We start from the raw sequence: 144179 nt of genomic DNA, 5'->3' as shown, positions 1-144179 counted from the left end.
AAATTATTAAAGAGAAACGTTGTATTTGCATACAATGCCAGAAGTGAAGAAATTAGCTCACAGCTAAACTGCTTGCAGATGTGACAAGCCTCAATTCCCTATGTTTCGCAAGGGGACTCGGCAAATCTTCAAACTCAGCAAATCCCTCCAGGCAGCCAGTAGCACAAGTTGTGAAGCACTTGCCTCTCGAGTCCCGGGGCTGCCTGTCACTTCAATCTTCACGCCTGTCCAGTCAGTTTTTTCAGCTATCACCATGGTGGCTGAACTGAGCTGCACAAGAAAGCATAGAGCGCCATCTTGGGGGGAATAAAACTATATCACTGTCCAGCTCAGCATCTTTGGATTACATTTCCTGTCATCTGGTGATGGAATAGGTCTGAACATATGAATAGCTCATATCTATGCCATTCTGCCACTAAAACTTGCGTGTGAAGACGATGATCAAAGAGGAGAGAAACTTTTCACCCTGTAAATCGGATTAAATTAAATAATCCTCGTAATTGATACAGAGCCTCCTTTCAAGAATGAAGGATGTCTCAAAGAACTTCACAAGATTCAAGTTTCAACAACAACAAGTTACATTTGTATAGCACCAAAGCGCTGGACAGTCAAGGATCTATTCCCGAGCTGGTGCTTGGGATCAGGAGGGGTGGAGAGCGGGAAGGGTAGAGGTAGAAGGGTGACCAAAGGTACGGTCAAAGAGGAGGGTCTTGAGACGGGTCTTAAAATAGGCAAGGGACTGTGGATGGAGTCCCATTCACTGTAAAGTGTAGTAATTGTGTATTTGTAGGTTAACCCAACAGCCAATTTGCGATTAGACATGAAATGAATGACCAATTTTATTCAGGAATTGGGGGCCAGGATACCCGAAGAAACTCCCTTCTCTTTTCAAATAGTGGGATGTTTAACATCCACTTGACCAAACAGTTGTAACCTTAGTTTAACATCTCTTCTGAGGGTTGCCATCTTTGACAAATTGCTCTTTAAAAGAGCCAGCACAGACAGATGGGCTGAATTACTTTCTTCTGTGCTGTACATTTCTATGGTTCCTTAGCGTTGTGGTTCCCCCCAGCTATTGTATTGGACTCTCAGTTCAAAGCCTTGACCTGGGGGTTTGTACCCAGAGCTTCTGACTCAGAGTACTACCAACTAAGACAGGTTGACACCAACAAAAATAACAACAAACAACAAATTACATTTATATCGCACCTGTCATGTAAGGAGGACGTCCCAAGGTGCTGGACAGTTGAGGGTTTGCACCTGAGCTGAGAGTTGGATTAGAGAGTGGTGGGGGCCAAGTTGGATGTGGGGGGGGAGGAAATTTCTTTAGACAGAAGGAAATTAATGATTAGAATTGGTTACCAGGAATGGGATTGAAGCCAGTATTAATTTATGAAACATCTTGCTGCGCGAATAGGAAGAAAGTAGATTGGTTATTCTGGAATGATAGGATGAAATCGACAGAAGGATCTTCTTGATACAAACTTGCCATGTTCTAAAATGTTCTTTTACTTTACGTCTCAAGACTCCTAATACAAAACTGAAGCCATCTACTTAAGCCGTGGTTCCAGGTGAGGAGGTTTCAGGCGCTGAGATGCCATTTTGAAATTTCCTGCCTGGACCAACAAGCCCATACTGCCTGTGTGATGTTGCTTCCAGGTGCCGTTTTTCAAACACTCCACAGGCTAAGTATTGTTTTGCCATTTCTATTCACCTCTTTCCTGTCCTCTTCCCTTACAACTGGTCACCACCCCCCTCCCTCTCTGGCTTTGGTTCAACAAAGCCACGAGAGCCATCCCCTCTGTCTCCCCACTGTGCTGTCTCCCCGAGCGCTTGTCATGCCTGCAGACTGACCATGTCTCACTAAATGCCTCGCTCATGGTCTCTGTGTGCATGTTTTGGCTGCCACCCCAACCCAAGTTGACCCCTGAAAACGTTCCCCTTCTACTCCCCACTCTTCGCTACTCCTAATCAGTCCTTCTCTCCCACTGCCCTCCTCACCTTCTCTCTACTGGCCACCATCACTGCCACCCTCTGCTCCAGCCTGGTCATCCTCTGCCAGGCCCATCGTGGCTCTCAAAGCAGCCATCCCAACTACCCCATCGCCCACTCTCCCCGACACAGCTGCCTCTCCCACCTCCGAAAGGTAAACACCCCTTCCCTCATCCACATCCTTACTCTTCCAAACTACCCTCAGACCTCCATTGCCAATTCTCCTCCAGAGCCTAAAACCCTCCCTACCCTCCCTTTGAAGCCCTCCTCCACCACCTCACCCACTCGCATTGCCCTTCAAAATGTCCACTCTCTCTTAAATAAAGCCCTCACGATCAATGACCTCATCCTGGACGAGAACATCGACATTCTTAGGCTCACAGAAACCTGGCTGTCCCCGGCAATCCTGTCGAAGGCCCCTGACTACACCCTTCACCACACCACCCGCGCAAACCGATTCAGTGGTGGGGTGGCCTTTATCTCCCAAACTACCCTCACTCTATTCCCCTATTCCTCTGGCTCCTTCCCTTCTTTCAAACACCTATTTCTGTACCATCGCTCCCGCTCCTTCAAAATTCTCCTCATTTATCGTTCTTCCAAACCACCTGGTTCCTTCATCCCTGACATCTCCTCCCTCCTCTCATCCCTCTGTACTGAACACCTGATCATAATGGGTGATTTCAACCTTCACCTAAACTCCCCTTGCCCCATCTCCTTCAACTTCACTGCCCTCCTCTCCACACTAAATGTCACCCTCCATATAAACTCCCTGAACCACAACCGTGGCCACACCCCTTCAACCTCGTGATCACTTATGGCCTTGACATCTCCGATCTGTCCATTACAGACAAGGCCATGTCTGACCACTTCCTCATCTCCCTCTCCTCCCGCATCCCCCTCCCCTCTTCCAAACCTCCACCATATTTTTCTGACCCTGAAAAAATCTTCCACCCGAGTCCCTCACGAACGCCCTCACTTCCTCAGATCTCTTCTCCCTCTGTCCTTCCACTCACAACAATCCAAATGCAGCCATCAAGCTGCCAAATGACCACCTCTCTGCAACCCTCAACTCCCTTGCCCCCTGAAATCCAGGTCTGTCTCTAAATCTACCTGCTCTCCCTGGTATAACAGTCACTTCCGTTCGCTGCAAACTAAAACCTGGATGCTCGAGCACAGATGGCACAAATCCCATCTCACAATCCATCGCCAGCTGTGGCTTGAGGGTTTCTGCAACTACTGGCTCTCCCTCTTGCAGACCAAAACTGCCTTTTGGAGGTGAAAAACAAGCCAAAGGTACTGTTCTCCACTATTCACCACCTTCTCGGCGTACCCCCACAACCTGCCTCACCCTCACCTCTAAAGCCAAGTGTGAAGGGGTCAAAAACTTCTTTGTGTCAAAGATCGAAAAAATCTGCTTGGCTGTTTCCTCATCCCCTACTTCTCCTTCCGCACCCCCCAGACCATTTACACTACCCCCTCCTTCCACCATGGTCCTTACCACTCCTCCCTCCCTGCACTCCTTTCCCCCAATTATTCTCCCCTCCCTCTCAACCACCGTCTTCCAGATGAAGCCCACCACCTGCTGCTTCAACCCATTCCCCACCCAGCTGCTGGTCACCCAACTCCCCCTCTTCTCCCCGCTGCTGGCCAACATGGTCAACCAGTCGCTCTCCTCAGGTTCAGTTCCTCTCCCCCTTAGAACCGCTGTCCACTCCCCACCTCAAAAAACCCACCTTGACCCCTCCAACCTCACAAATTACTGACCCATTTCTAACCTACCCTCCTTGCCAAAGCTCTGGAACGCATTGTCGCTAACCAGCTTTTCTCCCACCTCTCCCTGCACTCTCTCTTTGAGTCCTTCCAGTCTGGTTTCCACCCTGCCCACAGCATAGAGACGGTGCTTGTCAAGGTCATAAACGACGTCCTCTCTCTCTGTGACTAGGCTCCCTCTGCCTCCTCACTCTCCTGGACCTCTCCGCCATGTTCAACACAGTCGACCATACCATCCCCCTCCACTGCCTCTTCTCTCTCATTCGCCCATTTGTGGGCGAAATGTGGCAGCCAATTGCGCACAGCAGTGTCCCACAAACAGTCATGGATTGAAATGACCAATTTATTATTTTTTTTGAGGGATTATTATCAGGTATGTGGAGTAAGGAAACTTGCCCAAGGTTTCGCCCTGCTGGGAATCGAACCCAGGTCTCTCGCTTGCAAAGTGGGTGCTCTAACCACTGAGCTACAGGACTCCACACAAGACAGAAGCCACACTCATTGACTCCTGTCAACGTCTTCTATCCTGCGCTTCTGACCTCCTTAACCTCCCCGGCCTATCCTTCAGACTTACTGAACCAGTGCACAACCTAGGTGTCAGGTTCGACCCACAGCTGTCCTGCTTTCCCCCATCCGGTCTCTAACCAGGACTGCCTTCCTCCACCTACGCCACATTATCCAGATGCAGCTGAAACATTCATCCATGAGCTCATCACCTCCCGACTGGACTTCTCAAAAGCCCTCTTTGCTGGTCTCCCCAGCTCCACCACGTACAGGATCCAACTGATCCAAAACTCTGCCACCCACATACTCACCCGTACTAAACTTTGTACCCCCATCACACCATTTCTAGCCAACCTCCATTGGCTCCCCATCACTGCATGGATTGGTATGAAGATCCTCACACTCATTTTCAAATCCATTCTTGCTCTGGCACTCCCTACCTCTCTGACCTGCTTACCTCCACCCCACAATCCGCTGCCTCCGCTCGACTGGCTCCGGCCTCCTACATGTCCCTCGTGCCCTCCTTTCCATCACTGGTGACTGCATTTTCAGCCAATACTCTCCAAAACTCTGGAACACTCTTCCTCTATCCCTCCATCTTGCCCCTTCCTTCCCCATTTTCAGTTTGCGCTAAAAGACCTTTCTGCTCAACCATGCTTATGGTCACATCTCCCTCCCCCTGGCTCATAGTCGAATAAATAAATAAATAAATAAATGTAACTTGTTGTTATCACACTGCATTATTCAGCACATTGAGCCAAATGCGCACCGCAGTTTAGAACTTGGGCTGGGTTGTTATGAATTATAGCTTTCCTTGTAAAACTTCACATCTTAATTGGCACACTAGACCTTTTTTTCAAAGTGACTGCGGCTGAGAGCAAATACATGATTCATGCGTTCCGCTTCACTGAATTTTACTATGAGGGGTGATAAAAATGTTATGTTTCTGTCAGTTTGGCAATAATCTGTTTCCCACCAACGCTTGAGAATTCAGTTTGATATCGTCATTCCTTGCTCAAGAATCTTTTGTCCACTTAATTGAAGTTTGAATTAATGGTACATCATCACCGTGATAGTGAATTAATCATACAGAAAAAGTAAACACTGGTACGTTTCATATATATCACTTCACAAAATCAGGTACAAAAATAATATTAATAAACCTTGCATTACTATAGTGATTGTCACATCAGGAGGGTGTCTCAAAGCACTTCAAAAGATTTACTGAAAAGGGTCTGCGTATTTTGTCGGCGAACAGGGCAGTTAATTTGAGCACAGTTATGTCCCACAAACAGCCATAAAGGGAATATCTGATTTAATCTGCGGAAATGTTGGTCAAAGCTGTCAAAATCTTGGAGTCCCATGGCATAGTGGTTAGCACATTCGCCTCGCAAGCGAGAGGTTCCCGCGCAGGGTGTAATCTTAGGCAAGTTTCCTTATTCCACATGCCTCTGTTTACCTAGTAGTAAATAGGAACCCAGTTGTTAGTCGATTGGCAAATCATTTTTTGGGGGTAATAATCCCTCCATAAAAAAATTGGTCAGTCAATCCATGACTGTTTGTGGGACATTGCTGTGTGCAATTGGCTGCCGCGATTTGCCCACAAAATTCACAGTCACTCCACTTTACAATATATTCCGTGAAGCGCTTTGAGTCATCTCAATGACACTGATAAGGCAGTTTATCAAATGCAAGGAGTATTATTATTATTAGTAGTAGTATTAGTATTATTACCTTGCACAATCTTAAAAAAGTTCTTCTTATAATACCTGCATTGTTAGTGTTTGAGGAAATTATATGCATTACATGATTACATTTCTGTATACTCACTAAGAAAATTGTTACACTATGCATGAGAGAAAATAATCTATCCCTTTCTTCCAGACTACATTGAATCCACAATAAATCCACATGACTTAATATTCCAGTTAGAAACCAGAGAAAATATCACCTTGAGCAACCTGTCAACATAATAAAATCAAGCTGGTGCAGTATTGATAATTTATCCCAACATATCACTGTGACATTGTGCTGTCTCTGCTATATCACTTGAGATCATTCAGGACATGCTGCACAAATCATCATATTCATTTAATAAAGTATTAGAGGCCAATGACAAAAAATATAGCACATGGAATTAACAATGGGATTGAATTTCCAGCCATTTCCAATGAAAATTGTTTATATAAACTTCAAGGTTGACTTCCAGGTGAACTGGAAGAGGTTCAAGACCTACCTCTTTGACTGCAATACTGGTCATCTTTCCCCTCCTCCTCAATTAACCCCCACTCCCTAACTCAGGTGCCAAGCCAGTACTATTAAATGCTTTGGGTTGTCCTCCAGACGTGAAAGGCATGATATAAATATGAATTTGTATTGTTTTACTGGAATGTAATACTACTACTACTACTAATAATAATCCTTGCATTTGATATAGCGCTTTTCACGTCGGGAGGAAGTCCCAAAGCACTTCACAGAACACACTGTAAAGCAAATTGACTGTATGTTTGTGGGCGAACGCGGCAGCCAATTGCACACAGCAATGTCCCACAAACAGTTGTAGATTGAAAATGACCAATTTATTATTGTTTTTGGTTTTGGAGGGATTATTATTAGGCGTGTGGAGTAAGGAAACTTGCCCAAGGTTTCGCCCTGCCTGGAATTGAACTCAGGGCTCTCACTTGCAAAGCGAGTGCTCTAACCACTGAGCTACAGGACTGAATGTACTGAGCTTCTGGTATAACACAGATCCAGAGTAGACTACTTTATCACTATGACCTTTAAAAAGTATGCTTGGAAGGATCACAGCTCCTTCACAAATATGGAATGCCCGTCCTCACATCCCCAGAACAAAGCTCCCGACACACAAAGAAGCATTCAAGGATTTGCGCAATGCTGAAAAAATCAATAATGAATGAAACAACAGGCTGAGTTCAGCTCAGTGTTTATTATACATCGTCTCCAAATGCAAGGATTATTATTGTTAAAATTGCTTTGCTAGGAGTCTATGCCTTCTAGTTTTATGCTCTCAGTCAAAATCACATTGCCTGCTTACAGTATTGCATTGATGCTACACATCGTTTCAAAGGCTTGTTTCCAGTGGAGCATTTATACACCACAGAGAGCAAAAATAATGATGTCTACTAACACTTTCAGCAACAAGAACGGCAGCCAGTGAGATCTTCAGGGCCAGATTCAAGCCTGAAATTAAGGGGAGCCAAGCAGGATTTCACCCCCACAGGCAGTCACAAGATCACAAGATTGTTTTGGATGAAGAAGGCCCTTTGATGTATCTGATCTCAACAATCCAGAATATCTGCTCTACCGTTCTCCCATCACAGCATCAAGCTACTTTTTAGATGAGTTCCAGTGTACTGGCCTCAATCCTGCATGACTCTAAACTCTAAAATGTCTTCTTGTTCTTCTATCTTGGTGCATCCTAAAGTCAATAATTATCCACTGGTTTAACCGCAATATAATTCAGTGTTCCAAGCACCTCATCATGTTGCATTTGTCACTGCAATATTATGAATGTCATATTATGAAACAAATAATAATAATCCTAACCCACACCAAAATACACCATTTTGTCTTGCACCATCAACACCTCTAATCTCATCATCTTCTGTCCTCCATCTAAAAATGTTTTACTCATCTTTCTTTCCCTGCCCCTTTCTTTGTTTATCCTAATAATCTGCTCCCTTCCAACACCCCCCCAGTTCTGACGGAAGGTCATAGACCTGAAACTTAACTCATTTTCCTTTCTCCATGGATGCTGCCTGACCTGCTCCGTGTTCCCAGCGACTTCTGTGATTAGATATAATAATAATCCTGGCATTTGATATAGCGTTTTATCATGTCATCGAGAGGTCTCAACGTGCTTCACCACATATATTTTAAGGTGGTGTGGCTGTGTGTATTTTGTGAGCAAATACGGCAGCCAATTTGCATGCAACAAATTAATGGGAGTTAGGACAAAATGTGTCAAGAAAATAGTTCCATTTTTGAAGCACTTAATTAATTAGTGAAGAAATCGCGTTCTGATATTTTTCGAAATTGACGATGACATTACTGTCATTTTTTAATTGTCTGCTGCTGCCACCTGGTGGACAAATGTTATTTACTGCTCTCAAAAGTTTAACTGCCTTACACTGGTACTTTAATAATAATAATAAAAATCTTTGTGTTTGATATAACGTCTTATCACGTCTTCGAGGCGTCTCAAAGTGCTTCACAGAATATACTGTAAAGTGAATTGACTGCATATTTTGTGGTCGAAACGCGGCAGCCAATTGCGCACAGCAGTGTCCCACAAACAGTCGTGGATTGAAGTGACCATTTATTTTTGTTGCTTTTTTTGAAGGAATTATTATTCCCAGGAAAGCGATCCACCAATCAACAGACAGCTGGGTTCCTACTTATTGCTAGGTAAACAGAGGCGTGTGCATTAAGGAAACTTGCCCAACGTCGCCCTGCCAGGAATTGAACCCAGGTCTCCCGCTTGCGAGACGAATGCTTTAACCACTGAGCTACAGGACTCCGATAGTGTGTTCAATCACGGTGTCTGAAAGAGAGAAATGGTTGGTGAAAAGTGCTATATTGTCTTTGTCTTCTTTAAAATCTTGAAAACGGGTATCAATGGAATTAATTAGTGAAGAAATCGCGTTCTGACATTTTTCTAAATTGATGATGACATTACTGTCACTTTTTAACTGTTGCAAATGAACAAAGTGAAACCGTTTTTTTAGGCAAAACATTCAAAAAAAGGTTAAGTTTGGCCTTGAAAGCTAAAATTAAATTAAACTGAGTTGGAGGAAGGAAATCCTTTCCTTGCAAGCGTGCACTGAGCGTTGTCAGTATATCTGTCGGACATCAAGTCCTGGATGAGAGCTAATTTTCTACAGCTAAACTTCAACAAGACCGAGACTCTCCTGATTGGCTCCATTAGAGCCTCCTCACCTCCCTCCATAGGGTGCAGATCATCCAGAACTCTGCAGCCTGTGTCCTCTCTCGCGCCAGGCTCCATGACCCTATCACCCCCATCCTTGCCCGACTCCACTGGCTTCCCATCACACAGAGGATACAGTTCAAGATCCTGGCCCTCACTTTCAAAGCCTTCCATGGTCTTGCTCCCCCCTACCTCTGCAACCTCCTAAGCCCCTACCATCCTGCCCACTCCCTCCGCTCAGCAAACTCCAGCCTGCTTCATGGCCCCCACCTTGCCCACCCCACAATTCGTGGGCGAGCCTTCTGCTACTCTGCCCCCATCCTCTGGAACTCCATGCCCCCACCCTCTGGAACAGTCCCTCCACCTTGACCCCTCCCTTACCTCCTTCGAGACCCATCTCAAGACCCTCCTCTTCGACCGTGCCTTCAGTCACCCTCCTTCCCTCCCTGCGTTCCATTCTCTCCGATCCCGACCCCCAACTCGGGTCCAAAACACTGATTGTCCAGCTCTTTGGGACGTTCTCCCGATGTGAAAGGCGGTATACAAATGTAATGTTGTTGTTGTGTTGTAAGCTGACCAGTAATGTCTGTAAGGAAAGCAAAGTGACTGAGCCAGATCTTTTCTTGAAGGACTTGCAGTCTTCAAGAACTTCTCCCTTCTTTTTCAAAAACATATGCAGTTTTTCTTTTAAATTCCCAAATCTTTCAAGAGCCTTCCCCTTTGATAGGCAACAAATATTGCAATGAAGAAATAACTCCCCTTCCTCATTTGCACTGTCATCAAACATGTCCCTCACTGCCCTCCCTCCCTCGCTCCCCTCCCTCCCTCGCTGCCCTCCCTCGCTGCCCTCCCTTGCTCCCTTCCTTCCCTCGTTGCCCTCCCTCGCTCCCCTCGCTGCCCTCCCTCCCTCGCTCCCCTCTCTCCCTCACTGCACTGCCTCCCTCGCTAGACTCCCTCCTCACTGCTCTCCCTCGCGTGCCACTACCAAGGGGGTGCCATGCCACTGGTTGGCTACCACTGATCTAGACCATTGGGATGGTTCCAAGTTCACAGCAAACTGTATTTCAGTACAAGCTCCACTACCTCAGGTACCACCGCAGTGATCTGAAACTTCCATCACCATAGTCTAACAGCCAATAAAAAAGCAAGTTCTTTCTTTCTCACCTGGATTCCTTCCATGTGTTGTTAAGTTTTATTAATGTGTACCAACGTTATCAGCACGGCACTTATCAGTTCAGGCCTGATAGCATTACTGTATCATTCCAATTTTATTGGTTTACTTTGTCCTCCGCGCTATCCCCTGTGATGCCATTTCTCTTATTCTGACATGGACACGATGTACAATGCACGCTTGAATGTAACCATCTGTCTGAGTGAACTGTGAGTGCACATTACCCTTTACTGTGTCGTGGAGAACAAAAATAGAGGAAGAGAAACATGCTAGCTGATATTCATCTGCTTCTGCCGCTATCTTTGTAAACACAACATACCACTAAATCACTCTGTAATGCCTGGAATGGAAAGGTTGTGGTTACTGGTGGATAAAACTATCACAAGGGACAAGTCCAATTTTTTTTTGCACAATTCACATCAGTCAATACTGTTGTGTATTCTGGGGCAAGGTGACGTAAAGGTGTAAAGGTAGCTGGGAAACATTGGATATAATAAATACTGTAATCTTTACATTTGATATAGCGCCTTTCATGTAGGGAGGACATTATGCGCCGCCACTCAAGCGCTCTGGGACTCTACCTTGCATGAGGGGGGCGATATATAAATGCAAGTTGTAAATGCAAGTTGTGTGAAAGCGCTTCACAGGATATACTGTAAAGTGCAATGACTGTGTATTCTGTTGGCGAAAGTGTCAGCTCATTTCCCACAAGCAACCACAAAGTGAATGACAAAAAGCCTGTCAGATTCACATTTGACAGAGGATATGCTATGAGCAGCTCACACACATTCTCTCTCTCTCTCAATCACAAACTTACTCTTTGTTTAGAAGAGGCACATTTTCACACAACAGTGTTAGAATCTAACTCTCATTTTTTTTCTCTCAATCTTTTTCTCTCTGAATATCTAACTTTTTATCTCTTTGTCTCTCTATCACTTTTTCATGACGCTCATCTGTGTCTCATTTTCTGACTCTGTCCCTGAACTCGACACAAGTATAAACTAAAGCTTTGTATTACTGGCAAAAAAAATCCAGTCGTATGCCTGCGAAGTTGCATGCATGCATGTGCAGTTACTAGACCCTCAATTTACTCAAGCTGCGAGGCTACATTTCACTTTTCTGAAATACCTTGGTAGCCCTGAATTTGCATTGGATCCCAATATGGAAAATAGGCATTGCAGACAGTTAGCATGAGGATAAACGGAATTCTGACTTAGGGTAATAAATTCCAGAGCCTGAATTCTTTCCCACGCCAGGCTGTGCATTCTCATTACTCCCATTCTCCAGGCTCCCAGTAACCCAGCAGATGGATTTTAAGAACCATGTCCTGACCTTTAATTCCCTTTGAAATCTTCTCCTTTCCCTGTTTATGTAATCACAGCTGGCTTTATGTTCCTCATAACCTCTAATCTTCTGATTCTAGTCTGTTGCTTGCTCCTCACTCCCTCTGATCCACCCATGATGGGTAAGCCTTCAATCACTACACCCTCTCCCCTGGAACCCTCTTCCACATCTCTGCCTTGTTTTCTCTCTCCCTGCCTTCAAAGGCCTCCTAAAAACATATCTCTTTGACTATGGTTTTAGTCAATATCCTTAATTTTCCCTTTTGGGGATTTTACTGCATGCATCTCAGTTTCAGAACAAGGTAGAGGCAAGTGTTCAGTTAAAAAATAAAATTAATGTCAGCTTGGCTCAGTTGGTAGCACTCTTGCTTCTGTGTCAGACGTTTGTAGGTATCTTTGTCCTCACGTTTAAGACCTTTGTACTCACATTTAAGGTCCTCATCCTCATTTTTTAAGCTCTGCAACCTGCTAAAGCCTTACTAACCTATCCCTCCTCTCAGCAGGCACTGGGCTGCTCATATTCCCCACCCTGGTCCCCTCACCATCAACAGTCAGGCCTTCAGTTTTCCTGCTCCCATCCTCTGGAACTCCATCACAGAGTCCCATCACCTCACCCCCTCTCTTGCTCCTTTAAGGTCCATCTCAAGATTTTCCTCTCAGCCCCACACTCTTGCCCCCACCCTTCTTGATTCCAACCATCAGCTCAGGTGCAAACCCCATGACTGTCCAATCCCTTGGGATGTCCTACTGATGTGAAAGGTGCTATATAAATGCAATCTGTTGTTGATGGGGACTTTCAGCTCATAGTCCATACTGAACCTCCAGTGGGGTGTTTGAGGAAAGCTGCATTATTGAAGGAGCCGGCCTTCAAATGCAACGTTAAACCAAGGTCTTGTCTGCCCATTCAGGTAGACACTAAAAAACCCAGGATACTGTTTTTCAAAAACAAAAGGAGTTTCCCCTGGTGTCTCATCTATTAATCCTCCAAAAATGAACTGGCCATTCACTCTTTGGCTCTTTGTGTGCTTTTGGACATTGCTGTGTGCAAATTGGCTGCTTCATTCACCTACAAACGCAATCACTACACTTAACAGTAATTACTGTAAAGCACTTTGAGACAGTTTGACGTGATAAGGCCATATGTCAAATGCAAAAATTATCATTAATATAAGATAAAGCTATAAGTCAATTATTTATAACCGATTGTCAACAGAATCTTCCGAAGTGGAGATTATAATTTATTTTGTTTAGTTAAGTCCATTAGAAAGGAGCAATGCTAATTGTGGTTAGATCTGGGGCACACTCAGAAATAAATCATTTTAATAATTAAATATATTTAATAGTTATGGTTTTAAGCACATTCTAGTCTGCAGTCATTTTTATTTGTAATAATTCAATGAGCTTCTGTGTTGTGGAGTCCTGTAGCTCAGTGGTTAGAGCACTCGCTTTGCAAGCGAGAGATCTGTGTTCAATTCCAGGCAGAGGGCGAAACCTTGGGCAAGTTTCCTTACTCCACACGCCTAATAATAATCCCTCCAAAAAACAAAACGATAATAAATCAGTCATTTCCAATCCATGACTTTTGTGGGACACTGCTATGCGTAATTGGTTGCCACGTTTCACCCACAAATATACGGTCAATTCACTTTACAGCATATTCTGTGATGCACTTTGAGACGTCGAGAAGACGTGAAAAGTGCTATATCAAATGCAAGGATTATTATTATTATTATTAGGGTTGTGTGATGGCTTGTCTCGTGCTGCTCCTTGTTCTGGGATTCTCAGTGACTGGAACATTACAGGCTGGCCTGTCCAGGTCTTTCCACTACAATGAAGGCAGATGTCCGTTAAAGAACCGAATGAGGAAGCTCAAGGCTTGGGAGCTTTAGATACTATTACTTGGAGTTCAGGTTCACGAACACACACTCTCATAGTCAGGACTTGGTATCCACCATGATTTGTAGGCAGAAACATCAGCAGGTGCACTTCCAACTGATGGAATCATCCATCTCAAAATGTTAATTATCCTTGAATTCATTAAGAAACAGAGCATCTTTCATCCATTGGTATTAATAAAACCTCCATTAGCTTTGAAGATTATTTTACTATTTTACTTATTATTTTAATATCTGGTCGCTAAATCCACGACTGTTTGTGGGACACTGCTGTGTGCAATTGGCTGCCATGTTTCTCCCACAAAGTATACAGTCAATTCACTTTACATTATATTCTGTGAAACTCTTTGAGACGTCTCAACAATGTGATAAGGCGTTATATCAAATGCAAGTATTATTTATTTATCTCTCAACTGGCTTAAAAATTTCAGCTGTATTTAACAATTTACCAAATTCTGTACCCTCTGAAATGTTACATAAATATTGCAAATCTAGATCCAGATAGAATTTCTCGCCCTATATCAATGAATGAAATCTCATCCATTACTAAAGAAAAAACACTACTTTGTAACTATGAAGTTTCAAAGTGGGGAGGTAAACATGAGTTAAAATTGTATCGAGTTCTATATTCAAACTTCATGACAGAAAGGAGTAACAAACCTGTCCTGAAGGAATACAAATTGCAGTATGAATTTCAAAGAATTGTAGCTAATTAATTCATTACGCAAGGAACTCCAATGAATGGGACATTTTCATGGCATATGACTGGAAATGTTTGTCTCGCTTTATCCTGCCTGAAGCAAAGATTGACCTTTCATGCATCAGTAGCTTTTGCTTTAACTCTCTGGAAAAGTGTGGATTGTTTTTGTGCTACTGACCGCATTTGCCAAACCCTACTTCAATTGCAGGATCCCTGTTGTTCTGCTATACAAGATTGTACACGTGATTGCTTTGCGCTGCAGCCACTAACTACTGACCCGGTTTACGTTTCTTAATTAGTTTCAAAAGATCTGCCCTTCTTTAATTCTGTAACAAACAAGTTGTTTTAAAAAAAATGTATATCCAATGTATAGGAAATCTTTACCCTCAGGCTTTATGGTTTCTATGGTGTTCTCTTCTGCTTCCCCTCAGAATTTATTTATATATTTTAAATGTTCCTTTTTTTTAAACACACTGCACCCTCAAATAGCATCTCCCACTCATATCTGTGGTCACCAAGGCTTAACGACAGAATGAATCATATTTGATTGAATCAGCATCAGATTTGTTCCTGTAATAAATCAGGACAGGCTCTAAAGCAATAATCCTTCTGTTGTTCTTTTCTGAAATCTAACATTAAAGCAGTAGTCTCTCCGTACTGTTACAGTTAATGTAACATTACAGTTCACCTGAAAAACACAGTCACTGTGAAGCTCTTTGAGGTGTCCACTCGATGTGAATGGGGCTATGTCAAATGCATTCATTTGTATTATTCTTACGTAGAGTTATATAGAGGGAGGAGCAAAAACAGACCCAGTGACCTACTTTGCTCTCCAGAAAATCCCTAACCCAGCCTCCACACAATATTTATCTACATATCTCTCCTTTCACTCAGTCCCCTCTAAGGGGAGGTGAAAAACAGTGGAAAGAATCCCTGCCCCGTCGGATTTGGCAAATTTGCAAATACAGCCTTCAATTCCTTTTAAGAATTGCAGGAAAACACTTCCTGCAAGACTGAAGACTGAATTGAATTGTAGTGTCATCTGCTGGTGAAATCTGTAGTGTTAGCAGATGGCAGAATTGAAGAATTTCCTTCAATTCTGCGTAATGTTATATTTTAAGGCAAGACAGTCTTATAGAGTAAGGCGAGAGAAAATTTCTGGCCTCGGATTCTTATGAAAAAATCAGTTTAAATAATTTCAACTAAAGGGGGAGATTTGATGTTACCAGCAGATGGCAGCATAAAACCAACTTTTGACACCAGGCTTGCGTCATGATTCTATTAATAATTTATAAAGAAGCAAATTGGAGCATACAACTCTTTTCCCCAGATTGCTTTATTGTTGTTTTCAGGTTATTGAGTTTGTATTTATGCAACATCTGCAGCCAAGAGAATGAGCAGTAGGCTGTCTGAAGGTCAAACAGACGTTGTTTATAAGCAGCTGTGAGGTAGTAGCGGAAGTTGAATAGACCCGCAAGCTTTATCCTCATCGCCTTTCTATACCTCGCCAAACAGCTCCAGCTTAGACACAGAATTCACCATATTACAAATGTCAGTTTCTGTTCTAGCTATTCTAGCGTGTATCCTATAACTTCATAGAACCACAGGAAATTTACAGCATAGAAAATGCCATTCAGCCCATCATTTCTGTGCTGGTTCTTGGAAAAGCAAGCCATACAGTCCCAATTACCTCCATTATCACCCCATCTCTACAAACTACTCCTTTTTAGATATACAATACAATGCAAAATTACATTTCATGTCGGGAGGACTTCCTAAGGTGCTGGGCAGTCAAGGATTTTGACCCGAGCTGGGGGAGGACAAGGTAAGGGAGGTTGGCCAAAGACTCGGTCGAAGAGGAGAGTTTTGAGACATGCCTTGAAGGAGGTAAGGGAGGGAGTGAGCAAAGGGAATGTGGGATGGAGTTTCAAAGAGTGGAGGTCGAGAGGCTGAAGGCCCGACCACTGATGGTGGATAGGGCCAAGTGGGGCACGAGGCTGCTGAGTGGAGGGAGTGGACAGGTTGATATGGGGTCAGCAGGTCACTGAGGTATGAATGGGCAAAGCTGTGGAGGGCCTTAAAGGTGAGAATGAGGATTTTGAACTCTATCCTCTGAATCGTGGGGAGTTAGTGGAGCCGGGCGAGTGTGGGGGTGATGAGACCATGGAGCCTGGTGTGGGAGAGGACACAAGCTGCAGAGTTCTGGATGATCTGTAGTTTGTGAAAGGAAGAGTTGGGAAAGCCGACAAGCTGGGAGTTGGCATAGTCAAGCCTAGATGTGAACAATGCGTGAATGAGGATTTCGGCAGCCTGAGGGGTGAGGCATCCACATAGTTCCCTCATAAAAGCTAAACAGATCCTGCCTCAACCATCGCACTTGACAGGGCATTCCACATCCTAAAATCTCTGCTTCAAAAAAATCCTCCTAATCTCACCTTTGCTCTCTTACTAATTATCTTAAATTCATGCCGTCACTGACTTTCCATATTTGGGGCCCACAATAAGAAGGGTCACTGTTAGGGAATCAGGGGTATTCAATGGCACACTGCATCTAGGCTCCAATATTCCACACCCCAAAGCTCATCCATCCAATGTGACTTCTTTAAATTACATCCTTAGCATAACTTTGAATGTTTCCTAGTGCAAATGGGAATTCCCCGGTTCCCTTCTTCATTTGATGGGAAGTTGCTGATGTGTGCCCTTGGGATCAAAGAATTTAATGCATTTGGCAATGGAAAATAATTAGAATTCAACAAATATTAGGTCAAGAAAAGTTACAAATTTCCAGGCACAGAGGTGTCTTCAACCCTGCGAGTCAAAGCCTTAATGAGTTCAGTGGATACGTAAACAGCTAAACAGTTAATACAAATATCATTTAAGGTGAAAATTAACCTAAACTTTCTGGGGAGCTGGAGTGTAACAAGCAACAAGCAAAGCAGAGTGAAAACCAAATCTCCCAATGCCTGCACCAAGCTCTAAGAGACTATCACAATATCCTTGCTCATCTCCATCGGTTCCCTATCCCCCAGCAGATCAAATTCCAAACACCCCATCCTCAAGTTCAGATCCCTCCATGGCCTTGTCACTCCTTATCTCCTTGGAACCCTATCACCTTCCTCCACTCAACTATTACCACCCTGCTTGGAACACTCTCCCTCAATCCCTCCTCCTTGGCCCCTCTCCCCTTTTTCAGCCCCGAGGCTCTGGAACTCTATCCCCCAGTGCCTTCGCCTTGCTTCCTCCCTTTCCTCCTTCAAGACCGGTCTCAAGACCTTTCTCTTTGACCGTGCCTTCAGCTCCCCTCTCGACTCTCTACTCCCTCCTCGCTCCCTCCCCTCCCTCCCCTCCCTCCCCTCACCCTGACCATTTCCCCCCTGCTCGGGTCCTGACCCAACTGTACAGCGCCTTGGGACGTCCTCCCGACGTGAAAGGCGCTCTATAAATGGAATCTTGTTGTTGTTTTTGTTGTTGTTTTCAAGTCCCACCTGAAAAGCTTCCTTTCCAATCGTGCTTAAGGTCACCTCCCCCAACCAGACTCAGAGTCAGGCTCCACCACTGTTAAGCGTCTGAGACAATACCCTACGTGGAAAATGCTATATAAGTGCGAATTGTTGATGTTGCTTCATTGTCTTCCGGCCAATCTGCCTCACCGTTGGTGGTTGAGTTTACAGTCATTCTGCCCTGCTCTCTGAGACTCCCATCTCAGAATCCCTCTGCCTCACACTTTAAATCTTCCTTAAGACCTATTTTTCAATTGTTCTTTGTGTCATTTTCTCTTCCTGCCCCCCTAACTCCCGTTGGGCTCCCAGGATGTTTAGTATGTTTTGTGAAGCGCATTGAGATGTCCTCTCAATGTAAAAGGTGATATACAAACAGAAATTGTTGTTGTTATTGTGGCCTATCTCTAACAGCAGCATACTGGTACTCTTACAAAGAACTGACCCGGATGACCCGAAAATTCAATGGCATCTTTTTTAAAACCATGAGAAACTGCCTGATGAAAATCAGAGTAGTGAAGCAAATATAGAGTTCAATTAGAGTTTAACTTGGTTCTGGATGAGATTATGGCTCCTTTCCTGTCTTTACAATGTGGAAAGCTGCCAGATCTGAATGGTTACCTTAGTAACTATCTCCTCCCTATTACAACCTCAAAAGGCTGGCCAAGTTATTCATGACACTGTACTGTCAAAGACTACATGCCCAAAGCAAGCTACATTTATTACAGGAGTAGTATTCTCTATTTTTAAGTTAGGCTTCTTTTTAAAGATAACTGTACCACTGTCTTCAATTAGTCATTACATTTGCAGAATTAACACAGTGGAAATACGCGGGAGGCCAGTCAGTATCTCAGGGAGTAAACGGGCTATCAGCAACAACAACTTGCATTTATATAATGCCCTTCATAGAGGATAGGGTCTCAGAGCACTCAGAGCACTGTATCATTTCTGAAAAGGAACAATAGAAAGATAAGTTGGTGGAACATTTACTGTTTTTTCAACTTCTCTAAAATATCCTGCTGTAATTTTATTTCCTTGATGTAAGATAATATCCTGTACTGCTGTCACTGCAAAGGCTCAATGCACCAATGACCTCCTTCTGCACTGTCAGAATTTGTACAGAATATGTATTTTGTAAGTTTTTGCCTACAAAATACAGTCACTTTAGAGTAAATCTTGTGTGGTGCTTTGAGACACCCTCCCAAATTCAAAGACGCAATATCAAATGCAAAAATTATTCTTTATATGCTTCTGTATACACCAACTACACCAGGGGTGCTGGAACTGAAAGCAAAGTCCCATCATTTGCAACACTGGGTGTGATGCTGAGTTTATATAAGAATGACATCCAAGGAACCAGTGATCTATTTTGTAGACACAGGGATCGTGATGTTATAGAAATATAGTTAATAATAATAATAATCCTTGCATTTGATATAACACCTTATCACGTCCTCGAGTCATCTCAAAGCACGTCACAGAATATACTGTAAAGTAAATTGACTGTATATTTTGTGGACGAAACGCATAGCAGTGTCCCACAAACAGTCGTGGATTGAGTGACCAAATTATTGTTATTATTTATTTATTTTTGAAGCAATTATTATCTCCGAAAAAGCAATCCACCAATCGACTAACAACTAGGTTCCTACGTACTGCTAGGTAAACAGAGGCGTGTGGAGTAAAGAAACTTACCTAAGGTTTCGTCCCACCCGAATTGAACCCGGGTCCTCTCACTTGCAAGGTGAATGCTCCAACCACTGAGCTAAGGACTTTTCGACCGCGCCTTTGGTCACCTTCCTCCCCCTCCCCCTTGGCTCGGTCCCGGGATCCGTTACTGTAAAGTGCTCTGAGACGCCGTCCGGCGTGGAGGGCGCTATATAAATCAAAGTTGTTGCTGTTGTTGTAGTTGGCTCACTGTAGCATTGTGATCGTATGTGTGATTGGGAAGTCTTTCACTGGACTGCGGAGAGAATTTTACTCTTTGCTGCATAACTGGCCTAAAAGTAAATAATTAAAAATAAAATTTTAATGTTAAAGAGACATTTTAATGGTTCAGATTCAAAATTGCTGCCTTCATTAAAAAATAGCAGACTGAGGGCAGCTATCTCCATTCTGAGAAGCCTGTGGGAAACACCAGACTGTGGAATTCAAGGCAATGTTCACTCCCAAACCTGTTGTGAAAGAATTTCCAGTCGATGATGTTCTTTAATTCCCCTGCTGATTGAGGAATGCAATGTGTTTAGTTATACTACACTTTTCACCCCATTGTTTCATTAAAGGAGAAACATCTAAGCCTCTCAAACACCTTCTATTGTTTCATAGCTCTGATTATGAATAGATAAATGAGATGTCAATCGTATGGCGAGCGGGATGCTTTGTTGGATGTTTAAAGTCCCTGGGGCGTAAAGCTGCCCCTGTGCAGGATGCATTGGCTACTGGTGTGTGGCTCAAGCTACAGGGAAGGTAGGTAGTGAAAGGCTGAAGGATTATGACAGTCTCAGCTTGTAAATAAAGAATCATTCTTCATTCTTCAAGGGCACATCTTTTTACTATTTTTACTCACCACTTTAACTTCATATTATTCAGCTAAAATGTTTGTACCTTTTGTCTCATTAAATAGTAAGATCTAACTGATCTTTTGGATGTACAATAATAATAATCCTTGCATTTGATATAGCGCTTTTCACGTCTTCTAGACGTCTCAAAGCGCTTCACAGAATATGGTGTAAAGTGAATTGACTGTATATTTGTGGGCGAAACGTGGCAGCCAATTGTGCACAGCAGTGTCCCACAAACAGCCATGGATTGAAAATGACCAATTTATTATTGTTTTTGTTATTGGAAGGATTATTATTAGACGTATCGAATAAGGAAACTTGCCCAAGGTTTTGCCCTGCCTGGAATTGAATGATATATTCAATAATTTTTTTAGCATTTGTGTTTAAAGTTTCCCTGAATAAACTAAATCTGACTCACCCTGGATCCAATTGCCTTTGGTATTTAATTACAGTTTCTAAGTTGTGTGAAAAGCATCAGATCAAAGTTCCTTCGTCATGAACCTCTCGCATTGGATGCATGGATCATATAAGATTTTGAATTGTGGGCAAAAATGCTGACTTTAAATATTAATATTAATGAATGAAGAAACAAACCGTCTTAAATGTACATGTCCTGTTAATTATTTACAAAAACTTGCTTCTTGTAAAACCAAATAAATGAAAGACCCTGTAGAACTTTTTTTAATTTTCAGGATATTTAATAACTGAGTTACCAGGAAATTGTTCAGATTGCATCAAATTCAACCCACACTGTACAATTTCTAGGCATTTAGGAGGCTCCAAAGACAAATGTTCACTATTCCCGTAAAACTCTTAAACTCCAGCACAGGTTGTCACCTTCAGGGTAAGAACTAAAGATTTGAGAGAAATTCAGAGGTGAAAAAAACAGATTTTGAGACATTTCAAAGATATTCTGTAAACTTTACTAAGAGCTTGTCAAATATAACTAACTGGTGGAGGTGTTTTTAACACATTTCATTATATTTATATTGATCTCCAGGGTATCTGTGGATGGATAACTTATCAATAATACAGCTTTGATGATGAAGGATGAAGGTCCTTTGAAAATATTTATGAACTTGTTTTTTTACTGAACTTCAGCAGGAATGTGATTTAAAAGATAATCTGAAACGGTCACTTGGCCTATATTCCTGTGAACTTTGTTTATTATTTTATTATATTTTGGCATCATTTATTTCACTTAAAATGTTTTCCCCCTCCCTCTCTCTTTACAGAGAGTAAAAAGACTCCTTATTTCTGAACATTATTCCAAATGGAAACACCACTATTTCAGCTGTTCACAGTAAAGCTGACATTTTCAGCTAAACTGACTCCCACCATTGAGGTTAACCAAATAAAAATGGAGTTGCTGATTACTTTATTGACAGATCAAAGGCTAAACACATGGGCGGTAGCTAAAATTAATAAGACAACTTGAACATTACTCAAGTGATATTGCTGGCAGAGAAGAGGATACAATTTCTCTGTATGTCCATGGCATTATACAATTTGTCTCAATGCCAGTGAACTTTCCCTGCTATTTACTACAAGTGCTTCATCTGTAGGGCCAACACAGAATCAATTACAAAATGCATGAAGTCACATCTATTTTCAGCATTGACTGGCCAACATCTGCTCTGTTTCCCTATGCATCTGAGCACTAAAAGGTTATAAATATCCACTTTAATATATCCCAGTGAATGAAGCCAGCTTTCGTTTGTTTTATTCAAACTAATTTGGACAGATGTTTTTTCCTCTCCAGCTTGTGCGTGGGATAAACAACCTTCATTAAGATGAATGAATTGCCAATTATAATCTCTGGTTCCCAATACTCTCCAATACAAGTCCATTCTCTTCTAGGTGTTTGCAGAGTTTGAGAGAGCTACTACCAGGTTTCTCTGGATTAACAAGTAAAACCTGTAGGTTTATTCCAAAGCCACATTCTATTACTATAGCATCAAGTATTACTCCTCCAATTCATGCAATATAGAATGATAGAGTATCTACATCATGTACAAAGAAGGTTACAGTGGCAGTGTTAGGCACGTGGTGGAATCCATGCAATTGCATAGAGCCTTGAGGCGGAGAGGGAACCTCTGGCCATTGTGAAAACGCATTGAAGTTGCCTCCCTGCCAAACTAACCTGCTAAAGCGGGGGTGCGGGGGGGGTGCGCTTGACGTGATGGACACCTTGCTACAACCCATCTGCGGTCACACCTGACCCACACCAGCTGCCCTCCAGCAACAGCCACGATGCTGGAATGGGATATCTGCTCACTATGTTCGGTTGCCTGGTGTTGTTCTTCAAATGTTTACCCAATCCTCTTTTAGATATTTAACATTCCCATAGACTTTTTAGCATCCACTTAACTCTGTTAGTTTTAGTTCCCAGGCAGAGCGTAACTTAAAGCAAGTTTCCTTACTCCACACATACACATACCTAGCAGTAAATAGGAACCCAGTTGTCAGTCGTTTGGTGAATTGTTTTTCTGGAGGTAATAATCCCTTCAAAAAAATAATAATAATGTGGTCACGCAATCCATGATTGTTTGTCGGACACTGCTGTGCTCAATTGGCTGCTGCATTTTGCCCAAAAATATACAGTCAATTCACTTTACAGTATATTCTGTGAAGCTCTTTGTTACAGTACCTTAGGTGCTATATCAAATGCAAGGATTATTATTATCATTATTATCAACAATCCTCAATGTTACATCACAAATAAAGGTGGATATGTACAAAGGTTAGCATCATCATGTAGGTGTATTTTGTGTAACGATTAGTGTAGCAGGAGAATGAACAGCACAGATAGCTTATAAACCATCAGAAGGTACAGGAGAGGTACTGAAATGTGGATTTCATTGCTGTGCAGCTTTGTAGCCCACACAGACTATCCTCTGTCTCCGATCAGCTATTGAGAGAAGAAAACAACAACTTGCATTTATATAGCCCCCTTCACATAGATAGTGCTTCAGTGACGGGCAGTGAAAACTGAATTTTAATGTGATTTAACGTAATAATAAATAATAGATGCGAAGGGCCAAATGACCTAAAAAGCTGGAAGGCTATGGGGAAAGAGTGAGGGAGTGGGACTAATTGGATAGCTCTTTCAAAGAGATGGCCCAAATGGCTTCATTTTGTGCTGTAGGATTCCATATTCTATAATGTTTGATATAACATCTTTCACATGAGAGCATCTCAAAGTGCTTCACAGGATATCAGGGCTTTTTTAAGGAAATGTCACTGAATTGTTACTCATGGGACTAAACACAAAGGGGCACTTTTATCTCAGATCCAAAAATATTAAAAACAGATATCTACAAATGACATAATGCTTCATGTATTTGTCTCAAACCTTATGATGATTGAAATAATATGAAAGCAGGAATCTATTACGTAATAATCATACAATGTCTTTAATTATCAAATAATATTCTGTACAATGTGCTTAAAATTCTGTAAAAACTGCCTAAAAGGTGACCATTTGGCAACTGCCGACTAAATTGCCATTACCTTTATTATTATTATGAAAGGGCAATTTACCGGTGAGGACTTTTGAAATTACTGCTGGGCAATTCGTAGGAGCTGGTGGGGATTTTCGCCACCACTTTATATGTTTAAAAAATGCCCCATGGGATATACTGTAAAATGGTGTGACTTTGTAGGCCAACATAGAATTGCTCACACACATATATTTAACAGTCAATCGTTTAATATAGCACCTTGTCACACTAAAGGTGTCAAGCACTTCACACAATGAGCTCCAACTATTGTTACGTAAACAAACACCGTCACTAATCTCTGTAGCAGTATCTCACAACCAGCAGTGAGATGGTTGATCACTTAAACTGTTTGTCTTCGAGTGAATTGGATGAGGGAAGAATATTGGCCAAGGATCAGGAGAACACCTTGAGTACTGCATTTAATGTCAACCAATCTAAATTATGAACTCAAACCTGCCATGTGTTGGTCAAGAAGCAAGAGCGTTATCAATTGAGCCAAATTAACATTTACCGTAGCTACAATTGAAGAGCAACATTAATAGCAATTTATAAATTTGCATCAATTCTTCATTCCCAGCATGACTGGGAAAAAAATAATAATGATTTGGTCACTTAATCCATGGCTGTTTGAGAGACACTGCTGTGCACAATTGGCTGTTGCGTTTCACCCACAAAATAAGCAGTCAAGTCACTTTACAGTATATTCTGTGAAGCGTTTGAGACGTTTTGAAGACATGATAAGGTGCTGTGTCAAATGCAAGGATTATTATTATTAGTATATTATATGTAGTTAAAGCTCTCAGTGACTAATTGACAGTCTAACACTTCCAAAACTCTTGGGGGAGCGCAGTATTGTTGGAGGTGCCGTCCTTTGGATGGAGCATTAAGCCAAGGTTCCATCTGGCTGATTTGGTGGACTGAACACTATTTGTGAATAGTGCCTGGCTCTAAACAAATCTATTCTCCCATTGTCCTGGCCAATAATCCCCCCCAGATAAAACTGGTTGTTTACTTCATGGTTGCTTGTGGGACAATCCTGCTTGCAAATTGGCTTCCTCATTCACTTACAAAATAGTCACTACACTTCACAGTAAATTCTGTGAAGTACTTTGAGACATCTTCCTGACTTGAAAGAAGCTATATCAAATGCAAGGATTATTATTATTATAATGACACAGGGTCCTGTGCTCAAGATTTCCCAGTCAGCAGCCTCTTACAATTCATGTTGCATGATTTTATTGACAGCTGCAAGTGACCTGGATAAGTAGCAACTGCATTATTGGTTCTCATTGGAGATTTTGTGGCTCTGGATGTTCACTCACTGGAAGTTCAGTTAGAGGTCTTGTTAAGTCAACCAGTTAAGAAATGAAATATCATTTTAATTGACAAAAATGGTATATATCTGAGGTCAGAAATTCCAATGTGACATATGCAATACAAAAGGAGTAACCTGACTTCTGCCTTCACTCACTCACTTTCCTGCCTAACTTCCAGTCTGTCTTTTGTCTGCCCTTTGCACTCCACTGCCATTTCTCACTTTATTTTTCTCATTGCACCTCACGACTTTCACATTTGATCTCTTGCCATTTGGGGAGTTTATTTATAGCTTTTATCAGGTCAGCTGTATATTATGTTACATTCACCAGCAGGAAAGGAAGACTGATGCTCAATATCCTGCTGCAGAATAACTTCATACAATATTAGGCTATTTGGGTCTAATGAGCGACAATTTCCAACAGGATTCCTTAATCAAGAAACCAAACGTATGTCATGCTGACTTGCGCTTTGGCGCAATTATTTTTGGGACAAAATTTCTGTAAATCAATGTGATATGTGTGACATGTTTGCTACAAAACATGTATACAGTACTAGTTACCACTGAGATTCTTTATAAGGAATCCCATTAAGAATCACCATATATTAGATCCTCTCTCCAAATATATTGTTCAATGCAGATTCCATAATTCTTACAGCATCAGGGAGCTCCTGCTATGCTCTCGGCTAGCCCTTTTTATAATTGTTAGCTGACGCAATGTTATCCTACACAATTGCCTAATATTAAAGGATTGATGCTACTGAGATTATAATATAATAATAATAATCCTTGCATTTGATATAGCGCTTTTCACGTCTTCTAGACGTCCCAAAGCACTTCACAGAATATACTGTAAAGTGAATTGACTGTATATTTGTGGGCGAACGCGGCAGCCAATTGCGCACAGCAGTTTCCCACAAACAGTCGTAGATTGAAAATGACCAATTTATTAGTGTTTTTTTTGGAGGGATTATTATTAGGCGTGTGGAGTAAGGAAACTTGCCCAAGGTTTCGCCCTGCCTGGAATTGAACTCAGGTCTCTCACTTGCAAAGCGAGTGCTCTAACCACTGAGCTACAGGTCTCCACTTGTCAGCATCCTTTAACAACCAGTCCGCTCACTCCGCTCAGCAGGCTCCAGCCTACTCCATGACCCCCGCCCAGCCTGCCCGGCCTGCCCCAACATCGGCAGTCTGGCCTTCAGCCTCTCTGCCCCGACCCTCTGGAACTCTATCCCACATTCCCTTTGTCTCGCTCTCTCTCTTGCCTCCTTCAAGGCATGCCTCGAGACCCTCCTCTTCTACCGTGCCTTCGGCCACTCCTACTCCCTCTGCCCTCCATCCTTTCTGATCCCAACCTCCACCACACCCGCTCAGGTCCTAATCCCTGACTGTTCAGCGCCTTGAGACGTCCCCCAGATGTGAAAGGCGCTTTACAAATATTTTTTTTGTATTGTATTAGCTTTATTACTGTAATCTCATTGTCATGCCCACAAACATACAGTCAATTCACTTTACAGTGTGTTCTGTGAAGCGCTTTGGGACGTCCTCCCGACGTGAAAAGCGCTATATAAAATGCAAGGATTATTATTATTATTATTATGCTCCCCTCCAGATTGATAGCCACTCCAGCAGATTCCAGGCTCACTGTGTTGGCCATTTTATTTCATGTTTTTATTTTCATGCACTTTGATGCTGATATAAATCCTAATAATATTACTACTATTCTAATATTAATAAAATAATAATTCTTGTATTTGATAATGCCTTTCACGCAAGGACATTTCAAAACAGTTCACAGGATTTGACTGCACAGTGCAGTGACTGAGTATTTGTAAGCAAATGCAACAACAACAACTTGCATTTATATACCACCCCTTACTCAGGATAGTGTCCCAGAACGCTTGGAAATGCAGTAGCCAATTTGCACACACCGAAATTCCCACAACCAGCCATGAAACGAATGAGCACTTTTATCTGGGGGATTGTTGGCCATGACACCAGGAGAAACTCCATTCTACAGTGCCATGAGATCTTTAATGTCCAGCTGAATAAAGAGACGGGACCTTGGTTTAATGTCTCAACCAAAGGATAGGATCTCTGATGGCAGCACACCCCCAGTACAGGATTAAATTTTCAGCCTAGATATTAGGCTTGAACACACTATCTTCTACCTCAGAGCCAGGCTGACCCCAAGCACTGAAAACAGCACGTTAAACCAGCACCTGAAGCATAGCGGTGAGAGCTGGTAGCAAAGAACTACATTACCTGCTCCCCATTCCACTCTTTTATGCAAAGTTGGAGCACTGCATGTGCAATGATTCAGCAACTCATATCCAAATGCCAGTTATATAATCCCTCCTATAATCCAATAATAATCCCTCCAAAACAATAATAAATTGGTCATTTTCAATCCACGACTGTTTGTGAGACACTGCTATGCACAATTGGCTGCCGCGTTTCGCCCACAAATATACGGTCAATTCACTTTACAGCATATTCTATGAACCGCTTTGAGACGTCGAGAAGACATGAAAAGCACTATATTAAATGCAAGGATTATTATTATGTATTGTAAGTGTTATGATGGCATGACTGTCAGCTCCTCACTGACATTATAAAGTAAAGGTTGTCCACTGTCCCGCTCATAATTTTGCAAACTTGAAATTTCAAGTTTAAAATATTTGCTTCAACAGCTTAAAGCAATTCCTGATCCTTAAACCACCAACAACAACTTGCATTTATATAGCGCATTCACGCGGGGTAACACCTTGGAGCACTTATGAGTCAATTGGATGGTATTACCAGAGCACATTCTGTGGTACAACTGGCATATTAGAGCAACAGTATGCAATATAGATCCAATATGGTTTTAGCACTTTTTTAATTCTTCAAATATTTCACAATTGTTAAAACTATTTGTTCCATTTCTTATGAGGGAAACTGTTGCTGTAGATAAGCCACATCCACTGAGTTATTGTTCTCTCTACTCTTGCAATCTGTTTAATCGACAGCTGTTGCAGGGATCAATAAAGCAATCTTTGTCGGCAGCACCTTCTATGGTTTGTTTTGGCTTACAACAATCATCATTCTGCAAAAATGCTTATTTGAAAATTGAGCTTGTTTGATCCATTGTTGCGTATTAACACTTCTGTCTGTTCAACTGGATGTTTAAGATCCCATGACACGATTCAAGAGACGGGAGTTTTTTCCCCGGTTTCCTGGCCAACAATCCTGTGGGATTATTCATCTCGTAAGATCCTGTTGGCACAAATGGTCATCACAATTTCCTACAAAAACAGTCACTAGATTTGACAGTAATTTCTTGTAAAGCGTTTTGCGTCTTTCCACTTTAGGTACAATACGAATACAAGTGTTGCCCACAAAACACAAAGTCACTGCACTTTATAGCAACAACAAATTACATTTGTATAGCGCCTTTCATGTCTGGAGGACATTCCAAGGCACTGGACAGTTAGGGATCTGCACCAAGCTGGTGGTTGGGATCAGGAAGTATGAAGGGTGGCGAGGAGTGGGTTAGGAGGGTGACCAAAGGCACAGTCGAAGAGAAGCGTCTTGAGATGGATTTTGAAGGAGGCAAGGGAGGGAGTGAGGCCGAGGCACTGTGGGATGGAGTTCCAGAGGGTGGGGGCAGAGTGGCTAAAGGCGGGGGACGTGAAGCAGGCCGGAGCCCACTGAGCGGAGGGATCGGACAGGTTAGTAGGGGGTTTAGGAAGTCACAGAGATAGGGCGGAGCAAGGCTGTGGAGGGCTTTGAAGGTGAGGACCAGGATCTTGAACTGTATCCTCTGAGTTATGGGGAGCCAGGGGAGCTGGGCAAGGATGGAGGTGATGGAGTCGCAGAACCTAGTGCAGGAGAGGACACAGGCTGCAGAGCTCTGGATGATCTGCAACCTGTGGAGGAAGTTTGCGTAGTCGAGCCTGGATGTCATGAATGTGTGCATGAGGGTCTCGGAGGCCTGCGATGTGAGACAGTGGTGGAGCTGGGCGATGTTGCAGAGGTGGGGCAGAGATGTGGGAGATGAAGGACAGTTGAGTGTAAAACAGGAAGCTGAGTATATCCTGTGATGTGTTTTGAGACAGGACGTGAAGGCACCTTACCAAACGTAAGGATTATTCTTCTTATTAAGCTCTTTCTAAATGTAAAAAAAATCCTCCCCTTTTGAAGGTGTTGAACTGTTTCTTCCTTCCACTTCGATATACTTCCACAGCATCAGCTGACTGACTTTACTCTGCCTATCCCAGAGCATCTGAAGCCAATCCTAGCATAACTGAGCAGAAAGTGGTATTTAAATTGTAACGTTCTAAATGGTAAGTCCAAATAACAGGACAGGCCTTTGACATTGGACATCAAAGAGCCTATTATTTTCTTTTTCTTACAATATTAGTGATACAATCTGAGGAATATAATGAATGCAATGTTGACATTGTGCAACTTATGAGCTCAGAAACATTCAGATGCTGCCTCTGAGGTCACACAAATCTATATTTGTGTAAGTGTTACCAAACAGTTCTGATTTAATGTCACTTGAGGGTAGTAAGGTGTCTGATAACTGCTATCCCGACAAATTGAATCTTTATTTTGAGAAGCTTGTTTATGATTTTAAGGTTGCAAGTGGTCACCTAGTCACTGAATTCTCTAGCAATGAATTATAAGCAAGGTAACTATAGATCACTGGCAATTGCATTGCATCTATATTCGTGTGGTGCTCGCTCAGCTCGTATCAAAGACATTGGCCAAACAGATTTCGCAAACCCGCTGTAGCAAAGTCTCTAAGCATTCAGACTTGAAAACATCCAAACCATCCAATATATTATATTTTCCCTGGGACAGAACAGATAAACAGTAATGGTATTTTTTGTGCTGTAAATTCCTATATTCCTATATGTAACATTAGCATGACTGACAGCTCTTTTGCTTTGGAAATGATTGCTGGACTTTAAAACATCATATCTCTAAATAGTTTCAAAGTTGTAAAAGATTTTGTTTTCCTTTTTTTGGGCCAGCCAAGTATCCAACACATGTAGAAACCCATCTCCATGCTTAGACGTATCCAAACCAAACTCAGACTTCCATGCATCCCACTTATATGTGGAAATTCCCGAGATTTTTATAGGAATAAAATGAGCACCCTTCTCCCTGGAGGGACACATTCTGTTTACCTAATTCCGGAGAGTATTAGGCACAGGTTGGCAAGGGCACAGGCTTGTGGTCCCCAGCGCGTGCATTGAGACACTGCTGGAATCTAACTAGTTAATACCACAAAGCTTGCCATTGAACACACGGTCTGGCAAACTTTCTTACTGCTTGTCCAACTGGGATCACCATATCCATTAAGGCTTTGCATTCCAGGGTTAAAGACGAGCTGAGTGGAAACAATCTCTGCCCCCAGTGACTGGTCTGCCTTTCCAAATATTGCTGATGAGCCAGGCAGACTGCGTCATCAGTCGTGCCCTGTAGTGCCACAGTCCCATCTGACTCAGTAACTGGACTAGCAAGGCCACCACGGATAGCTGGCTCGATTCTGACATTCTGTTGCCAAGCTTATCAGTTGGGAGAATAGATTTGTTTAGAGCCAGGCACTATTCACTAATAGTGTTCAGTCCACCAAATCAGCCAGATGGAACCTTGGCTTAATGCCCCATCCAAAGCACGGCACCTCCTACAATGCTGCGCTCCCCCAAGACTTTTTGAAGTGTTAGACTGACTAATTATACACATAATATAATAATAATCCTTGTATTTGACATAGAGCCTTATCATGTCTTCGAAACGTCTCAAACACGTTGCAGAATATTACTGTAAAGTGAATTGACTGTATATTTTGTGGGAGAAACAAGGCAGCTAATTTCGCACAGCAGTGTCTCACAAACATTCGTGGATTGACATGACCAATTTATTTTTAAGAAATTATTACCCCTGGAAAAGCGATCTGCCAATCGACTAAAAACTGTGTTTCTACTTACTGCTAGGTAAACACAGGAGTGTGGAGTAAGGAAACTTGCCCAACATTTCGCCCTGCCGGGAATCAAACCCAGGACTCTTGCTTGCAAGGCGAGTGGACTAATCAATGAGCTACAGGACTCCACATTAGTATTGGTTGTGAACCATAATAATTATAACAATAATTTGGTCACTCAATCCACGACTGTTTGTGGGACACTGCTGTGCGCAATTGGCTGCCTCGTTTCACCCATAAAATATACAGTCACTTCACTTTGCACTTTGAGACGTTTCACCGACGTGATAAGGCGCTGTATCAAATCCAAGGATTATTATTATATTATTATAACTGAGCAGCACACAAACAGAATGACAAAGAGAATTATCTTAATGTTTTTTTGCAATGGTGCCAATACTCTGACTTAACCTAACTGCAGCTGAATCAAGGTCAATGGAACAATTTCCAAGATTTACAGCTGGCCATTATCATTCCAAGGCAACAGTAGCATATAACATTCAGAAGCTTAACCTAGAGGTTAAGCACACATGAGGACACTTAACATATTTTGTAGCGTCGAAATCAATTGCAGAATTATTAATATTTTAGAGAAAAGTAAAATTAGCTCCTAACACTAATATTACTATCCATTCACTCCCTGGCACTTCCCTACCTTTCCAACCTCCTCACTCCCCAATCCACAACCTCCACTACTCCCCAAAACTGTGGAAACTCTCCCTCAATCCCTCTGCCTTGCCCCCTCTCTCACCTCTTTCAAGTCCCACCTGAGGACTTTCCTTTTCATCCATGCTGACAGCCACCTCCCCACTCCTCCCTCCCACTGGCTCAGAGTCAAACTCCACTACTGTTAAGCGCCCTGAGACGCTACCCTGCATGGAGTGCGCTATATAAGTGCAAGTTATTGCTGTTACTGATACTTCTAAATAAAAAAAATTTTTTTTTACGAACATAATTCACAATGCTACTCTAAGGTGCTTATGTCATTTTACAGGAGAGGATAAAACAACAACTATTTATAATAATAATCCTTGCATTTGATATAGAGCCTTATCACATCTTTGAGTCTTCTCAAAACGCTTCACAGAGTATACTGTATATTTTGTGGGCAAAACGCAGCAACCAATTATGCACAGCAGAGTCCGACAAACAATCATGGATTGAGTGACCAAATTATTTTTATTTATTTTGAAGAAATTATTACCTCCAGAAAAGCAATCCGCCAATTGACTAACAGTTGGGTTCCTACTTACTGCGAGGTAAACAGAGGCGTGCAGAATAAGAACACTTGCCTTATTAGTTCAGTTCCTGAGCCAGACAGGTGCACAGTACTCCAAAGCATTGATGGTGACAACCCATGCCAGCCTGGCTCATCAGCAGGACTTGGAAGAGCAGACCAGACTCTTTCCACTCAGCTCTCACTAATCTTGCAATCCCTAATGGATAATAATAATAATAATAATCCTTGCATTTGATATAGTGCCTTATCACTTCTTTGAAACTTCTCAAAGCAACGGCAACAGCAACTTGCACTTCTACAGCGCCCTCCAAGCAGGGTAGCGTCTCAGAGTGCTTAACAGTGGTGGGGCCTGACTCTGAGCTGGGGAAGGAAGGGTTTGGAAGGTAGCCGTCAAAGAGGAAGGTTTTCAGAAAAAGGGGAGAGAGAGGTCAAGCTGGAGGGATTGAGGGAGAGTGTTCCAGAGCTTCAGGGCATAGTGGCTGAAAGCGCAACCTCCGATGGTTGGGACGGAGGATGCGAGGGATGAGCATGAGGCCATTGCCAGTCGAGCTGAGGCACTGGGCGGTGGATTTGGGGATTGAGGAGGTTGGAGAGGTAGGGAGGTGCCAGAGAGTGAAGGGATTTGAACACGAGTGCGAGGATCTTGTAGTTGATCCATTTGGTGATGGGGAGCCAGTGGATCCTGGCCAGAACTGGTGAGATGTTGGTACAGAGTTTGATCCGGATGAGTATGTGGGAAGCAGAGTTCTGAATAAGCTGGATTTTTTGAATAGTGGAGCTGGGGAGTCTGGCGAGGAGTGCGTTTGAGGCGGGAGGTAACAAACACATGCTCAAGGGCTTTGGCTGTATTTGGCATTTGTAATAACTCTGAAGGTTAAACTAAATAGCAGTATGAGATCCTCAGCCACAAAAGTAATCCTTGGCTCCTCCTTTTGGTTAGCTTTACGAAATGAAAGTCACTATATGAAGGGTATCTTACAATGTGTCAGCCTGGCTCAGGTGGTAGCACTCTCTTGTCTGAGTCAAATGGTTGTGGGTTCAAGCCCACTTCTACACCTTCTGCATCTCCACCTCACACTCTGGCCCCTACCCATCCCTCCTTCCACATCTTCGAACTTGTCTCCCCCTCCTCTCTCACCACTGTTATGACCCATTTAAAATCCACCACCTGCTCCCTCAACCCCATCCCTACTTCTCTCCTTACCTTCCAGCTCCACCTCCTAGCCCCTCTACTCACAGATCTCATCAACCCTCCTTGTCCGCTGGCACCATTCCCACTCTCTTAAAAACAGCCATCATCACCCCTATCCTCAAAAAACCTTCCCTGGACCCATCCCTGCTCACTAACTACTGCTCCATCTGCAACCTCCCTTTCCTTTTCAAGGTCCTTAAATGAGTCGTTGCTTCCCAGCTTTGCTCCTTCCTCTCACGCCATTCCTTCTATGGACCTCCCCAATCGGGTTTCAACAGCCTTGGTCAAAGTGACAAATGATATTTTGCCCATCTGTGACTAGGGCTCCCTTTGTCTGTCCTCCTTGACCTCTCTGCTGCCTTTGACACTGTTGACCACTCCATCCTCCTCCGCTACCTCTCCTCTCACCTCAACCTTTTTCCTTGAGTGGTTCTGTCCTTGAGTGTTTCAGATACTACCTTTCATTCTGTCTCCACTTTGTCTCCACAAATGGCTTTTCCTTCAGTCCCTGCACATCTTGTGCGGCGTTCCTCAGGCCTCTGTCCTTGGTCCTCTCCTCTTCAACATGTACATGCTCCCTCTTGGTGACATCATCCTCAGACATGGAGTCAACTTCCACATGTACGCGAATGACACCCAACTCTTAACTCTCTACATCCACCCTCGACTCCAGGATCACTGCTGTTCTGACAAAATTAAAGCTAACTTTCTCCAGTTGAACGTTAACAAGTCTGAGGCTCTCCTGATTGGTTTCTGTAAGCGCCTCCTCACCTCAGGCACTGACAGCATCACCATCCAAAGATGCACACTCCACCTCACCGATCCATGTCTCAAGATCCTCCCCTTCGACCACGCCTTCAGCCACCCTACTACCCCTACCCTCCCTTCTACCCCCACTAATCCCACTTGGGTCCAAATCAATGACCATCCAGTGCCTTGGGACATCCTCCCAACGTGAAAGGCGCTATACAAATGCAATTTGTTGTTGGATTCACAAAGTCTAAGCTTGCTTTCACACCCTTTCCTGTTTCTCTCTGATCTAGTTTTACTTATTCCTTAGTCTCAAACCCAACTTTCCAGATTATTTTTATGTGTTTTGGCACATACCTCACACGTGCTCCAACATGTATAGATAGTATATGTGGAGTCCTGTAGCTCAGTGGTTAGGGCACTCGCTTTGCAAGCGAGAGACCTGAGTTCAATTCCAGGCAGAGCAAAACCTTGGGCAAGTTTCCTTACTCCACACACCTAATAATAATCCCTCCAAAACCAAAAACAATAATAAAATTGGTCATTTTCAATCTACGACTGTTTGTGGGACATTGCTGTGCGCAATTGGCTGCCGCGTTCGCCCACAAATATGCAGTCAATTCACTTTACAGTGTGTTCTGTGAAGCGCTTTGGGACGTCCTCCCGACGTGAAAAGCGCTATATCAAATGCAAGGATTATTATTATTATTATTATATGTATATACTTGTCAACAAGAAGTCCTTATTTTCTTATCTTAAGCCAGTCAGGAACCTAGGTGTCTTGTTCGACCCTCAACTGTCTTTTATTCCCCACATCCAAGCCATGACCCACTCTGCCTTCCCTCACCACCGTAACATCGCCCGACTCTGCCACTACCTCACCTCTCAGGCCGCTGAAACGCTTGTTCATGCCTTCATTACTTCCAGGCTCGACTATGCAAACGCCCTGCTTGTCGGCCTTCCCAACTCCTCCCTCCACAGACTGCAGATAATCCCGAACTCTGCAGCCCGTGTCCTCTCCCGCACCAAACTCCGTGACCCCATGTCCCCCACTCTCGCCCGACTCCATTGGCTCCCTATCCTTCAGAGGATCCAGTTCAAGATACTGGTCACATCCAAAGCCCTCCATGGCCTCGTTCCCCCCCCACCCCACCTCTTTGACCCCTAACCCCCTACCAACCCGCCCGTTCCCTCCGCTCAGCCGGCTCAGGCCTGCTCCAGGTCCCCCGACCCACCCGCCCCACCATTGGCGGGAGAGCCTTCAGCCACTCTGCCCCCAACCCCTGGAATTCCATCCCCCAGTCAATCCGCCACACCCCCTCCTTAGCCTCCTTTAAGTCCCACCTCAAGACCCTCCTCTTCGACCATGCCATCGACCACCCCCTTCCCTTCCCCTCCCTTCGCCCCCCCCTACCCCAGCTTGGGTCTGAAATGCTGTACTCTGTCCAGCGCCTTGGGACGTCCTCCCGACGTGAAAAGCGCTATACAAATGTAATCTTGTTGTTGTTGTATCTTAAAGTATCAGCCTGGCTCAGTTGGTAGCATTCTCACTTCTAAATCAGAAGGTTGTGAATTCAAGCCCCACATAGTTTCTCCTGAAGAAATAATCAATCATCTCCCAGATAATATTGGTCATTCACTTCATAGCTGTTTGTGGAATTTGTCTGTGTGCTAATTAGTTGCTGTGCTCACTAACAAGTTACTACATGCACAGTAATAAAATCCTGTAAAGCACTTTGAGGCATTTGGTCAGTACGAGAAGGTGCTGTATCAAATGCAATGATTATTTTTATTTTTTGCTTTATCCAGAAAATAAATCATAACTGATCGCTGACCTATTAAAATCTCCTATTAAGAATACAATATGGCAACATAATGTTTCCAAATTATATACAATACCTTTAGTTTTACTTTTGCAAAGAATTTCCAATTGCGCCATGTTTCACCCACAAAATCACTTTACAGTATATTTTGTGAAACGCTTTGACATGTCTTGAAGCCGTGATAAGGTGCTGTATCAAATACAACGATTATTATTATAAATTATTATTATTATTAGCATCCCGGAGTGCTTAAAGTTAAAGAAGTAGGAAAGTAACCACCCTTTGCAAAGGTGGCCAGTTTTAGTCAGTTAAATTCCAACAGTACTCCAATACTCATTAGGATTCTCAAGTGTTGGCTTTTGCCACTCTGCACCTAAATTGACTGGGTATAGGTAGGGTGTGTGTGTCTCTGGAGAAAGAATGCACACCATTACAAGACAAATGAGCAAATGAAAACCATGGTTTGGAGCCCCTAAAGCACGGTGGTGATTTCCATAGGTGGCAGATACCAAGTTGATGAAAACCAATTCTATCAAATCTAATTCTTTTTGTGTCAATCAAGAATCAAACTGTGAGATTTGACTTTGTTTCTGTAGCCCAATAAATGACAATGTGACCAGGGGATCAACCCTGTCACTGCCTTTTATGGTTATTGATGATCAACTTATGTTAAAGGAGTTAACAAGGGCTGGACTCCAACCAGGTTTGATTGGAGTTTGTGATAATTGTGCACCTCCCTTAGGGATAATTAAGCACTAGTATAAAGCTGGAGGCTTGGGTGCATGAGAGGAAACTATTGCACAAGTTTTTTTTTGGGTGTGATCCATGTCCTCCTACAGACAGCCATGAGAACTTGGATTCCAGATGATTTTTATTACTTGAGTTCTTTCAAAAAAACTGCTTGATATTGGAAGACTAAAGGGTAGTACTTGGTAAGTAGGAAGATCAATGGACTGAAGAGCCCTTTCCTCCTACCTCTATTCTATGTAAGGGGAAAGACAATAAGCAGTGTTTCCCTAGAAATTAATTAGATCAGAGGAGAGATGTTTGGAAAATCCAGGCAGGTCTGCAGTAATCCAAGACACTATTAATGGTTAACCAGCATATCTGGCTCATTATTGAGAATTGGAGATAAATACAGGTCCTCAACACTGTGAGTCAAAGCTCTGATGGGGTACTGTAGTCCAAGCTGGTCAAGTACTATGTTCACAACTGATACAGCTGAAACCCTTGTCAATGCCTTTTTCTCTTCCTGGCTGGGCGATTCTAATGCCCTCCTCGCTAGTCTCCCCAGCTTCACGGTACACTCAATCCAATTAATTCAAAACTCTACGGCCTAGATACTCCCTGCATGAAACTTTGTATCCCCATCACACCAATTCTTGCTAGGCTCCACTGGCTCCCAATCACTGAGCAGATTGATTTCAAGATGCCCTTACTTCTTTTCAAATCCCTTCATGCCCTTGCACCTCCCTACCTATCCAACCTGCTTACCCCCCCACCCCAACTCCACCACTCGTTGCCTCTGCTTGGCTGGCTCCGGCCTCCTGTTTATTCCTTGTGCCTTCTGTTCCAGCAATGGTGGCTGTGCCTTCAGCCACTACACCCTGAAACTCTAAAACTCTCTCTCTTCCCTCAATCCCTCCACCTCCCTCCCCAGCTTCAAATCCCACCTAAAGACCTTTTTTTGATCATGCTTACAGTCACCTCCCCTTTCCCCCTGGCTTGTGGATCAGACTCCACCACTATGAAGTGCTTGAAGGGTGCTACATAAATGCATGTTGTTGATGTGGTTATTGTTGTTTTGAACATGCCATTTTTGACTTTCTGGGTAAGATGGTACTGGTTCTGAAGTTATAGCACCTTTGTGTGAAAACAGGTTTAAGAGGATACTATGAGGCAAAGATGAATTTGAGGTCAGAGATTATCAGTTAGGTCTGCCAAGGTACAGAAAAGTAATAGACAACTGTGTCCTCCAGATAACAATATGTGATTCCTAATTAATGGAGTGGTATCTGGTTCTCAAAATTGGTTAAGTAAAATACAATGTTGCTCTAATACTTACCTCAAATTAAGCTTTGTCTTGGATGTATATTTGTTACACTGCTTACTGACTGTGCATCACTTATCAATATAAGTAACTTTTGTGTTCAAATGAGCTAAGATGATAATGTCATTCATTGCAGTTGCGTCACTTAAATAATGTTGGATTCAGATTATTCAATGAACTCTTCAGTGGTAATTGTATAATTTGTTTCCCTAACTATATTGATATGTTGTGTAACTTATTAAAGGTTACGTTTGGGAGGTTGTTAAATAATGGCTTTTTTCATTGATATTCACTGAAGAGATTTGATTCTGCTACATTCTAACATTGGTGTATTGATACCAATAAACAAATCTATATGCTGGTTATCCTATTGTGTCATTAGCACAGTTGCTGTTTAAGCATATGAATATTATTTTTTTATTTTTATCCATTAATTTATTGCCAACTAATAAGTTATTACATCAAATTTAAATAACTGCTATTTAATAACTGCTTGAAGCAATGTAACTATCCTCAAATTGAATCCTATAAATTGTTTTGGGTTTATAATTCTTCCATAACATTGAACTCCATGGCATCTCTGCCAAAGAGGACTAATAATAGTAATAATAAATAATGTTTGTGTTTGGTATCATGCCTTTTCATATCATAAGGATGTCTCAAAGTGCTTCATAGGAATTCTGTGAAATGGAGGAACTGTGTATTTGTAGGCAATGAACAAACAGCCATGAAACAAGTGAACAATGTTATTTGGGGGATTGTTGGCCAGGACACTGGGAGAAACGCCCTGCTCTTTTCAAATAATGCTATAGGATCATTAACCTCCACCTGAACAGGCAGACAGAATCTCAGTTTAACTTTGGTCTTCACCTCTGACAATGCAACACACCACCAGCATTGCATTGGTGTGTCAGCTTAAACTATTCAAGTTCAAGTCCCAATGTGGGATTTCAATCCACAACCTTCTTACTCAGAGGAGAAAGTACTACCACTGTGGCAGCTAACATACAGAGATTGCCAGAGGCATTTTATAAAATGAAGGATAGCCAATATGGGTTTTGGAAGGGAAGATCCTGCCAAACCAATTTACTGGCAAAGGAGCTTGATGAGGGTAAGGCAGTGGATGTTGTATATTTGCATTTCAGTAAGGCCTTTGAAACAGTTCCTCATGAAAGGCTGGTACTGAAAATAAAGTGCGAACCGGGAAGTATCTTGCAATGGATACATAATTGGCTGACTGATAGAACCCAGGAGGTGGTGGCACAGTGAATGTCATCAGGCTGGGAGAATGTTACCAGTGGAGTTCCTCAGGGGTCTGTTTTGGGACCTCTTTTATTTAATACTTTATAAGCAACCTGGAGCTAGGAGTTCCAAGCACAGTGGCTAAATTTGCAGATGACGCAAAGCTAGTGAAGGTGGTAGACTGTGAAGATGAACAGGACAGATTACAGGAACTTGAGAATTGGGCAGATCGATGGCAGATTAAATTTAATATAGAGAAATGCGAAGTGCTTCTAATGGAGACAAAACATCCAGGAAGGGCCTATTTAAGTGGTAAGAAAATAATCTGTGTGGAACATGAAAAGTACCTGGGGATCCTGATTGATTAAAAATTAAAGCTATCCCAACAGTGCTTGTAGCTGTGAATTAGGCAAACCAGATGTTGAGATGTTTGAGCTGACACTCCAGTTCAATGGTGGGGGAGTGCTGCATTGTTATAGGTAGAGTCCATTTGAAAGGATGTTAAATCAAGGACCCCTCTACCTATTCTGTAGATGTTAAATATCCCATGGCACTATTTTAAATGAGAAGAGTGTTCTTCTGGTGTCCTGCCAGCAATCTTCCAAATAAAATTGGGCATTCACTTCAGGCTGCTTTTCAGGCATTGCTGTGCATAAATAGACGGTCATGTGATGTTTCGACAATGTGATATGGTGCTATATTTTTCTTGGTCAGCCGGGTGTCTGACACATGCGGAAACCCATTACCATGTTTAAGAGTATCCAAACCAAACTGATTTCCATGCACCCCACCTACACATGGAAATTCCAGGGATATTTGTTGGAATGGAATGTGCACTCTCCCTGGAGGGATGCATCTGTTTACCTAATCATGGAAAGCACTAGGCGCAGGTTGGCAAGAGCCAAGGCTTGGGGATCCCAGAGTGAGCGTTGAGGTACTGTTGGTGTCTAACCAGCTAAAATTTCGTAACTATCCATTGATCCGCTGCCTCGAAAGTCTTCCTGAGGCTTCTCCAGCTAGGACCACCATATCTATGGACTTTGGCCTCCTGGGTTAATAGGAACTGAATTGGAGGTGCCTTACCCCAGTGACTGGTCTGGCTCTCCAAGTTCTGCCGATGAGCCAGGCTGGCTGTGCTATCATCAATAATGTCCTTGAGTATTGTGGATTTGCTTCACTCAGGAACTGGAGCACTGGGACTATCACAGAGGGTAGCCTCAATTTCATTGCCAAACGTGTCATTTTGGAGCAAGTTCAGCTCCAAGGAGATCCTGCTTACCCCCCTCCCCCCCCGAGGATAGTCACTGGTTGGTCATTTGACATTCAACGTGTAGGTTTGAACCCTCACGAGGTGGATGATGGTTATCAAAAACTCCTTGCAAGCTTCCTGGTGAGCCACACAGCTCAGCATGAAATGTGCAAGACCGTGGCCACCATCTTCCTGTCCCCAGCTCGGATACACATCTCTTCCCATTGAGCAATGGTCAAATCAGTTGGAGGTATGGAGTTTACGTAGCAGTTGCTTCCTCTCTGCAGGCCAATCGAGGTGGATTCCAGACACTGGATGTATCATTCTAAGCGACTTCAACCTCCACTTCACCCCCTCCTGCTCCAACTCGTCAGACTTCTCTCTCTTCTCCTCTCTCAACCTTTCCCTCCACATCCACTCTGCTGCCCACACTCATGGTCACCCGTTTGACCTGGTGATCACCTGGGGCCTCAGCATCTCGGATATCACCATCACTGACAAGGTCATCTCTGACCACCATTTAATCTCCCTCAACTCCTATATCCCTCTCCCCACTGCCTCCAAACCTACCACCATCTTCTACTGCTCATAGAAGAAGATCTCCCCACAGTCCCTCTCCTCTACCCTGGAGTCCTCCGAATTCCTCCCCCTCTGGCCCACCTCTCACACTAACCCACTCGCTGCGCTTACTCTTCTCCACAGCACCCTCTCCACCAAACTCGACGTCTTTGCCCCCCTCACCACCCAAACTGCCTCCTATTCCCGATCCTCACCCTGGTTCATCAGCCACCTCCACTCGCTAAAGGGCCAGGTGTAGGCTGCCGAACGCACTTGGCTCAAATCCGGCTTAACGGTTCACCGTCTAGCTGGACCTCATGAAAACCTACTGCTCAGCTCTCGCCTCAGCCGAATCGTCCTTCTATTCCAGGTTAATTCTGGAGGTGAAGGGCAACACCAGGCTCCTGTTCTCCACAACCAACTCCTTTTCCCTCCCTGCCTCGCAGATTCTTTCCTCTGACTTTCACTGCGACAAAAAAAGAAAGTGAACCTCCTCAAATCCAAAATCAAGGGAATCTGCTCAGCTGCCACTGCCCCCCCAACTTCCACCCCCTCCCTAACCCCACCCCACACTCTGACAATTACCCATCCCTCCTTCCATACCTTTGAACCTGTCAACCCCTCCTCTGTCTTCACTACCATATCCTCCATGTAGCCCACCAACTGCTCTCTAGACCCCATCCCCACCCCTCTCCTTAAATCCCAGCTCCAACTCCTTGCCCCACCCCTCGCTGACGTCATCAACCTCTCCCTGTCATCTGGCACTGTTCCTTCCCAACTCAAATTAGCCATTACCACCCCCATCTTGAAGAAACCTTCCCTTGACCCATTGCAGCTATACAGCTACCGGCCCATCTCAATCCTCCCTTTCCTATCCAAGGTCTTTGAAGGAGCCGTTGCCTCCCAGCTTCGTTCTTTCCTCTCCTCGCACTCCCTCCATGAACCCCTCCAATCAGGTTTCCGTGCTTCCCACAGCACAGAAACTGCTCTGGTCAAGGTCACAAACGACATCCTGACCATGTGCGATCAGGGTTCCTTCTGTCTCCTCATCCTTCTCAACTTCTCTGCTACCTTTGACACCATGGACCATTCAATCCTTCTCCACCGCCTCTCCTCTCTTCCCTTCTCTTCGATTGTGCCTTTGGTCGCCTTCCCACCTCTCTGCCTTCCCTCACCTCTACACCTCCTCCCCTATGCTTGGGCCTCGACACCTGACTGTTCAGCACTTTGGGACATCCTCCTGATGTGAAAGGCACTCTATAAATGTAATTTTGTTGTTGTATGAATACGTGTTCATGAACTCAGATTCCAGGTAACTCTTTCCAGCTATATCAAATGCAAGGATTATTACTATTCCCCCCATTGTTATTGTGTAAATAAAATGTGCAACTATGCCAGAAGATAGTTATAAGATTTTGAAATAAAACAAACTTTATAAAAGCAAACTTTTAAAGCATTCCTTCAACCCAACAGAAACTCAAGTATTTTTTCTGCCATATTGTTCATTTTCAGTATCCAAAGATTCTCAATAGCTTACATGACCTCCTGCTTGCTATATACATCCTGATACTGTGAGATTTGATTGTGTGATAATCAACCAACTTTGGCACCGAAGAATAATTTATTTCCATTATGTGGGAGTGACATATTTGTTAAAATTCCAGCATTGTGACTAAGCCTGATTAGCTTTCTCTTTGAAGTAATTGAACCTGGTTTTAGTAACCACTATATTAGCTATTGTACAGTTAAAATACTCATTGGCTCCCGTCATCATCATCCCATGACTCTGAGCTCTTCAACCTCCCCAGCTTATCCCTCAGCTGTACTAAACCAGTGCACAACCTAGGCGTCAGTTCAACACACAGCTGTCCTTCCTTCTCCACATCCAGTCTCTGACCAGGCCTGCCTTCCTCCACCTCTACCACATTACCCAGCTCCGACAGTACCTTACCCTAGACTCAGCCAAAAGATCCGCCCATGTGTTCGTCACCTCCTGGCTTGACTTCTCAAATGCCCTCTTTGTCGGTCTCCCCAGTTCCACCATGCACAGGATCCAACTGATCCCAAACTCCCTCTGCTTAACTGTGCTGAACTCCATACCCCGATCACACCTGTTCCAGCCAAGCTCCACTGGCTCCCTATTGCCGAACGAGTCAATTTCAAGATCCTCGCACTCATTTTCAAATCCCTTCAGGTCCTGGCACCTCCCTACCTCTCCGACCTGTTTACCCCACAACCCACTGGCTCCGGCCTTCTGCATGTCTCTTGTGCTCTCTTTACAGCATTGGTGGCTGAACTTTCAGCCATTGTGCCCCGAAACTCGGGAACACCCTTCCTCTATCATTCCGCCTTGCCCCTTCCTTCCCCATTTTCAGGTCGTGCCTGACGATCTTCCTGTTCAACCATGTCTACCATGTCACCTCTCAATCCCCCTGGTTCAGAGTCGTGCACCTTCACGCAACTTTTAAGAGAGTAGATCATTATTTGGGGAGGACAAGTTTGCAGGTTATGGGGAGAGAGTGGGGGAATGGGATTAATTTGGATAACTCTTTTCAAAGAGCCGGAACAGACACGATGGGCTGAATGACCTCATTCTGTGCCGTATAATTCTATGATCATATTGTCTATGACTCACTCTTTGTGGGCGGAATTGGGGCTGGCGCGGGGGCTGGGGCTGGCGCGGGGCCTGGGGCGGGGCGGTGGGCGGGGGCGGTGGGCGGGGCGGTGGGCGTGGGCGGTGCGGGGGCTGACCTGGGCTGTGGGCGGGGCTGTGGCTGTGGGCGGGGCTGTGGCTGTGGGCGGGGCTGCGGCTGTGGGCGGGGCTGTGGCTGGTGGGCGGGGCTGACCTGGGCTGTGGGCGGGGCTGTGGCTGTGGGCGGGGCTGGAGTGGGTGATAGACAATATGATCAGGGAATGATCACGGGGGCTGTTGCTGGGTGGGCGGGGCTAGCGGCAGCCAGTCAGAGGAGCGGATGTTGCGGGGTGGCCGCGGTGATGTTGTGTCCTGCCGCCCGCTTGGCCGCGCGCTCCTCTCGGCTCTTCACTCAAAGCGAGCGGCGCCCGCAGCCGAGGCCTGTCCTGCCGGTGCCTCCCTCCAGCCTCTGAGCCTCACTGCCGCCCGGGCCGACACCAGCAGCGCCGCCGCGGGCCATGGTTTTCCTGAAACTCCGGGACCAGGTGGGTGAAGCGGGTTTTGACCACGTTGTTCTCACGGAGGAGCCGCGGCCTCGGCCTCTCCCGCGCTCTCCCCGGGCCCTGGGTGGTTGTGCCCGCCCGGGGCTTGGGCTCGGCCAGCCGGAGCCTCGGGCTTTCCCGAGCGAACGCCGCTCCTACCCTCGCTCTGTGCCACCGGCGGGAGGAGCGGGTGAGCGCGGCGCCGGCGCCGAGCAACTGGTGGAGGAGCCGGTGAGGCCGGGGCGGCGCGGCCTGGTCAGAGGGGGCAGCGGGAGAGGGTCGTGCAGAGAGACCGCCATCGGGGCTCAGTCAGCGGCGCCCCGGTCAGGATCCCCCCGCCCCCCGCCCGCCCTCATTGCCGTTTGTGTGTCGTTAATGTCTGCCTCCAGGAGGAGATCCCCGGCACCTGCCGCCCCCGGACTCTGCCATGTCTCCCCCCCGGGTTGGGGAGAGCGGCCGTCTTAAGCCGCGACTCAGACAGACAGACAGACAGACAGACCGACAGAAAACACAGACTCGGAAGTGTTTTTACACGGTTTAATGTCCAGTGTAGTGACTGCGTATTTTGTCGGCAAACACAGCAGTCACTTTGCAGACTGTGGCGTCCGACAAACGGCCGTGAAGTGAACGACCGATTTTCTGTGCTTTACTGAGAGCGATTATGGAGGCGATGTGAGTGGTGCTTCACTGACCTGCGCAGTGTGTGTAACTCGGTACTGCGGAGTTATCAAAGTTGGCGTTTCGGAGATCTAGAAAAATGAAACTTCCCAAAGGAGGAGCGAGATAGCAGCGACTCGCTCTAAAATACTGGGCACATTGTACAAATAATGTGATTTTTCTTTGATTTAATTTTCAGGGATAATAATCCGAGCATTTGATATAGAGTCTTCATAGGATTACACAGCACAGGAGGCCATTTGGCCCATCGTGTCTGTGTCAGCTCTTTGAAAAGAGCTATCCAAAAGAGCTAACCTTATATTGACGAGATGTCTCTTAAGTGCTTTACAGGATTTACTGTAAAGTGTAGTGACTGCATATTTGTAGGCACACACAACAGTCAATTTGCACACGGTAGTGATTCACAAGCAGCCATGAAGTGAATGAGCAATTTTAAGTTTGACTTTAATATCCGGCTTTGTTCGAAAATTGTTAGCCAAGGTACTAATAATAATAATAGTAAAACTAGCATACATCTTATTGTTATTAATCATATAAAAATGCCTACATTAACTTGAGTCCCATTCAGTTTCCTATCAAAACCACTTAGTTGGTGAATAATATGAGTTGTGTAAAAAAAATCTAAGTTGTAACAATGCTCTCCTATGTATGCACAGAAGAGCTTAGTTTCCCGCAATTTAATTTGATTCCAATGTTTGCCGGTAAGTGGGCATTCGGTGACTGGTGAAGACGCATTGAACCGTGGGAAGTGTAGGCTTACTGGCTGCAATGACCAATTTCAGCTTGCACATTTAGCGGTTGCAGTGATGAACTGGACTCTGCATGCTCACTTACAGGCTGCATTAAATTAAATTACGCACGTGCAGTGTAGATTATTGATTAAATTGGATTTTCTATGACTTCTACAGTGTGCCTGCAACTTGTGCTTTGAGTAAGTTATATTAAATGTTAAGGTCCCCACTGATATGACTTATGAGAGTTTTACTGTAGGAGAAACTCTCTTTGCAAATGGGATTTTTAACATCAGCCTGAACCAGGAGACAGGACCTCAGTTTGATGTTTCATCCAAACGCTAGCACTTCCAACCATGCAACTCTCAGACCAGCATTTCACCAATGTGGGACTTCAATCCATAAACTTATGACTTGGATTCTAGAATGCAATCACCTGAACAAGACTGATACCTAATCAAAACTATTCAAAATCAGTGACTATTTTAGTTGATTTCTCTTCCTATTTTGCTGTGTTATGCGCATTTACTGTTCAGTGTCTCACAGTGAGCTTCCTCATCTACTGATTCTGCTGTAGTCATACAAATGGATTTCCAGGATGATCAAATCTCTGATTCCTCTTGGGAAGCACACCTTTCACACAGTAATACAAACTGAAAATAAACTGCATAGAGATTGCTGGTGCACACCCATTGCCTACGACTGGGGCACAGTATATCATTACAGTTTTAATGCTGTCATCTTGTTGCTCAAACAATTGCCTTGTCCATTCCATGTTTTAGCTGTAATTTTAATACTGAGGAATATTTGATATGACCTAGATGAAAGAAGAGCCTATTTCTGTGTAATTTTGCTCTGATAGAACAAGAAGAAATTATATTTGTATAGCGTCTTTCACATTGGGTGGACGTCCCAAGGTGCTGGGATCAGGAGGAGTGGAGGGTAGGGAGCATTGGGGAGGTGGCTGACCACAGGCATGGTCGGGCCTTGAAGGAGGCAAGGGAGGGGGTGAGGCAAAGGGACTGTGGGATGGAATTTCAAAGGGTGGGGCAGAAAGGCTGAAGGCTTGACCGCCAATGGCTAGGGGGCTGGGCGGGGATGTGGAGCAGACCGCTGAGTGGAGGGAGCAGACAGATTGGTGTGGAGTTAATAGGTCACAGAACAGAAGAAGTATTCTGGCAAATAAAATATTAACAACATTAAGTAAACACTCTTTCTGTAATCTCACATGATGAACGGGGTAAAAAAACAAATCAGATCTGTTTCATGTATAATTCTTTACTATATCTTTGTTTTCCCGACTTTATGTTGATGTTCTTGAAATTAATTGAGAACTGTTGTGTGATGAATACAGACATGGTTTTCTGCATGATACAGTATTCTGATGCATTCGTTGTTAGAAATTACAGAAATCCTGATAGAACTAGTTTACTCACAAGACCTCTATGCCTCCTAGGGCGTCTGAAACCCGTGGAAAAAGACCTGTAGCACTACAGTTTCACATGTGATTTCATAAAGACGAGTACTGATTTTACAATGCCACATTTGTGCAGAGTGAATTTATTGTAAGTTGCATTCTGCAATAAACTACTATATGAACTCCTGGTACCAATATATTTTTCCCTTCCTCCTTTTGTTGTAATTCAATATAGCAATATATAATTCAGGAAGGGGCAGGAGTTTGATCATGCATCCTATGTAGTCCATCATAGTGGGTTAGGTAGCAGATAGACACTGAGAATTGTATGAGTTTTGGCACTGAGAGTGGTTTATCGTAGTTAAGGTGGATTGGCAGTAATCTTGCCTATTTGACTGGAGTGCTAAATTGCTACAAGGAGCATTTTATGCGCAATTCATGTTGGTTATCTGAGTATTTTCCAATTTTTATTAAAGAAATGCCACAAGTTTGCTTGACTTATTTTGCCACAATGAATATGTAGAGTATCAATACTGATATGCTGCAGGAAAAACACAATTAAGAAAAGGGGCTTTAATGCTTTGCTAGTGTGCTTTTTGAAGCATTTAATTTTTCAACTGAAATCACCACTATTTCACTTAGTATATGGTCATAATGCTGCTGTGACCGTATTGTGTAAGATCCTTCCATGTGTGCTTTGACATGTTCTCTTCAGGTAATTTGAAGTACCCTGCTTAATGTCAGGTGGCCACTTAACAAGGAAATTATCTACTGGCCAGAATGGCTTTTTTTACACACATGTAAGACACTGAATTACTCAGCATAAACTCTAAATTACAATTCATGATGCCTAATTTCCCTGTGACTGAACACTTAATTAAGAGCATCACAGTACAATGCCAACTGATTCTCCTGTGTTAATGTCGGAGTTGACGTGCTGGCTTCATTTTGCTGTTAAATTTACTTTGTAAGATTTTCTGTCACAAAGTCGTACAGAAGAAGTGCAGAAGGGTGCTTGTGGATTTTTTATTTGCTTGTGGATTTTTTTTATTTTTAAAAATTGTGTATCTTATACAATGGAATCATATATTACAAAACTAAACCAAATTCAATTTCAGGTGGCAATGAGCCATGATACATTTGACTTTTAATCTTTATTCACCTGTATTTTTATATTGTGCCACAGATGTTCCCCAGATAAATCTGTTTCTTCACTTTATGGCTATTTATGGGACATTGCTATGTGCAGCATGTGTGTACAAATGCAGTTACTATATTTTAAATAAATCCTGCAAAGTGCTTTGAGATGATTCAATGATGAGCTAAGGCAATAATTATTATTATCAATGTAAAACTTATTAATACTTTCATGCTAATGAGATATAATTATGTGCTTTTATCTTGTGTCCTGTAATAGCAACTAGTTAATTTACTGCAGTTGTCATTTCTCCTTTATTTTAAAATCTTTATGGAAGTTTTCAGTTCACTAATGGTGGAAGAGGAAGTGGAATGGGGTTTCAGATAATTTCTAATCTGAGGCAAGAAGTTTAAAAGTTCTTTTGAAATCAATTGGATATTTTTTAATGTTGTTAGAGAGATTGTCACACTTCCCTATGGTGCTGGGTAGTGAACCTTTGCAACTGCACGTAACTGCACCCCCTCCTTAATTCCCATAAAACAATTCAGAGCAGGAAATCTGGTTTCCTGATCTGATTTACATGAAGAATAGCCTTTTTGGGTGACGTATTGAAGAGTCAGTGCCTGCGTAACTATTTCAACACAAGTTGATTGCAGCTGAGAAGGGATGAGACTCGAGGAACAGGGAAAAAAACCCTTATGATGAATTGTTGAATGGTTATCACAGCAATAAACTAGTGCTATGTGGTAGGTTCCTTAGTTGTATGAAATGATAATTTATATTGTTTTTATAAACCATTGATTTGCATAGGAAGGTGGTGGTAATGATTAGGCATGGCACCATTTTTTGTATGAGTTGGATGTATTCTGACATTTGAACTTTATCTGACGGAATTTGGCAAAAAAATTGATTACTTTCTACCCAGCACACATATCCAGCTGACTTTTATGCAGCAGTTTGAGATACCAGTGTCTCCAGACTGATTAGCAGGATGTATGCTATTTGGGTAAAAGTGTTTTTCCCTTTGTTGATGTGCTCCACTGAGCAATGAGTTCATTGCACAGAATAAAGTAATGTCTATTAGCAAAGCTTGAAACCTTCGGTCATTGAGGTGTAACATCCCGAATGGCTTTCCTACCAGATAGTCCTCAGGGGAATGCAGTTGAGGTTCTACTATATATGGTACTCAGCTATTCTTATCTGATTGGATTTTGATGAGGAAACAACTTTCCTTATCAAACAACTGTGGCTGGTATTTTCTTGTTCAAATCCTTTGTATGTAAATTCAGTTATACTTATCATTATCATGATATGCACATGTAAAGTACGAGCTCAGGATCAGCTTCCGCCACTGTTAAGCACTCTGAGACAATATCCTGCGTGGAGGGCGCTATATAAGTGCAAATTGTTGTTCTTAAATTGACTGGACATTTTGGAAAAGGATTTAATTGCCAATCTTTGGAAAAATGCAAGTGGGAGTATTTGTGTAATTAGAAGAATATTTTACAGATATGGTTGCATTGTTTTGGTCTGAGAACTTATCATTTGAAGTGCTGTGCGAAAATGGCTGCCGCGTTCCGCACACAAAATATAGTCAATTCAAGACGCTATGTCAAATGCAACGATTATTATGATTACATGTTTACTGGTATGAACAGTTGATTCTGAGAAACACGTTAAAACATTGTCAGAATATTTTCAGTTACAGTAACAGTAGCCTTGAAATATTAAATGTTTCCCATTGGTTTGCTATGAAAATGTGGTGAGGGTAATGTAAAATTTCAACTTATGCTACACAATAACAACAACCAAATTACATTTGTATAGCGCCTTTCACGTTGGGAGGACGCCCCAAGGCGATGGACAATCAGTGTTTTGGACCCAAGCTGGGGGTCGGGATCGGGGAGGGTGGAAGGCAGCCGGGTACCAACATTACATTTGTATTATAGAAAGGATAGTTGAGGGTCAAACACGACCCCAAGGTTCCGGACTGGCTCAGTGAGGTGGAGTGTGCAGCCGTGGATGGTGATGCTGACGGGCGCCAATCAGGAGAACCTTGGTCTTGTTGATGTTCAACTGAAGAACGTTAGCTCTCATCCAGGGTGACCAAGGCACAGTCGAAGATGAGGGTCTTGAGACTGTCTTGAAGGAGGCAAGGGAGGGGCCGAGGCTGAAGGACTGCGGGATGGACTTCCAGCAGTCGGGGGTGGGACAGCGTGGCAGAAGGCCCATCCACCAGTAGTGGGGCAGGCGAGGCAGGAGGTGTGAAGCAGGCCGGAGCCCGCTGAACGGACTCTGGAGGGAACGGGCAGGATGGTAGGGGGTTAGAATGTTTCAGGGTAGGGGGGAGCAAGGCCACGGTGGGCTTTGAAGGTGAGGACCAGGACGTTGAACAAGATACCAAGGTTCCTGGCTTATTAAGGTGGAGTGTGCATCCGTGGATGGTGATGCTATCAGTGCCTGAGGTGTGGAGGAACTGACGGGAGCCAATCAGGAGAGCCTCGGTCTTGTTGATATTCAACTGTAGAAAGTTAGCTCTCGTCCAGGATTTGATGTCTAACAGACATTCTGTCAGGACAGTAGTGGTCCTGAAGTCCAGGGCGGAGGCAGAGAGATAGTTGGGTATCATCTGCATACATGTGGAAATTGACCCCATGTCTGCTGATGATGTCACCAAGAGGGAGCATGTAGATGTTAAAGAGGAGGGGACCAAGGACAGAGTCCTGAGGAACACCGCACAAGATGGTGCAGTCTAGAGAAGCCGCTTGTGGAGATGAAATGCAGATGGTGTGAGAGGTAGAATCTGAACCATTCAAGGACAGAACTATGAAGGTTGAAGTGCAAGGAGAGGCGGAGGAGGATAGAGTGGTTAACAGTATCAAAGGCAGCAGAGAGGTCAAGGAGGATGAGGAAGGAGAGGGAACCCTGGTCGCAGATGGACAAAATGTAGTTTGTCACTTTGACCAAAGCTGTTTCTGTGCTGTGGACTGCACGGAAACCTGATTGGAGGGATAAGGAGTTAGACGTTTCTGCTCTTCATATTTTGATTGTGTGTGATTTTATTTTTTTCATGTTTGCATATTCTAGTTGACAAAAACATCCAGTATATCATCATAAACCAAATTCCTTGACTTGTATGTGTACAATGCAAATTTACATGTTTTTTGGTCAGCCAGGTGAGTTTGACATGCGGAAACCCATCATCACGCTTAATAATAGGTGGTGGGTTTCCACAAACAGCAATAAGATGAATGATGAAATATATTCTGTGTTTGTGGATTGTTATGGATGAAAGGAATATTGGACAGGACAGTGAGCAAACTTCCTGTTCAACAGCTATTACAGTTCAGATGGATATTTAAGATTTCAAGGCACTGTTGAACAGAACATTTGCACATTGTCCTATCCAAAATTCCTCTTCACCGAACCAGAATATATTTGATCATTCATCTTATCGCTATTTATATAAAATGCATTATACAATGATACTGGTGCAGATTAGGATGTTGTATTTGCTTACATAAGTTACTACATTGTTGTGAAGTGTTTTAAATTACTTCAATGCAATTTTAATTTACTATTGCAAATTTCAAATATAGATATTGGTACGAGTTAACAAATATTGGACCATTTGTAACTTGACAGTTCTACAGATGTGATCTAAGATTGCTTTTTGCTGTTTGAATATTGAAACAAACTAGAAGAAAGCTCGGAATATCATTGATGTAATGCACTGTATGTCAAACGGATCCCCCACATCTATTCCTGGAAGAATCATCTGAGCACTAGAGGGCAGTAAAAGGCATCGTTGCTTGTTTGAAATCATATACTGTACAGTGAATTGCACTTTGAAACTAGTTCATAGCTCTCACCTTTAAAACAGATCTGTTTCTTATTTCCAATGTATGTTGTATTTTTTGTGCTTCATATGAAGTGCTATTCCTCAGAAACTAGGGACAGGGATTCTTCCCACTCAGCACCTTTTAACCCCGCAAAACAAAGTTCTACAACAGAATATGAGAAACGCTTGTTATCGGATGGGCTATCAATCCCGTGTGTCTGGGCTCTATCTTCTATTTCTACACTGCAATCTTTTCTGTGTCTTTAATTTATAAATACTACCATGTGTCAGTTGCTCCTCGACTCCTTAATCTCTTTTCTTCCACACTTCAAGTATATCAACTCTCCTCATCATCATCCTTCTGTGTACAAATCAAAACTTGTTGGACTAATGCCCTTCTCTAACTCATTTATCTCATGACCTGAATATTGTGGAATTCTGTCTTCTTTTACTCAATCTTACTTTCCTCATATATTCCACAATCTGTTAAACTCAAAATTGGCATTTTAAGTTGCGTGAGTTGCTAATACTTATAGAAATGTTCAAAAGTACACTACTCAGCCTGAATTTGATTCTGTTCCAGGTCTGGTATATTGATCATAATACATTGAGATGCATATGAGAGATATCTGATTTAGAGCATTTTTTAGAAGATGATTTTACAAAGAAAAAGATGCATTTTTTGTGTTAATGGGTTATTTTTAAGTTAGTCCTATTTAATGTAAGTATCATTATTAATGGTAAATATCAGCCAAAATGATCTGCTTAAGCATTATAAACCATAAAATGTGCTAATTGGTCTGTGTGTTCAGTGAGGATGACTGAAAAGGGAAGTGATAATGCCACACTAGTATATTTGGCTTTAGGCACAGTGTTGGAACAGAGTGGAGGGATTTTTGCATGAACTCACACCAGACTTTAGTGTATGTAATAGAATGTCTGAAATTACAGAACTGGGAAAGACGAAGGCGTCCCATCTGTTCAGCCCTAACATGAGGATGATGATGGGTGAAGAAAGTACTATAGTTCACCATCAACAGTACATACACAGGCCCAGCCAGTAGAGGGCATGTGACTATGACATCTATCTTGATTTATAAACCACAAGAAAGGAAACTTTTTTGTTTTGACTTTAGTGGGTTTTACCTGATATAAATCATTCTCTTCAGACTCTCACAAAGAAGTTTCTTTCAGAATGTTTAGTCAGTTGTCGTTGAAAACATTTGATTGTACAACCAGAGTTGGTGTGGTTGAGTGTAATTGCTTGTGAAATGCTTTGAGACCTTTTGATGTGAAAGACTTTGTGGAAAAAAAACAAGTTCTTTCATCTCTCCCACAACAAGTTTAGTTTTATCGCCCTCACATATTTCTTCCATTTTTCACATTGTTTTGATTTCCTTGATTTAAAAGCAACTAATGTATAGTGATGCCAAAAAAGGTTGCCAGTAATATTTGTATTCATAATGCATTGTTATTAAATTCTGTTTCCTTGTTTTTCTATTTTGAGAAAGATTGATTGCTATATCCACTCATCTCCGCTCTAAAGGTTGCAAATGCTTCTCGACAGCCCCAACTGATTAATGTAAGCAATAATGAAAATGGCTTAAAAAGCTTGGAGTAGAAATCCTATTGCTTCTGTCAGCATCTTCAAAATGTTATGTATCATGTGATGCGATAGCATAGTGTTGTTACTTGAGAGGGTACAGAGAAAAACCCTTGTATCTGGACTCGATTCAATTCAAAGCTAGCAGGTTTCTAAATGTATCCTCTAACACACATGAAAGAGATGTGAATTCAATCCTCCAGTACATTAAGTCAGCAGCAATTTTTTTTTTGCATATTGGAATTTGTACTTAGTACTATTCGTGCTTATTTTTAATATTTAATTGGTTTTAGCCTAAAAATTTATATTCAATTGGTAATATTTTCCACCTTCCAAGATAGAACGATATTGAAAGTCAGATGGATCGGCTTTCTTCAGTTGTGTATCGGCTAAAGGATTTGTCGTTGACAACAGCAGCAATTGATATGTACTTACTGCCCTTCTCATTGACTGACATCTTCAAGTACTTTACAGAGATCACTAAGCAAGGCGGGATTTGAGATGAGTGATTGAGAATGTTGACTGTAAGAATCGGTCAGAAATTTGACTGATTAGCAATCTTAGAAGAGCAACATTCTGGTCTCTTACTCTTATTAGTCCTCTGGAGTCTTGTAGCTCAATGGTTAGAGCACTCGCCTAGCAAGCAAAAATCCTGGGTTAGATTGCCGGCAGGGCGAAACATCGGGCCAGTTTCCTTATTCCACATGCCTCTTTACATAAGCAGTAAGTAGGAACCCGGTTGTTAGTCGATTGACGGATCTCTTTTCCTGGGGTAATAATTCCTTNAAAAAAATATTAATGATAAATTGGTCACTCAATCCACGAATGTTTGTGGAACACTGCTGTGCGTAATTGGCTGCTGCATTTCACCCATAATATATGCAGTCAATTCACTTTACAGTATATTCTGTGCAGCGCTTTACGACATCTTGAAGATGCGATAAGGTGCTATATCAAATGCACAGATTATTATTATTAGAGCAACAAAGTACCAAAGTTCAACTACAATGAGGATACCCATCAGGAAACAATTGAAAATAAAATAGAAAATATTGGCAAACCACAGCTGGTCAGTCACCACCTAACAGATAAATCTAGGTTAAAATTTCAGTTCTGATTTTTTAAAGAAAATGTTCACTGAAGATATGATTGAATGCTTCAAAGAATTGTCAAAAGTGTAGGTGTATGTTAATCCTAAGATTTAAAAAAAATTTACAATCTGCAGATTAAAGGTTGAGTAGAAATGATTAAAGTAAGCAAATTAATGTTGGGGAAAAATGATTTTTGGGGATGTATTTGAGCAAGCAAGGAATTGAAGAAAATCTAGTACTCATTATATTTTTCATCACAGGAAAATTATGAAATGCTTTGATAGTGAATGTCTTATAGTACTATTAGCTGTAATTAACAGTTTTAGCAGCAAGCAGTGGTATTTGACACTCGATATCTTTATCTAAATTTTTTGGGAAATTCATTTGCTTACAGTTGTTTCCTATTCCAAAAGATTGAAGAATAGCCATTAGCAGTTCTAATTAATTACTGGAAAAATATCTATTAAATCTCAATTTCCATGAATATTCTCAGATATTATCCATCTATAAAATGTGTGTGACTAATTCAGTCAACTTCACTCATCTCCAGTTCTGTCAATAGAATGGTACATATAATAATCCTTGCATTTGATATTTTGATATAACACCTTATCGTGCTGTTGAGAGGTCTTAAAGCACTTCAAAGGATATACTGTAAATTGTATTTTGTGTACTTTGTATTTTGTGGGTGAGATGCAGCAACCATTTTCACACAGCAGTATTCCTGTGTCATGGAGTGAGCCAAATAACAACAACTTGTATTTATATAGTGCCCTTCATAATAGCCATCTAATAGTGACTGTTTAGCACAGCTTGGGGGAACTTAACTGTAGGTCAGTGTTAGTTTACAGCTCCTGTCTGTTGTACAAAATGGCTACAATGGTTGGATAGTTTGGGGGCAATAGTTTAGTAATGAATAGTCCTATTCAGTATTTGTGGTGTACAATGGTATTTAAGTTATACTCCCTTTTTGTTTTAAAAAAAATGGAAGCTTCCTCTGTTGGTTTGTTTCCTGATGTTTATTAACATTTACATTTTTGCTGAATTGATTCATTGTTATTTATTGTGTTTAGAAGAATACTGACCTTTTTTTTATTTGTCATCCACTGACTTACAACAATGAAAATGCCAGCAACTTCATAAGTATTAATCACATTTTAAACTCCATGTGAGCACTTTGTAATTGTAATATATGTTTGTGCTAATTGAAATTCAGAAGGGAAGTCAGTAGTCTGTCCAATTTGTCTTGAAATGTGTCATTGTCTAATTTAAAAAAAAGTTTCTCATGTGAATGAAGCCCTCCGCGTGCAGATTTGCCACTAATCTTGGATCTGACCAAACAGCATTGATTACTGACAAATGAATAGTCACTCGCTGAGCTCTTGGGTTCTGTACAGATGGAGTTCCTATTTTAGAAGGAAGTACCCGAGTAAAGTTTGCATTTCTTTCATGTTTCAAGGCCATGTTTTGATCCATTTGTAAGATTCCTGACACAATGAAATTAAGTAAAATACATCACTTGGTTATCACCCACCTTGAATTTTTTTTGGCATTGTCATAATTAAGCCGCGGCGACAACATTTTAATTGGAATTCATGCACTGAAGCATCATTCAATATCTAGTGTGGATGTAAGCTAAATAGTTACTGTTTTTGCTTCAGTCCTGCCGATCAGCCAGGCTGACTGGTCTATCAGCAGTGATTTGAAGGACTGCAGACCCACCTGGCTCAGGAACCAGATTGTGACTGGTTTGATTCCAATATTCAGTTACTGTGTATGTCACCTTAGAGCAAGTTCAGTTCCAAACAAACACTGCTCATCTTCCCCTCCATCCACCCCACAGAGAATTGTTGCTAGATGTTCATTTGACATCTAAATATTTGTATTTGTTATTGCACCTATTAGGTCAAGAATGTCTCAAAATGGTTTGTAAATTTTCTCAGAATAGTCACTTTGACTATAGTCACTATTTATAGCTGAACATGGCAGCCAATTTGCCCACAGCAATGTACCACAAACATCCATGAAGTCGCTGAGGATTCTTGTCCCGTCTCTTTTCAGATTGTGCCTTAGGAACTTTAATGTCCACCTGAATAGGCAGACAACATCTTGATTTAACATATAACTTCTGAAGGACATTAGACAATGCATTGTTCCCGCAGCCCTCCAGTCAGCCCGGATGGAGCTCAAACTCCTATATGGGGCTTGAGCCTGCAATCTTTGTTTTTGGGGAAACGCTTTGAAAGCATTGCAGAAAATTTTTTTTTTTTTGGCATTGCTGATGCTTGTCACTCATTATTTAGCCTGTGCTTTGTTTAAGCACCGAATTTTTTTTAAATATTTAACACGTGTAAGGGCAGGCCATCTGTTAATGAAGTAGTGCATTTTGGAAAACTTTCCAGATTCATATTCAGCTGTTTCATGAATGACTTGCAAACAACATTGAAAGCATTCAATTAATTTGGTGGTCTGATTAATTGCCAAGTGTGTTTCTGATGGCAGAGCCCCATGGTTGGGGACATGGCCTTCCTCTTTGGTGGAATCTTGCTCAGCTAGATTTTTTTTGAAGCCGAACCAGGATTTAGTTCACTTAACACTGATTTTCAGTCCTTCATCCTGTTTATGTCTGGAGCTTCAGCTACTATGCAAAATGGATTAGGCAGGACTCTGTCAAGAAGATTTATACATTTTCACTTACTTTGAGCATTTATCAAAAGAGTGACTTACCAAGATGCCCAATGGTTCCAAAAATACTTTCATTGCAAACACTTATTAAATGTGATTGGTCTGAGGAGCTTACCATTTCTAAAAGTATTGAGCAATCTTCCAGGAGTACAATATACTTTATGAACCAATAAGTATAATCTATTAATGAAGACTGAATATTGCCAAATTTGAGCAATTACCAAATTGGGGGTTGGAGCATATTCATTTCTGATTTGTAGCCTAATATATGCAGTTACTGAGTTTATTGACCATTGATTTATTTTGTAGAACCTTAGAACTGATAGGCACCTTGCATTTTTCTGTAATCTAAAAGTTGTTGATATTTTCAGCTTTGCTGCATGCACTTTGGTGTTAATAATAATACTAAAAATAATTGCATGGTCCAAATAGGACTAATGTATGTCAGTCAGATAATGTGTTGACTGTTTGAGAGCAGGATAAGTTGAGACAATTACAACCGGTGAATGCGATCATGAACGTGTTGGGAGATTTCCATTCTGTTTGGCATCCATGTTTTTTTTTGCTGCTGCTGCCCAATTCCCACAATTTATTTAAGGAATGCTTGGTTCAGAGAATTGCTATGAATCTGTTTGACTGAAGAGTTTCTGTTTAGCATAAGTTTTATTTTTAAAGTGCAAATTATCTTCATAGTGCGTCTCAGGCTGACTTGAAGTTTGACTAGTGGGAAAGAAAATTTGGAGGAAAAGTCAGGATTTTTCCAGCTAACTATGTATCGCTTTCCAAATACTCAACAATAAAATTACATTTGTGTAGCGCCTTTCACATCGGGAGGATATCCCAAGGTACTGAGTGTACTGAAATACTGAGTCACTGTTCAGTATAGAGATGATTAGCAGTGTTTAGGTTTGTTTAGGTCTGATTTGATGGCGCTTGGGATAAGCCCATAAAAGTGGGAATTTTCCACCATCTGCTCTGTTCTCTCACCCAGATTGAACACACTCACCTAAAGTAGAAAGTATAACCTTGTGAAAAAAAACAGCTTGTTTGGCATTCAAATACAGATCAGAGTAAGGGAATTTTTGGACTTTCCAGCTCTTCTAGTATAAATAGGAGGGGTGAGGACAAATTGCTGGTAGCTAGACAGGGATTCTCTTGTCTCTCATTTGGAAATGCCCAAAGCTCAAGCTTGTGAAAGTGTTTGAATGATGCAGCAAGCATCCTGTAGTTGGGAATGTGGGTGCTCCCACTGTTCCAGGAAAATTGCTGTGGTCTATGAATCAGTTAGCTGTGTTCTGAGAATCTTGCTTTAAATTTGATTCGACCTTAAATGCCAGATGAGATTTGCTGGCAGGATGGAGTTGCACATGCTGCTTTTATAAGAGGCTGCATTCTTATGTAATAGGTGGGTACTCAGCTGCAATATTGAAACCGCTTGGAAAATATCAACTCAGTCTTTTTTATTTGTTTTTTTATGTCTTCCTTTGAAAATAGTTCATGTATTCAATAATCCTTCCATTTGATAAAGCTTATTTCATGTCGTGAGGATATCTCAAAAGTGCTTCACATGATAATACCGAGGAGTGGAATGGCTGTGTATTTTGTAGATAAATACAGCAACCAATTTGTGCATAGCTAAGCCCAAACAAAGAACTATAAGTGAATGACCAATTTTACTTGGAGGTTGTTAGCCAGGACACCAGGAGAAATTCCCTTTTCAAATAGTGCCACCTTTAAGATCGACCTGAAAAGGCACGGATAGGACCACGCTTTAACATCTCATCTGATGGACCTTAACATGTCCTCAGCACTGCATTGGAATATCAGCCTAGACTATACGAGTTTCAATGTGGGGCTTGAACCCACAACCTTCTGACTCTGAGACTAGAATGCTACCCACTGAACCAAGCTTTGATTGTAAATGCCGAGATAAATCCTTAAACAAACATCTTTTAAAGGAGGTTATTTGTTGGTAGAAAAGCTTGTATTGGGGACCTTGAGGCTGAAGACCTGCTTTCTCTGTTCTCTCTAAACTAAAATGATTGTTTCAGCATAAAAACACTCACCCTACAGAAGCAATATATTTTACTTAACTATAAAACTGTCAGATGTTAGTACAAAGGAATAAATTAACTTGTTTGTTAAAGCGCGTTTGTTTCTAGGCCCCGAGGCTCTGGAGCTCCATCCTCCAGTGCCTTCGCATTGCTTCCTCCCTTTCCTCCTTCAAGGCCGGTCTCAAGACCTTTCTCTTCAACCGTGCCTTCACCTCCCCTCTCGACTCTCTACTCCCTCCTCGCTCCCTTCCCTCCCCTCACTCTGACCATTTCCCCCCTCCTCGGGTCCTGACCCAACTGTCCAGCGCCTTGGGACGTCCTCCCGACGTGAAAGCCGCTCTATAAATGCAATCTTGTTGTTGTTGTTCAAGTGCAAAGGCACAGGGAGAAGAGTTCACTTCATATTGTACATTTTTGTGGACATGGCAATAATTCCTTGTTCTGCATATGCATACCTGGTAGGATATTTTTTTCCTAATGCTTTAGAGGTCTGAATATTAAATTTCAACAATCAAGGGTATTTTAAAAATATTGAATACAAAATTAATCATGAGTGTATACGTACTCACCCCAACGTCAGAGCTTTACATACTACACCTGAACTTATGCAAGTGAAGCTGCAATGGGTACAGCTAGTACACTATAAAGTAGTGACTACTTTGTAGGTGAAAATGGCAGCCAATCTACACAGGAATGTCCCACAAACAGCTATGAAGTGAATGTTGCAGATCCTAGCAGCACAAGTAAAGCTACTGCAGTAGAAGTGATTGTTCATTACATTTATTGTCTTTCACACTATTTGTATCAATTCTCTATTATGAAAATGGTTAAATACCAAATTGGTTACCAGCGAGACAAAAATCATATCCAAAATGCAACCAAAGGCTGGAGAACCACAGAAACTTACATCCAGGCCACAGCAAACACGATCACCTGGGAATGAAGGATTAGGAGGAAACTCGTGAGATGACCCTTTAGTTGTGACAGCGTTACACTCATTCGAAGGACAAGCTCCATGTGACCTGGACTTCAATGCCAACGACAGAATCACTGTGACGTCTTAGACTGACTCGAAGTTTGACTAGTGGGAAGGAAAAGTCGGGATTTTTCCAGCTAACTATGTATCTCTTTCCAAATACTCAACAATAAAATTACATTTGTGTAGTGCCTTTCATGTCGGGAGGATGTCCCAATGTACTGAGTATACTGAAATACTGAGTCACTGTTCAGTATAGAGATGATTATCAACACCGACTGATAAGTAAAGGCCAAAGGGATTTGTAAATAATTTGTTATAATACAGCATTTAAAGGACTTCAATAAAACTCAATGAGAGTACTCTATTTGTGCTTAACCTGTTCATTAGAAATGTTCACACAGGAGGAGGACACTTAGTCTCATCTCCCTGCTACCTGTTTTCTAAGATACACTATTATTATTCTCACCTTCCAGTCTTTCCTAGTACACCTTAATATTTGTTTACTGTTTGGGTGCTTGACAAGTTCTTTTTTTTGATTGATTCCATTGATCTAGCCTCAATAGCCACTTGAGACAATTAATCTCAAACTCTTAACAATCCTATAAATGAGAAAAATCCCTTAATTTGCCACCCATTCTGAGACTGCCCTCTTGTCACCAATTTCTTAACTAAAGGAAATAATTTCTCTTGATTTATCCAATTTTGTCCAATCACAATATTAAAAATCTAGATCATATTTCCTCTCAATCTTCTCTGCTAAAGTAGAAGAAAATATTAAACTTGGCCAGCTTTAAATCCCAGCATCATTCTAGTGAACCTGTCCTCTCCTTCCTGTGATAAGACACCCAAAATTGAATGCAATGCTACAAATAAGGGCAAAAACAATGGTCTTTTACCTTAGTCCTGTAGCTCAGTGGTTAGAGCACTCGCCTTGCAAGCGAGACCTGGCTTCAATTCCAGACAGGGCAAAACCTTGGGCAAGTTTCCCTGCTCCACACACCTAATAATAATCCCTCCAACACAAAACAATAATAAATTGGTCATTTTCAGTCCACGACTGTTTATGGGACACTACTGTGTGCAATTGGCTGCTGAATTTCACCCACAAATATACGGTCAATTCACTTTACAGTTTATTCTGTGAAGCGCTTAGAGATGTTGAGAAGTTGTGAAAAAGCACTATATCAAATGCAAGGGTTATTATTATACAACTCTCATATAACTTCCCAATTTTCATACTGTATTCAACACTCATCTTTATAAATGTGAGAATATATTTCTATTATAAACTTATTCAGAAAGTAAAGTTTATTCAAGTATATAAAAAAAGTTTGATTGTATGCATTTTAAGAATCAATTGGGAAAACATTGTTCAGATCTTCATGTTTTAACTAAAGTGATTAGCAGATTGATTGAAAGACAAGACCTCAATTCTCAATATAGTACAGATGAAGTCTATCAATTAGAACAAACAGCACATTTTCCTAAATGAATGATAGGCTCGTAGCCAACAAACACTGCAAATGGGAATGATCCAGGACTAATCAACACTTTAGACACAATTGATTCCAAAGTTTGATCTGTGATTTTATTTACCTTGAAAGAAACTGAAACTAACCATCAGTATTTTAGCTGACAAGGTCATCGTTGCACTAAAGCAAGATGGTTTCCAATTAAAGCACCCAAGACTTTATAGAAATTCAAAAAAAAAAGTTTTTTTCTCAAAATACAGAAAAATCAAATCAGTAAACTCCTGATAACTGATATAATTGCTGGTTTTAAGATTCTAAAAGGACTAGATAATGTAGACCATGACAAGTTCATCTTCTCCCGAACAGTAGAACTAGAGGCCTGCGATTGAAGGGGGGTAAATTCAAAACAATTCTGCAGAAACATTATTTCAGTAAGTGAGTGTAAATCTATGGAACAGGCTCCAGAGGGAAGTGGTGCAAAGAGAAAGTATTGGTTCTTTCAAATGAAAATTAGAGATTTCTTTTAGGAAATAAAATTTAGGACACAATATATAAGTAGTTCAGGGCATGACTTGTGCATGCGACTGCCGGGATGGTGGAAGGAAGGCAAACTGAATGGACCTTGATGTTTTTTCATCTAGCAGTTTCCATGGTCCTATAACTCAACTCTAGCTTAATGTAACTCATCACTGAGCCCTTTTCCTTTGGAGTCACAAGTTATAATTATATATAATGAAATACATAATTAATAATTATTTTATTATTATTTTATCAGTAGTTTACTGTATTTCATTTGAAATCATTCTAGAACTGTTGTTTCCAGATTTCTCCATAAAAGGTTTAATATAGATACAGCACTAACTAGCCAAAGTTTAATAAGATGGAGACAGTGATATAATAGTTATTGGCATTTTAGAGCTCATTCCAAATCAGAACATATTTTTATTCAAATAATTTCAAAAAACTCAAAGGAGGAGAGGAATTAAATCTCTTTGATTATTCGATCAAAAACACAGGGCAAGAGAGTGAATGAATCAGACCTATGAATGCAAATCCAATAAGAATTTTGTAGGAAATTGTGCTAATGTATTTTGGAATTCATTCGGATTGACCAGTTTCAAAAATAGAAAGGTACTGAAACTAACATAGATTTAGCCCATTGAATAGATTTAGGAGTTTGCACAATCATCTATTGGTATCTTACTGTTAGATGCTTGATTCCTTTCAAATGTCTTGTTTTGGTTTGGCTAACCTTTCCAATTCTATGGTCCTGACCTCCGGAACTCCCTTCCTCAAGGCCTCTATCTGGTCCCCTCAATATCTGTCTTAAATTTCACCTTAAAACATTCATCTTCAACTGTGCCAGCGACTGCCTACGTATCCCCTTCCTCGACATCTCACGCCATCTTTGTCCTGTGTTTTGAGATGTTGCCCTACTCGAAAGCTGTTGTATAAATACAAATGCAAGTTTATTTTTATATAGTGCCATTCAGGGCGATAGGACGTTCCAAACTGTATGATAGTCCTTGGACAGTCTGACCTGAGGGTGGGATCAAGGGGTTGGGGAGAAGAAAGATGACCGAAGGTGCAGTCAAAGAGTAAGGTCTCAAGACCAACTTTGAAAGAGGTGGGGGAGGAGGCGAATCAGAGATAGAATTCAAGAGAGTAATAAAAATAATAATCCTTGCATTGGATATAGCGCTTTTCACATCTTCTAGACATCTCAAAGCGCTGCACAGAATATACTGTAAAGTGAATTGACTATTTTTGTGGGTGAAACGCGGCAGCCGAATGCGCACAGCAGTTTCCTACAAACTATTAAAAGTGACCAATTTTTTGAGGAATTATCAGGCGTGTAGAGTAAGGAAATTTGCCCAAGCTTTCATCCTGCTGGGATTTGAACCCAGGTCTCTTGCTCTAACCGAGTGGAACTGAAAGCCCAACCGTCAATGATGGAACGGATATGGCATGAAGCAGCCAGTGCCTGGCTGCGCGAAGCAAGCAGCTGGGTTGATAACCTTGCCTTGTTTTACTGTATATATTGTTAGAGGCCTTTTTTCAATATATTCTGAATTTATAAAATCCAATAATTTTTCTTCATTGTCTCCTTGTTTCTTCCCCCCCCCCCCCCCCCCCCGCCCCCTGCCCCCCATAACACTCACTCTCTCATCTCTCATGGGTGAACACATCCCTCTACAAATAGAGTTGTAAAACTAGATTGTGTGTGATTGCATCATGGCACGTCTTCTCAAAATAGACCTTTTTCCCCACATAGTAAAACACCAAGCTGTGTTTAGCTCTTGCCCCGCCTGGCCAAAATCTAAGCAGGGTTCTGTGTTTTAGTCTGTCACACTACTCCATTGAACAACACTGTTACTTGTGCCTGCCAGTTGACTATTTCAAATTGTTTGACATATTTACTGTTCATTTTCATTGTGTAATTGGTTGTAGATATGAAAGCGACTTCTCAACAAGTACTTCTGAGGTACTTCTAAAATATGATCTAGCAGTCTACTCTGTGCAAGAAGTGACTGACGTGGCTATTTATTGCACAAATGACTTCTGAAGAAAACTGCAACTTGCTGTAATCTGCAGTGGTAGCTTAACCATTGTGAAACCAGCACCACATTACCAGCTTTGCTTGTTAATCCATGTGAAATATAGTTGCCACTGATTTCCCAAAAGCAGAATTTAATTGACATTTTTTGTCTGTTTAAAAATCAGCATTATATTAGTCCTGCAAATGCTTCTATCTCACAATTTCCAAGATTTAAAATATTCTTACCTTTCCGTGGTTGAGGTTATCAGCTGTGCTTTCTCAGTGAATCTTTAAGTCCTTTTATATACTACAGATGTCAGTGTCTCACTTGTTAGAGAATTCAATGAGATAAGAAAGTTGGCAGTTTCTGTAAAATGTTGCAGCTATTGTTTATGTGAATTGCATCATTAGCTGAACAGTAACATCCAAGATGGTCCGAGCTGGACAAGCAGCAGGAAAGCTTGCCAGACAGTGGTCTCAATGACAAGCTATGCAGTTTTGGCTGGTTGGTCTCCAGCAATACCCCAATGCAAACCATGGGCTCCCCAAGCCTCAGCTCTTGTCAACTTGTGCCTAATACTTTCAGAATTAAGTAAGCAGGATACATGTCTCCAGGGAGAGAGATTCCAATACATATGTCGGGAATTGCCATGTATAGGTGAGATGCATAGAACTCTGTTTGGTTTGGATATCTTAAGGAAGGTGATGGGAATCTGTGTATGTCACATCCGGCTGACTTTCTTAAAAAAATATCTGGGCGATCCTGCTTCAGTGGTGCCAGAATAATGGTTATAAATAAGTTGTCATGGAGATCGTTTCAATTTTCCTTTGGGTTAGAACAAATGTATACATTCCAGTGACTGGTTGATTCCTTCTGTGACTCATTCTCTGTCTAACTTTATTAAGAATGAGTCACGATTCTAGAAATGGGTGGTACATGTTTTAAGATATTTGAAATGAAGAGAGAATGGTGGCTTTCTTTCTCTGAGCTGCTCAATGTACGGAATTGATTTGGGGCATCACAATTTACCATCACAATTTACAGTCACTTTAAAAAGACTGAGAATATTTCCCAGAAGTGAGTGTGTTAAGCAGTAGGTGGCAATTTGAACTATTTGGAATGGGTGCTGGTGTCTTTGAATGGCTTATTATTTCAAGTTCTGTTGCAAATTTAAACGTTCTTTATAATGAGCTCCAGGGCTATCATCTGGAGTTAGAATTCAAAACTGCTGTCTCATATCTTCGTCAAGTCTGCTGAAACAGGAAATGCAAATCACAAATTATAACCTCTTGTTTTGGTTTGTGTTGTTCGTTATCTTTCCTCCTTCCTCTAACACTGTTGACCCCCTGGTTTAATTGCATTACTTTCTCAACTTGATTCCAGTGGGTTATCACACTATCCTTTTCAACTCATCTCACATTGATGAGATTTTTGCTATGAATCCTCTAAATAATGAGTTTGGATAACCTGAACCCAGTTTCTATTAGATAGAGACACAAAGCACTTATTGACCTGGATACCAATTTGAAGTTATCAAATTTGTGCAGTAAGAGTAGCAAGTCTGAATTTCAGATGAATATAGATGATTTTCTTTCTGAAGCTGAATCATTTAGAGTATATAACCATCAACAACAATAACTTTCATTTATGTAGTGCACTTTACATGGGGTAGCATTTTGGACCATTTAACAGTGGCGGAGCCTGATACTGAGTCAGTGAGAGAGTGGAGGTGACTTTGGTACGGTCAAAGAGGAAGATCTTCCGGTGCGATCTGAAGACTGGTAAAGAGGCATTTTAGATCTTTTTAGGTAGGTAATTTGTGATTTTTAAAAAAAAAGAAACAAGATGACATTTCATTGCACTTTTTTACCAGCACTTCTGATGCTAGCTGCTATTTCAAAAAGTTAGAAATCTTTATGATAAATCCATTTTTTAAAAAATGTTTTGTTTTTCCTTCCATGGATCACATTAAAAACAAGTATGAATATGCAGGATGAAATTTTACTGTGTTTAAAAATTGCTTGTAAGTTTAGTTGTCTGTATTTAGTCCTTTTTTGTGGCTGCAGGAAATACTGTAAAGCATTTCTGATCCATTTGTAGCTTCAGACGTTGCTCTTTTACAGAATCATTGGAGCTTTGTTCTGGTATTTCTGTGAGCAATATTAACTGTTTGAAATAACCTGGCTATTGCAGTCGGGTTCTGTTTTGGTATGATTGCACTTCTGGGGACCATAAGGAAGAATGAACACTATAACTAGTTATTTTTATCCTGGAAATAAATGTAAATTGCTTTTATTGTTAGGTTCTCACTACAGCAGGGTTAGTCAGCCAGTTAGTGAGCCACATTTCTGTGCGTCTTCCAACGGAAATTTGTTAAATTGCAGCTATCTGCTATGAAGCTGTCTTACTGGTCAGATTGGTGATTATTCACAGCTCTGGCATACACAGTTGAAGTGGAAAAGGAGGCCAGAGAGCACTGCGAAAGAGAGGCAGCTACCAGAATTCTGCTACTGCTCCATCTGGGATTTGTACGGCAATGTTGAAATGCGTTTCAACCTACAGATCTGCCGTTTTGTTTGTGCCATTCATGCGTGCTTGATGTTTTTTACTGTATCAACCAATTCCTGTTGTGGGCTTTGGGAAAAAAGCAAAGATTTTTGAAGTAAATGCATTGCATAAAGCTGGAACTTGCAATTAATGGATAATGAAGCACAGCCGTTGAACTGGCAGCCTGACAGAAGCTTGACGTGAAGTACATGAGGAAAATACCATAGTCAGAGCTGTTTTTCCTCTCCTCTGCAATTACCATGTTGAAAATGAATGCTGCTTTCCTGTAAATTGTGACAAAACGAAACTGTTTATGTGCTGCTTGCTCAACAAAGTGTACATTCAGAACATTTCTGCATTGTCCTTGTTGCTTATTCAGTGCTATACAAACACACCAGGCAGCATCTTTTCAGCTCATTGCGTTTCACATTGGAGATCCTGCAGTGTAACTGCCGGAGAAAAGTGACTGCTCAGCACAGGCACCATCGCTGACTGAGTAAGTGTCCTCATCTGTTTCTGGGTCACGCTTGTGTTTTCCACCTTATTGCAGCAAGGATTATTTCTCCCATGTGGCCTATGTTCAATCGTACCACAGGAGTTCATTAAGTGAATCCTTTCACAAGAGATTGGTTTGCAGTCGCTTCTGGATACAGCTTTGGTCTGGCATGATGAGAACCGACTGTACAGAGGGAAAACATTCTTCAGTGTCTGTTACAGAAAGCTGCTGGGCTTCTGTGCCTTCTTAATTCACTGACGGTCTAAACCACATGATTTGCTTTACTATTTAAAGAATGGTGTTGTGTCACCCATAACAACAGCAGTGCTGCATTGGGGTTACTCTCAAATAAGAAATCAGTTCAACATAATCAGCACATGTGTTAGCACCGGAGCTAAACGTGTTTATAGTGGACTATAAGCCATTTCTGCATGCGGATTATGGATAAGAGCAGTGTATACTCTCCAACCTAGGAAACTGCTCTTAGTAACGCAATAGGATCTGTGACGGCAGTGCAGGTACGGTCCCTGTGAATAAAGAAGATTATAACATTTGTGTGTTAACGGGATCGGATGAGTCGAGTGTGTATTGTTGTTCTGGAGGAGGTGGATGATGACTCTCCCACTTTTACTTCTAAAAAATCTTGGGAAAAGTATGAGCATTTTTCTCAACCCATGTCAAAGTCCCGTTCGCCTGAGGATGGAAGGGTGAGCATATTTCAGCTTGTCTAAAAGTATTGACATATTTGCTCTATCCATTTGACTAGTCAACTGTGTGCATCCAAATATGGATTGTTTTCTTGATCTGTTTATGGAAGGGCAGAAAAAAATTTGCAGAGAGGAAAAATTGAGGCCCCAGGATTTTAATCTTCAAGGTTTAGTAGTCAAATTACATAAACTGGAAAGATGGTTGTATTCAGTTTTGTGAATGAATGCAGTATTGAAAACTCTGATTTTTCTAGTGATCTCTCCTCAGGCTAAAGAAATTGACACTATATTGTATCAAATTTCGCAATGAAGTTTAGATATTTGGTTTGAATGCTGTGTGTATAATTGCAGTCTTACAAATCTGGATTTATGTATGTAGAATCCTTATGTACAATTACAGTCGTGTTTGCTGTATGTAACACAGATATCAATTAGTGATGTCAGAGCCGGATGGTGAGGGTTTCCTTTACATGTTTAATGTTGACTTTAGCTTTCTTTGTATGTTACAGCCACCACTGGTTCAAGCTATTTTTAATGGAGATCCAGATGAAGTCCGATCCCTAATTTTCAAGAAAGAAGATGTTAATGTACAGGTAAAGAGCAGAATCTGCTTTTATTTAATGCCATTAAAGTGTGTGCTGGACTCCTTCAATTGCCATTTAGTTACTTTTGCTTATTTGAACTTTCAGAAACGAGATCTTAAATCCTACATTAATTTTTGTTTCAAATATCAGTCATGTTCCCAAGGTGGTTAATTAAGGCATAATTTTTGCAGAAATTCTGCTGCAAACTCTTCACCATCCTATAGGTATTATATATGCAATGGAATCTGAAATCTCCCTTTGTTTTATTTTCATGTTGCAGTTTTAATTTTCAGGTGGTTTTATTGGGTTGTTCCAGTTCACAGGAGGTATTCCTGATTTGAGTTATTGATCTCTATCAGGCCATCTGGGGAGGCACTTTGTTTTTCACCCATCCCCAGCCACCCAAGTAGGCAAGGAATTTGGAGGACATACCTCTGGCTCTTCTGAAGGTTATTCCAATGAAATTACGTAAAATTATTTTAAACGTTGGGGGAAAATATCTACTTAAAAATCTAGGTATGTTTGAGGTCAAAACTAGTCGGTTTAACTTTGTTAAACAGGTATATTTCTTTATGTTGGGCATATAGGAGATTGAAGCAAGCTAACAAACATCTTGTTTTAAAACCTGCACTTTAATTTGTGCTGTTTAATTTTTGTCAGTGGAGCACTGCATTTTTTCATTCTATTCACTTGTTTATTATGTAGAAAAGGAAGAAGTTATTCCTTTGATAAAATCTAGTGTCTGGAAATGTACCGAATATTCTACAGCTAATGTACTTGCCATATGCTGTAGAACCATGAGCGCAGTGATTTTGATCAAGTGCAGAAGTATTCTGCAGGCTTGATTTTTATTTATTTCTAAATGCCTTGTATGTACTTTTCATTAAAGAGAACATTTTCTGTTTAAAACCTTTGGAGAATGAAGCTGTGCTTTTGAGATACTTAATACTTTGAAGCGATTGTAAAATTAAAATGGGTTCAGTTCCAGATTGCATGCCTTTAACTAATCTCTTTCAGAAAAATTTTAAATCACATGTTCAGAGACGTAATTAATCTAGCTTCATTATTTTGTGTGTTTGTATGTTCATTTTGAAGTATAAATACAATACAGAACTACATTTGTAAAGTGCCTTTCACGTCAGGAGGACGTCCCAAGGCGCTTAACAGTCAGGGATTAGGACTCGAGTGGGGGGGAACCAGGAGGGATGAAGGGCAGAGAGGGAAGGAGAGTGGCCAAAGACACGGTCGAAGAGATGCGTCTTGAGGCGTGCCTTGTGGGAGGCAAGTTGAAGGGAATGTGGGATGGAGTTTCAGAGGGTGAGGACAAAGAGGCTGAAGGCCTGACCGCCGATGGTGAGGTGGGCCGGGTGGGGGACAAGGAACAGGCCGGAACCTGCAGAGTGGAGGGAGTGGACAGGTTGATAAGGGCTTAGCAGGTCTTTGAGGAAGGAGGGGGCAAGGCCATGGAGTGCCTTGAAGGTGAGGATGAAAATTTTGAACTCGATCCTCTGAGGAGCTTGGCAAGGGTAATTGTGATGGGGTCACGAAGCCTGATGCTGGAGAAGACATGAGCTGCAGAGTTCTGGATGATCTGCAGCTTGTCGAGGAAGAGTTTGGAAGGCCGACAAGCAGGGCATTGGCATAGTCGAGCCTGGTTATAATGAAGGCACGTATGAGGGTTTTGGTGAGGTGGTGGCGGATTCGGGCAATGTTGTGGAAATGGGGGAAGGCAGAGCGGGTCATGGCATCGATGTGCGTGAGATTGTATGCATTACAACAACAACAAGATTACATTTGTATAGCGCCTGGATAGTGTGCAGCACTTCAGATCCGAGATGGGGTCAGGGGGGGAGAAGGGAGGGGAGGGAAAGGGGGATGGCCGATGGCATGGTCGAAGAGGATGGTCTTGAGGCAGGACTTGGAGGAGGCTAAGGAAGGGGCGAGGCGGAGTGATTAAATTTAGAATTGATCTCGGTATAAAACTCAAATCATTTCAGTGCTTGAATAAACTGCTCAGGTTAATCCCTAGATTTTTTCCAATGTGAGTAATATTTACGCCTGGGAATACGTTCAAATAACATTCCCTTAAAAAATACTTGAGTGATTTATCCCTTGGATGTGAATATTCAGAATATTTCTTCTTTGCAGTTATATTTTATGGCTTTTAACCTTCTTGCTTTGTTTCAATTGAGTGGTTCCACACGGTTTTATATATTATGCCAAATATCTCAATAGTTCATGTGTTATGAATAATATGAAGAATTTCACAAATTTATGCAGCATAGACATTTATTGGAACTGGTGAGTGTGCCATCCAGACTCAAATGACTAGAACGTTGACAACAGCTTGCATTTTTATAGATCCATCCAGCCAGAATAGCATCTGAGCACTGTACAGTAGTGGGGTTTGTCGCCGAGCAAGGAGGGAGAGAGGTGACTAGGTATAGTTAAAGAGGTAGGTCTGAGTGAGCCAGCCAAACTTAAATAACTAGAACAACAACAACAACTTACATTTATGTAGCACTCCTCATGCAGGGCAGCGTCCCAGAGTCCAGAGGTAGATGAGAATACTATTTACAGCCAGACTTGCAAGGTGCTATTATGGGTCATGGGGCTTTTGAATTACAAATCTTTGTTTTTCTTCTCTAATCTTCTTTTCCAAAGGTGCTGATCCCCTGTGTTTTGCTTACGTTGCCATTCTTTGTGTGATCTTAAGCAACTGTGTTGGCAAACTATTTGGCCATGGGGTTTCACACAAGTTCAATTCTGTGGTTTGCTTTTCATAGATGTATTTTCAGCAAGGAAACTGGATACCAACGAGAACAGATACCCAGCCCTTTCTCCCTCTGCTTCTTCTTAATACCAGTCATATTAAGACAATTATAATGTTTCTATTGCCATTCCAAAATCGACATTCAAATTAGGACCTTTTCAATGTATGAAGTACATCATGTGACACATTTATCCGCATAGCCACTGGAGGATTTTTTTTAAGTTCAAGGTATTAGACACAATTTTTCTGTACGTAGAATTTTTATTCAGTCAAGATTTAACCTCACTATTATAAATTTCCTGAGCTTTCTTAATCATCATGACATTCTCAGCTTTGAAGAATGTTTTTCCTGTTTTACCTTTATTAGCTTAAAATAGTTTGCAGTGAATCAGTTTGGATTTGCGTAGTTGGCTTTGTTGCGGACACTCCTTCCTGCACTTGATGGAAGGTCACATTGCTGACAACTGCGTATGAGTTGGTTACTTGTACAAAAAAATAATGAACAGGTTAACAAGGGAGACCCATATATGTTCAAGCCAATACCATAAGCTCAGTTAAGGGCAAAATATCCTGAATAAAATTGCCTGAAATGTTCCTGGACTTTCACTGCTCTTTTCCCATGGTTGACCTTTTTATTTTTTTTATTTAGTTATTTATTAGGAAGTAGGTCTCATAACTATTTTCTCTTTCTTCCTTGTACAACATGAGACCTGCTACTTGGAAGAGCGTTGATTTGAATTACAGTGGAAATGGCTGAGCTTTCTTTCTCCCTGTCCATCAGGAAGCACCTTGCTTGACGCTTTGCATTTGCCGCAACTGAAGCCAGAATTTTATCAATGTGGGGAATCACTGGTATGAAATTGAATCCCATCTTTCTATGCGTGTCCAAATGCGTCACCTGGGTTGAATGCATTTGAGTTCAGGGAAACAGACTGAAACCCCGATGGCAGAATATATCTTACACACTGCATTATCACGTGACCTCTCTGTCCACGATTGTGTGATTTCAATGGACAAGAAAACTGGATGTTGATGTCAGTTTTCCTCTTCCCAAAAAGGCAGGTGTTTATCTTTGTACAGGTAACCTTTTTGTTTTATAATTAGAATGAGAAATTGTGAATTTTAAAACACTACACAGCAGTAAACCCCATGGACTGATGTGGGCAGCCTGAAGACATGTAAGGGTTTGGTTAGATTCCATGACTATCAGTAATTGTGCTGCATAGAATGAATGTGAACAAGAGCATTAAACAAATGACACTTGAGCTCTTTGTTGTACTCTCTCTCTCTGCAGGCCAGTGTTTCCGAGAGTGGAAAGTTCTATGGCAGCAGAACAGTAATCCACTGTATTGCAAACTGAGCTTGTGAAGATAGCACTGTAGTTGAGTTGGGCTGTAAAGGCACATTTAATCACAGTGATTTATTTTGGAATGCTTTTGTTTGGTACAACCAAATGGATGAGCGACTGGGCAGTGAATGTATCCTAAATATGATGGAAAAAAATTGGACATTGCTTTTGTACAATTGTTGAGAAGTGAAAAGACTACAATTGTAAACTTTCATAGAAATAGTCACAGCACAGTAAATGCTGATACCTTGATGAAAGATCATTTGTAGAAATGATCAGTCAACATTATTTAGAAGCCAAAGAACATACAGAACTGGAAAAGACTATCGTCTCTTGCCTAATTGTCCAATTGCATTCAATGTTCAAAATATACTATTATGATATTCTTATGCATTGCCTTTTCTTGTTATTGTCTATCCTCTTCTGAAAATGATATGAGCTCTAGTTTTCCTGTGGGCATATGAGTCCACAGATGTTTGTTACCTTCCAGTATCTTGTCAAAATGGTGTTATTCATTGTGTGAGCCTAGATGGTTATTATTAACAGGTTATTTAAATGTGGCATAAAGAGAGGTATCAGAATCTCTAGACAATTGCATCTTTCAGTAACTGCACACGTGTACCTTTAGCAAGGGACCATTGGATAGCAGTCCATAGAAAACAGTACATAGCTTCAGAGTTGCAAAGGGAAATTTCAAGTCAGATCACAGGACGTTTTACTCAGAAGGTAGGTAATACAACAGCAGCAGTTTATATTTATATAGGGCCCTTCACGCGGGGTAGTGTCCTGGAGCGTTACAAGTAATGATTGTAACAGGTTACTGGCAGGAAGGGAAATTAAGGCCAGGACCCAGGACTCATTTTATTAAAAAAACAGCTTGATGCTGTGAGGGGAGGAGAATGGGTGGGTTTTCTGGAAGGATAAGATCAGATGGGCCAAAGGGCCTTCTTCAGCTAAACCAATCTTGTGACCTTCAGAAGTAGGAACTTTGGTTGATCATTAAACTAAGTGCTGAAACAAACAGCAATTGTAATGTATTTACTGTATCCCACACTGAATCTATAATTCTGTATAACTAGCAATCCGACTGGAATCTATCATATGTATACAGTTGCATACTTAATGAATAAATGTCACTGAGCCATTGGGCATTCAGCAGCTTCATTCCACACCAATCAAAAAGGCAGTGCTCTTTATTATTACACATATACATTTTGTAAAATAGAATTCCTGAAAACTACAAAACTTTTAATATTTTAATTGGAGAAGGATGAACTAAGAATTGGGCTATTTAAAGAATTTTAACTGAAGTAAAATGAGAGACCTTTTATTGTATTCCATTATAAGTGGTGTAGCAAAGTACATGCTTTGTATACTTATGCCTCTAAGATTTTTGTTTAGTTTTCTGTCATTTTCAGTTGAATCAAAGGTGCACAAAGCAAAATTAAAATGTATCTGCTGTGTAAATATGAATATTTTTGTAATAAGATGGCACAAGTCAAAAATATTCACTATTTCAAATCCCCACAATGGGGACAGCAGTTGTGGTCAGTGCAGCTTTGAATTGCAATTGATTCTCATTCTTCAAGTAAACAGACTGATTTGAACATCTATTAATTCCGGTCTAGGACAGAACTGTATCGATATCCGCTCTGGTACCACTGACCAGTTGCAGTCAAATTGAGTCAAATCAGAACATACTTGACATACTTGATTTTACTCTTTTCAATGCCTTTTGGATTCTTGCACATAACCTTAGGAATGTCAGCAGTTGGAACATCGAGTACTATTTGGCACTGTTAGTCTTCAAAGTGACGAACACCTGTTTTATTCAGCTGGAAGTGTTTTGGAACAGGGAGCTGGAATTATATTACCTTCTCCCATTGGCTCTTGCTTGTGGCTGAAGAGATTTGCGCATGTACAACTCTCTGCTAACCAGTGTATTTAATGCACCTTTGAAAAAGCCTCTCTTGTGGGTTGAAAGGCTCATGTGCTGCATCATAATGCATGGCATCTGGGCCAAAACTGTTGAATGAAGAATTATCTTTGTACCATGGATATGGTCTATGGAGCCATTTGGTAGCTTATTTTTGTGGAACTGATTCAAGCCAGTCTTCTGTCCAGTGCTTTGCGAAACAAATTTACACATTTGAAATTGTATAGCCATCAGATGACAACCCTGGTATGCAGTGGACTGACAAAGGATTGCATCCCAAGCAAAATGACGACAGTGAGCAGGTGGTATGTCCCAAATGACGGATAAGATGAACCTTAACTTGGCCATCTTGAGTACAACGTCATCTCTGAATGTAAAAAAGGAAAGGGGTTTATCGGGTTTCCTCTTCTCATTCCTATACAAATAGTCTAGCTGTCAAATTAAGCATGATGTGATTAAAGGCTTCAAGAAGACAGTAAAGAGTAGTTTTGGATTGCCAAAATCATGGTGTCATTTCAAGGGAAACTTTTGTCTGACTCCCCTTGTTGGGTTGCAAGATACAGCTTTTCTCATTTTTGTGCGTCTCCCAAAATAAGACTTTCTTGTATGTTTAAAAAAACATAACTTGAGTCCACGGTTCAGTTTTGTGAGTCAGTCTGACTCAGTTAGTAGCACTCTTGCCTTTGAGGCAGAAGGTTATAGGTTCAAGCCCCAAATCGACCCCTGGAATCCCTTTTGTCTATGCTAGAGGTTCTCAAAATATGGAGAGGGCCTCCCTGGGGAGGCATGGCATTTGCCAGGAAAGGTGCCAGCTGCATACCTCCCAACAGTCTGGGTTTTGCAGGACTGTCCCCTGTCTCAGCATTACCACTCCTAGACAACCAAATCCTGCAATAGCGCTTCTCCCAATAACCCCACGATGATGCTGCCTAACACAGCAATCCCTTTGCCAATGGTGGGTGGGGGTAGAGCAGCATGCAGGTTGATTGACGGGTGTGGACTAATGGCCGGCCGAATCAGGTCATCAATTGGAATGCAAGGAGGGTGGGGGAGGTTCGGACAGTCACTCTGATTGATGTGTATGGCAACCAATCGCAGAGTCACCTGAACTGTGGCATGCTCCATGGGGTGGGGCTCAGTTGACCCCATGTCGATTTATTACTCATTTTCTTGCAAAGTATGGTATTTTTAGTTCTTTGTGTTGTCTTAGTAAATTATGGGGAGGCCTGAATTCAGCGCCCTGGGACGTCCTCCTTGTAAGGTGCTATACAAATGTTTTTTTTCTCAGGTTAGAGTGGCTCTCTATAATAACGTTTGAGAGCCCTTGGTCTTTACTGACACTCCACTGCAGTGTTGGATGTGCTCCAATGTCAGAGGTGCCATCCTTCAGATAAACCGAGGTCCCTTTTGCTTGTTCAGGCGAACATTAATAATAATAATAATAATCCTTGCATTTGATACAGCGGTTTTCACGTCTTCTAGACGTCTCAAAGCTCTTCACAGAATAGACTGTAAAGTGAATTGACTGTATATTTGTAGCTGAAATGCGGCAGCCAATTGTGCACAGCACTGTCCCACAAACAGTCGTGGTTTGAAGTGACCATTTATTATTATTAACAACACTGTTCAAAAAGAGAAGGGAGTTTTTCCTGGTGTCCTCATCAACAATTATCCAAATTAAATTGGTCATTCACTCCATTGCTGTTTCTGGGACACAGCTGGAAAAAAAATTACAATGGACTCTTGTTAGTAGGATTATTCATAATTAGCTTTGACTGGATTCGATTCAAATGATAAACATTGATATTTGTTGTTTGTGGTGTACTTCAGTCTGACACAAGTACATGATGATTGATTGTATTGATGATTGATTGTATTGTTGGAAGGCAAAGAATTGAAGGGAAAATAAATAATTAAAACAATTAGAGCAATAATGAAGTCAATGGTGAGCAAGGGGATGAGCAGGAAGAGCCTGAAATGCACACACGGTGATTTTGGGGTGGGAGGGGTTTGGAAGGAGATAACTGAATGGGTAATCAAAAGAGAAAAGTTTTCAGATAAGTTTTGAGAGCAGATAAGGAGGGTGCAAACTGGAGGGATTTAGGAAGAGAGTTCCAAAGATCAGGCGGTTAAAGACTTGCTCATGGTTGATGAGATGATAGAACAAGGAGCAGACTGGCGGTAAAGAGGGCAGAAACTTAAAGTTACTCCTCAGGGGGATAGGGAGCCAATGATGCATGGCAAGGTTGGGAGTAATGGGTGATAAATAATAAATAAAACTGAATTGCATGTATCGCTTGAATAATATGACCAAGAAAAATTGATCAGTTTGTTCTGGTTCATTGCTGCTGATTACGCAACTGTAGGTATGTAATGTGGATCAGTTTCTATGGCATTATGTTTACATCAGACGTTAGATTGGAGTTTATTTGATATTATCTCAACAACAACAACAAGATTTCATTTATAGAGCGCCTTTTACGCCGGGAGGACGTCCCAAGGCGCTGTACAGTTGGGTCAGGACCCGAGGAGGGGGAAATGGTCAGGGTGAGCGGAGAGAAGGGAGGGAGTGAGGAGGGGGTAGAGAGTCGAGAGGGGAGCTGAAGGCTCGGTCAAAGAGAAAGGTCTTGAGACCGGCCTTGAAGGAGGAAAGGGAGGAGGCGGCGAAGGCACTGGGGGATAGAGTTCCAGAGCCTCGGGGCTGAGAGGCTGAAGGCCCGGCCACCGATGGTAGGGCGGTTGGGGCGGGGGATGTGGAGCAGACCGGAGCCAGAGGAACGGAGGGTACGGGCAGGTAGGTAGGGGGATAGTAGGTCGGAGAGGTAGGAGGGAGCGAGGCCGTGAATGGCCTTGTAGGTGAGGATGAATTGGATCTTGAATTCGACCAGGCTACATTTTTATGGAGTTGATGCAAGTAATGAGTTGAAGTGGGCATTACGCACTGGCCCGCAAACAACTGCTACAATTTTAAGTATTGCCTCTCAGATAAGAGTGTCTCAAATCACTTGTAATGTGGGAAAAAAGACATTAAACATATTGGCCAAAGGCATCGTCAGAGGTTTTTGAAGGCAGAGAGAAAGTTAGCAAAGCAAAATGATTTTCAAAGAGTGTTGCAGAGGAGAATAGTGGCTGAAAGCTTGGCCACTGATGGAGTATGGACAATTCGAACTATAATGTAAGGTCTCGGGAAACCTGCTAAGGAGGGTGATGTGAGTCCATGAAAGCATATGAAGACCAGGAAATATCTTAAATTCGATCCTATGAAGTAGTGAGGATCAAAATAAAGGTTTGCAGCAGTAGGAATGCAATAAAGATGTAATCTGGCAATGCCCTGTAGATAGAAGAAGGATGTCTTGGTGACATAGGTTGTAGGATTTGAAGCTTAGCTCCGGATCATATAGAATGTCAAGGTTGCACACAGACGTTCTGCAGCTTGAGTTAGCAGCGAGGGGAGGTTGATGGAATCAGAGCCAGGGGCACATAGATGCTAGTACTCGGTGTTATTGACGGTCAATGCTGAAAGCTTGATGTCAGAAAGGCAGATAGTTAGTCAAACCTGTGTCAGTCCTAGAATAGAGTAATGATGGTCATTAACGTCTAACCCAAGTGCTGTTTGTGGGATTTTGCTGTGCACAAAACTGCTGCTGCGATTGTCTCAAAAGAATGTCACTACACTTGATGGTATTCCTGTAAATAGTAATAATAATCCTTGCATTTAATATAGTGCCATATCAGGTCAAGTTATCTCACCCAAAGTGCTTCACAGAATTAACTGTAAAATGAATTGACTATTTTGTGGGTGAAACACGGCAGCCAATTGCGCACATCTGTGTCGCACAAACAGTTGCATGAAAGCTGCTATACAAATGTAATTTGTTGTTGGTGAATGACCAAATTGTTTTTTAAATTTTTTTTTGAAAGGATTATTACCCCCAGAAAAGCGATCCACCAATCGACGAGTTGTGTGGGGTAAGGAAACTTGCCTAATGTTTCGCCCTGCGCAAGAATCAAACCCAGGTCCTCTCGCCTGCAGGGCGAGTGCTCCAACCAATACGCTACAGGACTCCACGTGCTTTGTAAAGTGCTTTGAGATGTCAGTGTGATAAGGTTCTATCTTTCTTCTTTCAAGTTCTTTCAATCTAGCATTGCTTACTTAATCGAAAAATTATCCCTTGTCCTCTTTAATTCCTGTCAGCTAATAAATTGACTTTGAGCCAACCCTTTTGGGTAATGGTAATCTAAAAGAAATGAACTCTGTAGCTCATGGCACAAATGGTGGTTTAACAAGGAAATTATTTTCAAATTTTGTGAATTGTTGGAGTCTCCAGCCTGGTATTTTTAATCTTTTGGGAGTTTCCTGAGATTATATGGGAGATTTGTACATCAAACTTTTCCAATGTGTGTTTTTGTTTTTCCCATATATTGATGAGTCAGTGAACAATCCTCAAAATAAATACCTTTTGAGTAAATCATTTTGGCGCAGTATGATGGAATTAATTTCCCATAAAGTGTACCTAAAGTGCATCGACAAATATCCTTTCAACTGTACCACACCTTTTCCTATTCTGTAATTAAATTCAAACCAGCCTTTTCGGTTCAGTTCCAACTAATACCCCATTCGGTGGAGTATTAGTGAGAGCCTTGAGAATTGTGGTGAATATTGGACTGTACTGTAAGTGCGATCGTGTTCTGCTTAACTTAAACCAAACCTGGTAATTATAATCAAAACGCAAAATACTGCAGATGCTGGAAATCTGAAACAAAAGCAGAAGCCTGCTTGAGCGTTCCCAGCGACGTCAGTTTTTGTTTGTAATTATAGTAATCCTTGCATCGCCTTATGAATGTCTCAAAGTGCTTCACAGGATTTTTACTGTTTGCACACAGCAATGCCATGAAAAGCCAGGAAGTGAATGACCAATTTTATCTGGAGGATGTTGGCCAGGAAACTGGAAGTAACAGCCTTCTCTTTTGAATAGAGCCAGGAGATATTTAACTTCTACTTGAACAGGCAGGTGGGGCCTTGGTTTAATGGCTCATCCCAAGAGAACCTTCGAATCTTTGTGATATTCTCCAACTCTTCTGCTTACTCCTTCTGTTCGGCTGATTGTTGGCATTTAGTAGTTGCAGTATTTTCACTCCTTTTAAATATAATTTTACAGTCTTAAAAAGTTGCTAAAAAAAGGCACTATATAAATGCAAGTTGTTGTATTTGTCGTCCTTTTTTAAAAAAAAACAATAAATTATAAAGAATTGTGTATTTTAAAGGTTCTGTGTTCTCAAACAGCTGGGACTTTCTTCCAGTATCATTGATCAACAATCCCCAAGTAAAATTGGACATTCACTTTGTAGCTGTTTGTGGGTCATTGCTGTGCAAATTTTTCTGTTGTGTTTGCCGACAATTAGTCGCTACTCTTTACAGTATATTCTGTGAAGCCTCGTGACGTGAAAGGCAGATGCAAGAATTATTATATATACACTTGCAATTTAATATACATTCAATGAAATCAATGAGCAATCTATTGTTTATTGTATTGGATGTTAAGAAGGCTAAATAATAGTGAATTGAGCATTAAATCTGTAAATGTTCGCCTGTAAAACAGCCTCTACTTTACAGTATATCCTGTGGGCTGTTTTGGGCGTTTCTCGTGACGTGAAAGGCGTTATACCCAATGTAAGGATTATTATTAAAATTGGTATTGCAAGCTGCTTTGCTGGTCAAACTGCCTTTGGCATAATATACCGCATGAGTAAAATGTTTTGTATATTTACACAAATAAGGGACAACGTTATCTCTTATCACGCAGTTGAGGATAGAATAAAGCTGTCAGAATAGTGAACTTTGTACTTCCTCATCTTAGTTGTGCCCTTGAAGGAATGACTTTCTCAAAGGGTGGGAATATATTTGTAGTGGGGTGTGGTGACTTGCTGATGCAACTGGTAGGAACCTTAGGAGCAGTTTGAGTTATACGTGGGTGCTTGCACTGCACTCTTAAGACGAGCATTGATAGTGGCACACAAAATGATAGGAGAAAAATTACAGGGTGGATATTAGCATTCAATAACTAGCTGTATGTATAAATAGTCAATTCAGGATTCATTACTTTTCCCTTGCCGCAGCACTTGTTTTATTCATGAACAATTGATGTTGGAATGTCTAGTATTAATGTGTTATTCAGTGTTTAATGGTTAACAGTGGTGTGACCTCACACATTCTAGTTAATGTGTAATTTTAAAAGTTCACAATTCATTGCACACCCATTATCACAAGCCATTCAGCCATTATTTGTGGTGTTTGTTGCAATAAACCTGTTACTAGTGAAAAGTAAATGTTTGCAGAGCTTCAGACAGGAACTTCCACTAACCTGGAAATTCACGATTGTCAAATGTGAAATTGCAGAATTAATTTATGCTGAGTTTAAATGTCTGACCAGAAAGGAACCAATTATTACAAGTAATATCCTTCCTGAATCACTTCCACCACTACAGATGCGAATGTTGGAATAGAAATGCTGGAGTTCCACATTTTGAAAACAAAAAGTAATTGCCAAATTAAAATAGGTGCAAAAAGTTTTGTTTCACTTTAGCCAAAGTCTAAGGGAACCCAACACCAAGTAAAATGTGTCATTACTATGCAGGTTTTCTTTAGCAAATATCATCAATGTGCCAACCAGTCTGCTTTTTTAAGCCAATTTGAGTGGGGCTGTCTTCGTAAGGATTTTCGACCTTTTTGCACCACTGATCTCCTTTGATCCTACCACTCCGGCCACTGGCTTTCTCCCTGCTGTTCATTTCTACATTCAGTCTTGTGGAATATGTGGAAAAATGTGACATGACACATCCGATGAAAAAGTTGCATTTGTTGTTATCTTTCCCCGCCCCCGCTTAGTTTTTTTAAGGCACCTGAAACAGGATTCTCAATCCAATCATAAGGTAAATTGACATGAATCTACATTCGATTTGTTCTCAGTGAAGGCCGTTTGGTTTTACAACATGCTGAATATTACTAAACAAAATCAATTTGCTTTTAATTTAAATATTTAACATCATGAATGCATATTCAGCTTTGCATCTTTGAGGTTCTTGTTGCATATCCGTTTCTAAGCTCTTTCTCGTTTACTTGATATAAAGTTCTTGTGACATCATATTCAGGGCAACCTGTCAGATGTTTTTGTTTCCCAAAGAATGCTCAAAACATGGTTACAGATTTAAACTTGTATACTGAGGAGATTCCAAGAATCGTTCAGAAACAAATGTTGTATGCTACAGTAAAAATGATGCATTATATGGTGTAGTAAAAGTGATGCAGTGAGCTATTTTCTGCTGTATCCGCTAGTACGTCAGATTTAAGAGCCCGTATCATGCTAATTAAATTACTGAGCATTATAACTAAGTTATGTTAATATGAAACTGACCTACTCAACCTTTAGAATTAGTGGGGGAAAGACCATTGAGGGATAGAGAGAAAAAAGAAAAGCCCTCTGATAGTGTAATGACCCTACAGCTAAAATGTAGACTGCTGCTAATATTTTTTTCAAAACATCTGGGAGATTAGGTGGTACACTAACATATTTCTGGCATTGCTGATCAGGACTTCATCTGAGCTATTGTGATCTTTATTTATGTGATGTATTTTTTATGTTTAAGGCAGCTTTAAGGATGTTTTGTTATGGGATATTTGTAATGGTCTTTGTAGTACACTCTATTGTGCACTTAAAATGTGCTATGAACGAAAATGGAAGATTTGATTGGCAGCAATTTGGTTTATTCTGCTTTTTTTAAAAATACATTTTGACCACTTTCTACTATAGTACTTCCAATTACTGTAGTAATACATATATCTGTGGGTTGGAGTTGGTTGTAGAATTGTATTCACACTATTACCATTGACTGGTGTGCTGAAGACAGCTATCATAAAATCAACTATTTATTGGATGTAACAAAGCACTGTATTTCTTAAAATTATGACTGGTATGCTATGTCCTGGCCAATGTATTAATTCTTCATTCATCTCGTGGCTATTTGTGGGACATTGCTGATGCAAATGGCTGCCATGTTGCCAACAAATAGAATTATCAACATATTACATTTCACGTACAGTTCACAATAATTACGTTTGAAAGACTTTGAGACATTTGATATGATAAAGCGCTGCTATAAACATGTAAATTCTATCTATAAAAACCATCCTGTAACCGTGCTGTTTTTCTGCTCTGCTGCAGGATGCCGAGAAGAGAACCCCTTTACATGCTGCTGCATATCTGGGAGATGCTGAAATTATTGAACTCCTTATTTTATCAGGTATTGTTTGATTGTATGCTTTGTCAACTAATTTCTTGTTTACAGATTTTTTTTATGTACAATTTTGTATAAAAGTCGTAATGACCTTATTTACTGTATTCCCTTAGCAACTGGCAATTATTAATTACAACCGGATCCAAGTTGCTCTTGGAGTGCTTAGATCAGGCTGGAAGACGACAACAATAAAACTTATATTTATATAGCGCCCCTGGAAGCAGGATAACACCTTCAAGCTCTACCATTTATTACTTATCTCAAAGTAAAAGTGTAGATAGCCCACGAAAATATTTCAAGGCTGGCTCAGCAAGGCTCTAAATTATTTGGGAGAAGATTTAGATGTATTGCAATTATATCCATAAACTATTCTTGTATTTCTTACACTTTAGCAGTAGAATAAACTAGAACATATTTATTTGTGTATTTTATCTTTCTATATTTTACTTAAATGTAAAGTGTGTAAGCTTAATTGTCAAAGGGGATCTTGTATTTTAACTTTAGTTTCTGGATATTTTTACACATAGAAGCTGGTCGTGATTAAATTACTTATTTTGAAAATAAGTTTGTGTTCATCACTGTAGAGTATACTTTTTTTTACTCTAGCAGAATCGGCATTACGTACAGCACCAGTCAAATTCAAAGTAAAACACTAAATTTTTGCCCAGCAATGTATTGTAACTCAAGCCTTAAACGATCACCAAGTACTGCATCTCTGCAAAGCGGACCATGAGCTAAACTGGGGAGAACTACTGGAAGAAGCTCAGTTGTAGATGCAGTTTAGAACAGTTATTGGGAATGGTTGAGAACTGCAGCATAGGTTGAGTTCACATTTTAAATAGATAGAAGCAAAAAGAAGGGGTTGAGTTTTCCTCTAACACATCTTCCTCCAGTTTGACAGTGGATCATTTGTGATTAATCTGACTGCAGCCACAATTGCTGCACTTCCTTTGGCAGAAAGTATCAGCCAACGCCCAACTGACATTTGTTCCAGTGACTGTTTTGGCGACAGTTGATATCAGTGCAGTTTATACCAGTGCCAGTTGGCTCCAAACCAGAGGCTGGAAAGTTTAATTTTGGTTAGTCAGAAGTTGAGATGGGTGGATACTCTTTCCTGCACTTAAGATTCTCAAGTTCCAGCTACTGAGATTCTGATGCGTTTTTGCCTATTTCTGAAGACAGAGTACACATCTTCAATTTCCAACATCTAAATAACATGGGTTGATAGAATCCAGGGCATTAAGGGCCCCAACGTGTGCTGGAATTAAACTTAGCTAACTCAGTCCCATTTACCTGCTCTTCCCCGATATACCTGTAGTTTACTTTTTAGATTTTTATCAAGTTCCCTTTTAAAAGCTAATATGAATCCTGTCTTAGCTCCTCCCAGCTCCCAGCAAGTCATTCCAAGTACTGGTATATTTTCCACTGCGTGTGGTGGGTGGATCAGTATACCCATTGACGTTTGCAGGATTATCAAGAGACAAGTCACAAGAATCTCATCCTCCAGTGACATGTCTGTATCTCTAACTCCCGGTCAATCAATATGCGGGAATGCTGTGGACTTGCCTATTTTAGATATTAGATAATTCAATTCTGCTCCGTGCTTTGTCAGGTGTGTCACTGTGGTGCCAACTCCCTACTATTAATACTTTTAACTAAATCTTTTTTTTAACGGAAGTATATCAATACATCATCCTCTGACTTCTGCTCCCTTAAATGGAAATATTATTATTGATAAAAGCCTAGTCTTCCAAATAGATATAATTTGTAAATTATCTCTTTGTAGTGCTAACTCTTAAACTTAACCTGGGTTTGATTCCCAGCAGAGTGAAACCTTGGGCAAGTTTCCTTACTCCACAGACCTGATTATATTTCCTCAAAAAAATAATAAACTGGTCACTTCAATGCACGATTGTTTGTGGGACACTGCTGTGCGCAATTGGCTGCCGCACTTTGCCCACAAATATACAGTCAATTCACTTTACAGTCTATTCTGTGAAGCGTTTTGAGACGTCTAGAAGACGTGAAAAGCGCTATATCAAATGCAAGGATTATTATTAAAACATCATTAAAAAATTCTCATGATGATTCCCTATTAACTTGTATGTAGAGTTTAAAAATTATTCAGACAAATGGGAAGACACTACCCTGGTAATTTAACATTTGTCACTTAATCTATTTTGTGGCATTGGAGAGTGTCAGTTAGTGCCAAGTTGTGGGTAGATATGTACAGTGGAATAATGCCCAGTCAGAACTGGAATGAGAACTGCAATACTCACTTCTTTAAGACCCTGATAGTAGCTATGAAGCAATATGATTTGAACTTGTGTGGAAAGCGCTCTTGCTAGTTAACCATAAATAGTCATGTAAGTCTTACAATAGGTATAATAGTCCTTTCTTTTGATAGGAGTCCTGTAGCTCAGTAGTCAAAGCACTCGCCTTGCAATCGAGATACCTGGCTTCAATTCCAGGCAGGGCAAACCTTTGGGCAAGTTTCCTTACTCCACACACCTAGTAATAATCCCTTCAAAAAAAACACAATAATAAATTGGTCATTTTCAATCCACGACTGTTTGTGGGACACTGTTGAGCGCAATTGGCTGTCGCGTTTCGCCCACAAATTTACGGTCAATTCACTTCACAGCATATTCTGTGAAGTGCTTTGAGACGTCTAGAAGATGTGAAAAGTGCTATATCAAATGCAAGGATTATTATTATTATATAATGTTAAAGTGTTGAGTGATTCATAACTAATTACTGGGAAATTAAGTGACTATATTTTTGTGGGCAAACACCGCAGCTAATTTGAGCACAGCCAGAGTGCCACGAACAGCCATGGGTAAATGTTCAATTTTATGAAGATTTGTTGAGCAGCACACTGTGAAAAACTCGCTTCTCTTTTCGAATAATATAATAAATTGGTAGGAGAATATCTGCAAATTAATTAGTATGTAACTACAATAAGTGTTTGTACCATGTTGTTCTTTTAGGAGCCAGAGTTAATGCCAAAGACAACAAATGGTTGACTCCTCTGCACCGTGCTGTAGCCTCCTGCAGTGAGGTAAGTGTAAATGGCTGATCTTTTAATGGCAGTATTAGAGATGTTGTCTGAGAGGTCAATGAACATTTTCAGTTTGTTGTACAAAACGCAATCTAGTAACGGTTAATCTAATTTTCCCAAAGATTATTGGGTTTTATAGAAATTACTTTTCCAGTGCTTCGAGTGAAAATCGTGGAATTCAGGTTAGTGGATTCATTAACAGTCTACTGGAGTGTTAACAGAGTCTGACTTGTATGGTAGAGGAATAGTTTCACTAGTGTTGTGGGAATTGTTGTTGCTTTTTGCACATTAGATTCATCATTTGAGTCAAGTTTCATAAATATAAATTTGCTGCTGGCAAATGTGTTTAAGACGAGTACAAAATGGTGCATATTTTTAGAATTAACAGAATTTTGTTTTAATTTCTTCACTGTTTTATTGCAATATTAGTTTTCTTTTCTTCACTTGATGCCCACTGACTGTCTTGACTTTTTCCATTTGGTTTCTGATGATAAGCTGAACCAATCATACTTTATTAGTAAAACTGCAGTTTTACTGCAGGATATTTCAACATAAGTTTATACTTTTCTGGCTTGTGCTGCCCAAACAAAGCCAAAACCTCACTGAGTGAAATCATTGAGTATTATAATATACATTTTGAAATGATTGCCACATTTTAGACATAGTTAACTTATGTTTTGTACATAATAGAAGATGTATTTGTATGAATTACAGATGCTGCTGCAAATGGCTTCTCGTCTGGCCGATAGAAACTTTCTTGTAGGAAACCATGTAAGCTGTGAAGGATTGCAAATCAAGCTTGGAAACTACTTTGTTAGCTTGAATGATGATGATGATAATAATAATCCTTACATTTGACATAGAGCCTTATGTCGTGGTGACATCTCAAAGCGCTTCATAGAATATGTTATAAAGTGGATTGACTATGTTTTGTGGGTAAAATGCTATTAATAATGCCACTACCTAGTTTGAAAACACACCCAGTTTGTGCTGAGTTAACTGGGGCAGCAGTGAAGAGAGTGGAGGGCACCATGGCACCATACAGCATGAATTGGTAACTTTGGGTAGGGTGGCGGAAAGAATTTTCCTTTTCGACAGTAAAAGATTAGTGGGTGTTGTAAGTGGGAACTTGATGAACATGGTTAACATTTGGATGCAGATACATTTTTTCTACCATGCAGGAAACTCAAGAATAAGGAGTCATAGCTTCAAAATAAAGATGACTCAAGAGATTAGGAAGTGCAGGAAGCTTTTATTTCGTAGAAGCTGTGATGGACACGTGGAACTTGTACAGATGGTAGAACAAGGAGCTAAGAATGAAAATAACTTTTTAAATCATGAAGTAAAGTGGATTTATGCAGAACATTACACTAACAATTGTACTTCCAATAAGTTCCAATAACACTAGAATTTTGAATTGATGCTTTCTGTTACTGGATAATAATAATCCTTCCATTTGATATAGCGCCTTATCACATCTTCTAGACGTCTCAAAGCGCTTCACAGAATATACTGTAAAGTGAATTAACTATTTTGTGGACAAAACGCAGCAGCCAATTGTGCACAGCAGTGTCCCATAAACAGTTGTGGATTGAGTGACCAAATTATTTTTTAAGGGATTATTATCCCCAGAAAAGTGATCTGCCAATCGCCGATGGATCTATTATTCAGCAATACTTTATAGCAATTTGGAAGTTTTGGTGAAATTTTTCCATGTCATTCCTTCAAAAGTTAGTGGGCAGTTATTTAGCAATCCCAGTAATAAATTGCTGTTGAATTCTTCATTGTAGTTTCATCTGCTACCAGTTCTTTTGTTTCTCTGGGACTGTACCCTGTGTGAGGGGCACTATATACATGCAAGTTGTGGGTGTTGTTTTATGGTTGAATCACTTGACAATGACGGAAGATGACCAAAGGCATGAACGGAAAGGAAGGTCTTGAGACAGGCCTTGGAGGAGAGGAGGGACTCCGGAATGGAGTTCCAAAGAGAAGTGCAGAAAGGCTAATGGCCCGATCGCTGATGATGGGGTGGGTAGGGCGGGGGGCGTGGAGCAAGCCAGTACCCGCCAAGTGGACAGATTGGTAGGGTTTTAGGGGGTCACAGAGGTGGACAGCGCAAGACCATGGAGGGCTTTAATGGCGAAGACAAGGATTTTAAACTATCCTCTGGAGGATCGGGAGACAGTAAAGCCAGGTGAGGATAGGGGTGATTGTCTCATGGAGCTCAGTGCGGAAGAATTAGTGCAAGATGTCCTGAGGACTTGCCTTCATTGCTTCGTATTTTCACCATGTTTCCAAGGGACTCTTACGTCTCCTTTTTGAGGGAAAAGTTATCCTGCAAATTGAATAAATTGAAGAAAAGATGCAAAACTAGGCCAGAGTTTGACCCTTTTCTGTGTTTTTGTACTTCAGTATTGAGTTGATCTATGGTGAAACTAATAGTTTTACACGGCCTGGTTTAATTGTTAAAATGAGTACTAATGTTTAATTCTGTTATGTTCAAAAAGCAATTCTTTGTTTTCTGCCATTTGGATTTGTGGAAGGCTGCCGAGTTACTTGCAATTTAGTAGGTTGTTTTGTTCCTTTGTTCCTTTTGATGCTTTGTTAAGGAAATGGGTATTTGCTTCCTGTTACGGTGTTCCTGTTTCTTGGTGTGGAGATTTGCAATCCAGATCTGCATTCCTGTACTTAATGAAATTTATCTTAATATGCAATTTCTTGTGGGTTGGAATTTAAATCTCTGATCTGTGAATCAAGCCTATCTAGGTTTTGTATTGGTTTGTATCGTATTTATCCTGCAAAATTTTTCATAGCAGTTTCATATGAAAATCTAATTTAATCAGTATGAAAATGAATTATAGATGTGCAACTGCAAACTGAATCAAGCTGCAGGATGACTGCCAAATCAAGCTTGCAGAGGTGATATTGCCAGGAAATTATTTTACACTCAATTGGTATGAGGGCAATTAGAATGGGTTTGATTTGTACTGGTCTCAGCCCTTTTAAGTTCTTCAGTGGTTCTTTGAAATTGCAAAAGCAAAAGGTTGGATTTTGTCAGGATGAAATTGCAAAGAAGGGATAATTGAAAAGAACCCCCAGTACAGAACACAAATTAGACAGATGTGGCAAGCGCAGAACAAAAAGGAGTATGGAGAAATGTGAGGGACAATAGGTAGAGAAGGAAATAGAAGGTCAATGTAAGGTCTTTTTTTTCATTTAGCAGATTAAATGATTTTGATAGAGGGAGAGAAAAAATGCAAGGTAAGTGAAAAATAGCCTTTGATCAAATCTGAAAGTAGAAAGTAGTAGTGTGTAGACAGTACATTCGAGAGCAGTAAGAACAATAAACAATAGACAGACGATTGTAAAACAGGTAACTAGAGGTAATCGTAGGCATGATCGAAGAGGGAAGTTTTCAGGTCTGATCTGAAGATGGGCAAAGTGGGGCAAGGCAGAGCGATTGAGGTAGTATCAGGATGTAGTGGCTGAAAGCACAGCCGCCAAGAGTAGAGGGGTTGTGGGATGCAGAGAATACTCAAGCCTGCTGAGCAAAGGGTAGTAAACAGGTTGGAGAGGTAAGGAAGTGCAAACATGAAGTGATTGGTAGGTGAATTTGAGAATCTTGAAATAATAATAATAATCCTTGCATTTGATATATCGCTTTTCACATCTTCGTGACATCTCAAAGCGCTTCACAGAATAGACTAAAATGAATTGACTGTATATTTGTGGGCAAAATGTGGCAGCCAATTGCGCACACAAGTGTCCCACAAACATGGATTCATTCGGAGACTCTGAGACAGGTCGCCAACAGAGCCTGGCAAGGACTGAGGTTATGGGAGTGCAGAGTTTGGTTCTGGTGAGGATACGCAGGTGGCGCAGTTTTGAATCAATTGGACTTTAAAGGAGAACAAAAATAAATTCTACTTACATTTGTGTAGGTATATGTTGCAATTTTTTTTCAATCCTCCAAAATGTGCATATTTAGGGGCCTTTTTTAAAAAAACACATTTTCTTGAAATCCCTTTTAACCACAAAACAGGAAGTGGTATCATGCAAATGAGTCGAACAGATAATGACGTGATTGTTTGCAGTAAATAAAATATTTTTATCTTAATGTGGTTGCTAACCAGAAATTTCCAGTGTTACAGAATCTAGCCATATTTTATTTCTGAGGCAGGTTTTTATTCTGCTTTGTGTATTCCAGCAAAATTGATTTTTTTAAGAGTTTGAAATCAAAATCAGCATTTTGTGTATTAAAGCAATGTGGCTTCAGTAATAATCAGTGTCTTCTATGCTCCTGAAGTTGATTTACAGTTGCACTAGAAAAAAATATATTAATTGATTTAAAATCATCTCTCACTTTCAAATACCTGTACGGTTTTGCCCCATTGTACCTCTAATCTACAACTCTACTTCCTTGGTCACTCCCCCACCTCTGGCCTGCTGCATAATCTCTGTCCCACCATTTTAGACAGTTTGTCCTACCCTCTGGAACTTCCTCCAGAAATACGTAACGTTGTTGTAGGTTTTGTTTCCGCATCTCTGTCTGCATTAACTTTGTTTATTTACCACCTCAGTCCCTCACCAGGCTTCGCTATTTCTCTCTTCTAGCAGATCATTTTGAAGATCACTCTTGCCTCCCCGAGCTAATCATCTACAGCCTCACTTTCCTGTCTGGACCCAATGCTACCTCGGTCAGGCTGTGTGTCCCTTGCCACTCTCCACCCATCATCTGTGGCTTTTTTTTTATTCCTGCTTCAAAACTTTTTACTATAATAAACCATTTTCAATTGGGTTACAGAACATCAAACTCAGAAATCTTTTCAACCCAAGATTGTGAATTTGTGACCTGGAAACCCAATTAATACATACAATACAATATGGATAAGTCTTATCTTTATAAGTATAAGCCCTTAAAAATAATAAGAAGAATTTGGTCACTTGATCTACGACTACTTGTGGGACAGTGCTGTGTGCAGTTTGTGCCCACAAAATATACAGTCAATTCACTTTACAGTATATTCTGTGAAGTGCTTTGAGTCGTCTCGAAGACGTGATACGTCAGATATAAGTATTATTATAAATGTACAATCAATCACCCAAGTTGTACATTCATCCAAGTACCTTTCAGTTTCCAGATTTCTTTGCGCTTCTCGTATTAATCACCTCCTTATTCATCACGCTTACCCCAAAATTACTCCTGCATTATTGGCTGTTTTGAATTGCGAGAAATGACGGCCTGACCTGTCGATGTATGCGCGTTTACCACTCAGCTGCATTGAATTGTAGGAAAATAATCTTGATCAGTCGACGCATACGCAGAAGAACTATTTCCTGCCATTCCAATGTGTAATGTATTGCACTTCCATTGTAAGTGCGCGTGCACTGAATTGCAGGAAATGTAGTCTTGACCAGTCACCGCATGTTCACTTACTGACTGCATTGACTTATGCATGCGCACTGTAGATTATTGATTAAATCAACTCAGACTTCGCATAAGTCATTGCAATTGTTGTCCCAGCTGACACGACTTATGTGAGTTTTATTATACGTGCTAATGCAACTTCGTTTACAATTGAGATCATTATGTCTTCTGGCTATATGAGCCTCAAGCGAACTGTTTTCATTTCGGACATTGCTTCTTTCTCTTGTCTGAAAGACTATATAACCTGACATGATGAAGGAAATGAGTGCCAACCAGTACACTGCTTTGACTCAAATGACATTGCCAGTTTACCAAATATGAATGAGCACCAGCTACCCCAAAACACCCTCTTCTAATTGTTGAATTCTGTCTCAACTTTGAAGCTGGTTTTCTGTAGTTCTTAAATTCTGTAGCTACATTGTTACAGAAATGGAGTAAATGTTATTTAATTTAAATAATTTTAATTTGACAGTGGAATTTTTCTTCCACAATGATTAGAACTATTTTGGATTGCAATTTTACCATAATTTACTCAGCATACTCAAGTTTCAGTTTTTAATCTACTCTGCGGACCACTTCCTTCCCACCCCTTCTATCCTTTTTTGGGGACAGTGCTTTATTGAAATGAGTCATCAAGGGAAGTCCTGGGAATTCAGCTTTCTTTGTTGTCTGATCCAGCTGGAACAGTAATTTGACATTTAGTTCCCACTCATAAAATGAAGTTAATGGCAAAGGAGGTCTATTCTTTGACATGGGTATTGTGAGAACTGAGCAGAATAGGCCTCTGGGATGTAAATTACGTTCAAATGCATTCTGAAAATCAATCCAGATGGTTGTTTATTATTCCAGTTGTTGATGTTTTTGTTCATCTCATGTACTTTATATTGTAATCTTTATCAAAATCTTTCTTTGATTTAGGATGCAGTTCAGGTGCTTTTAAAGCATTCAGCTGATGTGAATGCTCGTGACAAAAACTGGCAGACTCCCTTACACATAGCTGCCGCAAACAAGGCGGTGAAGTGTGCCGAAGCTCTGGTTCCTCTGTTGAGTAATGTAAATGTCTCTGACCGAGCAGGGAGAACTGCTTTACACCATGCTGCCTTCAGTGGACACGTAGAGGTATTTTATTAACAATCTTTTAAAATGAGTCAGTGCTAAATAAATGCATTAATTGTTGTGTATGCATATTTCTGCACATGTTGTAAAGAGCACAACGTTGATGTGAAATGAGAAATGTGTTGCTCTATAAACTTTTACAGTGTTCTGATCGTCAACCGATTTAAAGCATTTGGACTTTTTTTCGACATGATATTGGGGATGTGGAACGTCTGCCGAGGAGGGGTGTTTGTTTTAGCTTTCAAGAAGGAAGTCGATTGGTAAATGGAAGAGAGGGGCTTGAAAGAGGTATAGGGATAAGGTGGGGCGATAGGATTTAAGTGATCTCCCTGCTCTGTGAGCCAGTGCAGATTTCAAAATCCTATGGATGTTTTCTCCCCATTCTCTAGCCACTCCTCTTCTGATATAGTAACTCATCCTGAAATGATTCTATAGTTTCTGGTTGCACACATGTACTTGCAAAATTTAAGTACGAGTCTTGACAGTGAATTCTTCAACCTGTTATTGTAGAAAATGCTCCACAGTGACTGGGACCAATCTTATCAACCCTTTTGTTCGTCTGGCCAAGGCAACAAACTCAGCCCTGGGATTGAATCTGGCTCAGTTGCGTATGAGACAGTGCTGCACATTTCAAATGTATTTTCCTTTTCAGCAAATTCCTGAACTTTAACAGCACATTTTAATTTCTGATGCTAATTTTGAAACTATGTTGAAATGTTAGTAATGTCCTGTTATGTGGGCCAGGGAGGTGGGGGTGGAGGGTGGAAAGGTAGAAAGAGAGAGAGGTGCAAGTAAAAGAAAAGCCTGCAAATAAGAGAGGCAAGAAACAATTCAACTACATCAATCCTATATATGATTCATTTTATAATAATACAGTGGGGTTACTAGAATATTTTCACGAGTTTCACAGGACAGTTAGAGCACAGAAATGTAAGATAGATTTTTAAAAAAAAAGTGGTATTGGAAAGGTGTGAAATTCTTTGCCATGAACCATTGTTGCAGCAAACATTGTACATTATTATAAAAGGGAATTAGATTCTTGAGGAAGAAGAATATTAAAGAGTATGAGCAGGAAAGTTAAGTTACATTAAGTGGCTCATGGAGTAAAACACCAGGACAGATTAGTTGGGTCAGCTGGCTAGTTTTTGTACTGTAACATTTTATGATGCAAAAAACCAATATGCTTTCTCAAAAAAGAATCTTACATTTACAGAAATATTTTAAATAATACAACACAACTCCAATATATTGTACTTTCCTTATTTATAAAACGGGGCCTTTGCAGACTTTTCACTAAAATAGTCTTCAGAGTAAAATGCATGTAAAAATCAAATTAAAATTTTTGTTTTCCTAGATGGTTAGCTTGCTTCTGTCCAGGGGTGCCAACATCAATGCCTTTGATAAGAAAGACCGGCGTGCTATTCACTGGGCTGCATACATGGGTATGTGGTGACATTAATAGTTTATTTGTGACAAGTAGTTATGATTGCTTTGTTCTCATAATTTAAAAATTAGTTTATTATAATGACCCACATAATTTGGGTTCTACAGTAGTATGTCAAGAGTTGTTATTTTGTATATATTAAAAATTATAAAGTGCTAAAATACTTCAAGCCTACTTGAAGTTTGAAGTGCATGTATAATAAAGTAACTGTTTCATCATAAAATAGTAAATTTTTAATTCTGCCTGACAAACAAAGAATCTTTTCATTATATCAAATGGATTGAACAGCACAGTATGTGAGAGGCTAATGGAAAACCTAAAATGATTTGAACCTGTCAGATAGCAGTAATGGTTCACAAAAATAATCTGTCCATACCTGTTGCTGTTCTGAAATTTGTATCCTGCTATGTTTTGTAGGTCACATTGAAGTGATTAAGCTGTTAGTAGCACATGGAGCTGAAGTGACGTGCAAGGACAAGAAAGCTTATACGCCACTTCATGCTGCAGCTTCCAGTGGAATGATCAGCGTAGTCAAATACCTCCTAGATCTTGGAGTTGATGTAAGTTTTTACATTACCATAAGTATTTCACTTTAAAAAAAAATCTAGGTAGAATACTAATACTTTTTGCTTAGCTTTCATAGAAACAGGAAAATTTGTTTCACTATTGCCTATTGACACCAGTTTAATAAAAACTTCACAATTATTTCAACCAAATGTTCTCACCTGACATTGAGTTCTGTTTTAAATGTGAACTCTTAACAGTGAATATGTGTCTTGTTTGCAGAAGTACAGTAAAACCCATCGTTAGTCACCCCCTTATACACTGGTTAGCTTATGAGGCTGATGATCTGTGAACCTGCTGTTGGGTTTTGGTGTGCAGATGATCAGCTTCTTGTATGCTAAAAAGATAGCTGGGTTGTCAGGTTATTGCTGACATCACTTCCACTATCACCTCATGAATGGTGCTTAGGAAGTGACTTCGGCAGTGACCGAATGGCCCAGAAGCCAGACAATTAATAGCACTGGAAGTTGGCCAGTTTCCTGCTCGCATGCTCAATGGCTAACTCGGCTGCTTTTTTGGTTGTACCACATTATAACAGTGGTTGAAATTTTATAATTGGGTTCTACTTCATATAGGTAACCTACAAAAGGTGAAAGTTAGATTTTTCCATAAGATTTTTTTATTTTGTTAGGAGGGGAATTTGAATACCTTTTATGTTCATTCTCTTGTCAGACCTTGTAAGATTCTCTCAGCGGATAGTTTTTTCTTAAAAAAAGATTAATTTGACAGGAGCTTCTAATTTCCAACTCTGCTTATCCAAAGTTTACCTCTGACAACATACAAGAAACCCCAACCCCCCCCCCCCCACTCGCACACACACACACAAATCTTGTATATTTAAGATATGGGGCATAAGCAATAAAATAGTACAACACGCATTTCAACATGGTGTGCAAAACTAAAATAGTACAACTTTATTTTGTGCTGTATTGTAGCAATAAAATACATTTGCAGCATTTCTACCAAAGTTATTCTGGAGCCTTGTGAGCAATGACTATTTAGTTCAGATGAGCATTGTTTTTGCTGCAGGCATCAAATGAAGCTTTCTGAAACTTGTTTTTATTTTGTTTGTGTTTGCTTTTGTTTGATATGTTCTTTGTTTAAAATGAGTTACAGCTGCACGATCCCTTACAACGGTTTAATCTGATTTTCAATAAATACCAGATGTTTATGGCTTAGAGAGATGAATGTAAAATCATTGAAAGTAGAGCACTTGGGCCGCATTTAGTTGCTAGCTCTCAATCAGATGTTATGAATTATTCCTCATTTTATAAAATTACTTTTTGAGTAAATGGCTAAGCCAGTAGTTTGGAAGGATCAGAACAAAAGGGCGAATCAACAGCCTATTCTAAATTGTATAGGGGCTTGTCCCAAATCAAAACATTTTTTGGTGGACTTCTACAAGTTGTTTGTTGTACAATCCAATTGAGCAAATATTCTTATGTACTTTTATTGCTATGTACTTGCACAGATTAATGAACCAAATGCATATGGGAACACACCTCTTCATGTGGCTTGCTACAATGGCCAGGATGTAGTTGTGAATGAACTCATTGATAGTGGTGCAAATGTCAACCAAGTGAATGAGAAGGGCTTCACTCCACTCCATTTTGCTGCTGCTTCAACACACGGTGCACTGTGTTTAGAACTCTTGGTCAGTAATGGGGCAGAAGTGAACATTAAGGTAGGTGAATCGATGTAACTAAGTTCTGTAAATGTTGGTACAAATTGTTAACAGTTGGAATAAATTGCAGCCTTCAGTCAATGCTTGAAATAATTATTTCATTTTATGTTTTTTCTTGGTTAAGATTACTTGCATGTTTCAGTGATGTGTGTAGATTATAAAGGTTGTTGTATTTGAATACAGATAAATATGGATGTATAGCAACCAATTAGATGCCTGCTAATGTCCAGCAAGTGGTTGCATTTGATATAGCACCTTTCTCATCAGATGTCTCTCAGCACTTAGATTTACTGTGTTTTTGTAGCTGAACACAGCAGCCATTTTGCATATTGCTTTTCTTGGGGGGATTGTTGGCCAGGAGATTGGGAGAAATTTCTCCCTCTTTTCAAATATTGCCATGAATCTTTTAACTCCACCTCAATAGAGAGATGGGACCTTGATTTAACGTCTCATCTAAAGCATGGCAGCTCCAACAATGTAGCACTCCAAAATGCATTGCATCCCCATTACTGTATCAGAGTGTAAGCCAAGATTGTGATGTCAAAGTCCTGATGTGGGTTTTGAACCCAGAACCTTGTGACTCAAGACTTGTATATTTAAGATATGGGGCATAAGCAATAAAATAGTACAACATGCGGAGTCAGATAATTGGCTTAATTGATAGCACTCTTGTTGAGCTGATTGCATACAAGCACATATTTAGTAGTTTACTGAATATATTGCATATAATACTGTTTAAGCTACACTAAAATATTAAGTATTCTTCATGTACAAATTCTGTTCCTGTGTACATTAAGGATAATCTATGTGTTAATCGAAATTAACGGATTAGATCAGATAAAAATGCAAGTGCATTTTAAGATTAGCAAATGTCCGTTTTAATATATACATTAATTTGAAAAAAGTATAACCATGCAGTAGTCAGTGCTCTTCATTCTCCTAAATTTTATTTACTGGTTTTATGTTTCTGTTTTTTAAAAAAAAAGTGTCAACATGTTTTCAACCATGCAAGCTGTGTTCCCTAAATTGTGATCTGTTTTTGATCACTTCTTTTTAAGTATGTCACTTTAAATTTAAATATGCCACTTTAACTTAAATTTAAAACAGTTTGAAATATTACATTTGGAAGTCAAGATTAAGGAGTTTCTTTATTCTTGTACAGTAATTCATAAAGCAAGCAATTGAGATATTAAATTAGTAGACTTCAACTCAGTGTCAAATCTAGCAATCCCAGGGCAAGTATAAGATTGTTTTAGAGGATTGAGTTGCTAGTAAATAAGCAACAAGAAATTTGTGATTGCGCAAATCACTCAAAGGAGATGGGACTGGGAGATATAAAATTACAAAGTAAATACTGCACATTTGAAGCAAAACCTTTTTAGCAGTTTTTAGTGTAAGACATACTTGGTTCAAAAATAATTTGAGTGTTTACTGAATTTAAAATTTAAATGATCTGAGATCATGGTAGAAAAAAATAAGAAAATGGTCAGTACAGGCTTTTTATGATATTGCGCTCAAAGAATTGAGATTATATGTTTAATTTGTTGTCCTCGGTTTGGGATTCCAGCGAGCAGTGTAAAGCGCTTTAAGAAATCCACATGTGAAAGACACTATATACTATATACTGTAGATATAAATATTGTCCTGTTAATTCACATAACTATCAAATGCAGTATTTTTTATTCAGTGAATTGTGGAGCATGTGTACACTTCTTGCTCTTATCCCCCATCTGCTAAATTTGCCTCCTTTTTTAATATTGGCTGCCAGTCACTGTCCGATACCATGTGTCAGCATACTTTACTATGAGGTGAACTCGACCACTGCTCGGGAGCTTGAATCCATTGCCAATCCTTCATTTAACATAGATCCACGTTACAGCAGGGGTCAATGGAAACAGAATACTGGTTAACCTTTGCCAGAGGTGCTGAGGCTTATTGTACTGATTACTCAACCCGAGGTTGGCTACCTCAGCACACTCTGAATCAAACACACATCTTTTAATCTGTATTGGTCAGTGCTGGATAGAAGGTTACATTTACCCGCATATGTCATTGAGGAACTGAAATGCATACATAAACTAAATTAGTTTTTAACAATTAAAATCCAAATAACCAAATGTGGACATGATATTGCCTTTGTAGAAGTGTCTGGATAATATAGATTTGTGCTTGTCGTAACTGTATTTGCTGTCTGTTCTATGATATTGAAACTTTAATATTGTTTGTTTAATATTAATATTAAATGTGAGATATCTCAATGGCACGATAAGGCACTATATCAAATGCAAGGATTATTTTTATTATTACTTTAATGCCTTTTTATTGTATTCATACACTGTGTCCGCAGTAGAAATGACATTTGAGGTGAAATGAATTATACATGTGTATAGAATAATACGGCATGACCTGGAAATGTAAGTCCCCGATGGTGGGGAATAGAAAGTAGAAGATACTGATGTGGAATGACTGACCTATTTAAGGGGTTTCTCTTGCGAGCAAATTACTCATTGCACATTGAACTGTGAGTTGATCATCGGATGTCATCCCTTTTGGTTGAGTAGTTATATTGTTCATGGTTTACTGAAGGGCAAAAATCCTTGAGTGACAGCAGTTAAAGATGAAGAAACCTGTTAAAATTGTGTAAAATACACACAGCTTGTTAGTTCTAATTTTGATCTTTCAGCTATGATTGGTAAATATTTGCTTGTAATATAAAAGTAAATTGTACAAGGCAGTATAAGTTGTATACATTAACAATTTAGTATTGTCATAATAACTTGTGTTTAATTTAATTCTACTTTAGAGTAAAGACGGGAAGACTCCATTGCACATGACAGCAATTCACGGCCGATTCTCAAGGTCACAGACCATCATCCAAAATGGTAACTGAAACTGACCCACTTTATTAGGTCTGGTTTGACAGTTAAGTTCCAAGAGTGTTATATGTAATTCTATCCATTTCCTTTGTAATATTTTGTATATTTAAATTGCTCTTTTTATGAACATTTTTTAATATAGAAACCCTAAAATTCTCTTTCACAAAGCTGCTTAAGGGATGAATTCAAATAATGCAACATTAGCTCCCTATTGATTTATGTGGAAGGTTGAGGGGTTGATTTATATGTGAATGCCCATTTCACATTTTTCGAAGCTTTTGCTTAAAAATAATCACTGTTAAGCTCTGTAGAGATTGGCACTGTGGTTATTGATTTGAAAATGTATCCCTTATTCTTTTTCTATTGCAAAATAATTAGTAATTGCTTACCATCCTGAACGAAAACCGGGTGCTCTTCAGACACCAAAAATCTGATTTAACTTAGCAATATCTTGCCAATAAATGCTGAACTTGTCTATTTTATAGTTTTTTTTTGCTGTAAATGTTAAACAGGTCTTTTATATACTAATCATTTTTGTCAATTCCAAAATATTTACCAATTTGGAATAGCCCACACATAATTAAAAGGAAACCCAGAATAAGCTCCTCTCAAGCATTTGTGCAATCTGTTGAACATTAAAAATGTATTAAAAAAAGAATCTCTTGCTCAACTTCAAGAAAAAAAGTGACTTGATTAAATCTGCACATTATAGAGTACTATGTCCACATTGTGAAGTGCAAGTACTTTGTGAGAAGATATGTGACTAAACTTTATAGGATCTTGTTGAAGTGGCAGCTAAAAACAGACACATCTGCAGAAAAGACCCTCAAGCTATTAACCTTTAAGCAATATGTGCTGCAGTGGGCTTGTATCTCATTAATACATTGGGTACACAAGAGACCTTCTACAGTGTTGGGCAATTCTTACCACATGAAAGGAGTTTTGGTTTCACATTTGTTCAACACACTCTTCTCTACTCACTTAAGGAGATTCAAAAGATTACGAGATCTGTTGAAGCTCTGCAAAAGGCTTGCAGGGAGATACTCTTGCTGTTTCCAAGGGGATAAACCAATGTCATAGATTTAGCTTTATAAATTTAGTTTGCGGATGATATTGTGCTGATAGCGGTCTCTTTTGCACTGCACTCACCATCTTGAACACTGGGACACGCAGTTCTGCAAAATCATGCAGGACCATGATTTTGCACTTGGGTGCCCCCAAGTGCAAAATCATGGTTCTGCACAGCTCAAGAGAGGACTGTGAAGGTATTGATTAGAAGATATAAGATACATTAGTCCCAATTGTTGATTCTTATCAGGAGGTTGTGGGCGCCAACTTTTGGATTTGAAGAAACTGTGCAAGGAAGGGGTGTAGGACACTCTTGTCATGCTTGATTCTCTTCGAGGACAACAAAGGCCTAATGCAGGTCAAGTTGTGCTAAATAAGACCTGTGTGCAAACACCTCTCCTTCATGGATCTGAGCTGAGGATGAAGCTCAGATCCATTTGTGATCCAGGGTCAAGCAGTGAGGTGGGTTTGTGGCAAACATAGGAGGCGGGTCAAGAGAGGGAGGGCTCCAGCCTACACTGACATGTCGCTAAGCATCAAGGAGGCGGAGGGGGGCTTCACAGTGGGTATGACTATTTGCCAAAGCCCATTTGGATTAAGCAGCTGGTCCTGAGCAATCCTGGTCTGCAGTATTGGACTTGGACCTTGCGAACATCAAGGTGGCTAGCATTTTGCAAGCTGTCCTTAAAGGTTCTCCCACCACATTGAAGACAGATCCCTGTCAGCCAGCTGATGAGAAAACTCTGACAGGGGTGACATGCTGAAATCTCTTCATGCCCTGCTGCTGAAATCTGAAGTCCGAATTTGTGAACATGCTAGTTACAGGCATCTGTCTTCTACGTACAACCTGGAATCACCATGATTGGTTTGCAGAGAAGTATACCGAACAAATCTTCCTCAATCCTTTACAGACCAATGAGAAAGGATCATAACCTGCCTTTGACCTGCAATAATTTAAAAAATGTATTGAGTAATTTATTCAAGGTTCTATTTCAAACATGCATAGTTTTGTATCACAATTCAAACAGATCAGTCCCTTTTTTGTGATACCATGAAAATGTCACAAGTCCTACTGAATTCCCAACACCCACTTCATGCCTTACTGAATTCATTGTCTCCTTGTTATTGTACCATATTGTAAAAATATACTTGTACCGTATTGGTATTAACTCTATGGCCCTTAAATTGCACATTGCTGATTTGCAGTCTCGGTCCAATACCTCTCTAGAAATTTTCCTTTATCTTGTTGTAGGTTATAATGGCCACAGAATAGTTGGGGCCTTTCTTGTCATGTCTCCTCTAAAATCCATCATTATTCCAAATTATCATGAGGGTGGATGAGCAGTTCTACATTTCTTCTCTTAAAAGTATAAACATTCAATTTTCTCCTATAAATATCTTTTACAGTTGTAAGCTTGGGAGAATGACTTGACCTTAGGTTAATCACTATTGTTGTCTCCAGTGTACTGTATCTATTAATGGTTTCAAACCATCCTCTTTCAGTAGCAGGTGGTCTGGCCAATTATCTAAACTGAAAAGTGGGACAACTTCTTATTGGTAGACAACCTAGATTTGAGTTGAACTTTTGAAAGTGACTTCAATTCGGGAAAATAAGTGAATAGGACTCGTGTGTGAATGTTTTGATATCATGCAGGTGATTGTGTGATCAGAGATACAAATCTGATATTGATTGCAGTATCTGTTGCTAAAAGGGACAGTTATGAAAAATTGCATTTAAAAGGGCATATTGTCTGGCTGACAAAAGTGTGAAATGAACAAGAAATAACAAATTGGATATTTTTACTGTTTTCTTGCTGATTAGTGTTATTTCTTTCATAGGTGCAGAGATCGATTGTGAAGATAAGAATGGCAATACTCCCTTGCACATAGCTGCTCGGTATGGACATGAGCTGCTTATAAATACACTAATCACCAGCGGAGCTGACACTGCAAAGTGAGTAATATATTTTTGACTTGGAGCTAGTTACATACTAGCTTGTTTTAGACCAAGGGTAATGGGCATCCACTTACTTCTGGTCCTGCACAATATGCAAACATCAAAGAAAATCGTGGAGTCCTGTAGATCAGTGGTTGAAGCACTCGCCTCGCAAATGAGAGACCTAAGTTTGATTCCCGGTAGGGCAAAATGTTGGGGAATTTTCCTTACTCCACACGCCTCCGTTTACTTAGCAGTAAGTAGAAACCCGATTATTAGTCGATTGGCGGATCACTTTTCCGAGGGTAATAATTCCTTCAAAAGAACATAACAACAGTGGTTTGGTCAATCAATCCATGACTGTTTGTGGGACACTGCTGTGTGCAATTGGCTGCTGCGTTTCGCCCACAAAATATACAGTCAATTTACTTCACAGTATATTCTATGAAATGCTTTGAGATGTCTCGAAGACGTGATAAGGTGCTATATCAAATGCAAGGATTATTATAAATCAATGATGAGAAAAGAGAATTTGATCCATTGAAGAGAGGGACAAGATTTATTCTCCATAGCCCAGGGCCAATTTAGCCTCCTTTCAGTCATGGCTGAGAACAGCAAACTCAGCGCAGATCAGGACAACAATAAAGTGAATTGACTGTATATTTTGTGGGATTCAAACCAAGGATTCAGCTGCAGCTGATCGGTAAGCTTCAGCATTATCCATTACACCATTAGGCCACTGTCCTAATGGGTAGGTGGGGGCCTAATTGGCAAGAAGTGAAAAGTACTTGTGCTTCATGCTGGTAAATTGCCCTGGTCTTTAGCTGGTTAAGTTCCACCAATATCCCCAGGATGCATTTTCAGGGTTCTGATGTTCACTTTTGTCAGTCTGCTTCTATGTTTTCCAGGCATAGATCACCAATTATTGGTTTCCTCTGTTCCTGGGGATGTAGCATGCATTAAAAAGTACTTTTGGTGGGTTTCTCACTTCCTGAAGTGGAAACTGCTCCGCACAGCAAAAGTTTCGCACATGCCAGACATCTGTCTTGCCAAAAAAGTGCCTTTCAATAACATAGCTGATTTAATAATAATAATCCTTGCATTTGATATAGCGCATTTCACGTCTTCTAGACGTCTCAAAGCGCTTCACAGAATATGCTGTAAAGTGAATTGACTGTATGTTTGTTGGCGAAACGCGGCAGCCAATTGCGCACAGCAGTGTCCTACAAACAGTCGTGGATTGAAAATGACCAATTTATTATTGTTTTGGTTTTCTGGAGGGATTATTATTAGGCGTGTGGAGTGAGGAAACTTGCCCAAGGCTTCGCTCTGCCTGGAATTGAACCCATGTCTCTCGCTTGCAAGGCGAGTACTTTAACCACTGACTACAGGACTCCATAAAAGAGTCCCTGTAGCTCAGTGAGTTTGTATTAGTTTTAATTGCATATGTAGGTAAGAAATAACACAATCCCAACCACTGATTCTTATGAGAATCCACTCAAGATGCCCTCACCCAGTCGAATATGGCATCTCTTCTAGACACTCGAAGCATATCAAAATGGGTGTGACTTTTCTAAACATTAAAAGCATCTGTTAGGTTTGTACCAGTTGATGGCCTTAATTCAATGATTGTAGGTAGTAGCTCCATCTTTTGAGTTTGGTTGGTTGTGCTGCACTGAATATTCGTTGCAGTGTTTTGCACAACTCTGTATGAACATCAATGATGCAAGATGCAAACAGGGCCAAATGTAATGGATATTGTACATTTTATTTAGATGAGTTAAGGTACAGCAACAGTTTCAGTGAAACTTTTCAGAATTGTTGCATACGTTTCACTGACTCATTAGACCTGAAATATTGCCAGGATTTAATATGACAGTCCTTGCAACTTCATACTTGCTTATATTGTTGGTCACGCTAGACACTATTGTTAACAATCTGCTCTTGTACTTCTTCTACACTGATTGCAGTCAGATCGGCCTGGGTAATAACCTGCATTATGAAGTGTTTATAATATATATATAATATAGCTACAGACCTTTCATTTTTCATACCTAGCTTCACAACACTAGAATTATATGGTGAACATTGGCACCTTCTGTTACCTGGAGTTGCTGACTTGTGTTATGACAAGAGCCACTTATAGTTGTGAACTGTTGGATAATTTGGGTGTAAGTACATTATATGTGTATATATATTTGATCCTAAATATTGCTTCTGTCTAATTTTATTTTTCCATTCTAGACGGGGTATCCATGGGATGTTTCCACTTCACTTAGCAGCATTAAGTGGCTTCTCAGATTGCTGTCGGAAGCTGTTGTCCTCAGGTATGTGTAATAAATGTTGAATCATGGTAGATATTGCGATCTCTGAGTTAATTAATGTATAAACAGTCATAAACAGCCTTTATTTTCTCCTGCCATTCCCTGACATTGACCTAAATTCAATCCTCAGGAGTTTGATCTTTTGTAGTAGTTAATTTAGTTATTTGTATGAAACGTAACCATGCTGTTGCAACTTGTACATTATTTATAGATGAGACTTGGATCCCCAGTTCAGTTTATTTCAACAATAAAAGTGCTCCAAGATAACTTCCATGAACCAGGAAGCACTAAAATATGTGTTTTGCATTTACTTCTGTTGCTGTTTTTTTCCTTTTTGTGTAATTTCCACTCAGCCGGATAAACTGATTTTTTTTTAGCATATATACACTAGGTGTGTGTATGCAGCAGGAGAGGTTTAAAAGAAATCTGATTTATTTATGCTTATCTGCAACAGTAGCAATTAAAGACATCGGAATTCTGCAGATGAATCAGTGTCCAGTTAATGTTGCTTTCCTCTATCTCTCCCCTCTCCCCAAACTGATTTGGCCATAGATGTGAGAATGTATAGGAATTCTGATGGATTTTGATCTGAATCCCATTTTAGTTATGTAAAGTTCAGTTCATTCACAGTAGGAAAAGACATCTGATAACTGAAATCCTTTTTCTGCTGTAGGTAGGTTAAGCATTTAAATGTTGGAGGGGGAACTTGGAAATTCTTTCCTCTTCTGAATATTGCAGCCATTGTGCACTGTGATCACAGTGCTATATGAATATCACTACACTTTACAGTATATTCTGTGAAGCGCTTTGAGACGTCTCAAAAACACAATAAGGCGCTATATCAAATCTCTCCCTCTCTCACACTCGCACACTCTTTGTCTCTCTTGCTCTCCCTCCCTGTCTCTCTTGACTCTATTTCCCTCCCGTTTTCATCCACAAAACACAGACACTACACTTTACCATATATTCTATGAAGTGCTTTAAGACTTCTTGAAGACGCGATAAGGCGCTGCATCAAATGCAGGGATTATTATTATTGCTCTCCAGAATAAGTGGAAAGTGCCGATGTCCTTGTTATGTGCCTGCTATTGAAAGTTACACACTTAAGAGACAGTAATGTTAGATTACCGATCAAGCATATTGGTTCATAACTAACGCTTTTAAATATGTTGTGATAACTTAATGGATCTCATTTTATATCTTTTAACACAAAGTAAACCAATTCTAGTCAACATTAGAATTTTGCATTGTAATACTATCTAGCATTAGAAATTTGTTGGGTTACTGCTAATCTGCAAAGAATTGTACAATACCTCTCAGTATTGTAGCAGTTCAGCTTTAAAACTACTGCTGGCAGCTTGACAGGATACTTGCATATTCCTTTTATGGATTCACAAAGAGCTCATTCATTGTGCAGGCTTTGATATAGACACCCCAGATGAATTTGGCAGGACCTGCCTTCATGCGGCTGCTGCTGGAGGGTGAGTAATGACCTTGTGCTTTTTTGAGTATGTAGCACGGAGCCATCAACTGTGCTGCAGTCGACATAATGATATGCCTAATTCACAGAGCCGCAGTTCTATCTAGTCAATAACATGAAAGCAGTAAATGCCATGAGCTGCACAGGAGTTGAGCTAATTACAAAGTGAATGGAAATGAAGTGATGCAGTCGTGTGAGGCAGGCATGACCACTGACCTTTTCTTAATGTGTTTAGGAAAGTTTGTTAAAGCATCATGCTATGCAACCCTTACCTTTTTGTTTTTCACCTTGTTTGAGTTAAATGGTTTATCTGCTGGCATAACAGAGCTCAGTTTGGCACCAAAATGCTTTTGACTTTGTTGTAGCAACATCTGCGTTTTTTTTGTTATGCCTAGACATTTTAGGTATACTTCCAGTAACGGTGATTATGTTGGAAGTACATTTAAAATATATGCCCCAAATTGTTTTTTGTTACTGTTGGTTTAACTGTGACCATGTCCTCCAAATTTGTAAAGATGATTTGCAAGTTTGGGGTTAGAGTGGAATGAAAAATGTTTTGGAGGTCCGATTAGCAATTGTTTCTTATTGCCAATTGTATTTGAAATTTTGAAGACATATATTTAAAGCCTGAACCGTAGGGGAATTTTGAACTGCAAGAAAATGTCTATTTCTAATCCAACAGTTTCTGAATTTCTATTTCATTTATTGATGTGGGAATTAACTTTACTTATTAACCACAATTATTATTAATTGCCCAATAAGAACAACATTCTATTGTGTAAACATTGTTTCTCTTTGGAGAAAAGGCAGGAGAATGGGGGTAAATGGAGCTTATTCAGAGAGCACAAGCATGATGGGATACATGGCCTCCTCCTGTGCAACACATTTATATTATAATGTGGAATAAAAGATATTACATCTTGCCACTAAGACAGGTATAGGTGTGTGCAAATGAACTGTAAATATGCAATTGCATTGATGTCACAAAGTCTGTGGTGAAAGTCTCAGCAGTATGTTTGCGCTTTTGCCTCCAGACTGACTTCAGAATATTATAATAATTATTATTCATAGGAGAACCACTTACGGGGGTATATTCTTGTCAGATCTGTATGACATCAACTGCTGTGAAGTGACTTTGTGGGTGAACACGGCAGCCAATTTGCACACAGCAGTGTTCCACAAACAGCCATGACGTGAGTGACCAATTTTATTTGGAGGATTGTTGACCTCCCATGCAAAACTCCTTTCCCTTTTTGAATAGTGTCATGGGATCTTTAACATCCACCTGAACAGGCAGGCTTGGTTTAATGTCTCATCTGAAGTACAGTACCTCCAACTATGCAGCATAACCCCAGCATTGCATTTGCAATGTCAGCTTAGACTATGTGAATTTGAAACTCCAATGTGGCCCTTGAACTCACAGCCTTATGATTCAGAGGCAAGAGTGCTAGCAAATGAGCCAGGTTACACTCCTTGGTCTTGGTGAAAGCCGAGCTGGGTTGGTAGCACTCGACTCTGAATCACAAGGTTGTGGGTTTGAGATCCTTGTCAGAATTTGGAACTCCTGTAGTCCTAAGTTGATGATCCAATACAGCACTGGGGGTGTACTGCAGTGTCAGAAGTGCCCCTTTCAGATAAAACATTAAAGATCCTATGGCACCGTGTTCGAAAAGAGAAGGGAGTTTTTCCTGTTGTCCTGACCAACAATCCCCCAATAAAATTGATCATTCACTTCATGGCTGTTTGTAGGTTATTGCTGTGTGCAAATTGGCTGTCGCACTTTGCCAACAAAATACATTGACTACATATTACAGTAGATTCTGTGCAGGGCTTTGAGAAATCCCGATACTGTGGTAAGACTCCATATCAAATGCAAGGATTGCTGTTGTGTTAGTTTGTCAAATACCTTGTGTTTATGTTCCAGAAATTTGGAATGCCTAAATCTGTTGCTTAACAGTGGAGCTGATTTCAACAAAAAGGATACGTTTGGAAGGTAAGAACTATCTTAATTTTTAGTGTATGCACAGCTAAAGTTGACAGCTGTTCCTGTTGAATGCTAAGAAAAATACGTAGAATAAAGTTGTGTGCTTTATTGTTTTCCTGTCCCCCCTTGGAATTCCATCCCAGAGTCTCTCCGATTTGCTCCCTCCCCTCTTTCAAGACGCTTCTCAAAACCTACATCGACCATGCTTTCGCTCATCTTTCCACTTCACACTCCTCTCAGTTCCCACCCCCTACTTAGGTGCCCATGCAGCACCATGATTTGCCTTGAGATGTGAAAGGCACTATATAAATGTAAACTATTCTACAAATTGTAATTTTCTTTTTGCTATTCCCAGCTCTTCTGCAAATCAACTATTACTGCGTTCCAAGTTGCAATAATTTCTAAAGGGATTCCAACATATGTGTTTTGGCAACCCCAATTTCAGACCATTTGAGGTGTACGAAAAATGACCAAAAGTGTGGTAAAAGAATTGGGTCTTGACGTGCCTTGAAAGAGGGGAGGGAGCGATTCGGAGGAACTCTGGGAATGGAGTTTCAGAGAACGGGGGCAAAATGACGACGGTGGAGCAATGGGTTGGGGGGACATGAAGCAAGCTGGTGTTTGCTTGGCAAATGAAACTGTCAGGTTGGGAAGGTGCAGAGGTAGGATGGGAAGGGTGGATTAAGGACTCTCACGCTCTCTCTCTCACACACTCTCACTCTGTCTCACTCCCTCTCTCTCACAATCTCTCTCTTTCCCCTCTCACACTCTCTTTCCCCCCCCCCATCTCTCTCTCTCCCTCCTTCTCTCAATCGCGTTCTCCCCCCCCCTCTCTAAATCACTCTCTGTCTCTCCCCCTCTTTCTCAATCAGTTGCACAGCTCACTATCTGGCAACAGGAATGAGCATTCTCCCGGCCGTGCTGTGTGGCTCACTATCTGGCAGCTGCAGTAGCCAGCGGTTGGGAGGACACGGTTGGTAAGGAGACCCGTTTGCCTTACCCTCAGCTTGAGAGGGACTTCCTGACAGACTGCAGGACCAGGCAGCATTATTTCCACTCCTTGCGCATTGAGTTGCTGTAACGAGAGGGCGGTTTTACCAGGGAGGGAGGGAGTGGCACCGTTAATTTGGAAATAGTTTGCGGGCCGGATGAAATAATTCCCGGGGGCCACCAGTTGGACCACTCTGGCCTATATTGAGTACTTTTGTGCCTGTCCATGGATCCTGATTTTATTAAGGCACTGCATTTTCACTTCCATCTGTACTTTGTTTAGCTCATTATAAACGCCTCTCAAAGATAAAGTTGGTCTAGATGTTATTAGTGTGCCCATGAGCTTGATTTTATAGTCAGTGTAAGATCTCAGCTGAGCATGAGCCTTTTTCTTGGCTTTCGATTTTATTTGTCTTTCAGGCAGTGAGAAAATAGTCTCAGTACCTCAAACCAAATATCTACTCCTGCCTAAAACTCTATTACTAAGGTAATTTTCTTTGTAAAAATGACATGGATTCTCTTTGCTGACCATTACCAGCAGAAGAAATCCTCAAAGAAGAGTTCTGCATTTGATGATATTATGTTAGCTGATTATCTGCACTAATTGTCACCGGTCTCATTGTGAATAAGGAGATGGTGCAGAACTGATTGTCACAATTAACTATAGTATAAGCCAAAACCTTCTTCAATCAGGAGACTCACTATTACTACTATATTGTGCCAGCCCTTTTCTCTCTGTCATTGTCTCACACACTTTCTGACTCTCTAACCTTCTATCCCTCTGACTTTTTCTTTGTCTGGCTCCCCCATCTTCAGCCCTGTAGATTGCTAAATGAACTCTTGTCTGTTCACATTTGTGTGGGTGGCTGAATTGTGTTCCAAGTGACCTTGTGCATATTTGTACAACTGAATTATTTTAGTGATGGTTCCTTCCCTTCTATGTGCGAGTGCAATGCAGATAAGTGAACAAAAGGCATTCTACTGTAATGGGTAACTCTCAAGTTCACAACCATTGTGTATTCTGGAAGATACAGCACTTGTCTGCATGGGAATTGAAAAGGCTCAATTTCCAGACAAAATGATTAGATAACAAAAACAACAAAATTATATTTGTATAGCGCTTTTCGCATCAGGAGGAAGTCCCAAGATAGATCTTTGATGGGCTTCATAAATTGAATAGTTGTTAAGTCTTATTGTCCAGACTCTGTCTACATTTAGGCAAGGGTAGAGCATATAAGAGCTGAAGGCAATATGCAGCAATATCCCAGCATGAATTAGCATCTTCAAAGGATGAAGTAAAAATTAAATTAAGAGGGTAGAAAGAAAGTTATTTTGTGTCATTGCTTTTTTTCAGAAATTTATTGAGAACTAATTTAAAACTTTTTTAAGTTGTCTGACCCGTGGGGAAACCGATCACCAGGTTTAACAGTATCCAGACCAGACAGAGTTCTAATGTACAAGTGGAGTACGCTTTTGACGGACGGCGGTTAACCCCGGGGGTCGAGTAAATTGAATAAAACTCCCAGCCACGATTCATTTCGATTCTTACCTGTTGTAAATATGCTAGTTGATTCAGACGAAAATCCAGTTTCTCCAGGCAAAATGCCGCACTGGTCGCCACTGAATGTGCGCACTCGGGCCGGCTGAGACCGCCACGAGAGACTCCGGCATGTAGATGGGAGGAGTCAGATTGTGATTGACAATAGACTCCAGCCATTCTGAAGCAGTTGGAGTTGGGCTGTCAAGCAGTGAGGGGGCGAAGGAATGGGAAAGAACAAGGGTGGGAAATCGGGATTGGTTGACAGTGGAGCCGCTTGTGAATGGCTGGAGCCCAAACATTCACAAGCGAATGCAGGTTTTCACTCACCTCAGCCCCGCTGCTGATTGTCCCCTTTCCCGTCTAATGGGAACGGCAATGGGAGGAGGAAGATCCTCTATTGGGCGGCAAAGTGCCGGACTATACCTGCACCCAAACAAAGATAAATATATTTTACTGAATTTAACTTTAACTGGTGAGTTCACATTGCTTGAAGTGAAACAACATTATTACATATTGTATGGCCCCACCGCAGCTCCTCTGCTGGGCGGGAATCGTATTTCGGTTAACCTCGGACACCTCTTCAGTCGGACAAAATTCCGCCCTCGATGCATCCGGCTTATCCAATATATGTATATATGTATATCAGCAACGCATAGAAATGTCATTGTATCTGGAATGTAATGCATAAACTCTTCTGAAAGAACAGGTGGATCAGAGCCAGGACTTCAGGATCCCAGAGTATGCTTTGTAGTACTGTTGGAGCTTAATCAGTTAAAACCACATAGCTTGCCATTGAGAATACTGTCTGGCAAGCTTCCTGCTGCTTGTCCAGCTAGGGCTACCCTACCAGTGACTGGTCTGCCCCTCCAAATCTTGGGGACAAGCCAGGCTGGCTGGTTTGTCATCAGATCCTCTTGGCTCACAAACTGACTCAGACCCCCGCAGGGCATTGACTCATTTGTGAAGTTTTGTTGTCAAGCATGTGATCCAGGAGCCACTTTATTATTGAGATTACTAGCAATATGTTAAAGTACTAATACAAATACTGGTGCTTTATTACTGGTTTAAAAAAATCATTTGCAATGTTTTTTTAATTTTTACACATCCTGCACAGCAATATTGCATTAAAAAAAATCTACTTGACTTTTTCTTACCCTTTCAGAACCCCACTGCATTATGCTGCTGCCAATTGCAACTACCAGTGCCTGTTTGCTCTTGTGGGATCTGGAGCCAGTGTAAATGACCTTGATGAAAGAGGTTGCACACCACTTCACTATGCAGCAGCATCAGACACAGACGGAAAGTAAGTCAAGCAGCATGGGTTGCAAATGTACAAAACTGGTTGACTGCGGGCACTATTGCACAACTTCATTTTTGTATACTGAGCTCCTAAAACTGGATTGCTTCATTGCTTTAAAGATATTACCAGCTTCTACACATTTAGGGTAACTGAGTAAGCAAGTAATATATTGTAAGATTATAAATTGAAGATTTATATGAATATTGATTACCTTAAGTTCCTCTAAGTTTACGTTAGTTCTTAGTTGGTTAATATCAGCAATATGCTGTGAAATGGATATTTTGAAGGGAAACATTGAGATCAAATAGAGCTGTCTTCTCATGTGTTAAGAAAAAAAATATTTTTAAGAAACATTTAGAAGTTGCATCTTTGTTGTGTTATTGCTCTTGATTTTGATGGGCCTTTACCTAGGGAAATGGTTACTTCAGACGTGTAACATAACCAACAATCCATGAGAGTAAATAGATTTGTAGAATGTATGCTAATTTAGTTGTATTTTTGTATAGTTTTCAATATTTTATTCCATTTATGAGAAACCTTCTACCTGCTCTTGGTTTTGTTCTTCAAAATCACTTTTATGGTCCTTTTCCCTTTGAACAAAATTGTTTACTCTTATACTAAAATTATACTAAACCTTTAGCTGTTTTCAAGCACTAAGGTGTTCTTGAGAGAAATTACAGTAACTCAGTATTTGCTGTTAATAGATTTTGGTAGAAAACCTCAGCCATCCTTAAGCAGTTTAGAAGTAACACCGAGGTCCACTGATTAGTCAGCCTGAAAATATTTAAAAATTGCCCAGACGTGGAAGTTAGTTTCCAAGTTTAAGAACTGTCTGATGTGTTGTGCCAAGTTAGGTTTACTCATATAGTAATTTCTTCCAGTTTCCTGTAGTTCATGGAACAGATTAATTTAGCTTCCTGTAATTGATGGTTGCTTTGTGAAGATCGTGGCACAAATATTGTGAACTAAGTCTAGCAATTTGTGGAGGCTATCTTTGTGGAGGCTATCTTTTCCTTCGTATGAACTTAACTGAACAATTAATTTGTCAACTCAGTCATTACAAAATGCATCATTAGATTTCGGAAAACCCAGGTGATTTTTTAATCTAACATTGCCTGTTTTGAAAAAGGCTGTGCCAAGATATTTCAGCATGCATGATGCTGAAATATATTTATGCACATTTTATGATAAAGCTGATAATCACAAAAAGAAAACTGACGTTTCTTAAAACTGAGTTGTACAATAGGTAAATGCGCATTAAGAAGTGAAATCTAGATGGTTGGTTTCTTTTCATCTAAAGGTTTTATTTCAGATTCCAGATTATCATCTCTAGTAGTTTTATAGTATCTTTTATCTTAGACTCAATGTGTAGAGTCCTGTCTCTAGGAACATTCAGTGATGTACATCTTAAGTTAATAATAATCCTTGCATTTGATATAGCAACTTTTAGTCGTTGAGATGTTTCAAAGCGCTTCACAGAATATATTGTAAAATGGATTGACTGTTTTTTGGAAATGGGAACAATTTTTTAAAGTAGTTTTCATTTGGCTTATAGCTAGTTAGTCAAAAAAAAGCAAAGACTGAAGGTCGCCTGGGCTGAATCAAAGATGTGTCCATTCAGTGCCACTGTTTTGCATCTAAAAGGGAATCCAAGGACTTTGAACAAATAACTCTATGGCAGCCCTGATTTCTGACAGTACATAGGCAAATGGCTAAATCTATTGGAAACCACCTCATCAGTTGTAAAGGTAGCATGTATTGTCATAATCCTGTACATGGTCATGCTAACTATAAAAGTGGTTTATCTAATTTAGATAAACTAATAAGTAAGTTAACAATCCTTATCAATCAGTTATAATGTAAATTTATCCACCCTTTTCTCAAATGAATTCCAAAATGAATTGTACAATTGGTTTTGTACACATGGATTTTGTCTAACTGAGGTTCAGAAAGCTGCTTGTTGAGCTGCTATTTACGTCAAGGCACCAGTTCATTAATATAACTCTGGATCCGTTAATCTACAATGTGCTAAAACTAATTCATTTTCATGGGTAGTGAATTTTGTACTTCGATCAGTTTCAGCTTTCCCAGTTTAGGGAGATGAAATATTAGGCAAGTTTCTTGCTCTTGATAGCTGTTCAATGACCCTTGCTGGAAAGTGTGTTTGTATTTTAGGAGAGGACAGGATTGAACAAAACTGATGCCTCCCATCACTGCTCATTTATCAAGCATGGCCACCTGAGTGAGCCTCCAAAGGGTTTCTGGCTCATGTGAAGCTGTATTCACTATGAGTTGCAACATGCAAGAGAGAAGAGAAAATTAAAATTACTTTTTTCAATGGAATGTTACTAAATGTTTTTTAAAATTAATTCATTTGTATCTAAGCTTGTTCAGCAAAGTATGAAGTACTGGAAAAAGTATAAAATAACTCCTAGAGCTACCATGCCTGTGTTTGCTAAAGCATTTGGATAATCAAATACAAGGATTATAGCTGTGAACACTAACAAAAGCAACAACAAGTTACAGTTGTGTAGCACATTCAAGTCGCGAGGACATCCCAAGGCACTGAACACACTGAAGTGCTGTACTGGATAATCTGTCATTTGAGAAGTACATGATGCGGCGCTGGAGCCTTCTGACCCTCTGTAGAACTAGTTGTTCAGTGTTACAGTTTTCTCAGATGGTTTCAACTTTGCTGTAAGGGTTTTAAAGATCAATGAAAAATTGGATCAAAACACTGAGCTGAGATCGTAACCTTATTTACTGTTTGATTTTATGGCTTTTTATAAAAACAATTGGTCAGGCTGCAGTGGCTGATGGGACCAAGGGAGTGAGGAACCAGCAGTAGTCCAGAATGGAAGAACCGCCAAGTAAAGGCAGCAAAATATGGTTGGAGGACATTACATAAGTAGAGTGAGACAAGACCATAAAAGAATTTGGAAGTCGGGGCTGTAGAAATTTGGATAATATGGAGCTCTAAAGGCTGGTAATGAAAACATTATAGAAGCTACCCTTGAGGCACCCGTTAAGGAGGAGATTAGAGATGGGCTGGGACAAGGCCTCTAGAGCTATTACATCTGAGCATATGCACCCCAAATTCTGCCGAGCACTAGCCTTGGAGGCAAGGATGAGGATGTTGAAGTTGATCTGCTGAGGGTCAAGGAGCAAGTGAAGCCAGGCAAAGGTGAGGATAATGTGCTTGCAGAACCCGGTATAGGAGAGCACATGGTCCGAGTTAATGTTTTCTTTGCATCATTGGGTTGTGGTACTTAGACTTATTGTGCTGCCTTCATCACTAATTTCTATGGACAGTAACACAATAATGGTCCACATTTATCCAATGATTCATTGAAAGTGCTCACGATAGTGCAGACTTTTTTTTTCGTGTAGTTTTTTTTACTATTCTGGTAGTCTGCAGTTAAATGTGCCACTTAAATGCTAACAGATTTTTTTACCATGGGGACTTGAATTAATATCTCATAACACCTCACAAAGCTGTTGCTAAATGTCATAGCCTGAATGAACCTGTAAGAGCTAGTTCACAGCAAGACCTTGATGGCTTTGTTCCATTTGAAAAGCTTGCAAATTTGACAACTTGAAAATTAGTGAATGTAAATTTCTGATGTTAACAGGACAGTTTTTATGCTTACGTTTCATTGCTACAAAATCTGCAATAAATCTTCAACATAGTCGATTGTAAACTAGCAGTGTGGGATGATCAGAAGCAGCATGTGTAGGAAACGTGAACATGGTATGAAATCAAGACATGCTGTTGATGGCAGACTTCCAGGAGAAGGATTTCCTGTGTATGAGTGGGTGGTGGACAGGTATACAATTCGGCACTGTGGACCTAGTTAAGTGTTAGTAGTGTATCACCCAAACAAACACATGGCATCATCTTTCCAAAAGATTTAAATCTACTGTCTGATAGAACCCTGTTTTGACCTAATCTGCTGATTCAAGTCTCTGTAAAGTGGTATTTTGAGGATATGGTTGAATGTTCTAGGGCTATCCATTAATAACAACCTGTGGGTTCACACCTTCTAGGATACCTAATTTGTAAGTTATTATTGAAACCGTAGCAATCAAAAACAGTTTCTGTAATGCTACAGTTCACGATGGATGAGAATATTTTATTTAAATTGAAGGTTTGGTAATTCACACAGTTAAGTACATAGAGGGCATTTAACCATGACACATTGCTCTGGTAATCAAGTTCATTCCGAGATTGATCATTTTTTTATAGTCAAATGGATGGAAACTAGTCAGCAGACAGAGTTCCACGTATGTATACCACCTTACACATGGAGTGTTAAAAGTATTCAGGTTGTGTTAGTTTTCAGGTCTGGGCTACCAATTTTATAAATATTGCATAATGTACCATCAAGCATGTGGATGTACGCTTTCGTACTTTAGAAAAAGTCAGTGTAAAGAATTAAATTTTTGCGGCTTAACTGCAGGTTACTATGAATTAGCATGTGTGGATGGCATTTGAAAGCATTGAAAAAGAATAGTTCATTCTGTCATTACCACGATTGACTCCAGAAACTTTTAATAGTTTAGGTTTCAGACTCCAGATCATTGGCAGTGTGATTGCTCAGGTATATGACTTGTATTTTGTTCATGCTACCAAATATTCGGTTAAAAAATGACAGTTCTCTATTTCCATATCAATTATGATGGTAATATTCAATAAATGTTCTTAATTATCAACAGGTGCCTGGAGTATCTCCTCCGAAATGATGCAAATCCTGGGATTCGCGATAAACAGGGCTATAATGCAGTGCATTATGCAGCTGCCTATGGACATCGTTTATGTCTTGAACTTGTAAGTGTTTGTTTTATTTCTGCTAATTTTAAAAAAATCTAAAATTTTAATAAGGGTTAAGCTAGTCGTGAAACTGTTTCAGTAGTTGAAAGTGGTTCTTTTGGTTAAAGTGTCATCATGTATTTTGTGTATTTCTTGTGACTACCATAACTACCATCTGCAGTGTTTACAGCTATGCTTATGAATATACAGTATGGTAGGAGGGGAAACAACTTTGATCTATCAGTAATCTCAATATTATGACATACTCGAGGGAAGAAGGCTTTGTTGTTGAGATCCTTCTTCCACCTGTTTTAGCTTATTTAAGCAAGATCTCCAATTATTTGTAAAGGAAACATAAACACATGTTTAGGTAAATAAATTGAAGTTTATCGTATTCATTTTATACAGATTGAAAAAAAACCTGTGTGTGTGTGGAGGGTGATGGCAGGTGCTCAGATTTCAAATGCTTTAGCTACAGAAGGAAATATCAGAAGGGCCAAATTTTAAAAAAATCTGTATTCTACTGCAATGCAGTGTTGTCACTTGGTAGCTATTAAGTGTCTAACCAACATTTGCATTGACAAATTTGAAGCACATGGCAGTAAATTATGTTTGTACATCAATTACTTATTTACTTTGAAATAAAGTCCTAAAGGTATTTTATGCTGAAAGCACAATGACTATTTATATGAATCTTTACATTAATTTCACCCACAAAATATAATCAATTAACTTTACAGTATATTCTGTGAGGCGCTTTGAGACGTCTCGAAGACATAAGGTGCTATATCAAATGCAAGGATTATTATTATTACATCTGGAACATAAGAACATAAGAATTAGGAGCAGGAGTAGGTCATTCGGCCCCTCGAACCTGCCCCGCCATTCGATAAGATCATGGCTGATCTTCAGACCTAACTCTAATTACCTGCCCTATCCCCATATCCCCTAATCCCTCTGTTTTTTATAAAATCTATCAGTCTCAGCCTTGAAGATGTTCACGGACTGAGGATCTACAGCCTTCTGGGGGAGTGAATTCCATAAATTCATTACTCTCTGAGTGAAGAAATGTTTCCTCAACTCTGTTGTAAAAGGCTGACCCTTAATTTTAAGACTGACCCCTGGTTATAGATTCTCCTACCAGGGGAAACAGACCCTCAGTGTCTACTTTATCAGCCCTTTAAGAATCTTATATGTTTCAATAAGATCTCCCCTAATTCTTCTGTACTCTAGAGAATATAGCCCTAGTTTATTCAGCCTATCCTCATAGGTCAGTCCCCTCATCCCAGGAACTAACCGAGTGAATCTACGCTGCACCCCCTCTAGGGCAAGTATGTCCTTTTTTAAATAAGGAGACCAAAACTGCACACAATACTCTAGGTGCGGTCTCACCAAGGCCCTATACAGTTGCAGCAAGACTTCCCTACTCTTGTACTCTAAACCTTTTGCAATGAACGCTAACACGCCGTTCGCCTTCTTAGTTGCTTGCTGCACCTGCAAACTAACTTTTTGAGACTGGTGTACAAGGACACCCAAATCCCTCTGCACTCTAACCCTATCTAATCTCTCCCCCTCTAGAAAATAATCTGTTTTTCTATTTTTTCTACGTAGGTGAATAACTTCACACTTCCCCATATTAAATTCCATCTGCCACCTACTCGCCCACTCCCCTGGCCTATCTATATCCCGTTGCAATCTTTTTGCATCATCCTCAGAGCTTACTCTCCCACCTAGTTTAGTGTCATCCGCGAATTTAGATACGTTACATTCAATGTCCTCGTCTAGATCATTGATGTAAATTGTAAATAGCTGAGGCCCAAGCACTGATCCTTGTGGCACTCCACTAGTCACATCCTGCCAATTCGAGAATGACCCGTTTATCCCTACTCTCTGTTTTCTACCCGTTAGCCACTCTTCAATCCATGCTAATATGTTCCCATTAATCCCGTGGGCCTTAACCTTGTGCAATAGCCTTTTGTCTGGCACTTTGTCAAATGCCTTTTTAAAATCTAAATATGCTACATCTACTGGTTCCCCCCTATCTAACCTGCTAGATACATCTTCAAAAAACTCTGAAAGATTAGTTAAGCATGACTTCCCTTTTGTAAAGCCATGTTGACTCTGCCTAATCTTGTTATGGTCTTCCAGGAATCCCATAACATGTTATCTAATCATAACATGTACCGAATAAAATATCATTTGAACATTTTGTGTTGCACATCCAAACTTACTCATGGTCTGGGTGAATAGAAAAGGGTGGGCGGCACTTGCCCCGCGAAATCCGCCACAAACCCGCTATCGGTGTAGTTTCTGGCCTGTGGGCCTCCCGGCTGTTTACCTGATGTCACTGTGGGGGGGATGGCTCCAGACGCGCAGGCGCGGGGCAGCGCAAGTGGCAAATGGGCTTCACTCAGAGGCCCCCTCTGTTGTGATGATCTGTGTGTGAGTGTGTGAGTGATTATCTGTGTGTACATCTCTATGTGCGTTTGTGAGTGAGTGTGAGTATGTCTGTGTCTCCCTCTGTGTGTTTGTGGGTGTGGCTGTGTGTGCATCTATGTGAGTGTGCGTCTCTCTATATCTGTGTGTGTGTCTCTCTGTTTCTGAATGTGTGTGTCTCTCTCTGTCTTTGAGTGTGTGTGCCTCTCTGTATCTGAGTGTGTGTCTGTGTACGTATGTCCCTCTTTGTGTCTCTGAGTGTGTGTGTGTCTCTCTGTCTCTTGTGTGTGTGTCTCTCTCTATCTCTGAGTGTGTGTGTCTCTCTCTGTCTCTGAGTGTGTGTCTCTCTGTGTCTCTGAGTGTGTGTGTGTGTGTGTGTCTCTCTCTCTGTCTTTGAGTGTGTGTGCCTCTCTCTGTATCTGAGTGTGTGTGTCTGTGTACGTATGTCCCTCTTTGTGTCTCTGAGTGTGTGTGTGTCTCTCTGTCTCTTGTGTGTGTGTCTCTCTCTATCTCTGAGTGTGTGTGTCTCTCTCTGTCTCTGAGTGTGTGTCTCTCTGTGTCTCTGAGTGTGTGTGTGTGTGTGTCTCTCTCTCTCTCTCTCTCTCTCTCTCTGTCTTTGAGTGTGTGTGCCTCTCTCTGTATCTGAGTGTGTGTGTGTGTGTGTGTGTCCCTCTATGTGTCTCTGAGTGTGTGTGTGTGTGTGTTTCTCTCTCTCTCTCTCTCTCTCTGTGGCTCTGAGTGTGTGTTTCTCTCTCTGTCTCTGAGTGTGTGTGTGTCTCTCTGTGTCTCTGAGTGTGTGTGTGTCTCTCTCTCTATCTCTGAGTGTGTGTCTCTCTCTGTGTCTCTTGTGTGTGTGTTTCTGTGTCTCTCTGTGTCTCTGAGTGTGTGTGTGACTCTGAGTGTGTCTCTCTCTCTCTATCTCTGAGTGTGTGTGTGTCTCTCTCTCTATCTCTGAGTGTGTGTCTCTCTCTGTCTCTTGTGTGTGTGTGTTTCTGTGTCTGAGTGTGTCTCTCTCTGTGTCTCTGAGTGTGTGTCTCTCTCTGTGATCTCTGAGTGTGTGTGTCTCTCTGTGTCTCTGAGTGTGTGTCTCTCTCTGTGTGTGCATGTGTGTCTCTCCATGTCTGTGAATATGTGTGCCTGCGCCTCTGAGTGTGTTTTTCTCTGGGTTTGTGTGCGGTACTGGGCCCTGAGAGCTCCTGTAGCCTCGCTGGTGTCCCGTCCCCCCTTTCTCCATAATTACCACATTGGTTTTCGATATGCTGAGCTATTATAATAATAATAATAATAATTCTTGCATTTGATATAGCGCCTTATCAGGTCTTTGAGACGTCTCAAATTGCTTCACAGAATATGCTGCGTATTTTGTGGGCTATCCATCAGACCATTCTTAGAGTTTTATACAATAATATAATTGTCACTGAGGTCATCAGCTATTTGTATGCAAAAACTTGAGTGAACGTATGTTTGGAGAGGGAGAGGTAGGAAGTTAGCAAAATGATACATAATTAAGCTCCCGTGTAATTGTTTTTGTTACAGATTGCAAATGAAACTCCTCTAGATGTAGTAAGTTATCACTTTTATTTTGTAGAAATATGTATGTTTAAAAGCTACTTCAGTATGTTCTGTCTAGTGTATGATTAGTATAAACATGACTGGATTTAAGTACAAAAGTATGTGATTCAGTGTATGTATAACACTAATTTATAGTTGCCGTTTCAGCCCAAACCCCTAAAACTTCATGGCTAGTGTTTTATGTCACTCCCTTAAACCATTAATTTCTCCTAAAGGTGCCATTTTTGCTGAAAATGTACATTAAACTGCAAAAATGCAATAAATTGCAAGGGTATTGCTTCTAAAATGTATAATGGAAAAAATAGACTCTAGTTAGTAGGAATGGAAAAAATGTTCCTGCAAATGAAACTCCAGAGGATTTGAATGCTGTCCCTTCATGTCAGAAATCGGGCTTTAAATCTAACCAAATTGTTTAGATAAACATTTCCGTCATCTTATGGCTAAAATGCTCATGAGAGAAAATAAATTATTGTGTGGAAACTGGCACATTCAAAAGAATGTTAAAACAGAAGCTTATTCTGATTTGGCCATTGCCCCATTTATAAAGAGCCCAGTTGTTCCATTAATTTGCCTGCGTTACTTTAAGAGATTCTTATCCAATGGACGTTTGAGTCATTGGACCAAGGTGTTGAAACAACCTCAGTATTTAATAATTAACCTTTAGTAATATGGTATTAATAATTAACCTTTAGTAATATGGTATTAATAATTAATCTTTAATAATGTAATATTAATCTGATTCAAATAAACACTTTTCCCTGTCTCTCTTTGGTTTTATTATTTTAACTATTATGCTTGCTTTATCTATAACAAATATTCGTTATTCCAACTTGATTATAATTTATTTTTAAGTTTCAATATTCTTTCCCTGAACCTTCAGTCTCATTGTCTGCTTTGCCATTGCAACCCACAACTTGGTTGAAAAAGCGACAACCTGCAATAGGATTTGCTAATAGCAACAGTTAATAACTGGGAATACTGCCAGAAACTGTCTGTTTTGCTATCATTGCTGACTAGCAGAAACCCTATAATTTATTTCAGGCACTGTAGAATAGGGATCCCTATTCTCCATGTTTAAAATTGGTACGAGTTCCAGAAAAACAACTCTAAAGATCTGTTTTTCACACAGGGTTAAGGGATGATAAGAAACAAAAACTGGCATATTGGTATTAATTAGATCACTTCTGAGATGAAAGCTTTTAGAATGGAAAGAACCATTTGATCTCACCTTTTCAGAATACCAAGTTTACTGTCTTCCTGTTGTCCTGACCTCGAGCACATTTTCTGATCACCAAGTCCAATGATTGATTATCCTCTGTAGTTAAGTACACAATGCTCGGGGGTTCTTAAAATGAGGCTGAATTATATAGTGCAGCCAGTTACGTTTACCACATGGGTCTCCAATGTCACCTCGTCTCGCTGTGCCCTGCGTGATAGAACCAAATGCAATATATCAGGAGTCCATGGTGTCACCATGTTATATGCTAATCCATGATATAATGGGGCCCAACTATATTGCCCAGTTTCTGTCTGAAACTTGTCTTCACAATCCTAAACTTGTGCCCATTTACCCTCCTGCCATGGTGTGATAATTTTGGGTGAAGACAGAATCGAGAGCTCATCAAGTCGCATTTATATAGCAGCCTTCATATGGGGTGGAGTCTATTACATCTCAATGAAATAATGGCAATTCAGGTGTAGAGTTGGTTATTTATGATTTAGAAATGAAAGTACTAGAGGGCACCTGGTGCCCATGGAGCCGTATTCCAGCTTGTCGGCCAATGACCAGGGATGTTGAGAGTGGGGAGAAGCAAACAAAACGTTTTAATACGTTACGGACAAATTTTAACCTGCCTAGTTCATCTAATACCAAAATAATGTCTGCTTTGATGCCACAATCTTATTCACTCTTGCCTGTTTATATAATAAAGTTTCACATTTGTGTTTTGCTAGTTGATGGAAACTTCAGGTACAGACATGCTGAATGATTCCGATAACAGAGCACCTGTTAGTCCTTTGCACTTGGCTGTAAGTACAAAATGCCTTTTTGCTCTAAAATGCTCTAAATTGAAACCTTGTTTTTTTGAAATTAGTAATATGAATAAACTTTGATTTGATGGACAGGATTATACTGTTTTGTATAACAAAATAGCAGGCATGTTTTCACTCACACTTCAAACTCTTCAGCTACCACCTCATCTCCAACCTGCCCTTCCTCTCTAATGTGCTGGAACACATTGTTGCCTCCCATCTTTGCTCCTTCCTCTCTCACCACAACATGTTTGCATCCATCCAATCTGGATTCTGCCCCCCTTCCCCCAAAGCACCAAGACAGCCCTGTTGAAAGTCACTATCTTCATCCTCTATCCTTCTCAATTTCACTGCTACTTATGACACAGTCAACGAATCCATCCTTCTATCTAATACAATTTCAAACTTCTTTCTGACGAAGGGTTGTGGACCGAAACGTTGATTCACTTTATTATAATAATAATAATCCTTGCATTTGATATAGTGCTTTTCACGTCGGGAGGACGTCCCAAAGCGCTTCACAGAACACACTGTAAAGTGAATTGACTGTATATTTGTGGGCGAACGCAGCAGCCAATTGCACACAGCAATGTCCCACAAACAGTCGTAGATTGAAAATGACCAATTTATTATTGTTTTTGGTTTTGGAGGGATTATTATTAGGCTCTGTGTGGAGTAAGGAAACTTGCCCAAGGTTTCGCCCTCTGCCTGGAATTGAACTCAGGTCTCTCACTTGCAAAGCGAGTGCTCCAACCACTGAGCTACAGGACTTTCCTTTCTCCATTCTCCTGACCTGCTGAGTGTTCCCAGCGACTTCTGTTTTTGTTCCAAACTTTTTAACTTGTTTAAAACAAAATATTTTGAATATCTTTCAGGCTTACCATGGTCATCACCAGGCTCTGGAGGTCCTAGTTCAGTCTCTCTTAGACCTGGATGTGAGAAATAACAATGGCCGCACAGCTTTGGACCTAGCAGCCTTTAAAGGACATGTGGAGTGTGTGGATGTATTAATCAATCAGGGAGCGTCCATTCTCGTTAAAGATTATGTAACTAAAAGAACCCCAATTCACGCTGCAGGTTTGTGCTGATGTTTTGATAATGAGTAATTTTATTGTATTTTTAAAAATGTAGCTAGCCAAATAATGTTTTTCCTGGATTTTTGCAATTTGAAAAAAAAGTTGCCGAACTGTTAACATTCTCCACACTAAAGCAAAGTGACTTGTGGAGAGTGTGGATGTAGTTTTCATGCATTACTGACTTTGGATGCAATAGGACCATAGGCGATGAGTGGCTAAGGTGAGAGGGAGCTCAGCCTGCACCCCACATGTCTATTTACAGCTCGCCTCTTTATAGGGAGCTGGGAGGGAAAGCCCTGAGGATGATCACAGTCAGTCCTCCAATCCGTGGCACCCACGAACCCCCTGTTGACCCTCCTATCACAACTCATCGGTGGTGTCCGACCACTTCCGGTCCGGTCAGCTGCTTCTCGATGCGTCCTTACCTCTGATTGGCTGATGGTCCTATAAGTCAAGCCAACTGTCTTAAAGGAGAATCAGCCCTAAAATTGAGTATTACTCTCCCCCCCATTACATGATACCTACCGTCCCTTTGACAAACGTTGGAAGCAGTTCCAGAGATGAAATAATTCACAAATGTGCCTTGTGAAATGTGCCCTGCAATGTAAAACGGAATTCCAGAGTTGGGAGATCTGAATGCCGCAGAACTGCTTTCACTTAAAGCAGCATAAATGAAACTTAAGTTTGACTGATGTCAATTGCCAGTAAAGTGGAAAAAGTATCTTCCTCGTTCACTGTGTAATTTCGGTGTTAGCATTTAGACAGATTTGAACACTAGCAGAGCAATAGTTGATATTAGAATTGAAGCTGTGGTGAACTTATTCACACAGTGACCAAGGTAACTAGTTATAATGATACAAAAAAGGGGGAAAAAGTTGAATGGAAATTATAGTGTTTTAGTGTAATTTAAACAAATGCAACGGCTTCACTCGTGATGTTTGATCAATTAAGTGGTGAGATTTCTAAATAACATGTTTGTTACACATGTAATGAAAGCATGATCTCAGAAATCTGTGTTCACAATTGACAGGTTTACAAGACTGTTGTTCCAGAAATGTTGTCTTTTCCCTACCAGCTTCACTTCTTTTGTGAGAAGGGACATTCCGAACATACCTGTTCCTTTTAAGATCAAATTGTGTGCAAGCAAAACTCCTTAAAATAACAACTGCATGAAAATTATAATATAGATTTAACTGGAATGCTCATATTTGTGTGCTCGAAATCCAACCAATTCACTTCTTAAGCTTTCTGGTTTGTGCAACTNAAAAATTATGAACCAGCAAAATTAATGGGATCAAGTATATAGCCATTTTAAATAAAGATCAGAACTGCTTTATCACCATAATGCCATAATATGACTGGTAATATTGTTTGAGATTTAACAGCTCAAGACTGCCACCAGCTGTGTCTCAGTAGTACTGGTACTGCAGATACTTGGAAAGTGAACATTAAAAATCCAACTGGGAATGTTGCAGATTTATTTTTGTTTTGAAAATATAAAATGCTAACAGTAAAAATTAACACACCCTCAGCATTTAATTTAGTACACCATAGAATTTATTTTTTACACAAAACTCCTCCAACAATTTCTGCTGTTCCAACATTTAAATGTTTGAACAGCACAAATTGATGGAGGAGGAATTTTAAATGCTTATGCACTTTGATATTTATTTTATTTAAAATGTATTTTTTTACATATAACATTTATTTTTTTATACATTTTTATATCAGTTATTTTTTATGTATAAAAGAAATTGATAGTGTAGGAATTTTAAAAACTTTAAATGCTTACGTACTTCTATAAGTTTGAATATGTACTGGTAAATTATATAACTCTTGTTGCTGTTAGTGGTTTGATTTTTGGTGACAATACACTCCAGTTTAACAGCAATTGGGACAGGTGCAGCACCATATTATGTAGAGGGAGGGCAGCAGATTTGAAACCTGGTCTGTACTGAGTTAGGTTATCTCACATTGGGCAGAAGTTTAGAACTCCATTCCAGATTCATTTTTCTTCGTTCCCTCCCTTGCCTCCTTCAAGGCACTTCTCAAGACCTGCCTCTTCGACTGCGCCTTCAGCCACCCTCCCTACCCTCCCTGATCCCAACTTCCCCGCTCAGGTCTAAATGCCTGACTGTCCAGTGTCCTGGGACTCCTCTCGAACGGAACAGCACTTTACAAATGTAATGCTGTTGTAGTTGGGACTACAATTAGCCTCAGCTCCCCAGAATTAGGAAGGAAAGGATCAAATCCCTATCCAGAATCACTGTTGGGCAGGTTAGCTGGATCTTGGTAGGAATATACAACTGTCTTCTCAGCAATTCCTGCGTGTTCAACAGCATGCAGAAGTTCTGAAATGAGCACATTGGAGATATACTTTTAATGTTGGCAGTTCTATTGACAATTAGGAACATTGTTTATCATACTTGTGTTTTATTGAAAATTGTATCAAACGTTGTGTGAATCTTTCCGTTTGACATCTTTTTATTTACTTTCTCAGCAACAAATGGGCACTCCGAGTGCCTACGGCTCCTCATAGGTAACACTGATCTCTACACAGCTGTAGACATTCAAGATGGAAATGGACAGTGAGCAACATTTTTATTATTGCATTCAAATATAATGTGGTCTTTCTTTTAAAAGAGAATTAGATAGATGGGCAAGCCGAAAAGTAGAATTAGATCATTGTCTCTATGGTCCATATGTACAACTTCAGAAGCAATTTCTTAACTGTGTGCAAGGAGATCTGAGGTAGTTCCTGTCAAGAACCCATCAGTACAGTTGGGCTAGAAATAGCATAACGTGGCATTACCATTACAGATTTTGTTGTTCTCCCCATATTATCCCTCCTATTAGAACAGCCTGAAACACAATCTCAGTGAATAAAATGGAACTTTTAGAGGAGAAAAAATTGTGCACTTAGAATACCTGGCTGATGTTGGGTTAATTTTCATATGAATAAAATGGAACTTTTAGGGGGGAAAAAAGAGAGAAAAACACTGCAACACTACCTCTCATTTCCCTGACTTCTCAACATTTTAAAGCCTTAAAACATGCTTCATGTTTAGAGTGTGTAACTAAAATGGTAGAGAAATACTCTAACAGAATTCTTGCCCCAGGGTTATGTCACTTGATCTTAAGTATCTTGGCTTTGAGGTCTATATACATAATGAAACAGAAAAATATATTTTTATGCTGTTGCAGTTACACACCAATAGAAATAATTCAGGAAACGGTTGCCATAAATCTTGTCCATGATGTGCATTTTTTAAATGTCTATTTCTTGCTCTGGAGTTTATTTAAACCTAATTCCTATTGGTGTCCAAATTGTGCACTTAGAATACCTGGTTGATGTTGAGTTAATTTTCATATGAATAAAATGGAACTTTTAGGGGGGTAAAAAAGTTAAATACCTATAATTCTCTTCTGTGCAGTTCAAATACTACCTGGTGACAAGTGCTCTGGGATGCTATTAAATGCAAGTTGTTATTGGTGGTGTGATTGGAAATTTGTTTCATTGTTTGTTGCAGAACTCCACTGATGCTATCCGTTTTGAATGGACATACAGACTGTGTGTATTCACTTCTGAATAAAGGATCAAACGCAGATGCCAAAGACAAATGGGGGAGAACTGCATTACACCGAGGGGTAAGTACTGTTTGGAAATCTCTGTTTATTGTACATGCAGAATCTGGTTTGAATTCCTGATCTTGAGAACTTATATTGCTGCCTGCACAAATATGTATACACTTGTTAACTGATTCATTCTCTTATGCTTGGGGGAATCAAATCTTTAAATGCACTATGTTTGTTTTTTAGTGGAATGCAACCTCATAGATAAATCATAATGATCCTACCATTTGATATAGTAACCCATGACATCTCAAAGCGCTTCAGTAATTACTGAATTACAGTAATTACTGTGAAGTGCAATGACTATTTTAGATGTGAATGTGGCAGTCAATTTGTGCATAGACCATGAGATCAAAGTCCCCAAAAGGGGACTTGAACTCACAACCTTCTGATGCAGAGGTAAGAGTACTATCAGCTGAGCCGAATAATAAACAGAATATTGTAAGTTGTTCCAGTTCAACTGTACTGTGCATCAGTATTTCAGTACATGAATTGCTCCGAGATGCCTTCTAGCATGAAAGACGCTATATAAATGCAAGTTATTGTTGTACATTTATTTTGAGGATGTACCAAGACCGTTTTAAGATGTTTAGAGACCCAGAATCAAGCCAAATCATTGTACACATTTCCATTTGCTGTCCTTTTGAATTATTGTAACTTGATGGAGATTGTTGAAGCTTTTTTGTGATTAAAAATATTCATGGAACTTCCCTGATTGTTCAATTGATAAACTGGTTTCAAATTAAACTATATAGATTGCTAAATCTCGGGTTTATTTATTTTTATTGAGTTAGCTAACCTTAGCTTGGTTAGCAGTACAGGCACTACAGTTTATTTGTGTTACTAGGATTTCATTACAAATATAACATCTGGATACAAAGAATTTACATTGTGTCCTCTGTTGCAACTTGTGGGAGTAAAATGTTTACAGATCCCTAGGTTGCCTTAATTTAATGTTTGGTTTTATAGGCAGTAACTGGTCATGAAGAATGTGTGGAAGCTTTACTTCAACACAACGCTAACGTCTTAATTCAGGACTGCAAGGGACGCACATCTCTTCATTTGGCAGCATCTTGTGGACATGTAGGAGTACTTGGAGCATTACTTCAAGCAGCATCCTCAATGGATATCACTCCTACAACTGCAGACAATCATGGCTACACACCGCTACACTGGGCTTGTTATAATGGTAAATATGAGCCACATTGCACATGTGACCTGAAACAAATTCAATTGCTATTCCATCTTAGGTCCAATGAGAGTCTGTTGATAGTCAGACGGATGGTCCACGAGTCATTAAAAAATTCTTCCAGCCTTCCAGATTTTTGCCACTTACAAAGAATTGGACTGAGTCACTTTGCTGAAAAATTCAATGACTCACTGTTTAATCAGGCAATATTCAAAACTCTAGGCCCGGTGGTAATGATATATGACTTATCACAGCTTTTTCCTGAAAGTTCTGTGTGGTTTCTGTTCAATTTTAAATGTAACAAAAGCCCTTACTGTACACCTCTATGGTGCATTCATTGTAAGCTATTGGTGTTTTGAATGCTTAAATCATTTATTGGGATTCAACATGCAGACAACCAATCTGTTGCAATGTACTACTATTTTTTATTTTTTATTTATTTCATTTTATTAATCTCCAGTGTACACTTTCAGTCTTGCCTTCCCCCCGTAGAATTTCCACCACGGACTAAAAGGACCTCCTTAAAATTGTGTTTTTAGAAATGTCTACTTAGTTGATGGAATCTACGATATTTTTTCCTGAGACTTTTGAGGCATATAATGAAAGAATAACTTAAAACCTGAAATGTGTACCTCAACGTTCCTGTTTGACCCTTAAGTGTCCTTCATCCCCCACATTTGTGCCATGACGCGCTCTGCCTTTCTTTACCTCCACAACATCGCCCGGCTCTGCCACTGTCTCTCACCCCAGGCCGCTGAGACCCTCAACCACGCATTCATCACATCCAGGCTCGACTACACAAACTCCCTGCTTGTCGGCCTCCCCAACTCCTCTCACCCCCCCCCCCCCCCCACAGGCTACAGATCATCCAGAACTCTGCAGCCCGTGTCCTCTCCTGCACCAGGCTCTGCTACACTATCACCCCTATCCTCGTCCAACTCCCCTCAGAAGATATAGCTCAAGCTCATACCTTCAAAGCCCTTCACAGTCTTGCTCCTCCCTACCTCTGTGACCTCCTAATCCCCTACAAACCTGTCTGCTCCCTGCGCTCAGCGGGCTCTGGCCTGCTTCACGCCCCCCCGCCTACCCCCCCCGCCACATTGGCAGGCAAGTCTTCAGCCTCTCTGCTCCCACCCTCTGGAACTCCATCCCACAGTCCGTCTCCCTCACCCTGACCATTTCCCCCTTGCTCGGGTCCTGACCCAACTGTACAGCGCCTTGGGACGTCCTCCCGACGTGAAAGGCGCTCAATAAATGGAATCTTGTTGTTGTTGTCTCTCCCCCTCCTTTGCCTCCTTCATGACCCATCTCAAAAACCTCCTCTTCGACCGTGCCTTCCTATTCCTCCCCTCCCAACCTCCATCCCTCCAGATCTTAATCACCAGCTCAGGTGCGATTCACTGACTGAAAGGTGCTTTTAAAATGTAATTTGTTGTTGTTACTCCAGCCAAAATGGAAGATCACGATCTGAAATGATAAGATCCTGTATCTCTGTCTAACACTCTTCTTCTCTGATTTCAATCTATATTTTTCTTTGGATCTCTTTCTCATTTCTCTCTCTCTCTTAACTTCCCCTGTTTTTCTTTGTCTGCATCTCACTTGCTGTCCCTCTGATTGCCTCTACATCTATCTATTTCTCGCTTGGTTCTCTCTGGGTCCATCTGGCTTCTTCTCTGTGTTTGGCTGTAACTCTCTCTCGAGGGCTGGCTTTTCCACCAAGCCAGAATATTTTCATATGCTGGATCCCTTAAAATATATATGAGCTTTGAACCCTGGATACATTTGATTAGTAAACATCTGTGGTGGTCGAATATTTTGTTAAAAAAATCTGACATTTCTGTGACTATACAGCACACTGTTTAAGTGTATCAGAGTGCTGTTTGTAGTTACTTTAAACAAATAACCTGGAACCGGATTGTGAAACTTATTTCCGTAGCAAACCTTTTCTTTTATCCCAATAGAAACTACATTATTGTCAATCAAGGAATTCATGTTTCAATAAAATGAAATAAAAGCAACCAAAAATCTTAGAAATCAACGAGGTTAGCATTTTGGGTGTGACCTTTTATTCAGATCTGCTGAAGTCTCAAATTAAACATTGATACATTTCTCTTTAGATGCTGATCTTCCTGTTTTGGTTTGGATTTCAGGTTTCCAATGTTTTCATCTCATTTAAGATGACCAAACTTATCATAAGGCCTGAGAAATTGTCATTATCCCAGTTTATCAGTAATTCGATTGCAAATAGCTTACAGTACTGCAGTTTTCTGGTTCATATATCTGACCAAACAGCATGTCTTGCACCTGATGTTTTTTGCTCATTGTAAGTAGAAATGAGCCAAACTGATGCTCACTATTTGTTTATAAATACAATAGTATGTTTCTGTTCCATTTGTGATGTGTCCTTGTTTTGAGCAAATATTCTGCAAACATTGTTTCTGCTCACACCCCACTCTACTACTTGACTCAGTTCTTCTGCATATTCCCGCTTTCATCCACTATGTTCCGAATCTCTGAAACTCCCTGTCTCAATCCCTCCATTTTGTCTCCGCTTTGCACTTCTTCAAATTGCACCTGAAGACCTTCCTCTTTGATAATGCCTGCAGTCAGCTCCCCTCTCTTTCCAACGCAGCATTAAACCACACAGTTAAGAGAAGCTATCCATATGAAGGACGCTATATAAGTGTGAACTGTTCTGTACAGTACGAGAGCAGTTACAGTATACAGTAATATTGTAGTAACAAGAAACTTAAGTGATTCAACTCTCGTCTTTTTCAGGTCATGATACTTGTGTAGAACTTCTGCTGGAACAGGAGATTTTTCAGAAACTGGAAGGCAATGCATTTAGTCCTTTACACTGTGCTGTGTAAGTTATTTCTCTTTTATCATCTAAATCTTTATGCAACTAAAAATGTTCTGTCAAATGACTTTTTTTGTTTCCCCCTTTCAGAATAAATGACAATGAAGGGTCTGCAGAAATGTTAATAGATGTTCTAGGTGCTAACATTGTAAACTCTACAGATGGAAAGGGAAGGTAATGAAATTATTTTTTCTTCCACTATGGCATTAAAAGTATAGGATATAGTGAATTTATTTAATGGTAGAGTATGTCATGATGGAACAGAAATCACCTGGTGTGATGTAATGTGCCAACATGCTGGGTTATGGCATTGTGGAGTGTTCCAACATCCTTGGGGAGATGCAAATGGAATTTCCTTGGAGCTGAGCTGGTAACAAAATGTGGGAATTGAGTCAACCTTCTGTGACCGTTTCTGTAGTCTTGTTTCTGAGCCAGGCGGGTCTGCAATACTCCAGGGTATTGTTGATGACAGATCAGCCAGCCTGGCTCAATGGAAGAACACGTTTGGACAGACTAGTCACTAGGAACAGGGATTCTTCCCACTCATCTCCTGTTAACCCTCCAAGCCAAATCGCTAGCAGACAGGGTGGTCCTAGCTGGACAAGCAGTAGGAATCTTGCTAGACAGTTACTTGAATGACATTCTATATGGTTGTAGCTGGTTAAACCCCAGCAGTACTCAATACACACTATGGGATCCTCTCGCCTTGGCTCTTGCCAATCTGCATCTAACACTCTCCAGAATTAGGTAATTAGGTGAGACCCTTAAAAATATCCCTGAGGGAACATCCCTGTGTTCAAACAGAATTTGGATAACTGGACAATTCAGATGTATCAGCTTGGCTCAGTTGATAGCTCTCACCTCTGAGTCAGAAGATTGTGGGTTCAAGCTCTACATCGGGATTTGTAACTCATAGTTAAGCTGGCAATCCACTCCTGAGAGTGTGCTGCATTGTTGGAGGTACTGTCTTTCGAATGAAACATTAAACTGAGGCCCCTTCTGCCTGTTCAGGTGGATATTAAAGATTCCATGGCACTATTCAAAAAGAGAAGGTAGTTTCTCCCTATGTCCTGGCCAACAATCTCCCAAATAAAATTGGTCGCTTATTCTATGACTGTTTGTGGGTCATTACAATGTGCAAATTGGCTGCCATGTTTGCCCACAAAACATGTACAATCACTGCACTTTACAGTATATACTGTGAAGCATCTTGGGACATCCTAAAGTGAAAGGCACTATAAGATATGTAGGGATGATTATTATTATGTCTGTGTTTTATCAGTCAATGCTGAATGTTTTCTGTAAGGAACTAGATGTTGCATCATTTCAGATCACTATAAAATTGTACGTGGGTTCTAATGACCTTTTAAATGTCCATTTATAATTCTATTTGATTTTCCACTAATGTAATGCCAACAATGAGGTGTTATGAAAGATGTTTTTGTACAGATTTATTACGTGTGGAATAAAATTATTTGAAATGTGAATAAATGAACAAGTTTCCTTTTCAAAGTAGTTGTAATTTAAATTGAAGAAAAGAAGACGAATTAAAATTCTGTGATTAACTATTTTTTCATTTACTATAGAGCTCCTCTTCATGCAGCAGCTTTCACAGATCATGTTGAATGTTTACAGCTTCTACTCAGCCACAATGCTCAAGTGAATGCTGTAGATTCTGCTGGGAAAACGCCCTTAATGATGGCGGCAGAGAATGGGCAGACTAATGCTGTTGGTAAGGACGTTATCCATCTCTCTTTCATCATTCTATAACCTGGGAAACAACATGCTTTAAAGAACGTTGTCAGCATTTCTAGAAAACAGTGCTTGCTCAAGTGCTGGCAGATTGTAGGCAATGTAATCATTTCAGAGGCTCTGTGACCTTAAGTTAAACAAATTTTCTTCATAAATCAGCACTTTTAACAAAAAGGAAGATGCTTCAAAAATTTTGCTTTGATTCATTCTGGGGATTTGAAGCCTGGCAAAGCTAATAGATAATGCACTATGGGGTTTGCTTAGATTGTGGTGTGCCACAAATTTAAAATCCATATTTTATGGATCTGTTATTTTTTAAATAAACCTTGTGTACCACTATAGATTTCATTTTACTGTGCTTCATACCTACTCAATTATTAACTGAGCAAATTTGATACTCTCTGTAATAGATTTGTATGTGATATCATTTGGATTGGAATGTACAGCAGATATTGACTCACGATTCATAACTGGCTTAGCTTAACTTTAACCGGCTGCTAGAACCTCACAGTATTTAAACAGCAGTACTTTTGTATATCTGTAGTAGAAGGCAAAATACAGTTCCAATAAGTGGAGCTCTCATCAGTTTGGTGGAGTTTTGTGATTAAGTTTTTCAAATGCCTATTTTTGTTATGTCTTTCAGAGGTGTTAGTCAGCAGTGCAAAAGCAGACCTGACCCTACAGGATGTGAACAAAAACACAGCCCTCCATTTGGGTTGTAGCAAGGTGAGCATCACTCCAGCCTTAAGAAATATAGAATTTATTTTGTTTTGTTAGATACTTGAAAGATATGGTGTAATTTGCTGCCATGACCTAATAAAATGCTAGAGCAGGTCTGACGACTAAAAGGCCTTCTCCAATATACTGAGTACTTGGGCTTGTGCTTTTAATTTATTTAAAATAATTCAACTTTTTATTTACTTAGAAGTGTTGCTTCACTTTCCAGTAAAATTGAGCAAATCAACATCATAAGATATAGATCTACTGCAGTCAAGACATTGGCGTTGTCCTTTTCCACGTATGTTTTTCTGAAACAAAAAGATAATTTTACCTCATTTATTCAACCTCCACATGTAAATAGTTCCTGGAGGGGAAAGGAGTTAAATCCCTAGAGACAATTGAAGCAATTGTGCTATTGGACCTCCAATTTGGTCAGGTCATTTTCCACTATTACATATAAGCCTAATTTTAAATCACATTTGTCCTGTTGATACTTGTCTTGACTGTTGTCTAGCCATATTAGAAAGTTCAATTTATTGCATTTTGTAGTAAGCAGTTTTAGTAACAGCCCTGTAAATGTCTTTATTTTGACAGAGCTTGAGAATTGTCCTAAACAGGGCTCTTAAGAAGCCAGTGTGGCAGGCACAAAAAAGGGAGATTTCAGCCCAAGATTTAAAAGATCCAGGCAGGGTAAGCTAAAGAATGAGACACATGCCCTCTCGAGTGACTCTGTCAATGCCACTCCTGATTTCATGACAATGGTGCAGAATTTGTAAAGGGACCTTGATCAGGAAGAGTCAGAATGGTTTTCTTCTAAAAATAAGTTTTTAAATGAAACGCTGAGGTGATAGATAAAAAGTAGGATTGATAGATGCTAATGTACTTGGATTTTCAGAAGGCATTTGATAAGGTGCTGTATAACAGATTTCTAAATAAAATTTAGATGCATGGAATTAGAGATTATCTCATGACATGATGGGAAATTGGTTGGGAGGTAGGCAGACAGGTGAAATAAAGGGGACATTATCTGATTGGTAGACAGTGGCAAGTGGTGTGTCACAGGGATTGACGCTTGGTACTAGGTTTCGCCACTATATACAAATTTAGATATAGAATATTGTATATCCAGGTTAGCTGATGATGCTAAGGTAGGAGATGTAAATTGTGAACAGCAGAATGATTTGCAAAAAAAATTGCAAAGGACAAAGAGTGGGGTTGGAGAGAACAATGGCAGATAGAAGCTACAAATACACGGTCACTACACTTCACAGTAAAACCCTGTGTATTGCTTTGAGATATTTCAATGACATCAAATGTATATTGATGTTGCTACATTAAATTCTAGGATTTTTAATGTAACAAAGTGTGAGAGAGAACACTTTGGGTGTGAGATTGGTGGCCAAGAATATATTTGAATGTTAAAGCGAGGGTGAGGAGAAGGGAGGCAGATAAACTGATTTATATATCCAAGTAGGAGGAATGTCTTTCCACAGAGGGTGGTGAGAAAGTGGAACACAAAGCCAGAAGCTATGGTTGAAGCAAGAAGCATCAACATATTTCAGAGGAAACTTGATACATACATAAACGAGGAGTACAGGAGGGGTAGGGGGCACTTGAGTATAAATGCTGGAATGGACAAATTGGGCTGAATGGCTTGTCATTTATGTAATTCTATGTAAGTGTGTACAATGGAATCCTGTTATGTGTGTCATTATAACAAGGTTTTCATGTGTATCGGTAGCTAGCTTGCATGCATAAGCGCAGGAAGTGACAATGAACAACTTAATCTACTCATGCTAGGTCAAGCTAGGCATTTGCAACAATTACCATCTAACCTACTTGTTTGTGTATTGCGAGGCTGGCGACTTTCTGCACACATGTAGCACGTAGGAAGTGACGTTAGCATCAGCCCAATGCTGCAGGAGTTGGCCATTTTGGCTTCCCCTGCACCAGCCAGCATTTTGTCTTTCTATGGGATGCTCAGTAAATGCAGACGCACTGATGGACCCCATTATAGATCTGGTTGGGATTCTATGGATTACATTAAAGCAGGTCTTCACTGTAAGTCATTGCACACTAGTTTGTAGGTACAGCAAACATTAAAACATGGTTAATAGAATAATGCTGGGCTTTATCATAAAGGATATGGTTGACTCCTGTTCCTTGGTCCGTAGACAATGTGCTCCTTTTTTTAAGGAAAAGCAGCAATATATTCTTATATGTGGAGATTGAAGTAAATGTACTCAATGCTTAGAATGAATAATTTGGTACAACCTAACTGATAGAAGTGCAGTGCAGATAATTTGGGCAACTGGTAGTGGTAATGGGTTTCTGGTGGGTAGTAAATACCAGAGTCATATTAAGCCCTCAGAGGGATAGGGGTACTGATGGTTACATTGATCTAATTTTAGATAATGACTGCATATCTGTTAGCTAAATGTCAAGAGGTGCAATGGGTCTGTAAGTCAATGAGTCCTCAATTAAGTCTCCTATTTGTAACCAAAGAATGATAGCTTGGTGCGATCAATAAAATTAGTGACCTTCACTAAGCTGAATAAAGCAAAAAGGTGAGTCACTTTGCCAAATTAGATGAATATGAAATATATTTTATCCAGACTGAAAATCGGTGACATTGTCCAGATAACACAGCTGGATCATAGCATTTAACAGCCAACTCCACAGCAATACTAGTTGTGGAAGAGTTTGCTGACACCTGGGACACTTTTTTCAGACGAAGAGGTGCCTGCACAATGAAATTAGCTTGAAAATCACACATGGTTAAAATATACATCATTCACATTAATTATAAATGGCAGTACTTTTGGGGGGAAGGTTTGCATTCAGAGTTTCAATAAAAAAAGCAGTAAGCCTTTACTCATTTTATTCTCTCTGTTTTTAGGGCCATGAAACTAGTGCCTTGTTAATACTGGAGAAGATTGCTGACCGGAACCTCATTAATGCAACAAATACTTCTTTGCAAACGTAAGGATTCCTGTTTTTATTTCATAGTATTGATAAGTAATATTTTAAACATAATTTCAACTTTAAAGTGTAAAATTAGACACTTAATTTGTCACTTTATCCTAACTTATACAATCCAAATTTTGTCAAAGCCAAGATTTGTATGTGGGAAATTGAAATGCACCATTATGTGTATTTCAGGACATGCTGAAAAATAAGTATACAGCTTTCTCATCGTGCACATTAACTATGAATGGCAGTACGGAATTCCTTTAATTAGAAATAATCAATGTAAACTATAAAATAGTTAAGTAAGATGGATGGATAATCAGCTTCTGCATTGGAGTGCTATTTTATAATTCTCTTCCCATCCACACTTTCCTCTACAATAATATAGGTGCAGTGATATTGTGTTCTACAATTTCCTCCACACAGCCCTCCTGAGAACATTACTGAAAGCACTTTTGTTGTTGAAAATGTAACTTTCTCATTTTCGTTTATACTTTCTTGATGTAGACAATCCCCTGAAAATGTATTTTAAAACTTTCTTATTTTCATTTCTAAGTGTTGAAATCTACAAATATTTATATAGTATTTCAGTGCACTCCAGTAAGGAGTGCAGGTCACCCTCCAATCTTTTTGAAATATTGTTCGGTGTTTATCAGACACTCCAAACTGTTTCATTGCTAAGTTATACCTTATGAAAATTGTAACTTCTGCATTTTCATCTATTCCTATATAGACCGTTGCATGTTGCTGCACGCAATGGACTGACTGTGGTTGTGCAAGAGCTGTTGAGCAAAGGAGCCAGCGTACTTGCTGTAGATGAAAATGGTAAGCTTGTTTTTTTTTAAGTTTATGTATAGTATGCAAAATTGTGGCAGTTTACTCTGTCTAATCAACCTTTAACGGTGAGCATAATATTTGAGTGAGGGATGAATAATGGTTGCAGCCGAAATTTCTGGATTGTCCCAAGTGCTAATGGGTTTATTTTCTTTATAAAATATTTTAAAGGCAGCATTCAATCTGCATACATGGACATTTGATTGATTGTTTTAGATGAGATGTAAAGTAGATTGTATTGATTTTAAACTAGTAACCACTATTGAAGGAATTTTGTTTATTTTTATCTTGTTGACCCTGCATTGCTTTTATAAATCTTATTGTCTTTGCTGTTGAATAGCTTGCCAAAATTCAATGGTAAAGGTCACTGGGAAATTTTCAGTACCACAGTAGATGAGAAAGGGGAAAAAGTCAAAACTATTAAAAAGGGAAAATGGTAAAGATGTCTTCTGATTCAGTGTTGTCCATATCCCAAGACACTTAAAAAACAGTAATAAACGTGGGTTGCTTGGAATCATTGATGTATCCATTAATACATCAGCACTGTTTCTCCAAATCTTCAGTGCTCCCAGCAAAACAGGACACTGTTCTGTCCTGGTAGTTGTGTCTGAATGTTCCATTTGTTACGCCATCTAATAATAAAAGACTGCAAACATTTCCACAAGATGGCCCTACAAGAAAACCACTTTAAAATAATGTCAAACAACTGCATCTATGCTTGAACATCAAAACTATTTAAACTTGTTGCCAATCTCTCAAATTAAACAATGCTTGGGTATTCACTGTGGTTGTATGTGATGTACTCCATTTTCTTTTCTTTAATAGTCTGCTTCCAAATTCATGCCAGCCTTTTCATCAACATAATGCAGTTTAGATCTATTTTGCTCAATTGGAACCAAAAAGATAATATTTGCAATATACAATATTTTTCTAATCCTGAATGATTTTCTCAGTCCTATCTAGTATAAAACTCCTTATGTTTACACAACTTCTTTCTTAAATAACTTTACCTCTTGATTTAAAGAAAGTTTGTCATTCTATTGTGATTATATCTCATCTCAGGGAGTCTGAAATCAGAGCTCCACATCCCAACTGTTGCACTAATGGTGACATTTACTATTTTATATTTAGATAAAAGTATTTCTATCATTTGTAGGACATAGAATTGTCCCTATTACATTTGTTGTGCCATAAGCACTCATAGAGTGCTGTAACTCAGTGGTTAGAGCACTCATTTCACAAGAGGACCTGGGTTTGATTCCCGGCAGGGCGAAACGTTGGGTACGTTTCCTTACTCTACACGCCTCTGTTTACCAAGCAGTAAGTAGGAACCTGGTTGTTAGTCGATTGGTGGATCGCTTTTCCAGGGATAATAATGCCTTATAATAATAAAAAATAATTTGGTCACTCAATCCATGACTGTTTGTGGGATACTGCTGTGCGCAATTGGCTGCTGCATTTCTCACAAAATTGTCAACTCACTTTACAATGTATTCTGCGAAGTACACTGAGACGTCCCGAAGACCTGATCAAGCGCTGTATCAAATGCAAGGATTATTATTATAGCCAAGAGGATTGGACAAGTCAGGAGGTTACTGAGTTCCTTGATTCAGCCACTTAGCTATTGGAAGCATTGATTGGAGGCTGTAATGCTTCCGTTTATCCACCAATCCCTTTTCTAATTCCCATCAACTACATAATTTGTTAGGAAGTTCTCCCGATCTTGGAATCTTATTTTAATATTTTCATCATAATTGTTCATGGTTTTACTGCATTTTCACATATTTACATTTAAGCCATGGAATGTATCAAAAAGCCTAGTGTGTAGTTTACTTTTTAATTAAATGGAGATTACTCTTAACTCGGCTATTGTTATTGAATTTCTTTTCAGAGGAAGGAACGTTTTGTAATATTTTCTTTAAAAACTTTTAACTGTTTCAGGTTACACGCCTGCTTTGGCCTGTGCTCCGAATAAAGATGTGGCGGACTGCCTAGCCCTCATTCTGGCCACTATGATGCCTGTTTCATCCAGCGGCACTTTACCTACTCTCAGTTTTAACGCCATTAATCATTACAGCAATCCTTCGAAGACTGTTTGCTTTGAGTCTCTACCAATTATGAGAAGTGATCACAGTTCTTTCTGCAGTTTGAACAATATAGGCAGGGAAGATGGTTACCCTTATGCTGAAGACGATGATCTAAATGACTCTGATTCAGAGACCTATTGAATACACCGACTTGAACGTTTGTGCTGAGAGCCCTTGCTGCAAGCCCATGGTGGATGGGTTGTTTTGAAAATGAGCGCCTTTTAAATTCTCTGGGCCACTTGGAGCAGTTGCATTGTAGATTTAAAGTTGATCAAATTATCAAAAATAGAAGATACAGAAAATGCAGGCATAAGGAATCCAATACAAAAATTACATTTGTATATCGCCTTTCACATCGGGAGGACATCCCAAGGCGCTGAATAAGAAAGCAGGAAGCTCAAAAGTTTATAAACAATGTAGGAAACTACTGCAAAGTCAATGGATGCCAATGTAATGTTACTTTAATGCTCTTTTATTTTCTGTGCCAGGATTCCTTTCAACAGTGCACACTGTTGAGTGTTGAATCTGAAGACTACGATGCTGGGTGGAATAGCAGTCCTTAAAATAAATGGAGACAGGCAACCAAATATTCCTAAATAGAAAGGGGAATTAATGAATTTAATGGGGAAAGTGATATAACACAATTGGGATATAATGTCACTCACGTGCACACTTATTTGCCAAAGGGACCAAACTGGTTTTTTAAAAAAATCTTATGTACAAAGTGAAATAATTTAGAGAGCTGGAATAAAAGATCTCTCAAGCTGTGCAACTTTAAAAACGTTGATTTAACAGTATTAAAGTGAAATTCTTCAGAGATATTTTAATGTACATTTGTTGATCTCTCTGTCTAATTGGTTCTAAATGTCTCAAGTGGAATGGTGAGGGAAAGAAATTTGAGCCTATGTTTGAGCCAATGTGAATGCCCTTTTCCTACTTTTCTAGTTTAACCTAAGATCAATGAAAATGGTACAGTCAAAGTGATGGATAATTAAAATGTACAATAAATCGTATTGTGGAGGAATTCCCATTCTATCTGCAGTTTTTCAAACCTTACTTTTACCTGTGTGTTTTATGATATGATTGATATTTTACAATACAGGTTTGTAGTTCTGGAGGCCAGCGTTAACACAGGATATAGGAGTCTTGAATAGGAAGATTGCCTGGACTTTGCAGTGTAGTGAATTTGGGTTTTAATTGACGTTCACCTTTTAGGTAATAAAATATTTTACACTATTTAAAGCCACATTTGTAAAACCCAATGTACTTTTTGTTTCTGATTTCTTCAGTGCCTTCACTGTTTTATCCTTACAACTATACATTCAGGGAGAAAGACCTATGAAGTTGTATCACTGCGTTGTTCCATGTCTAGCAGTTTCTTTGAATAAGCCACTTATGACACAATAAAGCTAATGCAGTCTGGTCGTTTGATTCTTCAGTGGTTGAGGAAGAACACTTTCAAGTGATCGTGCTGGGTATATTACAGCTGAACCAGGCAGTGTTTTCAATCTGTTTGCAGTTGAACCTGACCATGAATTCAATGTTCTATGTAAATTTACATAGAAAGCCCTGATTCAGCAATGTTTACGCATCAGTTGTTCACATGGATGGATTAAAAAAAAATGCTATACTTGGAACAAATTAGTTTTGTCTAAATATTGTTTGAGATGTTCTATTTAGTGTTTCTCATCCCAAAAAGGAGGCCTGTATCGCACAATTAATGACTGGATTGGATTCATTTTGATGTTTAAATCACTATGTTCTTGAAGAAGTAATGTATTTGATTCAGCAGGGTTTTCTTTGGTTTATTGGATTTCAAATATTATGAATTTTACGCAGTCGGGCCACCTTTTTAGTTGGCATGACTTTTCCGCTGCTTTGGATAAAAGTCCAGAGGATCCTTCTGTCAAACCATGATATTTTAATAACTGGAATCCTGTAAAATATGAGCTGATTTCTGAATATGTACAACATGTGGAAACAGAACAAAATTTATTCTGTTTTAATGTATCTCTGCTTCGTCTCTTTTTTCTTGAAGGAGTTAAGATTATAGCATGTATATAGAAATTGTGACTGCTTGGTTACCTACTGCATTCTTTAAATACATTGCTGAAATTATTGTATATTTTATGGATAATAAAACCCAGATGTGAGTTGTATGTAATTATAATTCGCTTTATCATTTGTGTTTTGGGAGATACTTTGGGTTTTCAGAACTGCATGTAGTACTAGTATAGGTCTTCAATGATTGCGTTGACTTGTGATCAGGTTGTTGACAAGTGGATAAAAGAATGCATGTTTCATTCAGGTGGAACCTATATTGTTGATGCATTTATTTCAACGGTGAGCCTACAACAACAACAACAAGATTCCATTTATTGAGCGCCTTTCACGTCGGGAGGACGTCCCAAGGCGCTGTACAGTTGGGTCAGGACCCGAGCAGGGGGGAAATGGTCAGGGGGAGGGGAGGGAAGGGAGGGAGCGAGGAGGGGGTAGAGAGTCGAGAGGGGAGCTGAAGGCACGGTCAAAGAGAAAGGTCTTGAGACCGGCCTTGAAGGAGGAAAGGGAGGAGGCGGCGAAGGCACTGGGGGATAGAGTTCCAGAGCTTCGGGGCTGAGAGGCTGAAGGCCCGGCCACCGATGGTAGGGCGGTTGGGGCGGGGGATGTGGAGCAGACCGGAGCCAGAGGAACGGAGGGTACGGGCAGGTAGGTAGGGGGATAGTAGGTCGGAGAGGTAGGAGGGAGCGAGGCCGTGAATGGCCTTGTAGGTGAGGATGAGGATCTTGAATTCGATCCTCTGGGGGATGGGGAGCCAGTGGAGGCGAGCGAGGGTGGGAGTGATGTGGTCGCGGTGCCTGGTGCGGGACAGTACACGAGCTGCAGAGTTCTGAATGACCTGCAGCTTGTGGAGGGAGGTGGCGGGAAGGCCGGCGAGGAGAGAGTTCCCATAGTCCAGCCTTGAGGTGATAAAGGTGTGGACCAGAGTTTCAGCAGCGTGAGGGGTGAGGTAGTGCCGTAGTCTGGCGATGTTCCGGAGGTGATGGAAGGCGGTGCCAGTTGTGGTGCGGATATGAGGAAGAAAGGACAGCTCAGGGTCGAACAGAACCCCGAGGTTCCTGATGGCTTTGAGAGGTGGAGAGTGCAGCCTTGGATGCTGATGGTGTCAGCGCCTGAGGTGCGGAGACGCTGACGCGAACCAATCAGGAGGGCCTCAGTTTTATGCACGTTGAGCTGAAGAAAGTTGTCTCTCGTCCAGGACTCGATGTCGGACAGGCAGCTGTCAGGACATCGGTGGTCGTGGAGTTGAGAGTAGAGGAGGAAAGGTAGAGTTGGGTGTCATCCGCATACATGTGGAAGTTAACCCCATGTCTGCGGATGATGTCACCACAGGGGGAGCATATAGAGGGTGAAGAGGAGGGGACCGAGGACAGAGCCTGAGGGACACCGCACGAGACAGTGTGGGGGCCGGAGGAAAAACCATTTGTGGAGCCTAGGAAGGACAAAGGCCCACAATGTTAGGCACTGTTTTTCCAATGCATTTTTTTACGATATTATTGTGCACAGCAATGAGGAGGAACAAGTAGGCTAATATTAGGGTACATTGATGTCAAAAGCACAACAATACTTTGTGGTGAGAGTAGCCATGACAACGTATGAGGCAGCCTCTAGAATGCAGGATTGCTTAAAGTGTGAACCTACTGTGGATCCTTGCTGTATCAGAAGCATGTCACCCCTGGCCTACAGCACTGATTACTTGGCTCCCCACTTTAAAAAAATGGCGCTCTTCTTGATGGTCAGGTTGCCACTTCTTTGCTGAGGTCCCTTCGTGCTTGGAATGTGCAGGGAGTGCTGCTGACAATTTGCAAACAAAATTATGTCAGTGCTAAATTAACAACCTGGAAAACGGATATTTCTTTTGGCTGTCATTATAATGCACCATCTGAGATATATCCAGATGAGCGGGTTGCTCTGTATGATGCTTTTAAATGTAGGTAAATTAAGAATTTGGGAGAAAAGGATATTAAGGAACATGGAGAAAAGCACAGTT

General features: G+C 40.4%; 1 protein-coding gene across 8 annotated transcripts; it reads left to right on the top strand.

Moving 5' to 3' along the window:
* The first annotated feature begins 44251 nt into the window (after positions 1–44251).
* Positions 44252–141187, top strand: ankrd28b (ankyrin repeat domain 28b). Of its 8 annotated transcripts, XM_042346684.1 has the most exons (29): positions 44252–44457; positions 68943–69026; positions 83294–83372; positions 86357–86427; positions 92774–92974; positions 94326–94413; positions 94833–94975; positions 96451–96663; positions 99467–99545; positions 102447–102561; positions 104788–104870; positions 106285–106348; positions 108272–108340; positions 112024–112164; positions 116878–116989; positions 120944–120970; positions 122933–123007; positions 123886–124087; positions 126587–126674; positions 127617–127734; positions 128689–128908; positions 131687–131774; positions 131859–131942; positions 133355–133500; positions 134164–134246; positions 134835–134930; positions 137140–137222; positions 137944–138035; positions 139986–141187. In XM_042346684.1, exons 1-29 carry the CDS (start codon positions 44431–44433, stop codon positions 140270–140272), a joined length of 3258 nt encoding a protein of 1085 aa, XP_042202618.1. In that variant the 5' UTR covers positions 44252–44430; the 3' UTR covers positions 140273–141187. The 8 variants fall into 8 exon arrangements, with proteins under 8 accessions (XP_042202618.1, XP_042202633.1, XP_042202644.1 ...); XM_042346699.1 differs by lacking the exon at positions 134835–134930; XM_042346710.1 differs by lacking the exons at positions 94326–94413; positions 94833–94975 and adding an exon at positions 87142–87198.
* Positions 141188–144179: the final 2992 nt, after the last annotated feature.

This window comes from Callorhinchus milii, unplaced genomic scaffold (genome assembly GCF_018977255.1).
Source record: "Callorhinchus milii isolate IMCB2004 unplaced genomic scaffold, IMCB_Cmil_1.0 Scaffold2, whole genome shotgun sequence".
NCBI lineage: Eukaryota > Metazoa > Chordata > Chondrichthyes > Chimaeriformes > Callorhinchidae > Callorhinchus > Callorhinchus milii.
This window is presented reverse-complemented; position numbering and strand designations above follow the sequence as displayed.

Excerpts from the sequence above, each read along its gene's own strand:
- ankrd28b (XM_007897606.2), top strand. The coding sequence starts at position 68,299 with ATGAGTCGAGTGTGTATTGTTGTTCTGGAGGAGGTGGATGATGACTCT. Across the intron at positions 108,341-112,023 it reads AAAAAGGATACGTTTGGAAG|AACCCCACTGCATTATGCTG; the intron begins GTAAGAACTATC and ends TTACCCTTTCAG. Across the intron at positions 138,036-139,985 it reads ACTTGCTGTAGATGAAAATG|GTTACACGCCTGCTTTGGCC; the intron begins GTAAGCTTGTTT and ends TAACTGTTTCAG.